Raw genomic sequence first — 144,179 nt, 5'->3', positions numbered from 1 at the left:
ATAAATGAAATCTAATTTCTGATCTAGCCTCTAAAGCACAGCATTTGAAAAGTCAGACTAACTGTGGAGGCAAGAGGAGAATTTCTCACTTGAGTCTTAAAATGAAGGCAGCTAGAACTGAGCTCAGAACTCAAAGGTAGGGAAGAATATGAGTTGCAACAGACCATCAGCTTCTGCATTCTGCAAGCTTGACCTCTATTAATTAGGTTTTGGTTGCTCATAGTTCCCCCTATTTCATGCTACTTACTGCGATTGTAATTATGCATTTATTTGTGTGCTCATTTGATTATTGTCTGTCTTCCCTCTATGACTTGGAGAGACTATGTACATTTTGTCTTCAAATTGTTAAAATAAGAAGACTTTTAAGACAAACACAGAACTAGGAAATTACATAAAATGAGATAAATGAACTGGAAAATGAGTCCATTAGGCACATTTATTTGGAACACAGTTTGGGTCAATTTTATTTTTCAGCTCTTAATTTTGTCTAGTTCTTGCACTGTAAAGTTAATATAACTGTCTGATGCTCTGACAGGGATTTAGAATATGTTTAATATATTGTTTAAAGATAATTCCAGACAAAGGTTGAGAATACATTCATTCATTCAATCATTCATTCATTTGTTCAACAAATACTGAGAAATGTAAGATTATGAAATTATGGTCCTTGCCTTAAAGAAACACAATGTGGAATGTGCATACCACTCCCCTTCCCCATCTCTCCCCTGCTTTTGGCTTGTTCTTGATTTTGCAGTCAGTTTAGGCCAAATCCAAGAGCCTGTGACCAGCCATGACATTTACACTGGTTTCTGTCCCTCTCTCTGTGCCAGAAATATTTCCATTAATGAGGGGGATGGTCAGTCTCATGATCTTTCCCCAGCCTGAGGATCCCCCTTCTCTGTGTCTGTGTGGAACGAGACCCCCACAGTGAGGTCTGGCTCCAGTTCTGTGTGAGGAATCTGCCAGTGAAGGAAGGAGGCCAGAAGGGTGCTGGACTGAGAGCTGGAAACCTTGCTTCATCTTGGATCAGCCACAGACTCACTACATAGCCTAAGGCACATTATGTGTCTCCTCCTGGATCTTAATTTTCTATAAGAAAATTTAAAAAATGGATAAATTTTGGGTAAGATCTTTTTTCAGGACTCACTTTCATACTTTCTACCCATCACTGTATGGCTATTATTGAGAACTGCCCCCTGCCCCTCCCCCCCAAAAAACCCCACTAAGATTCATGGTTTTTAGTTTAATAACCATCTTGTTTTATTAAACTTAATTATTCAACACTTCCAAAATAGCATGTTCAACCTTTTATTAGATCTCTGGCTGAAAACAGATGAAGATTAACAAGCTCTAAGGTATGCAATGGCAATGAACTTCTTTCAGCAAAGGGAAGATTTCACACCAAGTTTGAGGATCTTTTGCAGGAGGGGTTGTGGGGGGTGGTTTTCTCTATGGATGAGCCCTGATCAAGTACCAGACAGAGGGAGAGATGGAGAGGGCTTTGATTATTCTGAACAGTTAGCATTTATGGAGCACCTGTAAGATGCCAGGCACTGTCCTAATTGCTCTGCCTGCATTACCCCATTTAATCCTCTCTGCAACAGTATGCCATTCAAACAGAAAATTAAAAGAGTTCTTTTCTAACAGGGCCAGCAAGGAGCAGGATGCTTAGCATCATGATGAAAGTGTTAAGGAAGCAATTAAGAATGCATTTTTATGAGTTCATGACTCTGCAGTGAAACACTGGTATTTATTTTATTCACCAAAGGCTTTCTAGCAGTCTTGGTCCTAGGGAAAGCCACTAGCTATCTCATGTCACTGCAGCTTAAATCCCATGTTTAATTAGGTAGGACGACGGAGAGGAATGAGGTGGGTCTACTAAAGAAGAAAAGATCTGAGCAAGTAGGTGGAGAGGGTTATATGGTTGGTACAGATTTATTCACCCAAAGGATGGTTCATGCAGTTATAAGTGGGTGAGTAGTTTGAAAAGGTGAGTTGAAGAAAATTAGCAGGAAGGCTTTATTGTATGATAAAATCACTATGTTTGTTTGCAGGGGACTCAGAAGCCAAATTCTGTGTGGTTGGAAGTGACAGCTATAAGCAAACACCAGAGGTTCTAATAGGCAACAAGGGGAAGTGATAGGACGTAAGTCTCACCATGGAGAAGGGATGAGGAAGGCCCAAGGATGTGTGCCGGAGGGAAGCAAGTGGTGGAGAGAAAGGAGAAGGGGGAGAAGGAAAGGGACTGACCACCCAACTCTCTCTCTTTAGCTGTTCTACGTCGGTCTCTCAGGTTCCCTAAAATAAATATTTCTTACCTTTTTTAAAAAATTAGTTCAACCCCAAGGTATTCTAAATATTGACCTTGTCATAACACAATGTGGATTTGAATTTATTCTCATTCCATCATAGAATAAAAAAATTCCCCCTTCTGTTTCCTAGCTCATTAAAACACACAACCTAATTGTTTATACCTGAAACCTGGAAGTCATCTTGGACTCCTTCCCTGACCTCCTATATTCATAAAATAACATTTGTGGAGCTTTTACCATGTAGCACCCTCTATTTCCCATTCATGGGAGTTTCCTCCCTTCTAGTGGAGGGAGTCAGACAATGAACAAAATAAAAATGACACAACATGGCAGAAGGTGGAAGGTGCCCCAAAAAATAATAAGGCAGAAAGGTTTGTGAGGATTGCTGGGTGGGGGCATGCAATTTTAATGTACATGGTCACAGAGGGTTTTGTTGAGAAGCATTTGAGCAAAGGTGGAAAGAGGTGAGGGGCTGAACCATGAAGGCATCCAAGCATCCTGGGGAAAACTTTTTTGGCAGAGGAAGCAGAAGAGCATGGCTTGTATGTTCAAGGAACAGCAAAGTCAGTGTGGTGGGAACGGAACCTTGAGTGGGAGGTGAGGACAGAGTGGGGAGAAAGGGTCAGATTCTACAGCAACTTTGGCTTAAGAAGAACAATAGCAAGAGCCATCAAAAAGTTTTGAGCAGAGAAATGACACAAGGCCTCACATGCATACTTTCAAAATCTCCTTCAAGCACATCCACATTTTCCTGACTCTACTGCCTTGTCTAACCACCACCATCTCTTGCTGAACTTCTTGAAAATCTGCTAGCTGGCATTCACATGTTGTTACCCCCTCAAAACTGTCCTCTATGTAGCAAGCACAGTGACCTTTGAAATGCATATTGGATGCTAACACACTCCTGCTTATAATGCTTCAGTGACTTCTCTTTGCACTTTGAGCAAAATCTAAATTTCTATTCACCATATGTAGTCAAACCTCCTTCTGTTCCACTTTGCTATGACCACATGAGACTTCTCTCCATTCCTCAGACTCCCAACTTTCCCTGCCTTGGGCTCTTTGTACCTACCTGGAATAGTCCTCCCTCCCCCAGCCCCCTTCCCGTAGACCAGTCCCTCTACTTCTCCAGGTCTCTCTCTCATCTTCAGTGCTTCTTCCTGAGAAAGGTCCATCTTCACCATCCCTCCGTGTCTCCATCAGAGCACCTTGCAAGGTCCTGGATGTCACCTGTGCAATTTGTGAGAATGTATTTATTTGTTTATTGGCTTTTTAAGTTGCCTGTTTTACTTGCTAGACTGTAAACTTCATGAGGATAGGACTCCTCTGGTTCTCTTAGTCATGGTTGTGCCCCCAGAACCTACCATTGTTTCCAGCACAATGTTGCTGGCACTCAGTAAAAGTGACTGATGAATAAATGACAGCAAGAGAGAACTCACAGACAGATTCAGACCCTTGAGTTTATATATATATATATATATATATATATATATATATATATATATAAAATCTGCCTCAGCCAGAATATCATAGACTAGGGGGCTTAAACATTTATTTCTCACAGTTCTGGCAGCTGAGAAGTTCAAGGTGCTGGCAGATCCTGCGTCTGGTGAGGGCCCTCTTCTTAGTTTTCTGATTGCCATCTTCTCATTGTACCCTCACATGAAAATCATCTCTCTCCTGTTTGCTCTTCAAAGGGGACAAATATCTTTCATGAGGGCTCCACTCTCATCACCTAATCATGTTCCGAAGGCCTCACCTCCTAATACCATCACGTTGGAGGTTAGAATTTCAGCATACAAATTTTAGAGGGACATAAACATGCAGTCCATGATAATATACATGTGAGTTGTAATATTAGGATAGAGGAAGTAAGCTTTGTAAGTAGTGAAGATCATTTTATAAGCTGTTTTCAACATTCTTTTAAAGGAAAAAAAAGGGCAGCAGGTTTCATATAAATATTTGAAGATGTGACATTCTTTTACTTTGTAAAATGACATTTTTAGTGTATTCATTTCTCCTTAATTGTTGCTGGACTTATTTCGGTTCCCATGGGAACCTAGACATGAAGTTTTCCTACTTTCCCCACCCCTTTGGGCTTCCACAAAGAAAAATGGACCATAACAGAGTCTGCAAAAACTGCTCCAAAATTCACTATTCATCAGGTGATTGAGGACAATGGCCACTTGCTGGGATTGCTCAGTGCCAGATGCTGTGCTTGGCATTGTGGGGAAGGAGGCGCACAAGGTACAGTGCTTTCCAGGGAGAAGAGGTGGCCGCTACACAATTTCACGGCAGTGCGGTAAGTCACGTGATAGGCTCTGCACAAGGTGTTATAAAAGAGAGATCAAGAAAACTTCTGGATAGACAATGCTTACTGTTTGAAAGTCATGCCTTGGCCAGTGTGGCTCAGTTGGTTGGGCATCATCTCACAGCGGGAGGTGTCGCCCCTTTGCTTCCCAGTCAGGGCACATACCTAGGTTGTGGGTTCGGTCCCCAGTCAGGGTATGGGGAGGCAGCCAATCGATGTTTCTCTTCCTCTCTGTCTCCTTCCCTTCCCTTATCTCTAAAAATAAAAAGAAAAAAAAAGAAAAGATCAGAAAAGAAAAGTTCTAGAGTTAGTCTAAAAAGGTCAGAGAGGGAAGAGGGAGAAGTCTCTTATCAATTGTCAGGTATTTTTTAATTTTAATTCAAAAGTGTTAAGAGTTGGAGCACACAAGGAAAAAATGAGAGAAAAATTAAGCCTCCAAAAAGCAAAAAGTACAGTCTGCTCGTGGCTTATGTCTGTGTGCAAAGGATGGACGTGGGTCTAGGTAAAGAAAGTTGTGAACTATGTAATCAAAAAATAAATTCCTACACATCAGTCACCTTAGGTTTTCCCAGATAAAAGGGATCGAATCACCACCTATGGGATTCATTCATTAGCCTTATATAAGAGACCCCTTAGAGTATGTGTGGGGCTGACAGAGGGGCATCAGACTGAAAGGGAGTAAACCTGGCCATGTGACTGTTAGAGATTCACAATCAGTAGGAACGCTGGTAACGACAGCCCACCTGGCTGGTCAGGGACTGGTGTTTCATCTAAAGACACCCAGCTATCTACTGGGGGGACCCCCAAATGGAACTTATAAAAAATTGTGTATTCTTACATGTTTAAACTTCAGTCACTTTCAACGTACTCTGCACTTGAGGTAATACACCTATCCAGATGTTTTTCCCACTGCTCAAAACGGTTTCTGAACTCCCCGATTTTGATGCCTTTTAGTTTTTTGTTTCAGCTTATGCACATCAGAAAAACACTGGGAGACTTTTTTCATCAGGGGAAACTAAAACAAGTTGCTTGGGACAAGAAAAGGTGATCAGGGAGGGTGAGGCACAGGGGCCATGCTGTTTTTGGTCAAAAACTGCTCAGCACTCAGCACAGTGTGGGCAGGTGCGCTCATAAATCACCCATCATGAAATGGGCAAACACATCAGAAGAGTCTTCAAAAAGAAATTCACTGATGCCCAACACAGCCTCTCACAACAACGCCCCTGTACACTGATACAGGCGGGTTCCTAGAGCAGTCACTTAGTGGGGGAAGCCTGTGCTACAAGGGGCCTGCCCTCCAGAAGATAATTCCGTTTTTTTGCCATCACCCACCCCCCATACGGCCATTTCAATAGAAACAAAATCCTTTGTAACTCTGTCTTAACAACATGTAGGGGAAACCTAATCCCCAGGGATCTTTAAACTCCCTCTTTTCCTGCCTTCTCCCAGCCAGCTCTCAAAATGCAGGAATGCTGCATTTTGCCTTCCTTTCCCCTCAAATCCTCGTGTCCTTCTTGTTACTTTTACCCACACCGTTTCCCCTTGATCCTGCATGGTATGATCCTAAGAATGATAGGGAGGATCTCCCTTTACCAGGTGGGAAGGCCCCTCCAAAGCTAATTATTTTCATTTTGTCACATGCTCATGAATAGAATTTGTGGAACGCAAGTCTACTATGGACATAGAATCCTAAGATGTGAGAGGCAGAAGGAAACTGGGGATCTTAGGATAATGCTTTTGCTCTACAGATGAGAAATCTGAGATGCTTGGCGGAGATGCCGGAGTAGCTTCTCAGGCCAGGAGCCATCTGATAAATGAGGCATATGTTCACATTTGAATAGCTAAACTCCCCTGAATGAGGCTCAGAACTTAATTTCCTTCTATTTAATTCTCATCCCTAGAAGATTCCATTGTGTCACAGTGGGATCACAATGCTATTTTAAAGATTCTTCTCATGAAGCCAGAACACATATTTTTCTCTTCTATTTTGATGTGTGAATATGGTAGTGGCATTTTTTAAAAATGACTTCTTTGCTGGCATTTTTATTGATTCTTGCCCTCAACTACCAAAAATAATTAAATGCATAACATGGAATCAAATGTATAGAATCATCCAAATGCTTATTCTTGGTTATGATCTGCCAAATGAGAGACTTGCCTTTATTGAAGTTAAAGCTGCAGGAAGAGAGTTTAGAACAAATGATAAGAATCATGAGGTCCCTAGCTCTGAGCCTAGGGGTTTGCATGCAAAGACACATTCAAGCGTACAACACTCCCATGAATGGGGTACCTTGATGTTTCCATATCACAGGTGAGCAGAGCTTTGGAAGGTAAAGGCTACATCAGAGGTTAGAGCCAGCATCCATGTCCAGGAATGGTAGAATTAAAGTTTGAGCTCTTCAGTCTCTCTATTTTTTTCCCATCAAAAGACAAATAATTGGTTCAAAGGTGTAGCCATGTTGCACACTCAGCCCCCCAGTCTGTGCGTCACAGATGGACGTAACAGGAAGGAGCAGTTTCCATTGTGTGTAGAGCCCTGAGAGAGACTTGGTTTCAATGGACTCTTCCCCACAGGCTGTGAGAAGTCTTAAGAGACAGCCTGGTGGGGGTAGACCAACCCGAATGCCACAGGGGATGGTTTCAGTATCTTATTAATTCCTGCCCTGCAACTCTATCTCCTGATTCCTCTTTCCTCCAGCATGTGTCTGCTCAGAATCTTTTTTGGTCTTGAGTCAACAGCTAAGTCAGTCCTTCATTAGCAGGTCACATGGCCCCACTGGTCGTGCACACGCATCATACACACATGCACACATGCATGTGCACGTGCACCACAGTTTGCCTCTTTTGTTTTACAATTCATTGGCAGTGTTTTTCTGGTTCAAGTTCTAACCACAAACTATCTTTACATTCCTTTAATGAGTATTACAACTGTGCTGGTCCATTAATTTTTAATTATTGTTGTAGATAAATAGGACTGCAGTCACTATTGAGTAGCTGGGTTTTAATCAGGAACACAAGTGTAACGCAATACTATTTATTTGTTTTTTGTCATAGGCCCAGGTAGCAATCCAAATAGTGGTAGCAACTCTTTACTCAAGATAATGCATTTTCCTGTAACTCCTCCATGGGTATAACACCTTAACCCAACAGATGGCCCTCTAGGAAGGGTTTCAGACTTGGTGGTGGCCATCCATACTTTTAGCTTTAACAATGCAAATTACTCCTTTACCTCTGTTTCTAGCCCAGTCTCTCACCCAAGATCTTAGGGCTTAACGTTCACGTGCTCAGAAAGTATTGTTTTTGAGCTGTACCAGCCAAAGCAATTAAGTAAATTTAAAGCTGAACTCACTGCTACCTAGGATTGTGCTGTTTAATAAAGTGGACATGTGGTCACTGGGCATGTGAAATGCAGCTGGTCTAAACTGAGAGGTACCGTAACTGTAGCACACACTCAACTCCAAAGACCGAGTATAAGAGAAAGAGTGCAAAATAGCTCATGAATGATTTTATACTGATTACATGCTGGGGTGATGTGTTGTATGCATACAATTAAACAAAACATTATTAAAATGAATTTCACCTGTTTCTCTCTACTTTCTAAAAATGTGGCTATTAGAAAATTTCAAATTATACATGTGGCTTGTCTATTTCTATTGGACAGTGCTGTGCTAAAACATCAAAACTGGGAGGGAGTGTTGAATCCCAGCCCTCATTTAATGAGTGAAGAGTGATAATGATAACCATTATTGAGTAACTTCTGCCTGCCTAAAGCCATGCCTTAGTACTGACACATGTCATCTCATTTAATGCTATGATGTAGGTACCACAGTCATGTCTGTGTTAGAGATGAGTTCTATGGAGGGGAAATAGCCTGTCCAGTGTTAAATAGCTTGTGGCTGGATGTTCTGCAAGGCTTCAGTTCCTGTGAATAATGGGATGCACGAGGACTTTGCAAGATGCAGATGCCAGGTGTATGTCTCCATGGTTTTCTCTCACTGTATCCATTCTCTGATAGCCACTATGCAACGGATTCACTCCTCAACTATCTTTGCCCCCAACGGTGATCCCATTTTCTCTCTGAAATGAACATGGCCCAATTTAAAGAAAGAAGTCATTCCCTTGGAGTAGGAGCCTCTACAATGACGGCAAAATCTATTTTCTTAACTGCCATTACTGCAAAAATCTATTCTCTTGACTTGTGAAGGCAAAGGAAAGTGGTAAAATGTAAAGCTGTGAGGTGGAAGGTGAGTTTCCGTTCTGCCTGAAGCTGCCTCTTGTCACGGCAACATGAGCACGCACACACGCACACACGCATCCACACACCTAGCAAATCGCTCTGCTCAGATGCTGAAGACAGTTACAGTGCGGTCACATCTTCTACCCGGTCTCCAAAGTTCACTGGAAGGTGAAAACAACATATGGGCAAAAAAACAGCATCAGTAAATTTCCTTCTAAAGGACCATGTTGGAAACCAGCATGCCTCTCAGAGTAAACCTGGCTCAGCCGATTCTTCCTCCAGTTTAGAACGGGTTGTTACTTCTTTCACTGTGTCAGACAATGTTGCTTGTTTGTATTTAGGGGATATGTCACACGAAAAGCGCATCCTACTTAGCACAGTGAGGTGTTCATTTGAGGAGAGGTACAGGAAAACAGCAAATGATGGAGAGGCAGCTCACTTCTCCCATGTCAGGCTTATTCTCAGATGTGCAGCTCTTGAATGGAATGGAGGACAGAATGGCCCCTACATATTTTAACTGCTGTTTCTCTGTTTTTTTTTTTAACAAGCATATAAAACTGAATTTGTGCAAATTAAATAAACATGCGCATTACCTCCCAGCCCCTCTGGTAAATAATATTGGCTTCTTACAGGTCTATTATGCATGCAGGTCCTCAAGGAAAGGATTTTGTGATAGTAGAGTGTGAAGTATTTGTCTCTGGCGGGCTTAAGGGTTCATGAGTTCATTCACCATTTGCAGAAGAGTGGCCGAGTGTCCTCATGTTCCAGATGCTGCCCCATACTGAGGACTCAGAGATGAATTAAGAGACCATCTCTCTCCTTCAGCCTCTCAGAAATTTTAAAGGGTTTGCTCATTTTTTAAAATAAATGCCCAGGAGTGTTAGCGGTATTGTCCCTAAGGGGTCAGGTGTATAGTTTACACTTTATGTTATTGTTGTCATTATCACTATTATTAGGAAAAGGAGGAGGCAGAGGCAAGGTGGAAAAGAAGCTTTAGAAAAATCCCTGGTGTAACAGGGTGCAGCCAAGAGGGGGGGACCCCAAATGGGCATTTGAAATGGGGTCCAGAACTCAAGGTGTCCAGGAGATTTTAGAATGTCCTCACCTCCCGCCCCCGCCCCCCCCCCCCCCCCCCGCCAGGTGTGGGTTGGGGGAAGGGACAAATGGAGGGGGGGGGACCATTGAGAGCTGTTTGGCATAGCAACAGCCTTGTAGCTACCCTCTGGTGTGGTTATTTAACATATCTATAACCTTTGATTGGCTCATAGATATGTTAAATAGCTGTGGCCATGCTCTGAGCCATGGAAATGGAAATAACTTCCCCACCAAGAGTAACTAGGGGGCAGGTCCTCCAAGTGCCTGCGTGGGAGCTTGGAGATAATTGGCTCCATAATATGGGGCCATGCCTGCCCAGACTCATGAGGGCAGTCCAGTAAAGCTGGAAGGATATGAGTGCTGGCAAGTGAGGCTGAGTGTGGGAGGAGTCGGAAATGGGGCTGCAGAGGAAGATTGGCATGGGGATTTAAACCCAGACACGGCAGCCATTGAGGAACAGAACCACACGGCTTTAGCAGAGTGGTGACTCCTGCAGCCCTGCAAGAGAGAATCACCATGCGACTTTAGCAGAGAACCACCACTTGGCTTTGGTAGAGTGGTGATGCCCCCCTCCTCACAGCCATTGAGGAGGGAGAAGCACACAGTTTTGGCTGAGTGGCCCTGGGCCCTGGGAGAGAGGACCTCGAGGCTGGAATGGTGGAGAGAGGACCACATGCCTTTGCCAGAGTTGGGACCCCCGAAGCTTTAGAAGGGGGAACCACCACCCGGCTTTAGCAGAGATCCCGGCGACACAGCTGATGGTGCCGGGAACCCAAGGAGGCCTACCAGCCTAGCACAGAGTACTGGGAAGCACCAGGGGCTGTCTGAGCCACAGACTTCTATTTATTTTCCTGAGATACGGTATCCTAGACTGGGCAAAGGGGGAAGGAAGGACTGTGTGTGTTTGTGGGTGTTTTAAGGGACTTTGGGATTTTGATGAAGACATTAGGTCACTACTTTAAGTTTGTATAGCATTAAATAAACATTTCCTTTCCTTTTCACGAGTCTCTGGCATTGAGAGACATCTTTTCTATAGGCGGCAGACATAACGGACCTGGGGGTTCCTTTCGGTAATAGTATATCACCCTTAGGCCCCCCTTGTTTGTTCTGTAACACTGGTACCTGATGGGTCCGACTGTGGAGGGCAGTGTGGCAGAGTGGAGAGACGTTTCAGAGAGGCACACATATGGTGAGCACTTGCATGGAAAAGAGAGAGACTGGAATGGCAAATTGTGGCTTTTGCGTTTTAAAACATTGCTGTTTTAAACTGCATGGGACAAAAGCAGATGAGAGAACTCATCTGTTAATGAACTGGTGTGTCAGTCTTATATCAGAATCCTGCTCTTTGGATAATTTTGCCTTGTAGCTTCCAAAAGTCCAAAAACATTGAACTTGTCCAACTATTTCATTTTGGGGACTATAAAATGAACTTTAGAAGGAGGGCTATCAAATTTTTAGTTTATTTGCCAGGGAAATGTTTACCTTTTATATATATATATATATGTATGTATTTGCTTAATTTCCCCCTTAAGATCTTTATATTTTCTTTTTTTAAAAAGAAGCTAATTGGCCGACTCATTTCAAAGGCGCCTCTTTGACTTGCTGCTCTTAATCTGGAGCTTATTATATTTACTGGTGCCAACGTGAGAGAATGTCTACATCAACTTCTTGCCGTCTGTTTTTCTGTCCTCAAAGTACTTTATGACCCAGGCTGCCTTCTGGATTAGGGAGATACTGGAAGCTATAAAACACACAAAGCCAGGCTTTGTTATCTCGTGAGTGTGCACAAGGACCCTGGCCCTGAGTGTGGCCACCCTGTGCCCCTGTCACGTGCTCCTCTGTTTTCTCCAATCCCTTCTCCGGACCCACCCCTGGAGATAAGATGGAAGAAGCCAGAGTAAAACCTGACTGTCCAGCCCTAGCTGCCCATACCGAGAGGTGAGTTGCTGTGTTCCCATGGGCACGTCTGTTTAGAGCATGTGGAACTCGCTCTCTGCTTCAGCTGGCTTGTCTCTGGCCATGCCTGTTGCTGCGAGGCCTGGGAGTACAGCCCTCGGTGTGACCGAGAGGACAGCCCCGTTTGCCTTTGGAGCCACGCTGCTCCATTTCCTATCGCTCTGAGCCCAGGTGTGGTCCCATCATATTCTTCGGTCTCCCTCACACTGCTGATGCTGGCTGGTACTCCCAAATAGTGATGTCATCAACGCCCAGGGCTCTTTTCAGTTAAAAAATAATCCTACAAGATTTGGAAGGAAGTATCTGGCTTTCCTTTTTTCTGATTCTCAAGGAAGACATACTCAATGTAGAATATTTGTGAATACTGAAAATATAAGTTAAAAAAAGAAACCCAAGCATGATATGATTGTGTCACCCAGAGACAACCACTGCTAATGTTTTGTAAAATGTTGAATCCTGTACCAAGGCATCCTGCCTTCTCCTCTTAACAATAGCTTGTGAGTATTTCCCGTACCATCTAATGGTCTATGAGGCCATGTTTGCATGTGCCTCCGTGTGAGGATATACACGTACACAGCGCTTTCTAGTGATTTCTTCCATAACTGCACACCTCCCTTAGACAGACAACTGTACAGGATTCCCAGACAACATGAATCTTCATTTGCGGCAGCCGGGAGCTCCCACATACCGTCCAGTTTGATGTTTTACCGCTTACTCTGGGGCTTCTCCAGGCCTACCTGAATTATCTCCACAGCTTATTTTCTCATCCGAGTTTTTTTTAAATTAAATAATACAGTGCTTATAAGAAAAGTGAGAGTCATCTGCTTCTCTTCTTACTACCCAAGAATCAGGTGTCTCCAGAGAAGAGGATTTTTTTTAAGTTCACCTATCAAGACTGTTTAATGTGCAAATTACAGAAAAACCATCTTTATTGGTTAGAAATAGGTTCACTGCATATAATGGAAATATAAAGTAATAGTCCCTTAAATGTGTATCATTTATTGTCTCAGATAAAAGAACTCCGAAGATACTCAGCTCATCTTTGCTGTGGAAGCTCCGTGTTTGCCAGGGACACAGGCTCTGCTGGTCTCCTGCTCCCTGGTGGCTTTCAATGTCACGGTTTCCAAATGCCTGCTGCTGGAGTGCCGCTGTCCACGCAACAGGAAGGGTTAAGGAGTAAGAGAAATGTGGCATGCTCTAGGCATGTCAAGAACTTTGAAGGAGTCTTTCTGGAAGTTCCTACAGCACATCTGTTTAAATTTCATTGGCCTGAGCTCAGCCAATGCTGAGGGGCTGGGAATGTACTCACCTATTTGGGATCAGTGAGCCACTGATAAAATTGGGATTTACTACCCATACAAGTAGGGTAGACAATCAGAAAATATATTGCTTTACATAACTGAATAGCTCAATGGCTATAACGGCTTCAGGTGCAGTTCAATCCAGCTGATGACATCATCATGCAGGCTTTTGTTCCATTTTTTTCTGACTCATCCTCCTCGTGCATTGATTTTACCCCCAGACTGGCTCTCCTTAGGAGGGCAGAGATGGCTGTAGCATTTCATGATATGGTATCCTTACCCTACACTGTCCAGAGGAGGAGGGAGACATTCTTTCTGAGTCTTCTCAGAGGAGAGCAAAAATATTTTCTTCTCATAACCGTGGCAAAGTCTCTTTGTGCATCACTGCCTCAGATTGGGGCATTTGCTTATGCCTGTGTTAATTATTATGACTAGGTAGATGGAATGTGTTAACTGGGCTAGGCCAGTCAAGGTCATCCCTAGGACTAGCAATGGGCCAAGCTTCCTTACAACATTGATTGGCTGGATGGGGAAGATGTGACTACTGTACATGAAAAGGTGTGTAGGTATATAGAGAAACCAGCACTCACTACATCTCTTCTCGAAATCATCTCCCTCCCACTCCCCTCCCTCCCTTCCTTCTTCCCTCCCTCCCTTCCCTTCCTCCCTCCCTCCCATCCTTCCTTCCTTTTTTCCCTCCTTTCTTTCTTTAATCCTCACCTGCGGATATGTTTATTGATTTTAGAGGTCGAGAAAGCGGGGTGGGGGGTGCGGGGGTGGGGGGGTGAGGGGGGCATCAGTGTGAGAGAGAAACATCAATCGGTTGCCTCCCATACATGCCCCCCACCCCCAACAGGGGATCAAACGTAGGGATGTGCCCTGACTGGGATCAAATCTGCAACCTTTTGGTCTATGGGATGATGCTCCAATCGACTGAGCCACACAGCCAGGGCCCCCTTTTCTTTTTCTATGTAACATGTTTACATTGCCATTTCTTGAGCTCTGTTGTTTATGGAGCTCCCAATATCACATTCTCAGTTTCTTCTGTAGTCCCCCTTGCAGCTTTAATAGTGTAATTCAACCATCATTGTTCATTCCATTAGCCACAGACATGGACATATCTTGACTCCCGTGTTATATGATGAGGACATTCAAGTTCCTCCATTCATTCATCATCCCTTTCCACTTTTATCAATTAGGTTTACCAGTTGTATTTTTGTTTATATAATGTTGACATTAGTCTTCTTAGATATCCATAAGTTAATTCTAGAAGTGTAAAACAGAAAACACATGTAAATCACTATGTGTAAATATCCCCCCTGAATTCTCAAAAAGCATGCTAGGTTACCTTTCCTTTCCAGGTGGTCAAAGGAAGAAGTCTGTGTCACTCCAGTTCACATCTTTCTGTTTTTAAACACCACCAGACAGACACCTTTACCATTTCTGTAAGTTTTCTAAGATCCCATTTAAACTAATTTACCTCTTTTCTTTCCCCTGTAAAGATCTCTCTTCCATGGTTATTCGGGCCATATTAGACCAACTCCTCCCACGCACAGCAGCATGGATATCTTACAGCCAAGAGGTAGATCTGGAGCTCAGAAAAGAATTCTGGGCTGGAGTGCAAAGCTTGAGACTTGTTAGCATACAAATGATAATTAAAGCAAGCACCATGGATGAAATCATATGGGGACCTGTAGAGAGTGAAAAAAGGGAAGGGCTTTGACATTTAAGTGTTAGCCTGACAGGGAGCTGGCAGAAAAAAAAAGAGAGAGCTTTTCAAACCTCAGTATCGGAGAATCAATGAGTTGGGGCAGCGGCAGAGGTGATGCTGAAGCTTGTACCTGGAACAGGGGTTTTTGCTTCAGTGTTGCTGACAGATGGCGCCCAGCCTGTGCTTTGGTACCCACGGTGCTAGACGGCTCCAAATGTTGAGCCGATCTTACTGAACTGTCTCTCTGTAATATCCTGGCCCCTGTTCTGCTTCCACATCCGAAACCCAGTCTGGTTTTATTGCCTCCTTCTGTATAGTAGCTCTGAAAAGAGTACGAGGGAAGTGCCCAGTTAACGAAGGTCTGAAGTCAGACCGCCTGAGTTCTAATCTTGGTGTTGGCCCTTTCTAACCAGGTCATGTCATCTGGATGGCAGTTCCTTAACCGTTTTTACCACATACAGTGACTAGCAAATAGTATGTGTTCAATAAATGTTTGTTATGTAATAATAGAATAATGACAACAAAATAATAAAGGCCATGAGCTCCATTGGCCACCTGTGCTTATTTTGCTAGCTCCACACTGTGTTGAGATTATCAGTGTCCAATCCTATCTCCTCTGGTTGGCTCCGAGTGCTTTGAAAAGAAGATCTAGGGTTGAGCACAGGGCCTGCCACAAAGAAAACCAGTAAGATGTTTGAGGCAGATATTTGCCAGCTCTCTAGCTACCCAGGTTGCCCTTCTTTAAACCTGAAATGACAGTTCAAATCATCCACTAACCATCCTACGGTCAGTGCCCCTTATTATCTTCAGGAGACCCCAAAGGGATCCCATGCATGTTCCTGCCATCCAAACATGCCAGCCATCCTCATCTTGTCCTTCTCTAGTCTGACCACTTCCACTGCCACCGTTGCTGCTTGGTGACAGGTCACCACTATCCCTACCCCTCATGAGGTCACCGGTGTCTGCACCAAGGAATCTGGCTCTGAGAGACCGGCCTCTCTGGTGCAAACACACAACCTCCGCCTTGGGCCTGAGCTTTGCTTCATCAGTTGGGTCCTGAACACAGAGTCTTGACTTGTGCCCAGCCTCTCGTAACCCTTTCTGAATGTTCCTGTTGGTTTTCGCTTCTAACTCCTTCTCTCTGCAGCTCAAACCAGTCCAAGGACTCTGGGGGGGTGACAAGCCATTCCATACCTGCCCACTTTTCTCTTCTTCCCCCTGCAGCTTCCACTTCCATTAGAGTTTCATCTCCTAGTTACAGGAAACAGTGTCCGGGGTTGTGAATGGGACCAGCGGGTGCAGGGCAGGGGAGGGTGGGCAGTGTGGAGGAGAGACTTATTCATATTAGCCCAAGCCAGTCAAAACTGCCCCATTAAATAGAAGATGTATAATTCATCTCCTTGTCCATATTAAAATTCAGTTTTGCCATATCCTGAAAGCAAGTAGCGGTTACACAACTCTATAAATTAGTCAAAGCTCACAGCACTGCACCCCAAAGCCCAAACGAAATTTTCTACCTATAAAGTGAAAAATAAGTGATATTTCAGTTGCACCAGCACTTTGTCTGGAAGGTCACCTTCATGACACCTCTCTCATTGATCGGGTTGTTCCCGGGAGACTTTATTTTTCTAGTTTTCCTTCCTGATAGGTTAAATATCCTTTTATTTTATTTTTATTGATAGTAAAACATGAATTAGTTAACAGCCTTTCCAAACGTAAACTGATTAAACCCAACGATGTCAGGAAGACTGGAGGACAAAGAACAGCTCGGCACAAAAGAAGGGCCAGGAGCCTCTTATCTGGCCTTCGATAGCCCTGCCCTTTATCTGCCTCTAGTCTCTGTTGCCTCAGGGGGTCGGCTTTGCAGTGTTCACACAGCAGGTCCGCGCAGACTTTGCCACACAGCAAGTTGTTAAGGACATCCTATCTTGAACCTCTGGTCTCACACTCTCCTGCTCCACCACGTTAATTCCCACTGGGATAGACTGACTTCTGGGCAGTTTTTTCCTAAGTTCAATGCAGCCTGACCTTCTCTCCTTCTCTGGCTCCTCATCCACTTGTCAGTAGCAGCCGTGATGCCACTGTGTCGGGACCACCTGTTTCGCTGCACAGCACCTCCTGCGCATGAGTCTGTCTCCCCCAAAGCCACACCCTCTCACAGAAGTGATCATCATCCTTTATCCACAGGGATGTGGGGTCCATTGGCTGTGAGGCACCTCTGACCCCTGGAATGCACAGAAGCTCCGTGTGCACATCCAATTGTCCAGCTCATAGTTCCATCTGTTCGACTCTCACCAAGGCAGCCGCCGCTCTAAGCCAGGCTCTTGAAGAAGTTCAGAGTCTCTTACCTCTAGGAGCTTAGGTTTCACTGGAGAGTCAGAGAGTAACCAAGTGAGAAAAAAATAACCATCATTGAACTAGTGACAGTAAGATAAAGGCTGTAACATAAATAGAGTGCTAGGACAGAAAATAATAGTATGGGGGATAAGTGGGCAAGGGGAGGCCTCTCTGTAAAAACGGTACTTAGGCTAAACCAGAGGAGGAGCATCTCAGGTACAAGCAACAGTGAATGCAGAAGTCCTGAGGCCAGAAATAGCTCTGCGGGACTAGAAAGCGGTAGCCCAGCTGGGGCAGGAGCGGAAGAGGAGTCCAGGACAAGAGCTTCCTGGCGGCCAAGTTGAGGAGTCTGGGCAATGAGCCTTACTCGTCAGGTCTGATCTGGGTTTGGTAGAGAGGAGATAATCACATGCCCTAGGATGTGGAGAAAATAAGAATAAACATGGCCCTCTATGGGAGAGTTCACTCTTTCAAACAATAAGCTGCAAAGCCTTCTCCATTCACAACATCATTTTTTTACTAGAAGTTGCTTTCTGAAATATCAGTAGAAAGACTGTCTATGAGGACTTCTGTGAATGATCCCAGTACCCGTGGATGCCACAGTGTCTTGTCTAGAGTTGTATTTTTCTGTGGGCTTTATTAAAATGAAGCCAGCCACCCTGTTTAAATTTTTAGCAGCTCTTAAGTGGATGGAAGGTATGCAGGCTTTAAGTTTGTGAGTTTAAGAGAGGCATTGATTTATTTTAGCAATTTGGGCTTGGAATTTAATTTCCATCTTCTTTGTTCCTTCCTCTTTAGTCTCTGCCTCGTCTCTCCCTCCCTCTCTCTCTCTCTTTCTCTCTCTCTCTCTCTCTCTCTCACACACACACACACACCCCTCATTCTGTTGCTAAGACACCCAAAGTGAAATAAGCTTCTGAGACTTTTTTGAAAACAAGTTCTGAGACTTTTAAGATAACCACAGGGAGCGGTGTGATAAGGTGCTTCAGCTGTTAGGCAGTGAGCACATAACAGGACATTTGTACTAGTCAAGCTGGGTGTGAACAACCAGAAGGAAAAAAAATAGTATTTGCTTCTGCAGTCTAGAAGAAATTAGCAACAGAAAACCTTAACACGTTTCAAGTTTATAAATGAAGTCATGGGATCAAAGGCTCCTTCGTGTCCTCTGAGGGGTGTTTCTGGCCTGCTAGAGCTGAAGGTTCAGTTCGCTGTGAGCTGTTGGTACCGGAGGGTCCTGCCCTGAGCACCTTCCCACCTCCTTCAGGGACTGGGGAAGACCCCACACAAACCTGTGTGCCCGGTCCCCCCAGTCTCTCCCATCACCTGCCACCTGGGCTGGCCAGAGAAGGGCAACCCCTAATGACCACTGCACTGTGTAACCACTGCTACAACAACTTCTTGGTGACTCAGTGTCCCCAGGCTGTTTCAAGCCAGGAGGCCAGAACAGCCCAGCACATTGCAGGGGCTCATAGTGGCCATTTATTATTTTCAGGCTGCCGGCTTCCATCTGAATTTCCTAACAACACCCCAAATTTACTGGGGAAATAAAGTCCCCCTCTTGTGTGTAGTCTTGGTGGAGGGACCAGATCATTTCCCTCCTCACTCTGATCCATGATGGGGGAAGGAGGAGACAAAAGCTGACCTTGACCAGTCTGGTGTGTTTCCCAGACTTTGAACTTGGATGAGTGGCCCAAGGAGGGAGGACTGATGGAGGCCCTTCACTGTGTTGGGAAGGATGGCTTACTATTTCTTGTGAATTGTCTGCTGTACTTCTTTTGGTTTTCTGGAGCATTCCTGGCACTGGCTTCTCCAAGCCTGGCTTTTCGAATCCCAGTTATCTGTGGACCCCTAAATAACTCCAATAATTTTTCTTTTGCTTGTTAGCTAGGTTCCTTTTCTGTTGCTTGCCATTAACGGCTTTAATTGACATGGTACAATAACGATTCTTAGAATGAATAAATGAATGGAATGAAGAGAGGCTCAGGTCATATTTCAAGCCTTTTCTGACTTTTCCCTCCTTTGTCATAATCAGAGAACTAAATCTCTTCTGTAGGTGGGTTTTCTTGGAACTTGGAAAAACATCAAAGCTTTCTATAACCCTCCTTGTGGGGGCAAAACTATTTTTTAAAAAATAATTGAACTTAACTTTTAAACTAATGCTTCCTGTATGGTGGTTAGAAAATACAGGTAAGCATAAAAAGAATATAAAAATATTTCTAAACATCTTTCTGTGTAAGAAATACCAATGGACAAAATCATGTTTAGTACCTGAATGGTATTTCATGGTACAGATAATACATTTAATTAATACTCTATTGTTAGACATTTGGGTTATTACCAACTATTCACTCTTAGAAAAGATTCTGCAGTGAACATTCTCTTAGGTAAACCTTTGGGTGCATAGGTTCATTACCCTTAGGATACATCTTAAGAAGTAAAGCTGTTGGACCAAAGAGTTTGCATGTCTATAATAATTTACTTAAAAAACCATCCCTTTTAAAATAAAATTGGTGGAAAAAAAGAATAGCCCTTTTATCATGGGACTCTTCTTGAGCAACAGCAAAACCAAAACAAACAAACAAAAAAATGAAAAGCCTATGTTTCAAGGTGTGCATTAAAGCAGCCCCATCTAAAACCACATCAGATTAACTAAGGGGCTTCAACTAACCAGCTGTATTAAACAGAGACAGAGGATGCAAGAAAATTTTACTAATAGCCCTGTCTGCTCAACACAACCAGACATCGCACTTGCTCTCCTCATCCATTCATTTACAAAACAGCTACTGAATCCCTACTGGGTGCTTGGCATGGTTCAAGGGACTGGGACATGGAAAGGGGGGTAAGGTGTGGTCTCCACCTTGGAGGCACTCACCACCCTGGGCCATGCAGAAACGTAAACACCTCCACAAACACCCAGTGTGGTGGTAGCCACTCCAGGAGAGAGATGAGCACAGTGTGGTGGGCGCAGAGAGCCAGGAGCAGTTTCTCCCTGCGTGTCAGGAGTTCTCTCCTCTCTGTTCCCTTCTCCCCATTAAAAAGCACCATTTGAAATGGGATCTGCCCTGGCTGGTTCGGCTTAGTGGATTGAGTGCCGGCCTGCAACCCGAAAGGTTGCTGGTTTGATTTCTCAGTCAGGGCACACGCCCAGTTTGCAGGCCAGGACCCCAGTTGGGGACCTATCAGATGCAACCAATCAATGTATCTCTCGAGCACCAATGTTTCTTGCCCTCTCTTTCTCTCTCCTTTCTCCTCTCTTTAAAAATGAATAAATAAAACCTTAAAAAAAAGAAGTGGGATCCACCTTGAAGAAATACTTTTTCTAGGAAATCGAAGAAAGGAGTGATCAGGACAACTGCACGGAACCCGTGAGCATTGAGGAGGGGCAGTGACAACACCTGGAGGGCATTCTGGAGAGAACACTGTGAGACAAGCGAAGAAAGTGTGTGTGAGGTGGCTAAAAACAAGGGCTACCTTGGATCGCTCTTAATAACAAGATAAGACCCTTGCGTGGACCTCCATGAGTAAAAGAAAGCCACTTAAAATAACACAAACTGATCCTCGTACAGCTCTTCAGATCAGAAGTCTGACATGGGTCTCATTGCACTTCGCTCACAGTGTCTGCAGGGCTGCCTTCCTTCCTCCTTCCCCGCCTTCCCCGGCTTCTGGAGGCTGTCTGCCTTCACCGGCTCAGGTTCTTCCTTCTTCCAGGTTCAAGGCCAGCAACAGCTGCTCGATTCCATCTCCCATCGAATCACTCTGGTGCGTCTCTCTTCCGCTTTTAAAGATGCTTTTCAGGGCCCACCTGTGAAATCCAGTATAATCTGTCGGTTTTAAGGTCCTCAATTGAATCACAGTTGCCGAGTCCCTTCTGCCACGTGAGGGAACATATTCACAGGTTCTTGGTCTTGGGACGTGGTTGTCTTGGGGGAGGTGTCTTCTGTCTTCGTGGCACTAGGGCTTTGGAGCAAGCATGACATCCTGGGAATCTGAACATGCTGACCTCAGGAGACAGGAAGGACTGGAAGGCGGAGACCAGTTAGACAATCTTTTTGGTGCTTCCAGAAAAGATAGGATTCAGTTCTGTGGGAAGAGGAAGGAAAGGACAGATGCCAGTGGTGGAGCTGGGACAGGCTCCCTGGGACCCGGGGAGCGGTTGAGTGGAGAGTGGGGAGAAGACGAACAGAGGCAGCGCTGTCAAAGGTGATTGTCAGGATAATGGTGTCATGTTGTCACATGCATGTGATATAGGGAAGGGGCACAATGATTAATTCAAGTTTAGATCTTAATATCTTAGCTGATAAATAACCTAATATTTCCACTTTTACATTTTGAAAGGGGGATAGAAGAGGAGGAATAAAGATTTGGGATACACACATCTCAGGAAGAGAGGTGACAGGTGGGAATCAGAGTGGCTGACAGGGACACCAGCGTGTTGGGACAGAGACAAAGCACAAGGATAAGAAAGAAGAGGGGACAGGATGGGGACAGACTGTAATGGGAAGAGAGAGAAAGTGTACGAGTAAGCTGGGGAACAAACATAGACCACGAGGAGGACAGACCCCTCCCCAAAAAAGAAGTGGGAAATGAGAGGCAGGAATAGGGGCAGAGAAAGGGACCGGCTCAGAGTTTCTGGTGTGAGTAGGTCGGTCAACTTAAATTTCCAGTCCACTTGGGCTGTCCTCACAATTTTAAGTTAATAGCTTTGAAGATCATCTTGGAAGACTTAGTTGCGTTTGGAGGTTAACTGCTGTCAAGGTTGCACTGTGCTGTCACGCCTCCTGCAGGCTGGGTGGCCCTTGAGGGGGTGAAATGCCCCTCTAGCAGGCCTTCTGGCTCCCTCACCTGTCTCTCCAAAGGAAGGTTCTTCCCCCCTCTCCCTTCTCAACATGTTTTAACTCTTGACCTGACTTCTCCCTTTGTCAGATGTGTTGAGGAAACAAATGTTTTGGTTCCTCACAGATATTACCGACACGGGGTGCCCCACGGGCAGGAACTTTGGCGACTCTCAACACAGCCACGCGTTTAGGGTCCCCATTTTACAGACCTAATCACATGCCCAAGGCCACGCGTGGACAGAGCTGGGAGAACTGTTACCTCCAGATCGGGGAAGCACGGAGTGATCTAACAAATACTGGCAGGATCGCTTCTGAAGACTTCAGGATAATGAAACGCTACCTCTGGAAAACTTGAGAGCCTGTAGCTAAGGAACAACGGAGCTCACTCTGAACCCTGCTCCCAAACCGAACCTGCCTGGCAGCCAGAGGCATAAGGAAGTAAGCTATACAGTAAGGGGCAGGGTTTGTCCCGAAACAAACGCTTTCATACTTATCTTACAATAGAGGAAATGGGCACTCAGAGAGGTTAACCAACTCGCCCAAGGTCACCCAGGAGCCGGCAGGGAGCCCAGGGCAGCGTTTGCTCCAGGAAAGAGCAGACTGGCCAGCCCCGGGGGTGAGGTCCTTCCCGCGCTGCGTCTGTGCCCACTCCCCTGTGCACCAGGCCTCCCGGGCCGGGCCCCCGCGATCCCCCGCGTCCCGTGGGGGCGGCCGCGGGGACCGCTCTGGCTGGGGGGCTGCCGAGTCGGCGGGGCCGGCTCCGCCGGCCGGGGAGGAGGACTATGCACCACGAACCCAGGTGAGCCGAGGCGGGGGCCCTGCCGCCCGCAGCCGGGGGCCCGCGCCTGGAGCCCGGCGGCCTCCCTGTGCGGGGGCTGGAGCCGGCACCCGAGGGGGCGGCGGGGAGGGCGCAGGCAGCGGCTGGGAGCGCAGCAGCGGCGGCGAAGGCAGAAGCTCGGCTCCGCGGCTCCGGGCGGCCGCTCCAGTCCTCCAGGGCGCCTTGCTCCGTCGCCTCAGGCAGCGGGTAGGTGCGGCCGGTGCGCGGGGGTCTGGAGCCCGGGAGCCCACGTGTGTCGGTGGGGTCGCGGTGGGGGCGGGGTGGCGCGACCCGGAGAGGGGCTCGGGCGCTCTGGATTCCGGAGCCCGGGCTTTGCCGCAGGGATGGGCTGCGCGGCGGCTCAGGTTGTAGGTGGGCTGCTGCCTGTGCAGGACCCGTCTCCAGCGTGGGACCACTGTAGGGTTGGGGCTAGTGCCCTGCGCTTGGGTACGTGAGTACTCATGGAACTGCTTGTGTGTTCACTGACTATGGCAGGTTGTGTGTGTAAGGGCGTGTGTGTGTGAATGAGAGAGAGAGAGAGAGAGAGAGGGAGAGGGAGAGAGAGAGAGAGAGGCACGTAGGCTGTGCATCCATAATGTGTGTGTAACTAGATACATGTGGACTGTGTGGATGGTCCTGGGTGTGTGGTGAGTGTACTCTGTCTAACTGTATGAGTGTGTATGTGACAAGATATGCGTGTCCTGAGTGTCTAACTGGCTGTGTGGGCACGCTGTGCTGCATGAAGCGTTCCGTCACTGATGTACTAGCGTCCTGCGGGTGCCTTTCACAGAATCCCAACCCCAATTTAAGATGCATTCCCCCTCAGCTTGCTACCCAGTGTGTGGCACCGTGCTGATGGCTGCCTTTTCGAAGTGGCGGCTGGCAGAGGTGGGGAAGTCATGGGCATTGGCTGATTTTGCTATAGAGTTCAATGTTAAGAAAAAAGGATGGTTTGGTTTTCTGTTTAGTCTATTAAAATGTACCAAAAAATCTTTCCTAGGGTACAGATTTGCCATAAACCAAAGCTGATGGGAGGGCACTGTGGCAAGTTTGCCCTCCTTGTCTTTTATGACTGCCAGGGTCATAAAGCTGTGGGTGAGTCTGGGGGGCTCTGGGTGGTGTTCCCCCCCGTCCCCTGTAGCATTCGTGAAGAGGGAGAAGTTGGCGCGTGCTGCCAGGGAGCACAGGTGTTGAAGGAGAAGGACACTGGTGATGGATGCGGTGCCCTAGACTCAAGGAAAAAGTCAGGACAGGCCGCGAGGCTCCTGGAGCGCTGAGAAGCAGCCCTCCGCTAGGAAGTGATGAGTGTGGGGGAACAATTAGTAAAAAGCAAAGAGGGTTTGCAGCATTCTCAAGGCACCTTTTAATCTTATCTTTATTTTCTCCATGTACCCTTACCCTAAATTAATTCTCTCTTGTGTTTGCATCATTTCCTCCCATGGGAAACATCTTTATTATAATTATTATTATACAGTTGAGCGGGCTGTCATTCCACTGAAGCGTGTCAGGGTTAGCAGGCGCTTCCGGAGGGCCCAGGGCCCAGGGCAGAGGGGTGCTCTTGGTACCTCTGAGTTGTCTGGATTTTATTCCTGAAGCTGCTCCTTCTAAGGGCCACAACTGCCTCGTTCGTAACCAACAAATTAAATATGTTTTCTTCCACTTGAGTTCGACTGGACCTCCCACACACTGTTCGCCCCTTCTTCTTCCTCCCCAAAGAACAGCACCTGGAACCCAACCCAAGCAACCTGCTGCCCCAACCCTCCTCCTGATTTCCCCATCTGTTATCCAACCACCAACACCCTCTGTGTCGCCTCGCTGGTCACCTTTCTGTTTCTCCTCTTCCTTCATCAGTAGTGGCCACAGGTTAACAGGGAGGTTTTATTCTTTTTCCCTCAGTACTTCTTGAATCTTTTTTTTTAATGTCCACTGCTACCACTCTGTCAGGTGACACCCATATTCAGGGATTTCTAGAAATAGCCCTGATAGTAGCACTGTCTGATTAATCAGTTAAATAACTATTTGGGAAGGATCTAGACCTTCTGATGGTTGTAGCATTATGTGACCTACGTGGAGTCTCTTGGCCATTCTAAATCTCCGTTTCCTCATTTGTGGAATGTGGCGAAAGATTTCAACTACAACCCAGTTGCTAGATCATTTCCAAGGATTCTTCCAACTTTAAAATTCTCTAGTTGTCATCGATGGTCTTTGTTTTCGCAGGAAACATTTCTCCTAAGGCCTTAGGGCTACCTTCTAATATCTAACCATCTTTTTCAAAAATTCTATTTGTCATTAAAGAAAGGAAATAGGCAAAGGGGAAAAGGGTGAAAGTGTCCCGTTGACTTAAGTTTGTGGTTGAGGGTTAACTAGATATGTCAAGCTTGGGAGTTGGAGGAATCTTAGACGTCACCCATTCTCTCCTCCCATCAAGTGCAGAATCTTCCATGCCATTGCCTTTGTGAAAAATGAAAGAAAAGTGTGTCAAGTGTTATTAAGATAATGTCCCCTGATGTTATAACTCAAGGTCTCTCAAACCTCTGTATTTTTGACATTTTGAGGTAGACAATTTTTTTCTTATGAGGCACTGTCTTGTGCCTCATAAGACGTCTAGCAACACCTCTGGCACCCATTTGATACCAGTCCCAAGCACCAGTTGTGACAACAAAAAATGTCTCCAGACATTATGAAATGTCCCCTTGGAGGACAAAGGCCCCCCCACACCTCAGTTCCTGTTGCAAACCACTGTGCTGTAATTCAAATACAAGTCTTGTGGCCTTGTCCAGTAGCACCTTACAACAAAGTGTTGTAATAAACCAGCGAATTGCTGCGCTGCTAGCCGCTTTTCCACCGCCTTCCGTCCTGGCCACCCTCACACATGGGTGCCTCCTGCTTTCTTACTCCCCTGATGCTGTGCCTGGAAACTTTAAAGATGCTGCTGAAAGCTGAAAAGCGTTTGAGAGACAATATAATGATAATCGTAACATCTCACATTAATTCAGCCCTTGATATGTGCCAGACGTGGTTCTGAATGTTTTCCATGGACGATCTCATTTAATCTTCATTAAGAACCGTAGGAGAGAGATGCTTTGATTCTCCCCATTTTAGAGATGAGTAACCCAGCTGTACAGAGGTGGTGGAATCATGTGCTCAGGCTCTCTCAGCTGGGGAGTGGTTGGAGCTGGGGTTGGTTGATGCGTTCTCTGACTCCATATTCTGACCTGCTTTCCACAAATGGGACCTTGGTGTGACAGGGTGGAAACAATCTCAAACATCATCTCATTCAATTGTGGAACTATGCCTCATCTACAAAGGCTAGAGACTGTGAGGTTAGCAGTTGCATTTAGTTGAAATAATGTGGTTTCTCCTTCTATTGTCTTCTGAATTCAGGTTATTCAGAAATAGCTCCGAGGCATCTGTAGGGTGAGAGCTGTAGGGGCTGAGTTGGGTGAGTTAGAGGAGAGGGGCTCAGGGGAAGGGAAGGGTGGTGAAAAGGAGCAAACAATGAACGAGACGGTTCTTTTTCCATTAAGTCCTTGCCATCATCTAAACTTTAGCTATCTGTTCTACCAGTGAATGTGAAGTTGCCATATTTTTATCAACTCCCTCCTTCTGTTTTCTTCTTGGCCTATCCCTTTCATTCTTCCATTATGCATGCTGTTTTTATACTACACAGGCAGGAGGAAGTGGTACACCTATGGACAGAGTGAACTGTAAGTGCAATGTACTTGTATGGACAGGGTAAGAAAGACTACCCTACTAATAACTAGTAAGTTTGAAAATCCAAGGCATGCCCTAGGAAGGCTGGCTGTTGCCTCTAAGACCCTGTATCAACAAATCCACAGGTCTGGTGGCTGCCAGCGAGTAAATAGTAGAGCCTTGGTTTTGCAAGCCTCAGAGTTTGGTCAAGACAGTGGTTCTCAAACTTTGGTGAGCATCAGAATCATCTACAGGACCTGTTAAAGCAACGTGGCTGGTCTCCACCTCCAGAGTCTCTGATTCCTTGCTTCTGGGTTAGGATCTGAGAATCTGTATTTCTGACAGGTTCCTAGGTGATACTGATGGCGCTGGTCTAGAGACCAGAATTCAAGGACCACATGGTGAAGACCTAAATAAGTGAAGGTCACCGCCCACCTACCTGAGATTATTTGTAAATAAAAGAGATCTTATTTTTGAGATAATTGAGCATTTGGATTTATGAGAAGCAATGGATAGGGCAAGATAGAAAGAACAATAAATGCTAAGGACTAGCTGACATCTCTCGGTAAGCATCTGAGCTTTGCCTCTCAGTTTGAGTTTCAGAAAAAACCTTTGCTTTTTCTGCTTTGGATTAATTCTGATCTCAGATCTTTCCCACCCCCACATTCTCAATTTGAAAGATAGAATTTCTCATGAGTCACAGGATAATCCAAATAAAAAGTTCTTTAATATCTTGCCTATTGCCAGATAAATTCTTACTGGCCCCCTATATTAAAAAATGTATGTTACCTGCCCATCAGCTTTTGTTTCCTATATAGTTACTTTGTATTTCTTTCTCTTTCAAATCAATATCAGCACCTAGAAGAAACCTAACAGAGACTCAAGCCAGACATTTATATGTAACTGATTAAATGTTTTAAAGTTTGAAGCAGAATAAGTTTCTTTTAAAACCAGATTTCAAACTCAATCAACCCTTCTTCCTTCTTTAAAAAATTTTTAATAAACTTTATTTTTTACAGCAGGGAAATTTGGGTTCACAGCAAAATTTATCAGAGAGTGCAGAATTCTTGTATACTCATATCTCCTACCCCAACATAAGCAAAACCTCCCCTACTACCAACAGCCTGCCCCAGAGTGGTACATTTCTTACAACTGATGAACCATTGACATGTTAATATAACTCAAAGTCCATAGCTTACATTATGATTCACTCTTGGTGTCGTCCTATGTCCTATATGTTTCTGACAAATGTATAATGACATGTACCATCATTACACTATTGTACAGAATAGTTTCACTGCCCTAAAAATCCCCTGTTCTCCATCTATTTATCAGCCCTTGTTTTCTAACCCTTGGAAATCACTGATTTCTTTTTTTACTGTCTCCATGGTTTTGCCTTTTCCAGATGTCATATAGTTGGTATCATACAGTTAATAGCCTTTTCAGACTGGCTTTTTTATTCAATTAGTAATAAAGTAAGTTTCCTCCATGCCTCTTCATGGCTTAGTAGTCCATTTATTTTAATGTGGAATAATATTCTATTGTCTGAATGTACTATAGTTTATCTGTTTATCAACTGAAGGACATCTTGATTGCTTCCAAGTGTGGGCAACCCATCCTCCTGACCTGCATCGTCCAAGCTGCCTGACATCTGACTGGTAACTGTCCTGGGCCAGTCCTAGGTTAACAATGCAGAATTTAACTATGCTCAAGATTGTGTACTTTACAATAAGAACTCTTAACTTTTCTTTCTTCTTTAGAACACTTCTGGATTTTTGCCTAATGATATTTCCGGTTTACAGACCCTAAGACCCTTGAATAAATCTATCACATATTTCTAGCCCAAACCTCCAGACTGCCTTTGGGTTCATTCAACAGCTCCCATAGACATCCATGAAGAAGTTTTTGTGCGGACATTCATTTCAATTTGTTTGAGTAAATACCAAGGAGCACAATTGCTGTGTCCTATGGCAAGAGTACGTTTAGTTTTGCCAGAAACGGCCAAGCTGTCCTCCAGAGTGGCCGCAAAGTTTTAGGTTTCCGCCAGCAGGGAATGAGAGTTGCTGCTTCCCCACATCTCCCACAGCGCGCGATGTCACCAGTGTTCCGGGTCCTTCCATTCCGAGGGGCTTCTACTGGCATCTCATCATTATTTTAATTTCCATTTCCCTAGTGACATACAGTGTTGTTGCTAGATTTTTATGTGTTCACTCAGCCTGAGAAGACTCTCTTTAAATTTTTTTTAATTGTGGTAAAATACATATAACATAGAACTTACCATCTTAACCATCTTTTAACTGCACAGTTCAGTTGTGTTAAGTACGTTCACATCATGGCACAACCAATCCCTGAACTTTTTCATCTTGCAAAACTAAAAGTCTATATCCATGAAACAATAACTCCTAATTTCCCATTCTCCACAGCCCCTGACAACGGCCATTTCACTTCTTGTTTTTATAAATTTGACTATTCTAGATAAGTCGTGTAAACACTGTATTTTTTTAATGACTAGGTTGTTTTGAAGGGAAGCAGAATTTGTCACTTCAAAATATGCCTTTTTGGGATATTGAGTATTTTAGCCTGACTATTATTTTTTTAACCAATTTATACTTCTTCATCCCTTCACTTTTTCATCCATCTTCCCAACCCCTCCCATCTGGCAACTGTCAAAATGTTCTCTCCACTGACGAGTCTGTTTCTGTTCTACTTGTTCACTTTATTTGCTTTTTAGATTCAATTGTTGATAGATATGTATTTATTGCCATTTTATTGTTTATCTTTTTTATCTTTTTTTTCTTCTTAAAGAAGATTTTAACACATCATGTAATACTGGTTTGGTGGTGGTGAACTCTTTTAGCATTTTCTTGTCTTGGAAGCTCTTTATCTGTCCTTCATTTGTACAATAAATGAAAATTTTGCTAGGTAGAGTCATCTTGGTTGTAGCTCTTTGCCTTTCATCACTTTCACTATTTCTTGCCAATCCCTTCTGGCCTACAACGTTTCTATTGAGAAATCAGCTGACAGTCGTATGGAAGTTTCCCTGTAGGTAGCTTTTCTCTTGCTGCTTTTAAGATTCTCTCTGTCTTTAACCTTTTGTATTTTCATTATGATGTGTCTTTGGTTCATCTTGTTTGGGAGACTCTGCACTTCCTAGACTTATACTTCTATTGCCTTCACCAGGTTGAGGAAGTTTTCTGTCATTGTTTTTTCAAATAGGTTTTTAATTTCTTGCACTCCTTCTCCTTCTACTGCTCCATGGTGTGAATGTGAGTGTGCTTGACATTGCCCCAGAGGCTTTTACACCACCCCCATTTTTTAAAATTATTTTTTCTGTTTTACTCTTCCGATTGGGTGTTTTTGCTTCCTTATATTCTAAATTACTGATTTGATTCTCTGCTTCATCTATCTACTTTTGATTCCTTATACATTATCCTTCATTTTCAGTTAGTTTATCCTTCATTTCTGACTGGGTATTTCTTATGGTTTCCATGTTTTTTAAATGCTTTTGAAGTTCTCATTAAATTCATTGAGCATCTGTACAACCAGTTTTTTGAACTTTGCATCTTGTAGATTGCTTGTCTTTATTTTGTTTAGTTCTTTTACTAGAGTTTTGCTCTGTTTTCTTCATTTGGGACATGTTTCTTTGTCTCCTCATTTTGACAACCTCCCTGTGTTTGTTTCTATGTATTAGGTAGAGCTACTACCCCTCCCAGGCTTGGTAGAGTGGCCATATATAGTAGGTATTCTGTAGGGTCCAGTGGCACAGCCTCCCCAGTCACCCAAGCTGGGCACTCCAGGTGCACACACTCCCATGTGGGCTGTTCGCACTCTCTTGTTGTAGGTGAGCCCTGATTGCATTTGACACATCAGTGGGATGGATTTACCCCCAGGCTGATCAGTTGCAAAGATTGGCTACAACCACCTATCGCTGACCACCATGGAGGATCAGCTGTGCATGGGCCGACCCCATGGAGCAGGACTTACTTCAGCAGGGCTCTGGTACCCACTGAGTCCTCCCCTTGACTGTGTCACTTGTGGAGGCAGTTGGATAGTGCTTCAACGTGGTCTGAAGCTATCCACTGGGTGCACTGGCTCTGAGGCCTCCCAGGAGGTACAGGCCAAGGTCAGCTACCACCTGTGTTCTGCCTGGGACCTCCCAGGCAGAACTACAAAGCATGAGCTACAAAGCAATCTGAAGATGGCTGCTACTTGTACTGGGCTTGGAGGTGGTCAGGCAGGCCAATGCTGGCTGCTACTAGTGCTGGGCCTGGGGCCACTTAGCAAGAGCTGCAGGGTACACTGAGGCCAGGTGCTGCTTGTTTGAGGGATTCTAGCGAAGTCTCACTTTCTTCCTCCTTGGCTGTCAGCAGTCCTGCACCTAAACAAAGGGACTCCAAGTACTTACTCCAAGAGATCTGCAGGTTTTGAAACTGGATGCACTTTAAATGTTCATTATTTGCTAAGTACCGTATTTTTCGGACTATAAGACACACTGCCCGCCCCCCCTCCCCCCACCGCTCACCATTTGGGAGGAATAATGGTTGTTAATGTTGCTGTTGAGTTCTGTTTACATTTACATTGGTGAAGTATTATGTTATTTATGTTACTAAATATTTTACCACACTTTTTGCTTCAAATTTTTTTCCCTATTTTCCTCCTCTAAAACCTAGGTGCATCTTATGGTCTGAAAAATACAGTAAACACCTGGTCTTCTTTGATTTTTGTATCAATTCCTGAAAGAAGAAGTGTTTTTCTCATTTATAGATGGTGAAACCAAGGCTTGAAAACTTCGGGAAAACTCCTGTATTAGTTAGAAGGCTAATTGTATTAGTGAATAAATATTTTTGATTACACAAAATAAAAGTTGGAGCCCTGGCTGGCGTAGCTCAGTGGATTGAGCGTGGGCTGGGAACCAAAGTGTCCCAGGTTCGATTCCCAGCCAGGGTACATTCCTGGGTTGCAGTCCAGAACCCCCAGCAACCGCACATTGATGTCTGTCTGTCTATCTATCTATCTATCTATCTATCTCCCTCCCTTCCCTCTCTAAAAATAAATAAATAAAATCTTAAAAAAAAAAAAAGTTGGTACTGGCTTGCTTAAGCAAAAGTTGGGATTTGTTGGAAAGATAGTGGGGCTTTTGTTATGGATTCAAGGATGGAAACCAGGTCATTTCCAAAGAACTGAGCTCCAAGAGTTCACGATCTTTTCCTCCTTTCTCTGCCATGAATGTGACACATTCCCAGGAGTGTGACTCTTGGTTGATTCTCAAGAAAGAAAATCTGATTGGCCCAATCATTTATGGGCAAGAGGTCACAGCAGAAGTATCACAGTTGCCATTGGGTTCACTTTTGTCACTGTAGATATTCTCGGTAGAGGTGGCCTAATAGACACTTGAATGAATATCTCCTGTCGTCACACAACTAGTGTGGCAGAGACGGGATTTAATTTCAGGTTTGCACTCCAAATCCAGTGCTTGTCTCCTATCAAGGAGATGACTGATAGAGAAGCACATTAGAATGGCATGTAATAAAGGTAACCTGCCTTTGTTTTCATGGTCTCCCCAGATGAAGCATTTTTTGCATAGGGTCCTGCTGCGGCTCTTGGTACTTACCTCTTGGTTTCTAAGATGTCTGTGGCCGCACCCTGCCTCCTGTCTGTCCATCTGGTTTCTGTCTCGTGTGGCCCGGCTTCTCTTTCTGCTCATGCGGGGTCCTGTCTCCAGCTCACCTAGCAACTCTGACTCACAGACTGCAAGAGCTGAAAGGATCTAGTATCTTGTCCCATCTTGTACCTGTGCAGCAAATGACCAGTGGCAACGTGTGCCAGGCTCTTATGGCGAGCATTGCTGAAAGCTCCACATCTCAGCCAGCTCTCCTAACAAATGAGTCGTGGCCCTTTTGGGGTTTATTTTCCTACCAATTTATTATTTGAAAAGTTTCAAACAAAGACGTTGAAAGAATTGTATAGTGAGCACACACACAGTGACCGTGGAATTTCTACAATTAATGTTTACTACCTTGTTTTTATCTTGTTTCTATCTACCTCTCTATCCACTTATCAATCCATATTTTGATGATTTCAAAGTAAGTTTTTTATTCTTATTCCCATTTTTATCATTAGGAAACTGAGACCAAGATAGGTTATATGACTTGCCCAATGTCCCCACCTCATGAGGAAATGATGGAGCCCAGATTTATTCATTTTTAGTTTTACTTTTTTTTTTTTTCCCACCAAGCAGCATTGTATCTCCTGGAAGGGAAGAGGAAAGACTGACTCAAGGTCCATTAGTGGCAGGGCATCTGATTATCAAGCTCCTGAAGTTCCCATCGCCTTGACCCATGACAAGTAGTCTGCTTTCCAAGGAGGAGGAGTACTTCTCTTGCTGTGCAAAGGTCTGCAGATTCAGTGCTTTACAACCTACTCCAAGTCTCTGGAAAATCTGATTTTTGACATAGATGATTTTAGAAAATTAGTATACTCTTTCTTCCATCTCAACACTTGGAAATAACTTATGGAGATGACGGGCAGGGAAATTACTATTTGAGATTTTGGTATTCTTTTTAAAAAATATATTGTATTGATTATGTTATTACAGTTGTCCCATTTCCCCCCCTTCACTCCCCTCCACCCTGCACCCCGCTCCCACCCACACTCTCCCTCTTTAGTTCGTGTCCATGTGTCAAACTTATAAGTTTTTTAGCTTCTACATTTCCTATACTATTCTACCCCCCCGCCCCATCTATTTTCTACGTACCATCTATGCTACTAATTCTCTGTACGTTTTTCCCCTCTCTCCCCTTCCCACTCCCCTGTTACTAAGCCTCCACGTGATCTCCATTTCTGTGGTTCTGTTCCTGTTCTAGTTGTTCGCTTAGTTTGTTTTTGTTTTAGGTGCGGCTGTTAATAATTGTGAGTTTGCTGTCATTTTATTGTACATGCTTTTATCTTCTTTTTCTTAGATAAGTCCCTTTAACATTTTATATATTAAGGGCTTGGTGATGATGAACTCCTTTAATTTGGCCTTATCTGAGAAGCACTTCATGTGCCCTTCCATTCTAAGTGAAAGCTTTGCTGGACAGAGCAATCTTGGATGTAGGTCCTTACCTTTCATAACTTGGAATACTTCTTTCCATCCCCTTCTTGCCTGTAAGGTCTCTCTTGAGAAATCAGCTAACAGTCTGCTGGGCACTCTTTTGTAGGTAACTGTCTCCTTATCTCTTGTTGCTTTTAAGATTCTCTCCTTATTTTCATCTTGGCTAATGTAATTATGATGTGCCTTGGTGTGTTCCTCCTTGGGTCCAACTTCTTTGGGACTCTCTGAGCTTCCTGGACTTCCTGGAAGTCTATTTCCTTTGCCAGACTGGGGAAGTTCTCCTTCATTATTTGTCAAATAACTTTTCCACTTGTTGCTCTTCCTCTTCTCCTTCTGGTATCCCTATATTTCAGATGTTGGAACATTTAAAGATGTCCTGGAGGTTCCTAAGCCTCTCCTCATTTGTTTGAATTCTTGTTTCTTCATTCTTTTCTGATTGGATGATTCTTTCTTCCTTCTGGTCCACTCCATTGATTTGAGTCCCAGTTTCCTTCCCAGCACTATTGGTTCCCTATACACTTTCCTTTATTTCACTTAGCATAGCCATCGTTTTTTCATCTAATTTGCGACCAAATTCAACCAATGCGGTGAGCATCCTGATTACCAGTGTTTTGAACTGTGCATTTGATAGGTTGGCTATCTCTTCATCGCTTAGTTGTATTTGCTCTGGAGCTTTGATCTGTTCTTCCATTTGAGCCATTTTTTTTTTGTCTTGATGCACCTGTTACATAGTGAGAGTGGAGCCTTAGGTGTCCACCAGGGCGGGGCGACCCAGTCACTGGGTTTTGACGCTGTATGTGGGGGAGGGGTCTGAGAGGGAACAATGGCACTTGTTCTGCTCTCTGCTGGACTTCAGTCACTTCCGCCGCTTCCCCCAAGCAAGCTAGACCCTTCTGGTGCTGATTCCTGTGTGGGTGGGCTTGTGTACATTCTAGGACCCTGTGGGTCTTTCCAATGAACTCTCCTGTGAGGCTGGGAGTTTTTCCCAGCACCTCAACCCACACAGGTGTTTTCAAGCATTGTTTTGAGGCTTTATTTCCCCACGCTGGGACCCTGGGTTGCGGGGTCTGTTTAGTTCCCCAGTTTCACCTGCTTTATCTGCGTGCAAATGTGGGACCTCTCAGTCCACCAGCCACCTTGTGCACCACGTCTATCCACAGTCTGCCACCTTACTGGGTCTGCCCACTGCTGCCTTATGTGCTCAGGGTCCACCAGCCACCGCTTTGCTAAGACCCCTCTCCACCTGGCCACCCAACTCTGCCCCTCCTACCGGTTCAGATGAATATGTCTACTTTAACTTCTTGGTTGTCAGACTTCCATACAGTTCAATTTTCTGACGGTACTGTGTGTTTTTTGTTTCTAAATTGTTGTCCTTCTTTTGGTTGTGCAAGGAGGCACAATGTGTCCACCTAGCCTTCATCTTGGCCAGAGGTCAGGATCTTAAGATAACTTTTTGTAAGCTCGCAGGACTTTCACAGAAGTTATCATATTTAAATTTCATGAGGAGGAGCAGATCTGCAAGATAACTGCGCTGGATTTCTTAACCACACTGAACAGCTGGAGATCTAGGGCTTATAGAAGCAAAAGGAAGAACCCAAAGTCACATGGTGTTAAGAGTGAATTGGGTCTTGGTAAAAAAAAGACACACACACACACATATATATGTATATATATGTATATGTATATGTATATATACACACACAGACACAATTTATTTATTTATTTCAAGTTCCAGTAGACATTCTGTAGATTTTGAGGAGCTACAGAAGTATCTAGTTAATGAAATTGTACTGGAAATGTTGAGATAGGGGACTTTTGAGATCTGGATCCTTTATGGGATAACTTAGTGGTTAAAGGTCTGGGCTCTGAAGCCACTTCCTGGCATGGCCTTGGACAACGTCTCCTTTCTATGCTCTAGTTTCTTTATTTGTGGCGTGGGGACAATTGCAGCACTCCTTCAGAGCATGGTGTGAAGGCACAGGAGGTAGCATATGGGGAAAGTTTGGTACTGAGCCTGTGCCCAGCAAATATCAGTTATAGGACTGTGCCATTATTCTCCTCCCGCTCCCTCCCCAGAAGTCTTCTCTGTGTATTAAACGGGCCGCTCTAAAATCTACGTGTATAGTTCCATCTTGATCCTGAAGGGTTTGTTTGAGAACTACTGGGACATTGTGGGCAGCAGCCATTTGGGTCAATATCTTATTAGTTCATTATAATTATAAGATGCAGATTCTGCTGAAGAATTCTCATCTAAGCTGTAAATGGCCCAATTCCTGCGAGAGTTCACTGATATGCTTAATTAGATATGGTGATCAGCACATGGTATCTGAAGTGGAGAGTTCTGTATAAATTGTGTTCTCATCCAGGAGGCTCAGGAAAACTAGAGAAGAGTGAGAACAGAAAAGGGAAAATGCTGGCAGAGACTTTTCCCTTGGCATGCATGGCAAATTACTATATCTAGGTCTTCCAGGTGAAGAAGCATTTCAACAGATATGGGAAAACTCCTGAAGAGGATTTCAGAAGGATGTGCCCACCTGGGTGGATTGCACTCCATCCTTGTGGTGTTTCCCAGACTGCTCTTCATGAATCATGTATACCAAAATCCCTGGGACATTTATTGGTTCGAATGCAGCTTCCTGGACCTACTGATTCAGAGTACTTTGAGTGAGGCACCCAAATCCGCAATTTTGCAAGTTACTTTTAGGTATTCTAATGTTTGAGAATCACTGCAGTCTGTAGCAGAATTACACAAAGTTCAAAACAGTAACTTGGAAGACTTACTGAGGTGGACTGCAAATTTTGGTTTGACCTGTCCCCATCGCAGACCTCTGAAATCAGAGGTGACCTAACCCTTTGGGCATTCTCAGGCTCAGCTCTCAGTGGCCTTTTCCATGGTGAGGAGGCATAATTTCCGTAACCACATCTCAGAGCAGGAGAGATCAGCCCTGAGATGTGCAGCTGCCTTTGTGGGGAAGCGGAGTGGGAAACATGTGGCCTCCAATGAATGGGGCACCACCAAACGGGAGACCCCCTTGTTACAACAGCTGGCCCACATGATATTGTGAACTCACTATACACCTGCTTTATCAATATTCACTTTCCCTGATTTTTTACAATATCCTTGTGAGGTTAGTATTATGCTTATTCCATTACACAGATAGGGCCACTGAGGTGGAGAAAAGTAAGTAACTTGTCCAAGGGCATGCTGCACATTGATAGACCTGGGACTGATTCCAAAGCTGTGCTTTGAATCAGGGGCCAGCACACTTTCTGACTGGGTGCCTGATTTTCTATGGCCTGCAAGCTAAGTTTTTACATATTTTAATTGTTGGGAAAAAATCAAAAGAAGAAGAAGAATATTTCTTGATAAGCAAAGATTCTATGAAATTCAATTTGGTGTTCATAATACATTTTATTGGAAACCAGCCATGCTCTTTCATCTGCGTATTGTCTGCGCACTGCAACAGCAGATTGGAGTAGTTGTCATAGTGACCTTCTGCTGCCAAAAGCCTAAAATATTTGCTAGAAGGCCCTTGGCAGAAAAACATGTGTCAACCTCTCCTTTAAACCACAGTGCCAGTGTTTTCCCAAACTTCAATTGTTTGAGTACCTTCTTTGTGATTCCTGCCACCGGCTTGTGTCATGGAGCGCATCATCTGCGTAGCACTTTTCCTTAAAACTATTAGTTTTCCTTAAACAACTTGTATTTCACAAAGAAACAGAAATGGAGGTGGAAACCAGTTCCTACTACAAGACATAGAAGGCAACTGTACAAACTAATGCAGCACACACACAACAGTGTCTCAGGTTTTAGCTAGACACTTGGGGGAGATGCTGTCATTGTCCTTCCCCTTTTCCTGCAGATCCCTTCACTGTTTCTGTGTGCGCGATCCTGATTTCCAATGCTGAGCCTGGATGTGTTTTGGAGGCCTGTCCTCAGTCTGCTGGAATCAACTTTGCTCACATGCACAATTAGCTGGTGGTGCCTGGGAATCTGTGTCCTGCTGTGGACAGCCCTTAACCAATAAATGATGGGTGTGGGAGAATCAGTAACTCAGTTCCCTCCCCACTTGTCTAGGATAATTCTGAGGCATCTGTTTTACATGGTTTCTCAGAGCTTCCCTGCGGGGTTAAGATTCAGTGGCTTAATAACACATTCCTCATTGGCTGCCTTTCATTCCCTTCCCTGTATCATTGCTTTTCCGCCAGGGTACTTGCACCTGCCAGATAAACTATGTGCATTTACTTAATCCTCGCTCCAAGATCTGCTTCTTGGGGAGACCCCAGTTAGACAATAGTGCTTCTCATAAAAGACTGTGAGCATAAGACCTGTTCTTTATTGTCAAAGAGAGATTAGCAGATATCAGAAAGGATTCAGAAGTAAAGCTAACACTTATATGAGTCCTTTTCTTCGTTGTAAATGACTGTGATTAAAATAGAAAATGAGAGAACACATTTTTCACCATGAGATCCAATAGTACTTCATGCTCCATCCACCTGCTGCCTAATATCATCTGCTTTCTTCCATGACAGGAGAACCATCCTTGGGAAACTGACATTTTACCTTCAAGGGTGGTCCCTAGATCAGCAGCGTCAGCAACACCTGAGAACTTGTTAGACATGCACATCCACCACTCTAAAGCTACTGAATCAGAAACTCGGGGGTGGAGCCCAGCTGTTGTGTTTTAACAAGCCTGAGGTGGGGAGGTTTCTTATGCTTGCTTAAACCTGAGAACCTCTGCTCTACAATAAACAGCCACTTATTTAGTTCTGATCTCACTGCATCCCTGGATTTCAGCACAACTCAGAGTCATCCAAGACTTGCTTCGTCCCCTCAAACGTGACTGCATGATGGTTTCCTGCCTTCTGTTTGAGCCTCCCACTGAGGTGGACCTTGTTGCTTGCCAAGGCGCTCAGGTTGATAATTGGACAGCTCTGCTGTTGGATCATCCACTTCATTAGTGAGTCTCAAACTCTTGAGACGCCCATGTGTCCTTTGGAGACTCAGAGACAAGGCTGATTCCTTCTTTAATTAACAGGCAGAGCTTTCATCCCGTGTCATGCCTTGCCATTTGACAGATACTTACTGAGCATGTACCGTGTCTCTACATAGGACCTGTGGCCAAATTCAGAGTAAGATGCTAATCACGTGATCTGAAAAGTCAACGTGTAAATAAATACTTCCTGAATCTTTGCATCCTAATTGTACATATCAGCCCCATGGTCCCTTAAGTGCAATTGAATTGGCATCTTTATGGATTTTCAGTTATGAGAAGAAAATGGCTAGAAGCTTTTTATTTAGGACTAAATGTTTCTAGATGGTTTAGCAACACTGGCATTTTGACTACCAGTCTATAAAGAGACACTTGCAAATGAAGGCACAGTTTCTGGCCTAATTTACAGAGAATAAGTATTTTAAAGAGTACATATCAACTGACTAAGGTATGAACCTAAAATTAAAAAGCCACAATGAATGGCAACAAGCTTTTGTACAGGGTCAAAGAATTGCATTTCAGGGAGCACAGATTCAGGCTAAAACCCAAATAGTGTCCTAATTACAGGGCAAAAGCAGGGGTTTTTATGAGAAAAAGAATGGAATGATTACATAAAAGAGAAGGACTTCCAATGGGTGCTGATCAGCTGAGCTACTCTTGGCCGTGGGTGTTTGGTAAATGGTTCTATCTTTAGACTAAGAGTCCATAATTACCAGTCCTTGTGGTCAGGATGTCCACTTGCGTGATGGCTTTATAAAAAATTGCTTGTAAAACAACATTCGTTTGGCCCAGTCCAAAGGTCTGGCCCAGTTCCAACAGCCTAATTGATGAAAGAATGCCTAAACCTGTAGAGAATTTTTATAACAATTTATGCCAAACAGAGGCTATGCCTGGAAGCAAGATCTCAGAAGACAAAGGAAAAAAAATGCTTCTTCGAATGAGTTTGCCATTTCTTTTAGGCATTTGGAATTAAGGAGCGAACAAAAAAGAGTACAGGAAGGTGGGAGGAAATAAAGCCGGATTGGATTACTGGATAGTGATAAGATTGTGTGCTCCCTTGAGGGTGGTTTGTCTTCTGAAGGGCCTGAAAAGAGGCATTTCAAAGATGTGTTAACCTAGATGCACAGAGACAATGCACAGGACTTGGCAAAGGCAAAGATAAACCTTTTCACTGAAATTATGTAGCTGGGGTGAAACTGCGCATCATGACCTGCCTAGTCAGGAATTTACAACCAGGTCACCCTGTCATGTTACTTTATATAGGAACCCTTTTTTGTCCGCAGTCTAAAGGTTCAAGGAGCGAGGCATCTGGAACAGTAACTCTCAATCCAGTTTGAAATGGCTGCATTCGTGCCATTGTCAGAGAGGTCACAAAAGCATTTGCTGAGACATCATCCTACCTTTGCCACATACTTTCCAGAGAAGAAAGCCCAAGTAAATAGCCAAGAAGAGGAATGTTGTTTTCCACTCAGTGAGCATTTGCACAGTTATAATTTTTCAGATGTTCCAAGAGTTGTTTTCCCAGTGAGGTGTACAAGGAAATCATGATCACCATGGGGCGTAGAAGACTGGCGATGTTTGTGTGTCTGATCCTGGTGAGACTGTGTGCTTCTGTGCATATGGCCAATGGCGGGTTACGGCAATGAGGTAATGCGACCCACGAGAAGCTTTTGAACTCTTACCAAATATATCTGGCTTTATTTGATTACACATTACATTGCTCTTACTTTTGTCTTACCTGCTCAGAAATGCTTGTGATCATGCGTGTTTGAGACAATATAAGTGACTTGCGTGAGTATTCTTTTTAAAAATTTTTTTTAAAGATTTTATTTATTTATTTTTAGAGAGGGAAGGAAGGGAGAAAGAGAGAGAGAGAGAGAAACATCAATGTGCGGTTGCTGGGGGTCATGGCCTGTAACTCAGGCATGTACCCTGACTGGGAATCGAACCTGTGACATTTTGGTTCACAGCCCGCGCTCAATCCATTGAGCTACGCCAGCCAGGGCTATTCTTTTTTTTTTTAATTGGAAAATGACTCAAAACACTTGGGCTTTTTTTTTCTTCTGGGGATATGAGGCAGAAATAACATGGACCATCACAGTCCTATAATTTTAACACTGGAAGAAACCCTAGTGGATACCAGAATCAGTTATCATTTAGACAGACATCCTGACCCAGGGCCCCACATGCTGCTTAAATGCCTCCGACGATGAGAAACTCACCTCTTTGAAATTTCCTTTAACTTCTGCAAACTGGTGATTGAAATTTCTCCCTTTGCGCACCCTGCCTGACACCCTCCAGCCGACTCCCATTGTACAGTTGGGGAAATTAAGACATGATTGGTGAACAGACTTGTGAAGGGAGCAGAATTTCCACTCTGGCATAAGAGTTATTTTGGGCCGATTATTTTTAAGGAACAGCAGACAAAGGAAAAGCTCTGAAAACTAAGTAGAAGTTACTCTTTGTAAGAAACATTTACAATTATCAGAGAAATCTCCATTTGTCTGGATGTCTCCCTCTGGGTACAAGGAAGGGAAAGATGACTATAAATCTCTGGAAATTCTTATCAGCAAAGAAAGCAAGGACTTAATTTGCATAAGGACTTCACCTCCGCTTACCTTGCTTTTTGTGGTAACCTCCTGTAGCTGCCCCCCACTCCCAACACCCTCTTTTGTCTTTAGCTGGAGATAATTACTGAAGGTGGTGCCTTGGGCTATTTTGGAGAGTTATTTGTTTATTACTCAGGGTCTGGGCCTCTCCCACACATACAAAAGGTATACACATTGTTAAACTCATTTGTCTTTATCCTGTTTATCTGTCTTTATTACTTGAGGGAAGGGATTTCAGTCAAGAATCTAGAAGGTTAAGGAAAAATTATATTTCCTCCCCCACACCTGCTTGAGAATTAAAACAGAGAGTTAGCCACAGGATTGGGCTGCAAACCCAGGCTGGTAAATGTAACTCCTGGTCCGGTGCTCCTATTACATGTCAGACTTTCACCCTCAATTTGGCAATTTAGGTAAATAATATTTCACTCATTCCTGACAGTTGTTCAAAACAAAGGTATTGAAATATGCCTTATGATGTAGAAATTTAACTCATGTAGGCATACTCTATAACGAAACATGGTCAATCCATGCACAGTTACGCATGAATATCCACCCACGCATCCAAAACGAAGGGAAAAGAAACACAAAGGGTAGCAAAGCAAACTAAGGTTATGACATAGCTCCAGGTTGGCAGGTGTGGGCACTGCACCAAACTGCACTGATATTTGAGTTCAGGAGGTGGGGGCTACTCACAGGTGAGCCCTGTGCTCACACTTCTTATAATAGAGATGCAACTGCACACCTTCTGTTAACCATTAACGACTGTTCCACAGCAATCTTTCAGGGTTTTCTGAATCAAAGGACAAGGGTAAAGATGGGGTGCACGTTGGAATAGGCATTGGGCAGCATAAGTAAAACCGCCTTTTCCTCCTCCTCCTTTTTAAAGGAAAGATCAGAGTCCGAATGTGTATTCTTCAAGGAGGAGACACTCCAAGGAATCCAACAGAGTTGTGGGTTGCTGTTCCTTTACTTTTGAATAATTCCAGTGGCTTGAGCTTGTCCCAGCCTTGAAAGACACTGAGACCTTCATTTGTACTTTACGTAGTTGAGGGTTTGTTTGACTCCCTCCTCCACTCCTTTCCCAGGATTTGCCGTGTTCTTTTTCTGGTTCTCTGGGACTCTTTCTAAGACTGTTTCTTTGAAGGGAACCGACATGGAGGGTATATCACTCCTTGTCCCTTGGACCATGTCATCAGATATAGCACAGCTATCACTAAAACACACACAGAGAGATACACAGTGTAACTGAATTCCAAACTGACAACTCTTAGAAGTGACAGGGCTTGTACCTATGCATAGGAAGTGCTCTCGGTTGATTTAATTAACTAGGCAGTGTTTTGTCAAGGAGCTAGAAATGTAAGGATGCAAGCTAAAAGCAATGGTTCTTTGCGAAGCAAGGTTCTCTTACTCTTTGCAATCTTCCTAATGAGAGGTGTCCCTATAACCCTGATTAGTTGTCTCTGGGGATCGTGGCAGACAATAGTGGAAGATGAACAACTGATCAAATCATGATAGGCCCTAATCACCTTCTCTTTTGTTACTGTTTCTCTCTGACAGAATGCATGCTGACTTGATAAATGGCAATCAATTTAAAATTTTTCATTGGGCTTAGATGAGCAAAATATAACACTGTATATCACGATGGTTAAAAACTAAAATTCAACTGAGCAAATTCGAAGATCTAGTTGGCATTACTCAGTGATTCATGAACCGGGCAGCATTTCATCCAGCAAGCAGGGAGTAATACAAAATGGAAAGCTTTTAAAGAAAGGAGTGGGGGCAAGAAAATCATTAGTAAAAGAAAAATAAAAGTTTGTTGGAGGAAAGGAAGAGTCAGGGTGACTACGACTTTCATTGGCCGAGCTACGGTGTTTTTCATTGGCTGCGGTACTAAAGGAGATACATCTTCCTGTCGGAGATGCCAGATAATCCCTTCCTGTTGGGGGTAAGGCACGGGAGCTCCCTCTATAGGCCTTCCCAACACCAATGTTAATTGAGATTTTCTTATTAATTTCCACAGTAGGAATATATAAGGTTTTTCCCGTGTTGTAACATTATAAAATAGAGTTTCAGTAAGATGAACTTCACCTAGCTTTTAACTGATTTTACTTAGTTCCAGTTTTTTTTTACCTCTAATCCGTATACAAATACAATATTGATTTTCTAGTATGTGTCACAGGATTCTTTTCATTGCAAATAATGCTGGAACCCAAGTCAAACTGGCTTACGGAATGAAAAAAAATTTGTTGGCTCATTCAAGTGTAAAACTGTTTTAAGACACTGCTGAATCGGAAGCCTCAGCTTCTGTCACCAGGACACCAGTATTCTCTACGTTGCATTTCCTTTGGGTCGGTTTTATTCAGGCTCTCCCTACAAAGTGGCAATGATGGACACCAGTAACTTCACACTGAAAGTCTGTCGGTTTAGCAACACCAGGGGGTAGAGAAACCCTTCCTAGCAGAAATCCCAATCTGGCTTTCACTAGTCTATCTGATCAACAGATTTCTTGTGGCCAGGAAATGGATTGTTCTGGTTGGTCAGTCCTGGTCATGTGCTCATCACTGCAACAAGGAACTGAGGCAGGGGAGGGGTAGTTCTGCAAAGGAAAATGGAAGCACTGTTTTCAGAGGAGGGAATCGATGATCAGCAAAACATTACAGCAAATGCCCACTTCCATGAGGAGATTCCCTGGCTCTAGTGGGAGGGAGAACTCGTGCAAGACAAAGCTTGAGTTTTGAAATTCATGGCCCTGGATTCTATTCCATGTGTGGTCAAGGGCTAGCCAGCTGTGAGACGCTGTCACGTCAACTCACCCCTTTGGCTTTTAGTCTCTTCACCTGACAATAAAGAGAAAAACTCAGAGGTTGGAAGAACAGAAAGAACTGTGATTGGCAGTTAATACTTCATAAAGGTTAACTTAGTAAAATGGAATGGTTTTTACTTCCTTAAAAAATGACAATATTGCATTCTGGGATGGTTCATGCATCACCTCCCAGCAGGGAAGTCACAAATTCTCAAACCTCAGTTTCCCTATTTACAAAACAAATTAACTACTTAGATAAATCAACAAATGTGTATGAAGAGAATACATCAGACATTTTTCAAGACACTGAGGATATACATAATAGCAATCAAGATATAACTATGTGCTCTTGAAAACTTACATTCTAGTGAGGGAGACAGACCACTAATAAAGGAGCAATTGAGTATATGTAATGTGTGTGTTAGCAAGATAAAATGGCATGATTAAAGAGGATAGAAACTTATAGAAAATGAGGTCTGAAATCTTACTGAGATGATCAAAGAAGACTTCGGTGGGAAGTAACATTTGAGCAGAGTCCCCCTGACCTGAGGGACTGATCTACCCATGGTGGCGTCCTAGGGAAGAGAACTAGCCAGTGAGAAGCCCCGAGGTGAGAGCCTACTTTTGTCGTCAAGGAAAGCAGTGAAACCCGTGAGCTCGAGGGCTGTGAGGACAAGGCCATGGTTAATGCTGAGGTCAGAGAGGAGGTGGACCAGCTTGTGTCGGGTCTGGTTGGCCGTGATACGAGGTTTGATTTTATTCTCAGTGTGATAGGAAGCCAGAAGAATTTTATGCAAGCTAGAAAGGATCTGACTTACATTTTCAAGATATTGTTCTGGCTATTGTGGGGAGAAGGGATGCCAGTGGAGCGACCAGAAGATCAGTGAGGGGGGTGGAAGGTATTCTGGTGAAGGAGGGTGGTCACTTGCTTGGGCCAGGGTGCTGGTTCTGGAGGTAATGAGAAAAATAGTCAGATGAAGGAATCGTTTTCAAAGCAGAGAGAATGAGTTTGCTGATAGTTTGGTTATAGGACGTGAGAAAAAGAGGTAGTTCTGTCTCAGTAACTGGATAAATGATGGAACTATTCACTGAGCTGGAGACATGAGGGGAGGAATAGGTTCTTGCGCTGGGGGTGGGAGGTGAAGGGTTCAGTTGGAAATGCTTTGTACGCATCCAGGTGTGATGTCAGGTAGGCTATATGAGTCTGGGAAAGGCCTGGGCTAGGGCTATTTATCATTTTGGGAGCCTTCAGTGAGTAGGCAGTATTTTAAGCCATGGAAATAAATGTATTCATTTCAGGAATTATTTTATTTTATTTTATTTTATTTTATTCTTTCAAAAATATTCTATTGTTTGTGCTATTACAGTTGTCCCAGTTTTTACCCCCTTTGCTCCCTCCACCCCGCCCCCCTCCCATAGTCAAACCCCACACTGTTGTCCATGTCCATGGGTCATTCATACATGAGCAATGATTTCAGATGGAAGAGGAAAGAGAATAGAGCCCAGTCACTTCAGTTGTTAGGGCTTTGTACTTAACTATTTCAAATAAAAGATTATTCCAAGTTCAAATGGAATAGTGGACAGAGAGGAGTGGACAGAGCTACTTTGCTTGACGTCAGGGTTGGGTTCAGAGACCTACAGGTGGAGCCTCCCCCACCCCTGCCCCAGACCCAGAAGTGCCCACGGGAGCCCCTGCTAGTCTCAGAGGCTCCAAAGAACAGACCCAATGAGATCTACATCCTTTCCAGCTCTGCTGGTCTGCCATTCTCTTATTCATTGCCAGGCGTGTTCGGTCCATCCCGACCAGAGCATCTCAGGGCCCAGGCTGAGCTTCGTGGTTCTGTTATGGAGCTAAACAGATTTACAGTTTTCATCTTGGTTAGATTTAATTAGACACCCAGCAGATGGAATTATAGAGTACCAGAGCTGGAAATGAATCCAGAGATCATCTCTTCCAGTCCTTTCTGTTTTTGTGAGGTGGATGATGAAGCTCGGAATGCAAAAGGGACTTGCTCAGGGTAACCCCAGAAGCGACAGACCAGGCTCTGCCCCTACATTCTCTGATTCATTATGTTGTGGGACAAATGTGTTAGAAAACAGGGATTCTTGTGAAAAATAAAACTGCATGCAGTCAGTTGAGAGCCGATTTAGTGAGTATCAGTGAGTGTCCATCTGTTAAAGGGCATCAAGTCTATGCTAGCAGAACTTTTGATACTCTGCAAGGTAGCTCCCCTTGGACTGGGAGTTCTTAGCCTGGGGTTTATGGACCGGCCTCAAGGAATCGTGGGCTCTCCTGCAAGTATGTGTGTGTGTGTGTGTGTGTGCATGCTTATCTATTTTTTTCTGGGTAGAAAGTTCTCAAGACTTTATTAGATTCTCAAAGGGGTACATAACTACCCACCCTCAAAAAGGGTTAAAAAAAACAAACCTGAAAATTTTTAAAGGAAACAAAGTGACTGACCATTTTAGACAATGTGCTGTTTTAATCATAACAACATAATTACCTATTTTCACTGGCTAGTGTCCTAATGCAGATCATATAAATAAGCTGTTTCTGAGAAGAGCAAAAAATAACAAATAAACCGATTAACGCAGAGTGAATAAAATACCTGTATGTTTTAATCTCCAGGAAATTAATAAAAAGTCTCTGCAACACTTAGAGGTTCCATACCTCAATTTGCCATCATATTGTTCATTAAATAGTTTATACTGATACTCTGTAAAATCCTAATAAATAGGTGGCAATGACTCTTTGGCCTTTTTTCCCCTTTGCCAAGGACTTTTATTTTCCTCCACTAACTGGTTGTCTAACTTCTTATTTATTCCCACATTATAGGACCCTTGGGGCGCTGAAATCCAACTCACCCATGCCTATTTCCTGTAATGGACGAACTTGATGCTAATGTGAGGTATGTGACCGTTCTGTATCTATTGTGCTATAAACTGTGGTCATTTGCACTATGAGGCCTCCATAACAAAGCTGTGGGTATGGATTTTCTTCAACATTTCACATATATAAGCATGAATGTGGTTCTGTTCAATTATTAGTGTGTTTTTTTATTCTGCTTAAATGATAAATCAGTACGACTGTAATTGTTTCCAGATGCCTAAACAAAAATTCTGCACTATGGGAGATAAGTTATATGAAAAGTAGATATTCATCTCTGTAATAGGGAGAAAGAAGATGTATTTAAATGGCATAAAAATAGCTTAAGAGTGTCTATGTGTATAGCTACACTTTGAGTATGCATTTAAAGAGCTATTTATAGCGGACTCTAGTTTGCCCACTTCTCTTTTCTGCCAGGCCATTAAATGCGACGTGATGGTTGCATGGTATAGTTGTACAAAGCTGAATGCTTTTTATTTTGTTTTCCCATAATTTCCTGCTGCACTTGGAGATCAAATAGTAGGATGGCTTCAGGGAAGTTATTTCTTTGAAAGGCTTGCTGCATTTTATTCGGTAGAAACAAATAGTGTATTCAATCAGGTTTAAGTGTTATGGATTGACTTTTGAGGCTGAGGGCTAGCTGGAGATACCAATAACTGGAAGACTTTCTGAAAAAAAAAAAAAGCATTCCTGGTGTAATCACAGGACAGTATTTTTTCACATGAGACCTGTAGAAAAGCACATTTCAGGTTTGGATCAGGGGTTCTGTGATTCTGTGTTCCCCTAGTAGAACGCTGTGACATTCTGCTGAGAGCTGTCAAATGTCTTGACAGCAACCATATTGTAACACACCGGGTTCCAAAGGCGCAGCAAACCCAGGAACTCCTTAAGGGTGGAATGTGTTTCATGCTCAATCCCTGGCACATGGCGGGTATTTAGCTAAGGGCTGTCGGTCAGACTGTCACTGATGTTACTCTATTTCAAATGGGGCTGAGTTCTCTGGCACCTTGCTGTGCAAAGAGGCTCTGACTATGAAGCAATAAAACACTTTACATTCTCAATAGAAGCATTGTGGACTTTTTTATTTACCCAACACACTGACTTGGTGCAGAGTCTTAGGACCTCCATGCAGAATTTTTAGGCTGGTGCCATGTGTTTCATTTTCCTCTAAAAGCTGGTGACATTATTCGTCCAGGGCAAGCAGAGGGGAATCTAGGGAATCTCAATTTTCTTTTAGTTAATCAAAAGGTCAAAGTGAATCGATGGTGATAAGCTATGAAATTGTTTTAAGTTTTAGACATGGTATGAAGCTGCATCAGTTGGTAAACTACTCTTCTTTGTGCATAATTTGGATAGTGTGATCCCTAATATTTTTAGCTTTTCAACATGTATTTGTAGCAGCATTGGATTCTAATGGCAGAATACAATTCAATTAAATGAAGCCTCAGGTGCTGTGTATCTTTTACCACTTAGGTTGCAAGATGATAATCACTCCCCAGAATCTCGTCTCCAGACCATCTTTGCTGTCAGATTTCTAGCCTGATCCCATCAACATGTGCTCAGCCTCGCCCACTCCCCCTCTCTACCCACAATATTAGTAACATGCAAATGCCACAGACTTTCCACGCTTCTTCCTCAGTCCAGCCTGTGGGGGTGTCCAGGAGAAAGGACATATTTTAGGCTTACATTTACCAGATTGCGATGGTGGCTGTCTAGTAATACATAATGATTTTAGGTGGTATATGAACATTTTTTTTATTTTAAAATAAATATTTATTTTAATGTAACCATCTTAATAGGATGACTGATACTATTTTGTACTCTTACAGTTTCCTTTTAAAATACATTTATTTAAAGTAGAAAATTAAGTGTATTTAAAGAAAATGTTACGTAATTTAAAAATACTCATTAACAAATGAATGTGAAACAAAATCCTAAGGGTAGTAGGTAAACGATCAGGGTCCAGAAACTGATATTCTAGGCATAACTAGACAGAGTAAATGTTAACTACTTTAAGAGCAGAAACCAGAAATTCTTTTTTTGGTAAGAAAATGGCTTCACTTGGTAAAATGCCTACATAAAGTGAGAGCCAAAGGGCCTAAATCCCTGGCACAAAAATAGGAATTTTTTACATGCTTTTGAGATAGGAAAATGAGTGAACCGAGGAGGGAGAAGGTTGGAGAAGAGACAAGATTCAGAGGAGAGGCTCAGCTCTCCTTGGAAAAGGGTGAAATGAACAGCCAGCGCCATGGTGGCTGTCGGGACCTGGAGAGTGGTCGGGCTGGGTATCTTTATTTGCTGGCTTGTTTTAAATGTGCGTGAGGTGTGTGCTGACCTCTCCCAGGATCGAGCTCTTCAATAAAACTTTCTAGCTTGGCTAAGAATTGAGTGTTGAATGTTTACTATGTGTGAGGACATCATGAGCTATAAACTTAACATGCGTTACCCATTTAATTTGCAAAGCAACCCCACGAGGCACGTGCCTTTATTACATCCATTTTACAGTGTGTGGTAACCAGGGTTCAGCACCCTGCCCAAGGGCACAGAAACACACCATCTCCTCCTGCACTACAAACGTGATATGAGCCTGTGTACGTGTATGCAAGTGTGCATTGTTGAGATGGCTGGCAGGCCTGTCTGGGTCCATGTGATTTGGAACAGAGACTGCAGAGGGGACACCCAAAAGGCACTGGGTGGCAGAAGGCTAGACAAAAAGACTAGACCAGCCCCAAGGAAATTCAGAACTGAGCGAAAGTTTTAGATTTCAACAGGCCGTAGAATTGAAAGACTCCAGCCAATTTTTCCCAGATATTGGGGGACAGAGAGGACCTAGTTGACATCTAGAGCTAAATAAAAGGCCTAACATTTAAGTATTTTCTCAGGCCACCCTGGCAACTTCTTTTTTCGTTCATTTGGTTTTGTTGAATGAGTTTGCCAATTCAGTTTGACCCAAACTATTATGTATCTGTTAGTGTTCCTGGCTACAAGCATCGGAAACTAACTTGCTAACATATTCCAAGGTAATTTTGGAGAATCTAAAATGGATGGGCTTAAAGAATTAAGGACAAAATGTTGGAGGACAGGGCTTGTAAGTAAACAAGAACTTCAGGAGTTCTTGCTGAGCTCAGAAGTAGAATGATGGCCAACCACAGGGAGAAGTGGGTAATGACCAAGCATCTCCTCTTTCTATGTGCTGCCCAAGAGTCAGAGTCCTGGAGGATGACATCTGATTGGCCAAACCAAGTCATGTGATGGCTTGCCGTCCAGCTTTTTTACTAGTGTTTCCCCTTAAGGGCATCCATTGTAGAGAGCAGTAGACGTAGGATGAACTGAGTCAGGATGAAAAGCCAGCAGTGAATCACACCATGGTTGGAGGGGCAAGTTGCTGATGAGTCTTCTCCTTTGGTAAATAGTGTCTCATAAACTTAGCAGTCAGCCGGCAGCTCTTTGCAGACGATCTGACACCCACATAATATGTTTTTTGGTCCATTTGCTTCTTGTTGGGGCTCTGGAGGAGACAGCTGGATTTTTTTTTTTTTGAAGGATTGAAGAAAGGAAAGTGGCAACAGCGGCTTTGGTGACTTTTCAGCAGAAACTCCCTGTAGAACACCATTAGCCTGCATTTGGGCAGTGAACCCGGTGGTGGTACCTCACCCCAGCGCTGGGCCTAAGCTCTAGACGCTGCTGAGCACAGCTTATTGTCTGTCATCAGAGATAGCCCATGCTTGATTTTTGTTTTGTTTTGGTGAGAGATCAGGGTTTTTTTCCACTGGCAGGTGGTTTTCCTCGGCTTCAGCATTGCCCCTAAAAACAATCCAGGTCTCCGTCTTTTTCTTCCTTCTATTTATGACAGTGACAAAGTTTCTGCTTTCTAAGAATTCTTCTATCAATTTCTAGTTCCAGAAAAGTATAGGGTTCAGGTAGGAGATGAGAAAGTGGGGGAAAGTTCGAATATGTATACACCCTTTCTTTGAAGATGTCTCAGGATACTAGCCCCTCTGAGTGCAGAAAGTTTATTTTGTATCTTGCTTCTTCCTACCCGCGGCTTCTTCCGACCCTTGACTCCTCTCCTTGCTGCATGGGCTCGCAACGTTCTCCTGCCGCCCTATGTCTCTTTGGCTTAAGATTCTGTTTCCCCTCTACAGAATAACTGTTTTGCTTTCTTATTAATGGTTCTTATTTAAAAACAAAAAATAGAACCTCTTATAGGAATGATGAATCACATAAAATAAATTGCAGCATATTCCTCCCTTTGCTAGAGTTTCTGGAAAACTCGGAGCCAAATTTGTAATTACCCCTAGTATGCATAGAAGATCTCCAGGCATTCACAAGGGTTTGGACCTGCCTTTATTTTTATGTTTCCAACTCCTTTTGTCACTTTATCTTATTTCTTTGCTTTCTTAACAATGTCTTGTATTGATTATTTTTGTAAGCCACTTTAAGGAAGGAAGAACAGAGGGGAGAAGGAAAGGGAGAAAGGAATTCAAGGAGGAACCAGTTTTCCAGGAAGGAGGGTCATGTTTTCTTCTTTCTCTGGTAAAACTTGATGCCGTGTGTTGGAAAGTCACTAAACATTTTTGAACAGAAGATCAAAATGGCAAGCTTTTGTATAAAATGCAGAACATCTCAATAAATACCAAAAGTTGAGCACCTTCAATATAAAGTACATGTGCTTGATGTAAATGCAGTCACTTGTGGTGCACATGTAACAACGTGAGTTAAAAACCGTAAAAAAGGTGAGTAGTTGACCTTGAATTAACTACCCAGTTGCTTTAATTCTGTCATGGCATGAGTTGCAATTCATTTCTTCAAATCAAGAAATGAATTAATTGAAAATCAATGTGATTACAAGAATTAATTGAAATTACCTGCTTCTACACAAAGAAGAAAAGAGCAATTCTGAAAATAAAAAGAGTTGATTTGGGGCTTGATTATTAATACTGATGACAATGCATGCATTTCACCGAAGTCTGAGAATGAAGTTGGAATAATGCTACATATCCCAAAGCCTTGAAATAACTAATAGAGTTTGAAATCCATGCGTACAAGTTGTCAGCCCTGAAGACTTATCAATATGTAATTGATTTGCAAGCAGAGCTAATTTATGTTTGTAACCTGGCAATCTGAATGGTGAATGTGTGCAACTTTTAGGCAGTGAAATGTTTTGCAGGAAATCTCTCTACAGGCTTTGAAATTGTGACATGCATTAGCATATAAGGAGAAAGTGAGTGGGTACTGTTTAAAAGGAGATATTTTTATGTTGCTTTAGAAATGTAAATGAGAATAACACTCAACTTTAGTGCTTGACTGATAAAATGGTGATAATTCACTTAGTCTCTGGATTAGATCAGGAGCGCAGTGGCGATGAACTGGAACTCACCTGTGGTGGAAACCCTTCGGGCTTCCTGGAGTCCCGGGGACCTCAAGGCGGAGCCCTCCCGAGGACACCCATTTCCAAACATGGTTTCCTGTGGGGCGTGAAATGTGCTGGTTGTGGAACCTTGGACCAATTATTAATCTCTCTAAGCCTTTAGTGTTGGCATCTGAAAATGGGATTCTTTTGAGGATTGTAAGTAATATAGGTAACACAGTATGTCACACATAGTAGGCATCGAACCAATGGTTAAATATCACCCTGAGTCATCACAATAACTGTGAAACAGAGGCTTTTATTACCCCTAGGGCTGTCGGTCAATTACTACACGCTATATGCTTCTTGAGTGCTTAAATTCAGTATCCAATTGCCCATTCCAAGCCTCCCACTTGGAAAACAACCACAAGCCAGTGGGCAAGGAAGCATGGAAAATGTAGTTCTCGGGCTTCTTCCCTCTCTGATGCAGATGAGTGCCTGAAAAGTGGCGAATAACAGTATGGATTCTTCCCTGTAACCTCGCTTCCTTTTGGAACTTACAGCTCCAGAACTTGATGCCTTGGGCTTCACAAGCCTCCAAGCTCACATGTGATCACAGTAACATAAACATCGGAACTCTGTCTCTAAGTCTTCATCTTCTAGATGGCCGGAAGCTAACTTTTGCCCAGTTTACCTGGTCCAAGTGTTTTGGGGGCATTTGGTTATTACTAAAAGTGTGTGCTTATAAGTGTTCCTGAATTTGTTCAGCTTTCCAGGCTGAATTTTGCCACCTTCCAGCTCCAACCATTCCAGTGAGGTGCTAATCTGAATCTATCCTAATGAATGACGAGTCTCCAGGACTCCAAGGTTGTGTCTTGGCTCTAGTAAAACAGAAAGGCTCTTGATACTAAAAATCCACATTGGTGTCCATGTAAAGTGAGACAAATATGCATTCTGTGTAATACCTGATCAAAGTGGGTCCCCGACTAAAACTGCTTGAGATGGATGTGTTTCAGAAACCTGCAACACAGCATTGCCTAATCTCAGACCTCAGCTTTCCCCAAGGGCATGCAGAATGTGGGTATGGACTGTTACGTGTTCTCAGAACTACCACTCACATGCAGCATTCTGAGTTCTGTGCCTAGTCAACACTGGTGAGTGTGGTTCCTTTTCTTGTGACATCTTGTTGACCCTCATTGCAGCTTGGTTCTTTTGGAATCTCGCAGCCATCACCAAGCCTTATTTAAATCTTAAATTTCAATAAGAATTTTTTCTAGATCCACTTCTGTGTGAATCTATGCATGAGAATAGCTGGGGGTGGGGCACTGAGGCATTGCCTAATTTTACAAAAAGCTTTTACGAGATCTCTTTGATTCTCAGCTCCAGTGCATTCAGAATTCCCTCTCAGCCCTGGCTCGCGTAGCTCAGTGGATTGAGCGCGGGCTGTGAACCAAAGTGTCGGAGGTTCGATTCCCAGTCAGGGTACATGCCGGGGTTGCAGGCCATGACCCTCAGCAACCGCACAGTGATGTTTGTCTCTCTCTCTCTCTCTCTCTCTCTCTCTCTTTCTCCCTCCCTTCCCTCTCTAAAAATAAATAAATAAAATCTTTAAAAAAAAAGAATTCCCTCTCTACTTAAGAGGATTACAGTATGGTCTGTATGGAAGGGTCACTTGGATTCCAGAAAAACTGGGTCTTTTTGTCTCTCTTTTTAAGAATAGGTCATTATGAGATTCAAGAAGCATATGACTGATGCTGAGAATTATTGGAAATCCTTTCCAAGCTCCTTTTGATAATCAGGAGCCTTGTGCAGGGTTTGTAGCTTCTTGAAGTCTCACAAAGCACAGAACACAGAAGAAATGCAGAGGGTTTCAGAGAGGTTAACTGATTTGTCCTGAGCCCACCCAGCTAACAAGTGATTACCCTGAGACTAAAACCCAAGCCTTTGCTTCTGAAATCACTGCTTTTTTCAAACTACTTTCCAGCTGGCCAAAGATAGCAAACTATTTCATAAAGGGTATATAGTTTAGATTAAAGTGTTACTTAATTAAACTTGTCTAAATTGAAAAATGGATGTAGACAATACTGGGAGAATATTAAATTGCTTGTTCCTTTCTGCCTTGATCATTTCATAATAGTTTGCTGTGGTTCGGAGGTTCAGACGCTCCTCCGAGCACAGGACGTACTAATCACCTGACCTACTAATCACCTTTAATCCTGACAGCTCTGTGAGTTCCTTCCTGTATAGGCTAAATGTTCGTGTCCCCCTGAGATTTATATGTTGAGATCCTAGCCCCCAATGTGGTGATAGTAGTAGGTGGGGTCTTTGGAAAGTAGTTCATGAGGGCACGTACCTTGTGAAAGGGATTAGCACTTTCATGAAAGAGACCCCAGAGAGCTCCGTGCTCTCCACCATGTGAGGACTCCATGAGAAAATGGCCCACTGCACACCAGACTCCAGATCTTCGAGTGACTTGATCTTGAACTTTGCAGCCTCCTGAACTGTGAGGAATAAGTGTGTGTTGTTTAAACTACTCAGTCCATGGTGACTTGTTATAGCAGCCCAAACTGACTACGACACTCACGGACACTGTCCCTGTTATTACATAGTGGGGTGACTGAGGCAGAAAGGAATCCTGACTTTGTCCAAAGTTACATTTCTAATAAGAAGGGAAGCCAGGATTTTTACCCAGATTTTGTTGATATCAGAGTCTATCCTTTGAGCTTCGCAGTTTGCTGGTGCCAAGATTTCTGTGTGGCAGAGGGTTGTCATTACTCATTTTCAGACTCGGGTTCCCAAACTGAAGGCCCAGCGGATTTGTTTGCTTGGTCTGCCCAGGTCTTTACAAATCAACTCAAATGCCTCTGGGGAGGGTTTCCCAGAGTCACAGTGACTCCTATTGTCTGAGGAGAAGCCATTTGAACTCCTACATTTCCTTCTGCAGACCAGCCTCCCGTGGTCAGGGCATCCCACCTGGCCCCCAGGGCCCTGGGGCTTTTCATTTTATGACTTCAATTTGGGAGACAGTGGTGAGAATTACCTTCAACTTAGAAAGCATATCATGACATTTGTGCCTGCAATTTTCTCCATGGAAATTTGTTTTATTACCGTTTTGCAAATAGGGTTGTGCTGAATGTAAGAGCTTTTTTCAATTAAGGAATTGGAACAGGTTTCTAAATAAATACCTGTTAAATGAGTACCATTTTATCAGTCAGGTAATGATGTCAGGCAGTGTTCTGATTTGCATCTCTAAAGAACTGTAAGAATAATCTTATTTTTTTCTCCTTTGCCCACTCACTTGCTCCTTAACTTATAATGGCTTAATTTCAGTGCTTGCAAAAGATTTTATACAAAGTACTCATCTTTGAATGCTTAATAACTAGCATGCCTTTATACATATTAGATAGAGATGCATATTTATTATAAGATTTCACTATAAACAATGTAACTGACCTTTTTAGTCTCACCTTTGTGTCAAATGTCACTATTTTTGTTATTGATTCTATATAGTTATTGCAGTCCAAATCCTCAAAAGTTGAATTCCAGAAAAAGTGTGTGTATAGGTAGATAAAAGTAGCAAGTCAGTTTTTCAATATGAAAAAAAGGAACTTCTTAGCACTCAGAAAAGGTTGGTAATAGTAAGTGGACAAAACTCAGTATGGAAGGTCCAGAAATGTGCTCATTCTGTGTAGAAGGAGAAGCCATATCACATACGCTGGGAGAATGACTCTGGTTGAGTTCAAGGTGAATAACAGGAGTTAGGGGCTCAGGGACTCAGTTAGGGGACTGTTATACTTGTTCAAGGGAGAAGGGTAAGGCCAGGCTAAGACTAACGTGGGGACAGAGGAAGAGGATGCAGATTCTAGAGGAAGTAAAATTCATGGTAGAAGGTGACCGATTGCATGAGAAGGAAAAGGAAGGCATTTCAAAGGCGCCCATGGAGAAGGAGTAGCGTGCACGGGGAAATAGAGCTTAGACTGGAGCTGGTGGAGGTGGAGAAAACAGTGAGAGATTTGGTGATAAATATCCAGTAGATCATTGGTTAAATTGGTATGGACCTCAGTAGGGAGATGTTTTGGGAAAGATTCTAATCCCATCTGCTGCGTGATGAATTGAATAGACTAGAAATTGACGCCCCCCACCCCACCCCTAGTCTCTAACAGTCTTCGAGACAAGGGAGAGATGCATGAAGCTCTCCAAATATTCCTGCCAAGGAAACCACCGTTGTACGTCTTTAGGGAATCTGGAATAAGGAATTATTTCCTTTGTACTTCATTTCTAGTCAATAAGATTGTGAGAATGGAGTCTAACACTTTGCATAGTAAATAAATTCTTTATGGCTCATGAGGATTATGACGTAAGAAATGCACAAGTATTTGGAAAATAAATAGTGCATGTAATACGTTTTAGACAAGCTATGATAACTGTGATTTCAACTAGTTTAGTACTTTAGGAGACAATAAGATAAAATTCTTTCCCTAACACAGAATGTTCTGGTGGCTTGTCCTGGGATTGTACTGATTTTTATCACTGAACACTGACAGAGGTTTTGACAAAGGAATTGAGTGAATACCAAAGACTCCTGAGACTCAAGAAAATTGTGGCTGATTTCTGTTTGTAACTTCAAACATGTTTTGTTCTAAGGTTGTCAACCAGCCTGTCGTCTATGTTGAGAGATTGCACAGGCCTCTCAGGCCAGTTTTCTGGACAGTCCGCCCGAGGCCAGGGATGTGACTTCCTACACTAGCAAAAGAGGCATTGACTGTGGGTAGAGATGGGTCTTGGAACCCAGGATGATGGGGATAAAGTCAGAAGAGAGAAGGTTCAATCCACTTTGGAAAGAAAAACAAACAACTTTACTTCTAAGAATCTCACGTTAATTGTTTGCAGGGACGTTGATGCTGCTAATCCAGAACAAGGAAATTGAAAGGTATTTAAAATCTCATCGAGTCCAAAAACCCGAAGCAGTTAGTCATACTCTTAAAAAAAATCTGTAATTCGTCTTTGACTAATTGTGGCATGCCTCTATCTAATTATGTTGAACTGATGGGGTTTTACTCTGTGGGGGAAAAAAAAACAACTAGTAACCTTTTTACACCAGCTTAATTTTAGCACTGTTTCATTTAGAGTTATATAACCTGACTCTGCCACCCTCTCCTACCTTTCCTGTCATTGCAGTCACTAGCGCTCACCATCTCTCTTCGGAGTGACTGGCATCATCCCCAGATTCCTTTCTCAACCATGGTTGTTTCACCTCCAGCTCATCTAGCAGTCGGGTGGCTGGCCATCCTTCTATAGCTTAAGTCCAAGCATGCCCATCCCCTGTATTTTTTTTAAATTAAATTTATTGAGGTGACATTAGTTAATAGGGTCATATAGGTTTCAAGTGTACATTACTATAATATATGATCTGTATATTGCACTGTGTGCCCACCTAACCCAAAGTCAAGTCATCTTTTGTCGCCAGATACTTGGCCCCCTGTACCCCTCATGACCCATTCCCTGTCTTTTGTCAACTTCCTGTTCGTACTTCAGATAGGAACTTAGTTATTTCCTACAGACCCCTAAGCCTTCCCCGCCTCCTCTCTCTGCTCCCAGGGCTCTGTGTACCAATTGTTGTTATCAGCTGTTTGTAATTGTCAGAGTTGTTTGTAGTTAGTTGTTTGTGGAATGTTTGCCTCCTCTGCTGGACTTCATGGGCCCAGACTTGAGCACGCTGTCTGGCAGGTTATAGCATTGGAGAAATTTAACTAAAGTTGAGAATGCCTTTATATTTCACTTTACAGCTCTTTAGGCACATTTTCGCCATCACTGAAGGTCTATCACAGATAGGTTTGTGCCCAATGGATATCAACAGTCGCCAGCTTTATGCCTCCCCTGCCCTCCATCAGTGAATTTCACTCACGAGGATGGATTCTGAGGCTGGGAGATGTGGAGAAGGGATGGGAGGATGGAAGGAACACCAGTTCTTTACTTGAAATTGAAAGCCTGTCTTGTGGATGTGTTTCCAGATATCATGGCATGGGACTTCTAGTGACAGGGTTGGTGCTTCCTTTATTTTGTGTCCCCTACCTGGGGTGGACTCCTTTGCAGTGCCGTTCCCACCCCATCCCACCCCACCCTCTCCTGCTATTTCTAGTGACAAGCATTGAGCACTCAGTAGTGTAGGTCCTGTGTTCGACCCTGCATAAGTATTTTCTCATTCACTGCATACAACAGTTCTATGAGGGTCCTCTTACCATTTGCATTTTATCAGTAGTAACATTGAGACATAGACAACATAATTAACTTGCCCAAATTCATGAAGCTAATACAGGGTGGAACCAAGGATCCAAATTTAGCGGGTCTGATTCCTGAGCTTCAGCTCCTGACTACTGTGCTGCGGCTTCCTCTACACCACTATCCCACCTGTTACAGATGCTGGTGTTATTACACTGGGTCGGAAGACCGTCATTACTCATCTTATGGCCACAGCTTCTATTGTTCCAGCTGTTTCTATTCATTCTATTATTTCTTCTGTCTGTACTGCCACAACAGTGCCTCATGTCATGCAGGTGGCAATTCAGATGGCCTCCTCCGAGAAAGAGAGCTTGTGTCATCCCAGAGAGAGGAGCCCGGGTGCTCTGTGATCAGGGCCCCTTAGAGGAGATTAGCCCCTTTTCAACAGACTTTCTGTTTTTCTCTGACCGCCTTATTCTCTGGGAATTGTCCCTCTAATCAGAAATCCTTTAGCTGAATTCCCCCTGTCCTCTCTTGTTCATCCCGAGGGGGCCCAGATCAGCTGGGGACCTAGAATGCTGGCATACATGAATGGTCCTTCAGAGGCCTTGAGAAAGTTGTAGCCTGTCTCACGTGTCCGATTCCCACTGCCGTGTCCTAGAAAGTAGCACTTGCTTCTGCCAGAAAATTCCAGTCCTTTTTAAAAGTATATCCAGGTAATTGGTTAAATTGGGCTTCACAATCAGTTCAGTCCAGAGCATTAGGTATTTCAGTGAGGACAAACAACCACAGTGAGATTGGGTGAAATTATGTAATATTCTAACAGTCAGGTCCGGCAACAGGTCTGCTATATTTGTTCTCTCATTTTCTGCGCTGTTGTTCAACACCTATGTTTTTGTTTGTCCAGTTGCTGCCGCTGCCTCTTCCCACAGAGTGCGCCTTATCTGCACTGGCCCCCTGGAAGGGGGTCTGGCTGCCGGCTCTGCTGTGGGCTGGTGGCTTTTCTCTCAGACAAGTTCAAACTCCTACTCAGTGAAAGGCATCGGGGAGCGTGGAGCTCATTCCCTTCTCAGTCCCTGGATATTTCCCAAGCCGATCGCTCTGGCCTAAGATTGACCAATGCCTTTGGCTCTGTCCCATCTTCCTGTGTCCTGCTGTCTTTCCTCTCTTCTCCCTCCCCCACTTTGTGTTACTGGCATGCCATCTGACACCCCACTTGCCCTGTCTCCCCCAGTTCTCTCTTTCTCTTGCCTTTTGACTCTGCACAACACTTGCGCTCTCATTCATAACCCCTGTTTTCCCAACTCTTCTTTTTTTCTCAATGTCTTTATTGTCCCTAGCCTCTCCCTTGGTTCACTGGCAGACATTTCCCGTTCACTGTACAAGGGAGTTTGTTAAGGAGCACTTGCGTACATATTTGTGAAGTGACAGGCGTTTACCAACTGTCTGTAATGTATGTGGCTGGCCCTAGTTACAAAAAAGTATGAGCTAACAGTTCCGGCTAGTGATAAGACCTCATATTAATAATTTATTTACGCAATATTTCAAAGTGTACAATGTGATTCCACACTGTTGTCTAATTCTCACAGCATCCAGGAAGTGGTGCAAGTGTTGTTAACCTAGCTTATAGATAAAAAATAAAAAGGGGAGGTTATGAAAGAGATTTTACTTTTGCACGTGAAGTCAACCACAGTGTAGGATAAAACCAAGATCAGAATCAAGATGTTCTGATTCGTGTTTACTGGTTTGTCACTATATTTGTGGCAGTAAGTGAACACAGGCATATCACAAGGATATATCAGCATGATATAGTGATGTTATAAGTTGCTAAAATATAGGTAGAGAGGCATGATGATTATATGGTGTTTGGCCTAGGATGGATATTTGGAAGGGTTCACTGAAGTTTGGTACATAGAGGAGGAAAACTTTTGCTGTACCTGTCCAGGTTCTTTCGCTGGTTTTGTGATAAAATTGCCATAAGAAAGATTAACAGGAGAAAAGCAAATTTCATTTTATATATATATATATATATATATATATGGGCTTCTCACAAAGACAATGAGACCCAAGGACAAGTCGGGCAGTTGAGCCTTACGTGCCATTCTGAGCTAAGGGATGGGATAGGCGGCCCGGGGCTTCAAAGGGCGGGAGAGTAATTCACAGGATGATAAGAAGAGCAGATGTTTAGTGTGACCTGCCATACAGACAGGTCACTCTGATAAAAAGGCGTTTCTGGTAATAGGTCTCTTTCTGGGCCCCCTTTCTAAATTCTTTTAGGTTATTAATGGAGAGATCAATATTTTTTTTTAATCTGCTCAGTCTTGATTGCCTCCAGCATAAAATAATCTACATGCCAAAGTGGCATGTTTTGGGGAAGCTTGTCCTGAACCCATGTCAAGTGAGAAGTGGCTCAGATCTAGAGACAGATTTATTCATCAGGATATAGTTGGTTTTCGGGAAACAGGTACATGATGGAAAGATTAGTCCATCAGGTGATATTGTAATGAGCAGCTGGCATCCAGCAGATCCAGCAAATGGTCATGTTCAGAACACAGCAGTGGAGGATCTGGAAGTTCATTGCTTTAAGCCATGTGGATTGTTGTCCTTAGAGAAGTTTCCAAAATGTACTGGGGCCCCATCTACAATTGCTAGAGTGGAAGGACTAGTTAGGGAGAACCCAGACGCTGAACTGACAGGGGCTTGGGGCAATTACTGTAAGAGATCGTCAGGAACATAGGGACACATCTGGATACCAGTCAAAGCTAGAATGCAAATTGGCAGCTGGGTCTCCCTACAGAAGCCAAGAGTCCAGAACTGGGATATAATCCAAATGAACCCCAAGGATGACTTGATGTCCAGTAGTGTCAGTAGCATCAGCATTAAATACTGAAGTAACCTTTGGGTGCCCTTGATTATGGATGGATCAGATCTCCAAGGTATGTTCTAATAATGATAATGTGCCTTACAGACTATCTATTGAAAGAGACGAAAATAAAAGAAAAATTCAGGGTGAGTTTACATTAACAGGGGAGACTTCATGAGAATCTATCTGCTTCTTGAAGTATAGGGGAAATATAGACCATCCATGCAGTGGCTAAATATTTGATGAGTGCTATTAGTAAGAGTTTCAAGTGAATTTAAAGTCATTTAAGCAAAAATGGAAATGTTATTAGCTCACCAAACTGGAAAGTTTAGGAGTGCAACTTGCTGGACCAGGGCCTCAAACAATGTTTATGGAATTGGCGTTTCTTTCTACCCCGCCATCCTCTTAAGCAGGGTCTTTCCAGGTAGCTGTGACTTGAAGTTCCAGGCTTACATCCTATCAGTTTCAAATGCAGATAAAACAAAGGTATTCTTTGCCGGTGGTTCCAATGAAGTACCAGAATAAGACCATTGGTCCAGTTTCGTGCATGTAGCCATCTTTGAACCATTGTGGTTGCATCATATTTCTACTGGAATTTCCAGGGGAATGAAATATGGTAATTGGCCAGGCCTGGGTATGTGCTGTCCTGGGGAAGATGTGGGAAAATAGGCACAGTCCCACCTAAACCACTTTTCCTCCAAGGAAAATGGAGTTCTCTTGCCGAATGAAGGGAGGGTGAATTCTTGATAGTCTAACAGTGCAGGTGTTCAATCAAAAGCCAAAATTTGTCTGTAAAGGAGACTAACCTCAAAAGGCAGAGTTCTTTAAAGTTTAGTTGCGAAGGAAATCCTTCGTTCTCTTGAGTAAGATCTGGATTGTATTATTACGTAAAGTGACAGTGTCACCATGGGCTGACCAAATGCTGTTCCACCAGGAGTTTGATGCAGTTAGCAGGTACTGAGAGAGAGGTGCGCCAGGTGGTAGGTTTCAGTGGAATTGACAAGGCTGGCAGGATGAGGTGGCTCTTAGGGTTTAGAGAGAGTGAAACCCAGTTGTGCGAGTTGGTAGATCACACCAGGGGTTTTCATCCCCAAACCAGACTGAAGCTCGGTGTTTACTCTCTGGAACTCTTGATTCTTGGTAGAAGATGTACGGTAGAGTCACCTCTCAGTGAACTGGTTTCCTTTTAGAAAATGGAAGACATGAAGTTCCAACACTCTTTTGAATTTCAAAGAACCTCTTCTTATTAACAAGCACTAATGATGCTCCCTAGTTCAAACAAATGATTAAGGTTGACAGTAGAAATGTAAATCTCACTGTAAAAAAGGATTCTGGTAATATTCCTTCTCTATTTCTGGATGTTATTCTGACACATACAAATATGCTTGTGTACATATATGGTAAGTGGGTATACACATGAGGAGGCGGTGGTGACTGTTCTTCTAAGTAAGTGTATATTCCCACGTGGGTGTGAGTTGTGTGGATACAGCAGCTGTTGAGTCTCAGTGTGGTTTGCTTTCACTTAGTCTGAAACCGGGCTCTGCTTGAGACAGAAAAGACAGTGAGAACTACGTCAAATCTTGCCCAATATCTTACTGTCACAGAAGCCTGGAGACAGAGAACAAGGGACTTGATACAGTAGCTCTGTCCAGGAGGAATATAATGTGAACAACAAATGTGAGACACATGTGTGATTTAAAATTTTCTGCCCTGGCCAGCCGGCTCATTTGGTTAGAACATCATCCTGGTACACTGAGGCTGTGAGTTTGATCCCAGGTCAGGGCTCAAACAAAAATCAACCAATAAATGCATAAATAAGTGGAACAACAAATCCATGTTTCTCTCTCTAAAAATCAGTCAATAAAGAAGTTTATAAAATTTTCTAGTAACTGTATTAAAAATAAGTAAAAAGAGGCGAGTGAAATTCATTTTAATAACTTACTTTATTTAACTCAACATATCCAAAATATTATTTCTGCACATAATCAATATAAAAATTATTAATTAGCAAGTTTACATTTTTGGTACTTAGTCTTAAAAATCTGGTGCCTATTTTCCACTTACAGCGCATGTGAGTGGGAACACATTTCAAATGCTCAATAACTACATGTGGCTAGTGACTACCATAACGGACAGAGCAGTTTTAGAACATATTTGAAGGTCAGCAAATTATTCAAATAGGCCACCACTCCCCATTTCTATCCTGCCTTCTCCTCCAGCTACAAACACTGCTGGTGTATCACTCCTGCTTCCCATGTCCTGGTTCTGTGATTTGACCATCCCTCTGAACTGTTTTTGGGGGCATCCATGACCAACTAAGCAGTTCCTTGGCAGGTGACTTAAAGCCATTTCGGCAATGCATGTAGCTCATCCTCTGACTTTTCCTCCGTATTCTTCCAGCCTCCTGTGTGAGCCCGGTAAACTGTCCCTGAGTTCTGGTGCAGGTGTTCTGGTCTTACTTTACCGTCCCTGAGCAATCATCAGGCCCTCAGAAACAAAGTCTCTTCCTCCCGCCCCCACCGTGAACCAACAAGTTTAGTTTCACACACTCAATTTTCTCTATTGCCTGTTCTTATATCTGCCCATTTATAATGGATATTTTCAACATGAAATACCATAGAGCTTCATTTTTTTCTTTTTAGAATGACAACTGCCTCATTGCTCAATAAACAGGCTACATTTTCCAAGCAACTTCGTTGGACCTGAGATGTCTCATGCTTTTCTGTTTTCTTCTGTGACTCTGTCAATTTACAGCACATTTCCTGCTTTGGCCTTTTCTTCTTCTTTCCTCCTTCCTCCTTCCTCCTTCCTTCTTCCTTCTTCTTCTCCTTCTTTTTTTAATCTCCCTCCTACAGCTTCCACTGTCTTGGCTGAGCCAGGCAAACTACATGAAAAAGTATGGGAACCCTCTCCTCTGCAGCTTTTCGGCTGTAGTTCTAATCTCTCATTGTAGCCATGGCCAGGCTGTGTGGGCCCCCACTGGCTTCATTAGTGCTTTTCTTGAGCTTCACTGCAGATCCCTGTTGATAGCCCCACATTGCGTGTGCATAAAATTTGGTCTGCAGCAAGAACCTGAACAAAAACAATTTTGTTTTGACTTGAGGTCAGTGCCTTAGATTTCTATTCCATTATTAATGTAAATGATTGCCTAGTTTTCGAAAAGAATTTGCTTTCTTGGTCAGGAGAGATAGTCTCACCCAATGTAACAAAATATCCGTATTTTCTTTGAACTAGCAGTGTTTGTACATGCATTTGTCTGCAGGCATCATTAATTGTAGCTCATTTGGATTTAACAGATTATTAAAACTGGAAGGGAATTTAAGATGATCTGGTCCAATTCCAGTGTTTGATCAGGACAAAGAGACCCAGAAGTCCCCAAGCCACCTACAATGAGTCCTAGGCAAAGCTGGATAGATTTCCCAGTTTCCTGACTCTGAGGTTAAAACTCTTCATCCCTGTATTTTTTCTTGTTTCTTTCTTGCTTCCTCCCTTTCCTTTGTTCCTTCATTCCTTACTTTCATCTTTCCTTCTTTTTTCCTTTCTTTTTTTTCAGTTTCTATTATGGAAGCTGGATCCACTAAATTAAAGTATAACCTTCATAGGTATATTCTAGATACACTTTACTAAACTATCTATGAAAGCAACTGAAGTCACTAATATGTATTACACTCTTTAGTGTACTTCTCTGGTCCCTAAAGTCTAGTAACAGTGACTGATAATTTGTGTTAAGTTGACAGAAGCCCTTAGCCTTGAATTTCCAAAGTTCGAATCCACTTCTTAAATAAGGACTTGAACAGTTAACAAGATTTGTGGTTGATATGAAGGAGCACTGATAGGATGACCAACCCCATCAGTTGGAGGTTGTACCAGTCAAGGTCCCACAGGAAAGAGAAGGCACGTATAGATGGGGTAGATGTGTGTGCAGGGTTGAAACATCTAGGGATGATGCAGTGCCAAGGAGCTTCCAACAGCAGTGGGATTTTACCACCCCTATGCATGAAAGCACAAGGGGAGAGAGAGAGTTATTATCAGAACCCTCAAAGGTCTGTAGCCGGTTGTAGGAATTCACCCAGTAAGATCTGTGATCTTCACTAGAGGAACACAGCTACTGCCAGTCTGTGGCTCAGCAAGTAGAAATGAAGACATTCTCTAACCTTACTTTTCTGCTGATGCCTCCTATTGGCTAAACCCAACCAGAAGCCCAAGGGAAAGGGAGCTGATTGATGTGGACCCTACCCAGAGCCCAGGTGGAGAAGGGTGGCTACAGTGGTTGGTTCAGGTGGATAATCAGCGACTCCTAGGAATAAATCAGAGGAATGTTCTTTCCCCTGGAGGTCCTGAGAACACAGAGGTATAGAGTCCTGACAGCCATTTAATTACCTTTACAGAAGACAGAGTTGCTGGAAGTGGGAGGGAGGGAGGCCAATCCCACTGACCTTATTTGAATCTGTGACCCCACTCTGCATTTACCTGTCCCCTGCTACTGAAATTGTGAGCCGTGCAGCCATCCATTCGCTTTTGCTGGAGCCACTTTGAATTGGGCTTTTTGCCACTTAAAACCAAGAGATTTCTGATTACTTCATCGCTATAAGAGGCCAGTTAAGAGGCTTGAACTAGAGTAATATAGTAGAAATGGAAAAGAAGTAGTGGTGTAGGACTGGGAATGAATACAGTTAAATATGGTTAGGTTCAGGGGATGAACAAGAAGATGCAATAAGATTAGTAAAATTATCTTGTAACTGGCCATTTGTTCTATAAATTATCCCATGTTTTATAGAAATGGTTAAATTATGGTATAGTATAGAAGCCATTAAAAACTGTGTTGGCTATTGTTGAGTTTATAAGGCAAGTTGTGACTTATGTCATACATGTAGTGCAATTCTGTAAAAAAGATCTCTCATATTTGCATAGAAAATAATCTATGCACCAAGATTTTTACATAGCTTAGCTCTTGTGAACAAGTAATGGATGTGAATGTTTGTTTATGTGTTGTGTTTTTCTGCTTTTTTCTTAATGTTTGTGCATTGCTTTGTCATAAGAACACAATAAAACAGATGTAAATATGGTCAACAATTTTATATTTTTCACAGCAACTGAAGGGGGTAAATGCTGATCATAGGCCATGGGAGTTACTGACTAGGAGATTAAAAAAATATCCTTGTAATTAATCAGCCAGATGAGATGCACTGATGGGGGAGGAAGAAAACATGCCTGAATCAGGCTGGAGGCTGTTAAAATAGTCTAAGCTACAGATAATGCTGCCCTGAACTAGGGAAACAAAAAGTAGAGCCCATTTTTACTACTTTCTCATCTTGAGCTGATGATCATTATGAGATACGGTGTCAACTTTCCATCAAGGAGAATTTTAAATACATTTTAGAAAAATGAACCATCAGAAATGTTTAATGTAAGCGTGCCACTTCCCGTCTCAGGTGAATCCTGGAGCATGTGTGTCAAAGGTACTAACTTCGCTGGTTATCCAGACAGTCCACTCACTGGTTCCTATTTCTCCTTCATGCAGATGATCAGCATCCATTCGTTGAGTTCATACATGGCCCTTGTTGCCTAGCAACATTAGCGGAATTTCTGTGTGTGCATCTTAATCCCTGTAAAGTCTTGTCCTTTATTTTATACCAACAAACTAGAGAGGGTAGAAGGAGGAAAAGACCATGGAAAACAAAGTGAAAAAAATACCCAGCTGCAAATTAAATTAGAGCATCTGAGTAGTGTACACAGGTGAACATTTTTCAAAAAAACATTTTGATCCCACCTGAGGAATTGATCAGCAAATGAAAGTCCTGAGTCAGCATCTTACTTAAACAGTCTGCAAGAAAGGAAGTCCCAGGAACTTAATTGTTCCTTCAGGAACTTCCCATCTGCAAGACCATGAAGGTTCAAGAGAGCCCCACTCCCTCTTTCTCTTGGGCAGTTGTGATGAGCATTGTTTCGTTGAAAGGACATCATCATCTTAGGGTTGTTCTTGAAAACTCTCTGGTTTCCCTTATCATCTTCTTGGAACATATGAAACGTACAGTTTTAGGTTCCACAACTTCTGTGATAGTAAATGTGAATTTCATTAATTTACCTTTCTCTGGAGTCAAATCTTACTCAAAAGTTTCTTAAGGCCACTATCTATGGTGTATTTTCACATAGTAAAAAAAAAAATCACCCTTAAAAATTCCTTAAACTGTATGCATAAAACCTGGTATACAAAAGTGCATTAATATGCCCTCTCTCAATAAACTGGCATCACCATTTTTTCTAGTGTTGGAACAATAGATCACTCTTGAGAACCATATGAAGTAGCCGAGTTATATTTTTGGGGGGAGCATGTTGATCACCAGCATTACAAGCACACTGGCAAGGTTTGTACCCAGTGAGGGCCAGTGGGAGCTGAGTTGACTGAAGGAATAGCAGATACCCGGTTCCCTTCTCATGCTTATTTGGGGGCATGTGATCATTCCGCAGAGCAGGGAGCGGAACTGCCTGCAATAGTCAGCTGGTGCCTCTCTCTCAGAGTAGGTTCAATGAGTGTATGCCACAACTCCATTATAAGTAGTGTTTTATTGTTACGTCCAATATATCACCAATTTTCAGGCAACAAGGAAATCTCTACTTCCGTTACTTAAGAAACTGGTAAATTAATAATTAGTAATAATTCACCCTTATTCCCATCTTCACAGAATCAAAGAAACAAAGTACTACAGAACTGAAGTACTGCAGACGTGAAAGGGATCCTGAGTTAGATATGAACCAGCCCCCTTCCTGACATAGGAATCCCTTAGGTATTAACATTCTTGATAGAATCTATCATCTTAGTTAGTACCCTCAGAACTGATGGATGAGCATCAGTCAAGCTCAAAAACCAATAAAATGTGATGTCACACTGCTTCTAGCTCCCTGATCCCTCTGAAATCCTTTCATCTCTCTCTAACAGTGTCTTCAGTGTCTTGACCTCTCACCTGCATTATTGCAGCAGCCTCGGCCCTGGTCACACTGATGGAGGGTCACCCCTCAGTCCATTCTGCGGACTACATCTGGAGTGATGCTTCTACAATGGGAATCTTGTTATGCCACTTCCCTGCTTGAGCAGTCCCCCCTTGTTCTTGGATTAAAATCTAAACTCTGAACATGGCTTTTTAAGAATTCTCTGACTTGACCCCTGGTCTGTCTGTAATGAGTCATACCAGTTTGTACTTTACTGCTTGCATTTCAGTCCTGATGCAATGCTTCCATTTTTCTTTACATTGCATTCTCTAGCTACTGCAAGTATTCTTCCCCATCTCTTGCTTAGGCAACATCCTCCAGAGCTCAGCTTAGATGTCACTTTCTCCAGGAAGCTTTCATGGGTCACCCAAGACAAATACACAGGAAAGTATCCTGGCCACATTATATTTCCTAGATCCAATTGGCCTTCATACTCAGCTGAGTCAGCACCCTTCATGGTGGTTATGTGATCCATTTCAGTGAGTTTCTGTAATGCCTGAGCTCTGTAATAGAATGGGTATAGTGATTTCATCTTATTTTACATAATGGTGTGTGGTTGACAAGATGCTTTCCCTCCATCCTCTCATCTAACACACTTGGTAGCTAGCCGTCTTCTCCATGCCCCTACCCAGCTGGCCCGGCAAAGTGGTGGAAGAAATGCAAGTCTTGGAACAGCTGTGCTGTGATTTCCCTGCTTCTACAACAGTTGCAGCTACAGGAGGGATGATGCATTCTGTATCTGTAACCTTTTATATTATGTAAGTGGCGTTATTATCTTGTTAAAATGTCAGTTTTAATAAGGGTGTTTTGGGAATCCTTTCAAATGAAAATTGGGTTACAAAGTCACAGGGAAACATCAGAAGGACTAGGAAATGACTTCGAGAAAACAGATTGAGGAAGAGCCTGATGAGGAAAGCAACCAAATTAATTATTTTTAAGGACACTTTTTATTAAAGCATAAAATATGCCTAGGAATGTGCCCCAATAAGGTTACAGCTTGATAAATTTTCTGAAACTTGAGAAGATCTATGTAAGAAATACAATGTTCGCAATGCCAGAACACCTAGTCACTATCCCTCCCCAGCAAAGGGAACCATTATCCCAACATCTGACATCATAGATTCATTTTGCATTTCATATATAAACAGAATCATACATTCTGTCATTTTTCCTGTCTGGCCTCTTTCACTCACCATTATATCTTTGAGACTGATTCATTTTGTTGCTTGTTGAGTCAGTTAGTTCATTCTCATGAGAGTTAAGCATGTATGCCATTATATGAGTATACCATAATTTATTGATTCATTTTCCTGTTGGGCTTTTGAGTAGTTTCCAGTTTTAGGTTATCATGATTAGTGCTCTACAGATTAGTGTCTGTGTCTATATGTGTGTGTAGCCATTTCTACTGTGCATGGAGTTAGTAGGGAGATTGCCTACGAGGCAGAATATGAGTGTGTTCAGCCTTTGATGGTGTTACCTGTTTTTCACCCAAAGTATGTGAAGGTCCTAATGCCCCACATCCTTCCCAGTGCTGGCATCAGCCATTCTGATATCTTTTTCTAATGAAGTTTCTTCTTTTCAAGTCTTTTGACCACGTCACTATGAATTCATTCTTTTTCATATTGATTCCTAAGGGCTTTTTCTATTTTGTGAATTAAAGTTCTTCCCTCCTATCCCCCAATACATGTGCAGTAAATATTTTCTGCCACTCTCTTAAAGGAAACTTTTGATGACCACAGGTTCTTAAAAATGCAATCCAGTTTACCAATTGGAGTCTTTTATGGTTAGGCCTTTATTTTAATGTCCTATTTAAGAAATCTTTGGTGACTTCAGGGTCAAGAAGATATATCCATATATTTTAAAAGCCATTCTTTTCGATTGCACTCAATACCCCAAATCAGTACAGATTATGTTGGGGTCTATTTGGGGACCCTATTCTGTTCCTTTGTGTCTCCACTTCTCTTATGTTCTGCATATTAACTCTACGTGTAATTTAAACACCACAAGATGTTATATTGTTTTCACAGTGATAATAATTTTGATTTACTCACATATGTACCTTTCCCCTTGCTCCTCATCTTCTGCATTTCCATGTTTCTTTCTGGGTCATTTCCTTTGAGAGGAAAACTCTCTTTAATATTACCATTAGTACAGGTCTGATGGTGATAAATTCTCTTAGTTTTACTTTCCTACTGGTGTTTTTATTTTTCTTTCACCTTTGAAGGATATTTTTACTGGATATACAGTGTCTAGGTTGACAATTTTGTTTTCTCTCAGCACTGCAAAAAATATAATTTTATTGTGTTTTGACTTTCATACTGACTGTTGGGAAGTCAGCTGTTAAGTCTTATTGCTCCTTTCAAAGAATGTGTCTGTTTTCTCTTCAGGCTGTTTTTTAAAATTTCTGACTGTATTTGAGTTTTAAGCATTTTTATTCTTTATTTTGTGCCTAGGTGTGCCTTTATTTTGTTTTTATTTTGGTTGTATTCATAGTACTTCCTGAATCTGGAGTCTGGTGTATATTAGCAGTTACAGAAATTTCTTTAAATCCTGCCTTTGCCTCTTCCTTCTCTTCACTTTCCTCAAATATTGATTGCTTTTGTGTTAGTGTATGGCTTTTCAGTGCCTTACACTATCTACCATGAGGTTTTAAAAAAATTTTCCATTCTATTTTTTTAAACTGTATAGTGTAATGGCGTTTTTATTTTTTTTTAAGATTTTAGTTATTTATTTTTAGAGAGAGGGTAAGGGAGCGAGAGAGAGGGAGAGAAACATCAATGTGTGGTTGCCCCTCACACATCCCCCACTGGGGACCTGTCCTGCAACCCAGGTATGTGCCCTGACTGGGAATCAAATCGGCAACCCCTTGGTTCACAGGCCTGTGAACCAAGCTACACCAATCCACTGAGCTACACCAACCAGGGCTCCATTCTATTTTTATCCCCATGATTCAGTCAGTATGTTTTTTACTTATCTATCTCCCTGTTTTTAATGCTCTCTTATTCACATCTAATGTGTTATTACCATATTTTTCAGAATATAAGACACACTGGACCATAAGACACGCCTAGGTTTTAGAGGAGGAAAACAGGAAAAAATTTTGAACCAAAAAATGTGGTAAAATATTTAATAACATAAATAACATATTTTTCATCAATGTAAATGTAAACAGAACTCAACAGCTTTGCACAACCTGTGTGGCTCTGTAGCTGTTGCCAAATTACAATTCCCATCATCCCAACCTGTCCAAGCATGATGGGAGTTGTAGTTTTGCAACAGCTGCAGGGCCACATAGACAGGTGACCCTGCAGTGGAATTTGCCTATGTTAATGTTAATGGGGTGGGGGGACACACCAGTCACGTGATGGAGGCATGTATGGGCACCATAGGTTTTCTTCTCCTAATGTGCCTATACCACCTGTACCCTCCTCCCTAGCACTATAGCATGTTGCAGCAGGGACTCTGCTCCTACCTCCCTTGCTTTGCACCTCTGGGACACCCCCTCCTCCCAGCCCAGGGCCCACAGCATCACCCTACTCCTGATGCTGCAGGTTTCCTGCAGCTGTGACACCGCTCCACTGCCACCGGCCCCCTCAGCGAGCCAGATAAGCTACATTTGGACTCTAAGATGCACCCCTCTTATCCTCCCAAATTTGGGAGGGAAGTGTATCTTATAGTCTGAAACATATGGTAAATCTATCTATTAAATTTTTAATTTCAATAATTATATTTTAATAGTCTAGAAATTTCACTTCAGTTATAAAAAGTGTTCAGAAATTGTCTTGTGAAATTCTGTTCCTCTTGTCCTTTATTTCCTTGAACATATTAGTCACAGTTATTTTAAAGCGTGTATCCCTAACCGCTGTGCCTGGATCACACCAATGACCCATGCTACCATTTCACATGAGTTCGGTTACCAGAGGAAGGCCGGCAATCCCAGCCAAGTCTGCCACACTACTAAAGAGAAGATTCATTTAAAGTAGAAGAGGATTTGGTCAGAATCTATCAGAATGTTTATTTAGTAATTAGTATGTGCCAATGCACTTTTTAAAATGCTAAACTACATGGATTGATGGTCTCATGGACCACTCACCTCCACTGATTTCCCTCAGTGCTGGTCTTCACTCCTGGCCTTCTGAGCATCACCTTCCAGCCCCATTTCTTTGTCCTGTCTCCCACTGAACCTCGATCTCCATTTCCCTCATTTTCTCCTCACTTCTTCTGACGGTCCTATTCCACCTACTCTTTTACTGGTGGCCCTTCCTCTGCCTCCAGTGCCTTTGAGGAGAGAGTTTAAACGCCTGGGGAGGGTCTAGCCAATACACAGTAAGAACCAATCAAGGGGTGAAGCTGGGTAGTGACTGAAATTGGGGTTTGCCTCAGGAAGATGAAGCAGGATTACTTGTTAATAAATTAGTGGTAATTGTACTATTTTAATTAATAATAATAATAATAATAATAATAATAAAGAGTTTCTCAGGACACATTCTGAGACCAGTAATAGGCCACTATCATCAATCACATTCTAAGGCACAGATTGTGCTTGTCATTTAAAGTGAGTGTCAAATAGCTATAATCTATATATTCTTGGATTGTTAGCTCATTAGCATTTGCTTTATTACTATGTCCTCAGCTGTCGCTCTAGGTTGTAATACAAGCACAAATGCCATATGCTGCAATTGATCTGTAGCCACAGGCGTTAATCAGATGTCTGTGGGCTGCTGGTTGGTGTCTGAGGCAACCAATTTTCTATACTGTATTTTTAACCAAGTCAGAGAGAGAAAAACATGATGTAGCAAGGATTACTAGTCATGGCAGTAAATAAGTGTGTCACTGCTGTAACTCCTCTTACTACCCACAGTTTAATGGATTTTCTACCTATAAATGGGTTACATCATTTTTAGGATATATATTATTTAAACCAGAAAAGATTTTAAAACAATATTTTGAGGATGCTGGAGGGTGGAGAAAGGATCTAGATATTCTCACATCTCACGTAAGAGGATAGCAAAGAACAAATCAGATTCGGTATTACAGTTGGAGTCAATGTTCATTGCTTTCTGCAAGATAATTTATACAGAATGGTCAATGTGTCAGCTTTGTCAAGCCAATAATTAATATAATGATGTCAGTACAAATTAAAGCCACACAAACAAATAAGGGTTTCTCCTGCTACAGATGTATGTCATTGCGTCGTAAGATTATTGAACACCTTTCCTGCATCCGGGGCACTTTTTGCTCCTTGTGGGTAGGGTATGTCCTGTGTCCTGGGTGCTATTAGTCAGGTTCACCTTATTCAAGTGTTTGGAAGGGAGGAATGTGATGACACAGATGCCATGGGAAATACATTGTCTGGCTTTGGGGGGCAGGAGAAGTGGTGTTGGCTCTGATGCCTACCCCAGAGTCTAGAGTGTGACCTGTGGCCTCTGTGCCCAATGGTGGCAGTGGTGCTGGAATTTTCTCTGGAGCAATTCCAAAACGTTGTTGAGTGTTTTTCTGGTTGGATTGACTCCAACTGTGACCTTCCGAACTTCCTAGAAATTCTCAAACTTCCTAATGTCTTTTAATAAATGTCTTCTCTGCCTAAATTAGCTAAAGAAGATTTTGCTACTTGGAACTAGAAATGCTGATTAACACCCCCTGGGTGATTACATTTGGTTAAAAGAAATTGTTTAGGTAGAAAAAAAATGCAGCAGTGGTTATTTCTGCCAGGTGGGATTTCTGGAGTTTTCGACCTTTTATGTGTTTGCTTTTTTTTTTATTTTTGAAATTTTCTACAGTGAGCAACCATGTCTTATGACAAAGTTTCTGGGGAGTAAAGTAATGGGAAAACTTGTTACTTCGTACAGTAATCCGTTTGTGTGGAACATTAGAAATGAGAAATCTTGTTGGCTTTCTGAGATTGGGTTGAAATTATTATGAAAAGGAAGAATCACAGCCACAGAAATTCACCGAGATTTGGGAGCTCAGGTTCTGTGCCCGCTTTGCCTCCTCCTGACGGTGTGAGCCTGAGTGTACGTCATCGCTCCTTTTGGCTCCATTCTTGCATTTGCGCAGTGACTGGGCTGGGGTAGATGAGTGACTTTTAAAGTGGGCTCTGTGCATCCTGTGTGTTCCTGGTGGCGGAGCGAAGGATTGCATGTGTCTAGGGCTGCGGTGTTTCACACCTTAAAATAAACCAGAGTAGATTCACATGTATCTGTCTTGTGTGTTAGATTTCAAAGTTTCCTGTGAAAAAACAGCTTCCTGGCTAGCAAGAAATTTGAGAAACACTGAGGCTCAATTACCTCTAAGGTCTTTCAGTCCTGATATGCTGTGATTTCAATGTCTGAACTGCCACTACTGTAATACCAGGCAGCTTCACACACATACACATGCATGCACACACACACTGCGGATTCACAGAATTCTGAATTAGAAAAGACTTCTTTAACCTCAACTTTTTACTTATAATTTCGAATCATATTATTTAAGAATCTAGTTCTTTAAGAGCGCACTTGCTTTAAGACAAACATTTACCTGTTTATGAGAATTCCATTATTCTGTTTGTCATTGACAGGATATGTGTAGGACAAAAAATATATCATTATTAGGAACATACGTTGTCCTGCGACTAAACTACAAACAAATGAAAGTAATTCTACTAGTACTTAAAATGTTTGATATTGTTGCTGACCACAATTTAATATGCTTTTGCTACTAAGTAGTAGTGACAAATATTCCAAGAAATTTCATCCTCAGGAAAAGTGTGATAATAATTCACACTGAGAAGCTCATACCCTGATTGGTGGATCAACTCATTGATGTTTCTAGCATATTCAAAATATATTTTGGCAGCTTGAAATAGATGGAAAATTTGGTGTGGTTGAGGAGTTGGTCATCTGGAGGCATTGAGGGGAGTTTGGTGGGAGATAAGAGCCTAGAACAGGGATCAGAGTATCAATGGCCTTGAATTTCATCTTAGATTTTGGGTTTTATTTAGAAATCAGTGAAGGGGCAGTAAAGGTTTTTAAGAAGAAGAGTGACATTGAATTGGAATTTTAGAGAGTCCAGTCAGGCTGTTGTGTAGATAAGGAACTAGAGGAGGTCCAGTCTTGTGGCAGAGGGGGTGTCTGGGAGGTTAATTTCAGGTATGAGATTAAAAAATTCAATCTGTTGCATTAGAGGTGGGGGGAAGGGAAGTAGATGCATTACTGAAAAAGCAAAGAGAGAGAAGCCATAGGACTCATATATTTGGATGAGTAAGAAAATGGGAAGCATTAGGGGTGATGCTGTGTTACTTTCTTAGTCAGTTGACTAGAAGAACAAAATCAGAAGGAAGAGCAGATTCGGGAACAAATGATGAAAAGCCCCGTGTTGTGATACCAATGTGGGACTCACATTTCCATTGCTTCTGTGGTCTGGGAATGGGTAAGCCAAGAAAATATCGTCAAATTGGACCTGGCAGGTTTCTTGCCTGAAGAAAACAGAACTCCTCTGGAGATACTCATAATGAACTTGGGATGTCTAGAATTCTTGCAGATAAAGTCCGGTCACAGATGTACTCAACAATCCTAAAGTGAAAAATATATGACAGAAAAAGTAGCTTTCAGTGGGAGTCAGCAGGTCCCCAAGTTAGCAGGATTTTAACTTTGAGAATTTCAGGTAATAGACCAACTTGATAAGAACTACAAAATCATTGTTTAAAATCAATAAAGCTATAAAAGAAGAATCAAAATAATAAGACAGTCATGAGATAGCGTGATTAAAAAATAAGCAAAACTAACCACATAAAACTTATAAAAAGAAAAATACAGTAATTAAAATGAAAAATCCTTACAGGAAAATTAAATGTGAGCTAAATGACAGGTGAAGAGAGAATTAATGAACTGAGGGGCAGAAGGGAGGAAATTGTGACAGTTGTAGCACAGACACAGAGAATCTAGAAATCTAAAGCACATAGCAAACAGAGGGGAAAGCGATATACATTCAGTATGAGTATGATCTTACAAATAGAGAACTTATTTGTAAGACATATAACCAACAAAGAATTCGTGTCCACAATATAAAGAGAATCCCTGTAAAAGAATAGGAGAAAGAAATCCAAACGACCCAAGTAGAAAATAGAAATGAGGCAATTTCTCTGAAGAAGAAAACTGAGTGATCCACAAATAAATGGAAAGCTACACGATCTCACAAGAAATCGGGGAAATAAATGCTATCATACAATGAGATGCAGTTCGATATTCATCACACTGGCAAACATTAATAAATCTAAGACACCAAGTGGTGGCAGAATACAAGGAAAGAGGAAATGGTTTTTTTTTGTGGAAGGATTAAATTATAGGCTTATTTTGAAAAGCCATTTGTCAAAACTTCCTTATTTGTCTTTTGCCAAATTTTAGTATAACTGTTTTGGAGAGCTGTAGAATAAAGGACCACGCACCCAATAAGTTAGCAATTCCCCTTCTAGGATATTTCCCCAGAGAAACTTTTGAACTTGTGCACAAGGATATATATATAGCAGCTTGTTTATGATAGCAAAAGAGTAGAAACAAGGTAATTGTCCCTCATAGGAAAATGGATAAGTAGCTTGTGGTTTATTCATATGGTGGCACACCAATTGAAATGAACTCACTCTGTATGTATACCACAGATAGGTCTCCGAAGCAAGACACTGAATAAAAAAAATACAAGCAGCACGATACCATGCATCATATAAACATAAAAAATACATAAAACATATGAAAACATAGAAAATAGTAGATATTTTGTCTGTACCCATGTATAATAAAAGTACTAATGCATACCTGTGAATGGCATAGGCTGACTTTATTGTAGAGGTAACTTTGGGAGAAGGAGGGGGCGGGAATGGAGGGTTTAGCTCCTAAGCCCAGGACCATCCTGTCCTGGAAGCTACTCTTCAGTCAGCTGAGTTAGAGACCTGCCCTAACACGTCCTCCTGGACCTGAGCACTTGCCCCCAGTGAACATTTCTTGGGCTTGAGTGTCTGGTCATTCCATTCTGACTTCCTCAGCTCCATCTATTATTTTCTCTACTTTTCAGACTGTTTGAAATGTTTCATAATTAGAAATTATTTTAGGGTGTTTTTTTAAGAGCTTAATCAGCAATGCCAAGTGGTGCTGAGAGTGAATCAGACAGAATCTGAGAAAAGTCTGTTGGTCCTATAACCACAGAGCGGATCGGTGGTTTAGCAGGGAGACCCAGAGCTGGGTGGTGGCAGAAGCAGTCTTATGAGTTGTGGTGTTTTTATTCCTTCCACCTGGCCACCTTGCTTGTCCCCCGTGGTTAAAATTACTTCAAAGATCCCTAAATCCGGTTAGAAGGGTAGTGGGGAAGGCTCATAGTAAAGGGAGATATAGGTAGGAAGAGCTGAGGGCTGTAGCCTCTTTGCAGACTCAGGCGTGGCTAGGCAAGTATAGGGGTGGAGGGGCACCTTCTGAGCACAGCTTTGATGTCTGCTGGGAGATGTTGAGCCTGTGTTGCTGACTCTCACTTCTTGACAGGCCTTTCCTTGGAGCCCAGGTGGGAGGGTGTGCAAGAAGGGAGAAGAGAATTCTGTAGCCCGAGTTTCCCCCTCGTTCCTGTCTTGTTTTTCCCAAGGCTTCCCTAAATGAACATCATTCTCTCCCACCATTTAGGATCCCACACAGCCTACTCAGAAAGAGTAAATAGTAATTAGTTATATAAAGTGACAGATACAGATACAAATTAGTGAAGGAGGTTGAAGGCACAGATGTATCATTATAGGGGAGGGGTGAGCATCCACCTTTTGGAGTTCAGCTGGGAGGGCAACCTGAAAAGGTGGGCTCGGCCCAGGCAGAATCTCGATGCCGTTCTGAAAGCCGGCCACTCAGTGCCTAGCTTCCCCTAACCACTGGGACCTCACCGCATCCCGGCTCTGCACCAGGCCAGTCCAGTGCTACCGCGTCACCAAGTTTGGGTTCCCATCCTGGACCTGCTACTGCCTGGCTCTGTGACCTTAAGCAAGTCACCTTCCTTTTCTAAGCTCCATTTCATTCCTTTTTAAATGAAAGAAGTGGAACCAGACAGTTTCTGAATTTCTTTTGCCTCTGACATTTTATGCAATATAAATATCTTTCAGATACTGTCCTCCATGCCACAAAATTAGCTCTGAACCATTCACTCATATTCAAGTGTGACCTACTGCTAACAATTGGAAAAAGTACATTTTAGCCCTACTACAAAGATGGCAAACTCACGTGTCTTCATGGACCAGGGACATGACATGAATTTCTGCAGCAAGCAGGTGTGACATAAGGTAGGGGGCGGGAAACGGAGCATGTCAGCCCGCCCAGAGGCATTCTTGTGCAAATGTTTCCAAAACACTGTGCTGCCCGAGGTGACAAGGTACAATTTTAGCCAAAAAGCATTAAGTCGGCTAAAGGGTTGAGGGAGGCTTTTGTTCTCTGAAGCAAAGGGATGGACATTGCTGAATCATCCCTACTTTCTCTTACCCTTGAACTTGAATTTGATATCTGGAGCTATAGCAGCCATTCCCATGGGACAACAAAGTGAAAAGCTAGAAGGAACATGGATCCTTATTATCTCTAACCTCCTTCGCCAGCCCTGAACTGTGTATTTTTCCCAGGACAAGAAACAGTCATGCAGAAAGCAGTATGATACAGTGCTTGAAGGTGCTGCCTGAAACAGAGCTGGGCTTGCATCCTGGGTAGCTGCTTGACATTGAGAAAGTTACCTGAATTCTCGGAGTGTCAGTTTTTCCAATTCACAGGGTTATTTTAAAGTTAAAAAATTGATACAGATAAAATGCTTATAATGCATTTTATAGTGCAAGCCCTCCGTCTGTGGTAGCCTGGTTAAATCCAGAAATTTGTCTCTAAAACTACTTCATTATTATCCAATGTATAGCCTGGGGGTATATGCAGAGTTGATCTACTTGGTCAGCAAATAACATATGTGCAGAATAGCCTGGCCCCTGAATTGTCAGAGAATAATCTGTGCTTACTCTGGATACTGTAAAGCTATGATGCACTATTTGCACTTTATAATTTCTTGTTTGGGTTTTTAGATATAAATGCACACACACACACACACACACACACACACACACAGGATGGAAGAAGTATGTCACTGAGCAGAGCCTTGGGGACTCTAAGCCAGAAGCCAGGTGGAGTCCTGTCATTAGAAAGGTCACAGCACTGAGCAAGGGGACTCCCGATGCCCATGTAGTCCTGGTTCTGCCACGACCTCATGACTTGAAGAAAAGCCTTTCCTCAGTTTTTCCATTAGTAAACAGTTTGCACCAGATGGAATCTAAAGCCTATTTGAGTACCACTCTTTGCTGACCTTGTTTATGTCTATTCTGGATTGACATTTGGGAAGAATAGCGTTAGTTTAATAGGCCCCCAAATGCACTCTGTGCTGTTACAAGATATGCGAGAACTTCCGAAGGCGGCTCGTCTCCACCGAGAGCTGGCTGGGATAGAGTGAATGAAATGGAAGGTAAAATGAGATCAAGAAAGTTGTCTACCTGGAAAACAGAGAGTAAATGTAAAGGTTGAAAGGACTGTATTTTGCTCTGGGCAGTGAAAAGTCTACCATCAAGTTGGTGTTAAGAGGGTGGAAGCTTCTGGATTTTGCTATGGTGTGTTCCTGGCTTGGAGCTTCAACGGCAGCTCTTCCGGGGGAGGGGGGGAGCAGCCAATAAATAAATAGATAGATAGATAGATAAATACATAAATAAATAAAAATGAAACATCTTCCTAGGAAACAGTGGCTTCTCAGCAATGCCTTGCAAAGTGCTTGTCATCTCCACAGTTCTTGCCAGGACTGCATGAGGAGTGGGTGTGTGGCAGCTGCTACTGTAGGCTTTTGGGGTTCTCCTTCTTAACACCCCGTGATGATGATGATGATGACGGTGATAGTGGTGGTGGCTGCTGGTATTTATGGGTGCTCAGCGTGCGTGCCAGAGCCCATAATAACTGCCTTACAGATGTCATCAGTTTCTTCCATTGTCTTGTCTATAAAATGTGGGTAATGCAGGCTTTGTTTTATTCTGCTCTACAATGAATAATCATTAGGGACCTAACAGCACCGAAGCAGTTTCTACTTTAGGCTCATTTCAAAAGGGGTGATGAAAAGATAGTCGGAAAAAAATGGAAATGGAGAACCTAGTCATGTCGTGTCAGACCAGGCCCAGACGTTTGATCTACAGAACTGTGAACGGGTGAGTAGGTACGGTTTTAAGGCTGTTCGGTGGGAGGTAACGTGTTACCTAGATATGGAAAACAAATATACTTACCTTGGCGCACACAACTACCATTATTTTGCCATGTATAGTGCATACCCATGTTTTTGGCCCAAACTTTAAGGGAAAAAAATCTTGTGTTTTAATTCAATTTTTAATTTATTTATATTTAGATACTTTTTTTGTATTATAAAGGCATTTTAGCATTTCTTTTTGAACATATTACGGTACAAGAAATTTTATGTAACAAATAATTACAAAACACAAGAACAGATACAAAGTATTTCAGGTACTACCCGTCTGTAATGCACACCCTGATTTTTCCCTCAAAAATTCGGGCAAAAAAGTATGCATTATACACAGCAAAATATGGTAGCTTATGGCAGAGCTAGGATTTGAACTCAGGCCTGGCTGACTTCAAAGCTTTTGTTCTGAATCTCTCTTACGCTGGGGAATTATGCAAATTCTGAATTTTACAGTAGGCAAGAAATAGGCTTAGATATTTTACATTGCTAAATGTAATAAGAAAATGCACATAAATGATGTGATAAATTTGGAGTAATCTCTGAGAACTATGAGGAAAATACATTCAGTGAAAGTTACATATTCTGTGTGTAACTCAATATAAAATATTATTAGGATGACCGTGAAAAAGGAAGGTTTGCTATGTCCCGGCCTTAATTTAAAGAAAAAATAATAACATATAAATACTTAAGTGTATTTCTCCAGTTGTCAAGTTAACTTGGCAGGAGCTGCCAGCTAGAGCTGAAGAAATTCCCCTGCAAGAAGAGAATGCCTGGAATTTGGACAAACAGAGCTTGATGTGCAGGGACCAGAAGAGGGGGCATTGCCATGGTTCTGCAGCGTTTTGGAGGGCCCCTGATTTCCAAAGGCAGCACAGTTATCAGAGGCGGGCAGAGGAGCACCAGGATTCCTCTAAGGACTAGCAGTGAATGTGGCAAGGTATAAGGATGCTGGTATAAGGACCTTTCCTCTTAAGTCCTAGCTGTAAATCCTCCTCCTCCTCCTCCTCCTCCTCATCATCATCATCACCAAGGGCTCACTATGTGCCAGACAATTTTCTAAGTTCCTTACATGCCTCTTCTCATCTAATCCTCAAATAACCCTAAGAGTTGGTACTTGTGATTATTTCTGGTTTAAAAATGAGAAACCTAAAACACACAAAACTTGAATAACATGCTCTGGGTAAATATTAAGCACTAACTGGAAGCCAGGCAGGTCTCCAAAGATTATTTTCTTAGCTGCTCTACCCTTCCCTGTGGAAAAAATGCTAACTGCCAAGGAAAATGTATTTTTTGTTTAAGATGGAGGTACCTATACATGGCCAGGAGGTGATGTTCAATGAGAGTATACATGTTACATTATTACTTACATAAATAGGAAAGGCACACGTTATATTATTACTTATATAAGAAGGAAAGGCATACTTGTTCAAACAGTGCTATAATGTTGATTAGAAAATAATTAGTCACCAATAACAGGAGATACCCGTGGAGTGTGCCTGGGACTAAATGTTAGGTAGTAGTCGAAGTACGGTTTTGATTTAATTGAAATGTTTGAATTTTTCCTGGTGAATTAACAGTTTCATAATAAATTGTTAATTAGTTATGAAATAGGTCAAACTAACAGAACAGCATATAGCATAGTGTAACAGATTTCCACACACCCATCCTTGGGCTTAGGAAATGGGGGAAACGAGAGTAATTATTAACATGTTCATTATTATCATGTTTTGTGGTTTTAACTTTATGTAAATTATGTACTGAATGTATTCTTCTACAACTTGCTTTTTTAAATACTCAGCATTGTATGTGCAAACTGTATCGATATTGCTGTGTTTCCCTAGTTCAGTTTAATTTTTTTCACTCCCGTGTCATAGGCTTCTTTATGATGGGAGGGGAGGAGAAAGACCTCAGGCACAGGAAAAGAAAGGAATCCAGGTCTGAACTAGTGTGCACACCAGTGTGAACTAGTGAATCAGTGTGCAACCCTGGTGTTTGAATGGGGCCAGACTGTAATCCCAGGCAGGCTGAGTTGAGGTGCAGACCTCTTTGGAACTGAGCAGGGGCTGCCCGCCTCTCCTTTCATGAAGGACAGTACTAGCTCCAGAACAGGAGGCTGAGAGGAGCCTGTATGTGCTCCAGGTTGGAGGGAAGAGGCGAGCAGAGGCAGGGAGGCAGAGAAGAGATACACCAGTCTCTTGACTGGTCAGTGAGCCGTAGTGCCAGCAACCAGGCAATCACTGTACCTACAGCCGAGTTGCTCATTTTCTAGGGTGCTTGGTGTTTAACTCTCACGTGCACATACTCAATTCATGATCCTATAGTTAATTCATTATCCTATCGCTTGCTCTTGGAGTGCTATCATCAGCTCTACTGCGAGGGCATTTTAACAGCAGAAACCAGAGAAAATTACCTTATGGCAATTGGTGATCGATGAGAAATAAAATGAGTTCAGTGGTGTGTGGGAATTTGACTTAATGTAAACTGTCAAAGATAAATAATTTCCCTGAGAACATAAGAAGTGCCATGTATTATAGGACCCGTGGTCCCTCAAGCCCAATATTCTCTCACTAACTGTGGCAATGGGGAAGCGTTGGTGGGAGGTGAGGTGGTTCTTTCCCCATTACGAACTTGGACAGGTTGGGAAGTCAGTTTTTGACACACACCCATTCAGGTGCTCAGGAACACCACATATGTAGGCTACTTAGGTAAGAATGAGTGAATGAAATTAATCTCTTTGAATCTGAGTTTTCTTTTCTGAAAGTATCGATTATTATGATAATCCTAACCTCTCTGTTGTGTGCATTAAACAGGAATAGCTGGGGTGCATTTGTGAACTGAAGGCTGAATTCAGATCTCTCGTTGTCATTCTGTCTCGCGTGTGTGCGTGTGTATGGCTGGAGATGCCTGTTTGGCCTTAGCTGGGGTGTTGTATCCAACACTGATCAGTCTGACTGGCTGCTAACGGGCTTGGGTGAATGGCAGACCATTTTGTCTCCCAACCACTTGCTGTCCTGTCTGTAGCTGAACAGGGAGTCTGCCAGCTGGGTCCTGGTTTTTACGAAGAAATATGGGTAGCACTACAAATCTTGTCGTGGGGGTTTCTCCCAGTGGAAATCCTTGCGTTGCCTTCTGTTTGAGTTTTCTGATTATGATTTCTCCTTAGGGACAGAGGTAGTGAGATGGACTCTCTTGTTGTGGAGAAGAGAAGCAAGGATTCAACAGGAACAGTCACCCCGTGTTTTGTGGTCTGTTTGAATTGAGCAAAATTCACCCCAGTGCTTGGCCATCCATGTGGCTGGTCTGAGAACCAGTTACTGCCATCTAAAAGTCAGGCTGCACCTGTTGTCCTGGGTTCCCCAGTGTCTAACCCTGTTCATTTCAGTGTGGGCGTGCTTATTGTTCCTCTAGTCTGTTATATGAAGGAACAGCTTTGACAGTACCATTGACTTATACTCCTGTAACCTTTTCTTGCAGCCCCCTGGTGTTGGGGAGCTCACTACATCGTGAGGCTTGGCAGGGCAGCTCTGGAGTAGGGCAGGAAGGAAAAGTACCAGACTGCCCCAGCCGGGCCCGTGAGGTGCACTGCTGCTCACGGTGCTGCCGTGGTGTTCGTTGTGCTGCTCACTGTGCTGCTCCCTGGGGCACACTGCAGGTTTGAACAGCCGAGCTCCCTGATGGCTAGGTGGGGCCATGTGACTAGTTCTGGCCAATGAGCTGTTGAGTGAAAATGATGTAACTCACTTTCAGGTGGGAATATTTCATTACTGGTTTGTGACATGTGCACACACACCCCCCCCCGACTCCTCAAGTTCTCTTTCCCTCCAGTGTGGCCACTGACAACATTAAGGAGGTGGCTCCTCTTGCGACATCAGTCTGAGTCCCTGAGTAAATGTAATGAGCAGAGTTCCCTGACCTCCCACAATGGACATGACCAGGGGATGAAAAAAACAAACAAACAAACAAAGGTCATCAGCTGCTGACGACTGGGGGTTGTCTGTGACCGCAGTACAATCTAAACCATTCTGACTGACACAATGATGATGGAGAACCATTCTCAGAAACTTCCATATCGCATTTCAGTTACACATGTGAATTGAACCAGAATGTGAGAAGAAAGGGATCTGTCATTTTCTCTTTGTTTCCATTGAATTCTGCCTTCTGGTATCTTCTCTCACTGGACCCGGTCACACCCTTTAGGGATACGTGACAGCGTTTCAGAGATAAACGTTAGCTACCCCAATGCCTGAGCCTTCCGGTGTCTAAGCTAAAATCCCTATTTCCTCAACTGCTTTGCTTGTGATACAAGGAATAAATCAAAGTCCTTCTAAAAACAATTCTGGTTAACTCCGTCTAGGTATTTTTGAGTATCTCTGGATAATCATTATCCAGGATAATTCTCAGGGAAGCCTTAGACTTCTAGAAACTTCAGCATTCCTATTGTTAAGATCCCACAGACTGCCTATGGTGTGTCATGTTTTAAGGTGAGAAGGGTGAGGGATGGTGAAAAAGTCTCAGGAACAATGGATGGGATATCCCAAGAGAGTCAAAGAGTTGCTGGCATCAAAGTGCTAGATGAATGAGTTCTAAAGATAGGAAATGGTGTTGGAGAGGAAGATGTTTAAACCTGAGATTTGAGGAGTTGCAGCTGTTGGTGATGACAAGTTCAAGGTTTCAACATTGGAGTAACTGAGGAAGCGTGAAGCACAAGCTTATTGGAGGAGAGTGGGTTGGAAGATTTGCAGGTCTCAAATGAGTTATCAGAGTAAGAGGCAAGCATTTATATTCATCTGTATTTCAGATTATATCATTTTACTTTTTAGATTATCTTCATAAGTTATGTCATTAATTATTAAAATTTTAGAACATTCATCCTAGGACATCATGGGGCCCTGGAGTTTGGAAGACCAAGGTTCAAATTCTGAATTTACTACTTAGTACTTACACCGATTCAAATTTTTGAGCCTCAGTTTTTTCACCTGTAAGTTAAACACAGTAGTAACACCTCTCTTCATAGGCTTGTTTTGACAACAGAATGCTTGAAAAACAGAATGTCTTCCTGGCACATAGTGGCACTTAGATAATGAAGACTATTCTTTATCCCATTATTAGTCAAGCTGAGAGGCCACAGCGGCCTGAAGGATTGGAAAGCTGCCACAGTCAACCCTGATGGGATTTCCTTATTGCATTACATTACATTATACTACATTAAATTACATTACATTACATTACAGATTGCATCCTAGCATTTATTTGCAAGCTAACCACAAAATTAATTTTTCTATCTCAGCGGTTCCTAGCACATGGAAGCATTTCCACCCCATAAATTATTCTGAGAAAAAATAACACGCATGCACACACACACACACACACACACTCCAGAATCACACAAATTTGATTTGCCAATATTGTCAAGTTAGATATTCATTAGATAATGAAATACAGCTTTTTATGGAAGGCGTGTACCGTAGCTGTTAAAAACCCTTCAGTGCTCTGAACGAGAAGAGCTTGAAACGAGAGCGTTATCTTTCTAATTCTCTTAGTAGAGAAGTGGTGTGCCACCTCTGTCTCTGCTCTGTTATCTTCAGCCTTGGAACTTCACGGGTCTTCTTGCACTGCACCTGCCGAGTATGGAGAAGTCAGGAGCTTCTCCTCCGACAAGGCGAGCTTGTTGTGCGTTCGTTCTAGACAAGACACCTGAAGCTCCAGCGAAGAAAACAGCCAAGCCCTTGAGGCCATTATGCTGTTCTAGACCAATGACTCTCAACCGTAGTAGATCAGCCGCTACCCCAGTCTTTTAAAACAAGTGTTTTGTAACACTCCTTATCTCTACTGAAGTGAAATCACGAATAATGTAACCTATCTGTACGCAATTTAAAAATTACCTGCCTAATGCCTTCACTGGAATACAAAAAGCAATAAAATGAAAGTGACTTATAATAAAATAGTATGCATTTCATAATATAAATGTTCATCTACAGTAGAAAACATAATAAACCAGTCAGATATCTACGCTTGTATGTTAAGTCACCACGACATGTGGCTGCTACCGACAAAGTCCGGTGCTAGCACGTTGTGTTGGCAGCTCCAGTAAGTGAATGGTGTTATGACCTATAGAGAATACTTGATTGGAACAAAAAGAAAACATAATCTTCCCGTCATTTTGTACATATAAATTACTGTGCAAAAATGTTCATGTTTATATCTAAAAGATGTTAAGTTCTAGATCAGCTAATTATGAACACATTTTCCATTCACACAGATGGCTAATAGGATATTTTAAAATCATGGAGAATGTGGGATGGTATTTTTTATTAATAAGAGATTGTCCCTCATATTATGATGTCCCCTGTCCTTGTCCTCTTCTGAAATGCCTGGAGTGTTCCTCAGTCATTACCACAACCAAAGCCCACCAATATCTCGAACAGCCTCTAAAAGTGGTATCACTTCTACTGAGAGCCATGTGCTAGATCAATGGACTAGAGGACAAACAATTAAGAGGTTTCTAAATTCCTAAGGCTGAAGTCCATTAAAAACAATACCTCACCTATCCCTCTACACTCCAGACATGTCAAAAGGTGAAGCCGATCATGTCACGTCCAATGCCAACTTTAAAACAACTTGTGACTCTGCACGGAACTGTTGGTAGAGACCTAATGACCTAGCCCCGCCTCCTGATCTGACCCTTGTTGACCTCCTGTCATGCTTGCCCTGGCCACCTGCATCCTGGGGTCGTGCTGCTCTTCTGTTGGCAGCTGAGTGAGTCATGTCCTTCTCACTGCAGAGCTTCCAGCGCTGGCCCCTGACATGTGCTGCCTCTTTAGTGCGCTCTATTCTTCCTTTAAATTACAGCTCCATTATCACTCCCCTGGGAGAGTGTTTTCGGGTCTCCTTCAGGGTCAGCGCCAGCCCGTGCAGTTCTTCTCATCGCCCCCACCGCAGCTGTAAGTCCACAGACATGCAATTACTGGATTTATGTCTGCTCCAGTGGCCTCTGAGCTCTCCAAGAAACCACGCCTTCATTCTCTTCCTAGTGACTGAAATAGAGTGGATTCCCGAATATTCTGTTGAGTGAATATACAAAAGACAGAGTGAATGAAGGCATGGTTGAATGAACAAAGGAGCAAACATGCCTATAGCGAGGCTGACATTCCTTGGCCAAGCCTTGCGGAATCAGTGAGTTTGTTTGTTTTCTGGTTAGAGCAGAGCTCACACCTAATGGCTCGGAGAAAAGAATGCTCCTCCTGTGTGCCACGTCTGGCCAGGGCAGTGTGTTAACCTTCTAGCGTGAAGTGAGAAGGGTTGTGAGTTTGCTGGAAGTGCAAAATATTCCTGTAGTTTCAAATCCCAGTAATACCCCAAATGAAAAGTCTCCACTCCCCTGCCCCAAATATTTATCAACAAGTTTTTGTGCGTTCTTATGGCCATAGCCTCTGAATAGGTATATAGATATCATGCATAGCTCTTCTGGTTTTATTTTCATTCAAACTCTTATGGTATCATATTATGTGTATTGGTCTATGATTTTTTAATTTAATTATGTGCCTGGGAGATATTTTTATTACTTTATAATATTTTTTATTTCTACAATTTTATTGATTGTATATGTAAAGATATATATATATATATGTATATATACTCATAAAGATATATATATTTTTTATTTCTTAAAGATTTTATTTATTTATTATTAGAGAGAGGGGAAGGGAAGGCGAAAGAGAGAGAAACATCAATGTGTGGTTGCCTCTTGTGTGCCCCCTACTGGGGACCTTGCCTACAACCCAGGCATGTGCCCTGACTGGGAATCAAACTGGCGACCCTTTGGTTTGCAGGCCTGTACTCAATCCACTGAGCTACAGCAGCCAAGGCTGTACATATATTCTTTTCATTTTAAAAAGAAAATATCTTAAATATAACAAAAGCTGCTGAGAAAAATGAAAGAATACCTTTGCATCCCCGATCCTGCTTAAGATATAAAATATTACAAATGCTTACAGTTGAAACCTCCTCCTGATAAATCTCCTCTCTTTCTGCCCCTGCGCCACAATCACTTTCTTGGTTTCATTGTTCATGAACCCAGTGCATGCCTTTATACATTTTATTATATGTGTATGGATCCCTTCTCATTCTTTTTACAGTCTGCATAATATCTAAGTGTATCAAGTGCCATGATTTAATTAACCACTCCCACATTGGTGAACTTTATATTGTTGGCAATTGTTCATTCCAGTATAACTCAGTGTGATGACAAACCAACCATCTTAAGAGTGGTGAGTAGGGCCATGACAGGTTCCAACCTAAGCATTTACCAAGTTCCTGCTTCGTACTGGGAAGAAGCATGGACTCTATATAGAAACAGTGGAAGCAGGGAGGCTGCCATCACCCGGGTGAAGCCTGATGCAGTTAAAACAGGTGGTAACCAGGGGAGGAGCTGGGCAAGGGTCAGAATCAGGAACTGCTTCTAAGGCAGAGGGAACAGGATTTGCTGACGTAGGTGAGATATGAGAGGAAGAGACCTGTGATGAGTTACTCCAAGGTTTGGGGCCTGAGCAGCTGGAACATAGAGGGTGAGGGAGCTCAAGAGTTCATTTTGGAAACATTAGATTAAGCCATCTAACAGACTGACAGCTGAAGACGGAGCAGGCAGTTGTGGCTGTCCACTGGTCTAGGCAGAGGTAACGGAAAGGCCTCGGTGAGGGCATTGACAGCAGACTGGAGAAAAGTGAGGAGACCTAAGAGGTGCTCACCAAATTAATGAACAAACAAAACAGAAACAGCCTCCTCCACACAGAGAACAGACTGAAGGTTGTCAGAGTGGAGAGGCTTGGGGGCTGGGTGGAATAGGTGAAGTGATTGAGAAGTATGATTGGCAGCTACACAACAGACGTGGGGATGTAAAGTACAGCGCAGGGAATATCATCAGTAGGACTGGAATAACTATGTACGGTGCCAGGTGGGCACTGGAAACATCAGGGGGGACACTTTGTCAAGTCTGTGACCGTCTAACCACTCTGCTGTACACCTGAAACTAAGTCAAAATCATATTGAATGTAAATTATAATTGAAAAAAATGAAAAATAATTTAAAAAAGAGATACTCAGAATAAGTAATGACGAGTAAAGGAGAAGAAGAAAGGGAGTCACGTGCCTGGTTTCTGGCTTGGTTAATTAGAATGATGCTGCTTTCTGCTGAGTGAGAAACTCCAGAGAAATGAATGACTCCCAGTTAAACACATTCCTTGTAGTAAACTCTTAGAGGTCTTTGTGTTTCTATACCGTGTTCTTCTTTAGACCAAACTTCTTGCTGGTCCCAGAAGAGCAGAGGTCATCCAACCTGCTTTATAAAGGGCCAGAGACTACACGGTCTCAGCCTGTATGAGCCACATGGTCTCTGTGTGGCTCGTAAAAGTGCACAGCTGTCCTTACCCAGCCACGCCTTTGTAGAGGAAAGCAGCCATAGAAAATATGTATGTGATTGAGTGTGACTGTTCCAATGAGCTCTTATTTACAAAAACAGGCAGTGGGCTGGATCCGGCCCCTTGGCTGATGGTTGGCAGTGCCTGCAGTAGAGCAGCATGAAGCAGTTTCTTCTTTCATCGGAGCATAAGATTCTTACACTGTCAGAAGCAGAGGTGAGGAGAGAAATCATAATACTTAGCAAGTGCAAGCCAGGGGCGGAGCTGGACCCATTAGTCATTAGGTCCAGAGGCGGAGGCTGTCAGTTGGAAGAAATGGGGAGCAGGCTGTTATCAAAGTTATGGGATATTCGGCTTTTCCTCGAGCCCTTATCCTTGGGGTAAATGATTGAACATACTGGAGAGGCCCTGTGTGGTCCACATTTTCCCCTGGGCTGGATTTCTCATAACGACAAGATAAATTTCAAGGAAATGATCAGCCAAATACTGAAAACACGTCACACGTATTATTCCAATGGAAGCCATTTCTGTACCTGATGAACATATGGCATCCTGAACAATGTGGGTAAAGGGATGTTTGCAAAAATGATCCAGAGACCCTACACTGAATCTGCATATGCAAATATACTGTAAAGAAAAAACTCTATCTATGAACTGTTTGCTCACTGTCCATATGGAAAGACTAGATTTCTTAAAGTGAGACTTACCTCGAAGGCGTAATTTCCTGGCACTGATCATTGAGCATTTGGTTTCCAGGAAGAACGGAAGCCCTGGTCATTAACACACTGTGAGGCAGTGAGAGTCCTCCCAAACGCAGACCTCAGCTTGTCACGTGCACCTGGGCGTGGCCCGGCACTCAGATATGGCCGCCGTGAACAGTGGCTTTGATCCTGATATCCTTTGTATTCCTTGCAGCTTTGAACTTCATTATACTCTATTCAAATAGATCCTCTTTGGGCTTTGAAGTTTTTCTCATGCCCAATATATGTGATCTTTGAGGCCCTGGAAAAGGCAATTAAGATCTTGCCACAACAATTTTCCTCCACGTGTTTACATGTGAAAAAGACCTGACCTCCTCAGCTGTGCACCAACCACCTGCCTTCCTGCTCTCCTCAGTAGGGTCTTCAAAAACAATCCAAAAGAGTTCTTTTAGAACTGCATAAAACTCTATTATGAATTATTTCCATCCTGTAAGGATTTCTTTATCCCCTACCATTTTCTATAGCCAGCATATTTTTATAAGGTATTTTAAGCTGTCATCATCAACATTTTGGATACTAAGTTTCTAGACAAAAAAAATAAAATAAAACTTTAGCATGTATTTTTTTAAAGGAAATTTGTTCAATTTCAAATGAGCACATTTAACTTTCAGTGGGAAAAGTATTGGACTTATGATCAGAATGTGCAGGTCTAAATCCCAGGTCCACGACTTGGCAGTTGCAGGATCTTACCTCTCTTAACCACGCTGAGCACCCATCTTTCCTGAAAAAAAGAGCATCGTGATAGCAAATTACATAGTAATTGTGAAGATGAAACAATCCAACACCAAAAACCTCCTTAGTGTGTTGTTTGCTGTATGGTAGGTGCTTGATGAATCAATGTCCAAATCTACCCACTTTTAAGCAGGAAGTTCCAAACGTAGGAGCAAAAGACAGTAATTTGCAATGAGGGTTAGGGTCAAGGGCATCGTTTACAATGCTCTAGGTCAACGTCCTCAAGGTGAAGTCCCCAGACCAATCGCATCAGCATTACCAAAGAACTTGTGGGAAATGAAAACTTTGAGTTCCCATACCAGACATACTGAAATATGGGTGGGTCCAGCAGCCTGTGTTTTAACCACTGTTACCTCCAGTGTCCCTGGATTACATAAAGTTTCCTCTGGCCCAGGAGTTTTCTGTTACACCATCACGTCAGAGCCCGTGATAGTCGTACTACCGGAAGCTGACTCATGACCCAGCAGTGTGAGCCTCTCTGAGGCCCAAGGGCTTTGTGAGAAATGCAGAACCTCAGCCTCCATCCCGGACCAAAAGCATCAGAATCTGCATTTTACCAACATCCCCAGTAGATTTCTGTGAATATTGAAGTGTGAGGGGGTGACTTTGATACACTGATGACAACCCATATTCCTTATTTCTTCAGTTTGTGCACTTGCTTATTGTCTGCTTCTTCAGTCATGTGAACTGCTTAAGGCGGGGGCGTTGTTTACCTCTGTGCTTCTGTATCCCAGCACTTAGCCGCATCTCCGCAGGTGGTTGGCAGCCAATACATATTTGATAAATTAAACATTCCATCTGCCTTCCTCAAATGATCCATGAAGAAACTGAGGCTCAGAAAAAGTAAGTGATATTTTGAAGTTACATGGCTGTTCTGAACAAGGCCAGTGCAAAAAGAAAAGGAAGGAGCTGAGGGGGGTGTAGAGAGAGAGGGAGAGAAGAAAGAAAAAGGAAGGAAGGAAGGAAGGAAGGAAGGAAGGAAGGAAGGAAGGAAGGAAGGAAGGAAGGAAAGGAGGGAGGGAAGGAGGGAGGAAAGAAAGGAGGAAAGAAGGAAAAGAAAGGTATTCTGAGTACCGTGTATGTGTGTTCTGGGTGATAAAACAAAGCATGGCCTAAAATATCTTTAGCTATCGTCCCTGTATGGTTTTCTAATATTGATAACAATGATTACTTATTTATAATATACTTTGTCACTTACAGTCCACTTTCACACATACGTTCACTTAGGGTTCTGTGTGAAAATTTACCCAGAACTATTGTTGTAGGTTTTCTTTTATTAAGATCAGAGAAAATGGAAAATAGAACCAACACATTTTATTTATCAAATAAGTTTCTTTATTGGAGTTTCTTTATTAATGCACCAAGAGATCACTGAAAAAGGGAAAAAAGAACAAAAAGTAAACTTTCCCATGAGAGTGACCTTAAAAGACCCTGTTTAGTGGAGTGGACAGAAGTCTTCAGTCAGGTGGGGACTGTCTGGAAGTGGCTGACACTCTTGGAGGGTGTCAGAGGTAACCCCAAGGGTCTAACGTGGATTGAACAGAAGTGATTCCTAATTTATTTTTATTTTCATTGCTGGCCTTAACATTTAGTTCCACAGACATTTCTGCCTAATTAAAAAAGTTCCTTCTGTGGTTAAATTATGCTTGTCACTCACAGTTTAAAGTTTAGCTCTTTCTAGCTCCTAATTGGCATGCCACAAATGAACCATAGCATTGAACTTGGGGCTCTCTGACCCTGACATTCCCAGCTGGTTTGAAATACACCTTCTCTGCATCTGGAGATGTGCACCACAGACTCTGAAACTGTTTTTTTTTTCCTCCTACAAAAGGAAAGGAAGTGCAGGAGAGATGGCTCTAATGGTAAGACTCAGCTGATGGACAGTCTGTTTTCTAAGGATATGTTCAGCCCACAGACAAGAAGGGGATCTAAAATCTGCCAGTCTCACCCGCCTCCAATGCAGTGTCCTGATCTGTGGTTATCCATGTATTCTTTCTTATTGTGATAAATTACACATAATATAAAAGTTGTCATTAATACATAAAATAACCATTTTAAATGTACAATTCAGTGACAATAAGTACGTTCACAATGTTGTGTAACCATCACCACTACCCATTTCCAGAAATTTTGCAGTGCCCCAAACATGAACTCTGGACTCATTAAATAATTCCTCTCCTCATTTACCTGTTCTAGGCTCTTCATGTAAGTGGAATGATACAATATTTATCATTTTGTGTCTAGTTTATTTCACTTAGCACAGTGTGGTTAAGGTTTAATCCCTGTGATAGCATGTATCAGGAATTTATGATGGAATGAAATTCCATAGGATGTACAAACCACATTCTGTTTTGGGTTGTTTCCATTTTTTTTGGCTACTGTGAATAATGCTGTGAACATTGGTGTGTATGTATCTGTTCAAGTCCCTGCTTTCAATTTAATCTATGTTCAGCCTTTTGAGAAACCACTAAACTGTTTTCCACAGCAGCTGCACCATTTTACATTCCCACCAGCAATCCACAAAGGTGCCAGTTTCTCCACATTTGTTATATTTCACTTTTGTTTTGCTTATATAGTAGCCACCCTATTGGGTATGAATGGGTATCTCACTGACATCTAGGCATTCTTTTCTCTCTTTTTTTAGATGTTATTTATTTATTTTTAGAGAGGGGGAAGGGAGGGAGAAAGAGATGGAGAGAAACATCCATCAGTTGTTGCCTTTCACACACCCCCAACTGAGGACCTGGCCTGCAACCCAGGCATGTGCCCTGACTGGGAGTGGAACTGGTGACCTGTTGATTCACAGGCTGGCACTTAATCCACTGAGCCGCGTCAGCCAAGGCGACATCTGGGCATTCTTAAACACTTTCTGAGCTGGGAGCTCAGCACAGCACCAGGAAACTATTGCCCGTCATCCCTGGTTGTCAGGAAGTCCTTATTTGCATGGCTAAAGCTTGCCCTCCTCTAGCTGTGATTGTCAACCTTGGCTGCAGTTAGAAGCAACTGGAAACAATTCCAATATTAGGCTACAACCCAGGCTAATTAAATCAGCATCTTTGAGGGTGGGGCCCTAACATCAACATTTCTAAGGCTCCTCGGGTCATTTCAATCTGCAGCCAAAGTTGAGGACCAACTCTGGCTGGAAGCCTGCTCACTCCTCTCACTTCCTTGCACCATCTGCAGTGCCTGAAGTGTGACACACCTGTCACTGGGCCTTCTCTGATCACCCTGGTAAACATCCATCGGGCACCTCACACTGGCAGTCCTGCCCTGCTTTCCTCCTAGACTTTTTGCTCTAACATGGACCACCAGCTGACGTCCGATATAAATTCTTTCTACCTATCCATTGTCTGCTCCCTGTTTTTGCTTATTTCTGCTTTCCCAGGACATATGGCAATGCCTGGTACAGAGAAGGTGCTCAGAAAGTCTTGTTGAATGGATGCTTGCACAGATGTCTTATTTCAAGTGACAGCCCTTCAGGTAGTTAAAAATAGCTTTTGTGTCTTGTACTGGGTCTTCGCTGGGTGAAATCTCTGTGTCTTCAATCAGTTTTCAAAGACATCGAAGGATAAACTTGATTATTAGGAGTACAATATGTCTTTCTTTCATTCAACAAGCAAATGATTGAGCACTTCCTAGGTACTTCACATACCTCTGCACTCCAGAGACCATAGAGTAGGCTGTGCCTGGCACTGGGAACTGTGCTGGAAAAGGTACGTGAAGTCGATCTGGGGGATGGGGGTGGGCACAGACAAGAATCAGTAGCAGGAGTCATTTCAGATAACAATAAATGCTATAAGAAAATGACAAATGTGGGCTGTGACACATTAAGTGGGGGTTAGCTTTAATCTGAGACCCGAAGAGCAGGAATAAGCACTTCTCCTGGAAGAAGGCACAGCTGGTACAGAGGCCTGGAGGACAACAACTTTCAGAGGGGCTGAGTTGGAGCCTCTGAGAAGGACAAGGAAAAAGCCACTATCACCTCCTTTGTTAGATACTTTACCTCCGTTAACATGGCCTAAGGTCCAATTACTTTTGGGCAGCCACAACACCCTATGAAGGTCTTTTCCCTCGCTGAATTAAATCTCCCTTGTCCAATATTTGTGCTGCCGATAGTTGGGATTTAGGCGTGGGAGGGTGATTTAGATGAACTTAACCTCGAATTTCTTCTCATCTGAACCCTAGCCAAACAGACCATCAATCAATCAGTCAATCAATCAGTTAAGAAAAACACTTGTCAGCAGGGTAGAGGGATGCTCTAGTTCTTCCATCGCCGGAACAGCGGTTCCTCATTCTGCATCTCGTCCTCTGTGTCAGGCCTGGTGGGAGAAGTTCTGGACGAGGCCGGAGCCAGGACAGGCCAGAGCCAGGACGTGCGGGGCTGCTGCCATTTGGGGCCCACGGCCACAGCTTGGTTTTCAGTTGAAGGAGCTCAGTAAAGACGGATATTTCTTGATCCTTGGGACCCCGTGGGTCCAGTCATGGGCTCATGGGGCAGGCAGCCTCTTCCAGACCAGCCGCCAAAATGCTCTGACAACTTGGTTCCCCTTTCTGGGCCTCAGTGGCTTATACTGGAATGTGAGGTTTGAGGCTGAGAATTTTAAGAGTGTTTGAAACTTCATTTAAAAAGAACTTTTTATTACTCTGTTAGAAATAAGACCTTCCCCCCCGCCACCCCCCTGTAGCTTCTTAATAATCTGCAGACATGCTTTTGTGGATAGGGGACACTCACTTCCACGTTAATAAAACAAAATGATTTATACTGGGGCAGCGGTATTTATAGAATCAAATCAGAGGCCAACATTGACAGGAACACAAATTTGAACTGTTACGCTGGGCAACAAAAGAAATGTGGTTTTAGGGCAGTGAAATGAGTTCCTATGTTTATTGATTGGCTGCTGTCTTTCCAATGGACTTGACGGACTCTGAGGCCATTTTGGCCAGGCCAGCTATGTAAGGACAGCCTGCAAACCAGGGCCTGTTCCCAGGACAGTTCACCTGCACACGGCAGCTTCTGCACGGGCTGGGATGGGGTCCTGAAAACAGGGTGGCCTTTGTATTCATGCAGACCTGGTTCAGTTACCACCATTCATCCATCCGCCTTTCCTTCATCCAATAAGTGTAAATGACAAATTGGAATTGACTTTATCAATAGATGAAACATGAAGTCCCTGCCTCATGGAGTTTACTAGGTAGGCAGGTGCACAAAACAGGGGTCAGCTCAATACATTTCTGAGCACAAGTTGAGGAAGCACAAGCTGACGAAGCACTCTGAAGGGAGCCATGAGGGCTCTGATGGAGAAGAATGGTGCGGTCTCAGGTAGTTCATTCATGTCCCTGAGCCGCCTCCTCCCTGTTGTGCAAGACTCCCTGAAGATATCATGTAAAGTGTCAGGTGCACACAGTGGCGTATATTAGGTGCACAGTAAGTGTGTGTTTCACCTGCAGATGGTGAAGATGAATGAAGGAAAGATGAATTTTCTTGCCTGTGTCTCTGGGTTTCCTTCAATTCTTTGTGTGTGTGTATGTGTCTGTCTGTGTGTCTTCCAGTTCCAAGGAGGGTTTCAGGTCAGTGGAGAAGGTCGTGCTGCTCACGTTTCTCTCGGCGGTGATCCTCATGGCCATCTTGGGCAACCTTCTGGTGATGGTGGCTGTGTGCAGGGACCGGCAGCTCAGGTGAGTAGCATGAGGAAACCTGGGTGGGTATTCTGGCCTCTCCGTGGAGAGCTGGGGTCTGAACTTCGAATATCCATTATAATTTGTCATTATAAAAGGGGGAAAAATCCATGGGGATGATGCTTAGAAATAGAGCAAGGAAGAAAGATCAGACGCAACCCCACAACTCTCACATGACCACTGTGAACACTTACGTGTGTTTCCATCCTGTCTTTTTCCCTATGTTTAACTTGGTTGGGTTTTTTAGATTGTGATCACTGTATGTGCATACCGTATTTTGCCGTGTATAATGCACACTTTTCTGCCCAAACTTTTTGGGGAAAATAAGGGTACACATTATTCATGGGTAGTACAAATTCCGTATCTATGTAAATGTTTTTAATTCTTTTATTTATGCTTATGCATTAAAAGTGTAACTCTAGAAAGCAGTAATGATATCTGTATATAAAATAATACCCTGGATTAGGCTTATTGGCTTTGCTTCTAAATATAAATAAATAAAAATTGAATTAAAAAATAAAATGAAAGGTTTTTTTTCCTGAAAGTTTGGGCCAAAAACGTTACACATGGCAAAATATGGTACGTTGAGAGCACATCTAATCTAACTGCTTCATTTTATCAGTTGGTTCAGAGAAGGAGTGGCTAATTACTGACCCACCTAGGATTTAAACCTGGGTCTTTGGCTCCTCCCACTTCATCAGTCTGAACCCTCGCTGCAATTAAGATCACCTGGAGACCTTTTAAAAACTGCTACTGTGTACTATAAGTACATCCCATGCAATATTTGGGACATACTTATACTAAATAATTATTCATTATTAACCTGAAAGTCAAATTTAACGGGGTGTCCTACACTTTACCTGGCAGCTCTGGGGGTGGATGCATGTGTTAATCACCCCAAATTGCTGACCTAGTCATTCTGGGGTGAAACTTGGGCACCAACGTCTATGAGAATTCACGGGGTGTCTCCAGTGTGCAGCCTGGATGGAGAGCCACCAGGGCATGAAAAGGGATAGGAGACGCAGTCCTGCCTTATGTACTGCCTTCCTCTCCAAGCGTGGCATGTGTTAATCCAGTACGATGCAACAAAGCATAAAAGCACAATTCCAGTTGGTGTCCCAAACGTGAGGCACGTGGTGGTCAGTCCAAGAGTGGGAAAAAATGGAGTTTGACGCCATCTGTGAGGGGCGCACCTCGGGAGGTTCCCTGAGAACGACCAGACTGGGGCCTGTGAGACTGGCAGGTGCAGTTAGGCTGATGGCAGGGAGAGAGAGCACCCTGTGGAGAGGCCCTTGGGAGTTGCTCCACACACAGGGGACTCAGATCAGGCCAGTGTGGCCACAGGGGTGAGGAGGACCGGGCTTTGGGTACACGAGGAGAGAGGAGTCTGGAGAATTTAGGAGTGGCCGGACCACACAAGGTCTTCCCAGCTGTGTTGCAGAAGGGGAAACTGAACCTCACAGGATACGTTACACATTTGACTTTCTTTTCTTTTTCCTCCCTCCCGTCTTTCCTTCTTTCTTTGCTTTTCTTTCTGCCACTTTTCTCTCTTGCTCCTTTCCCCCAAACTTCTTTCCTTCGTCCCTCCGCCTGCCTCGTCCTTGTACTTTTCCACTCACAGGAAAATAAAAACCAACTATTTCATTGTCTCTCTTGCCTTTGCGGATCTGCTGGTGTCTGTGCTGGTGATGCCCTTCGGTGCCATTGAGCTGGTCCAGGACATCTGGATTTACGGGGAGATGTTCTGCCTTGTCCGGACATCTCTAGACGTCCTGCTCACGACAGCATCCATTTTTCACCTGTGCTGCATTTCTCTGGACAGGTGAGGACAGGGCACCGTGCCTAGTGGGGCCCTGGGCTGGAGACAATGGCCTGGTGACTATGGGGGTGTGCCTTTCTTACTTTCCGAATTCTTTAGAAATGGGTCTTAGAGTGTTTAATCTGGTTGTTCACTTTAATCTGTACTCGTTCACTTTCCAGCCTTTGTGGAGGGCGCTCTGGGAGGCCTTTTGGACACAGAGTTTAGGAAGGCCTTGGCCTTGCCTGCAAGGGGCTTACAATGTAGTAGAGGCAGGTGCCAGCCATTGGGTTTACCGCGAGCTCTCCATTGTGCACTGGTGGCATGAATCAAGTTCTGCGGGGGCCGAGTGCCAAGAATTAATACATCTGCCTGGTAGGCAGCGGGAGTGGTTCTATGTTTGAACATGACCTTCTCTTGAAAGTGTGCTGTATCGCAACTTTAGGTGTGTATTTAGGTATGGCCCTGTGACTATGGAGATTCTTTTCCAGAAAGTTAAAGATCATAATAAAATCCGCCAAAACCCAGGGATAGCATTTCATTCTGTTGCATAATTTTGTTCTTTTTCTTCACATTTGGCTTCAGGAAGCCTAATGGTTTTCATCTTTGCCTCATCTGTGGAGATGTAGGTATTTTAGTTGCATCAGTACTTTAATGTGAGTAATTCCAGCTCTTGTGTGTCTAACAGCAAAGGAATAATGTAATTCAAAAGTCAGAGGATTACCCAAACATATGCAGCCAGCACTGCAGCCCTATCTTAGGGGTTGCTTCTCAAAGGAAAGTGTGGGTGCACATCACATTATCAGAATTACCAAGGACAATCTCTCACTGTCTCTTGAGAGTCCAACAGATCACCAGTTTTCCCTCCTGTCTTGGGATAGATGACTGTTTCTTTCATTGAGGAACAGGGAAACGGTTGACTAAAATCAAAGACTGTGGTATATCTAAAGTATGTGCCTTTCAGCACTAAAATCCGAGTCTCCCAGAGAATTGCTCGCACTCTGAAAAGTCCTTAGGGGCTGAGTCCAGCTGGTGGAACAGCCGATCTGTAGCCATCCCATGGGGCAAGTGCTCAGTGATTGGAATGGCAGGCATGACGGTCTAGGTTATATAAAGTGTGCTTGCCCTCCTTCTCTCGCTCTCATTTTTCTCCCTCTGCCAAGAACTTGGAGTTGAATATGCTTAAGTTAAATGCATGTATAATGAGATTCCATCTATAACTAGAGATAACGACGTTGATAAAATTGAACTGTCGGTTGACAGCTACACCGGCTAAATAGTGTGTCACAGTTTGACATTTGTGTTTATTAGCTTGTTTGTAATAATCTGACTTCAGTACATGAATGACTTCTTCAGACAGTTGGTATACACTGTGTGAAAGTTCACATCAGAAAAAATGGAAGGTAAGAAAGTAGAAAATGCATAGACATCCTTCAGGGTAGCCTGCATGTGATCACTGCTCACATGAATTTGGAGAAGGCAAAGCTGAGGGATCAGGGCAACTGGAGGTGGCCTTGAGGTTTGGGCAGAAGCCAGGGGAAGCAAACCAACCAGGTAGGGAGTGAAGAATGGAGGGAAGAGTAGAATCCCTATCTGATACGGAGTTCACTCCGGGCAGCTCTGACAGAAGGACTAATGGTTTCTTGCATAGATTTCGCTTCCGAGTCCCATATTAACTGTCAAGTTCTTTTGAAATCATGAAATTTTTTCTGAGTTGTCACGAAGCAGTATGGGCTGGTCATTAAGAACCATCTGCTTTAGAACTCAAGATTTGGTTCAAATCCCAGATCTGCCCATGTTTAGCTCTGAGATTGGTGATAAGTTTGTCAAGCCTTTCTGAGTCTCATTTTTCTCATCTCTAAAAACGGGGGCAATGACACCTACTTTATAGGGTTGCAGTTAGGATTAAGTTAGATAATCCATTCAAGGCATAGCATTGGCCCAGCTGGCAGAGCACTCAATGTTAGTGGATGTCAACTTCAGTCTCTCTTAACTATCCATGAAACTCACCATCTTTCTTACCAAACTTGGACCTTCTTCTCTGTGAACAGCTCTAGCAGCTGCATCATTCAGAAACCGTGTAGTTATTCTTAATGTGCTTTTACTTTATCCCCTACATTTAAATAATAAGTCCTATTAGTTTTCCTTCCTGAACAGAACCCAGTCTGTTTCTCGCCATCTCTATCATCCTAGTCCACACTAACACCACCTTCCACAGGAGTCCCTGCAGCCACCTCCTGATTGCTCCTCCACATCTATTTTATGCCCTTCCAAGACACTCGCCTCTCACAAGCCCTCACAGCTGTCTTTGAAAAATGCGACTCTGATCCTGTCATTCTTTTGCTGCAAACCCTTCAGTGGCTACTCATTGCATTGGGGATCAATACCAAACTCCTTGGTCTGTAGGGGTTGAGCTCTTCCCTATGTCCCAGCCTCATTTCATGCCTTTTGCCAGCCTTGCTTTCTGGCTGCAGCCACCTTGGCCTTCTATTTCCCTTTCTAGTGCTCTGTGCTCAGCCATCTCGAGACCTCGGCTCCTCTCTCTCTGCTTGGAAAGTTCCTTTGCCCCCTCGTCTCCTGTATGCTTTTTAGACCTTAGCTTAATCCTCTCTTGTCTACAGAAGCCCTCGCTGACCCCATCATATCCATTCTCCCTGGAGACCTTAGTACAATTATCATTAAAACCACACTTAATTTTTCTTAAATGTCTCTGCCTCCCCCAATGGGAGAAAGCACAAGCATGTGAATAAAGACAAGGTCACTGCCCTCATGGGACTTACCTTTTAATGGGGGAGATGGACATTAACCAGTAATTACGTAAGTACTGATTTAGGTATTTGGTAAACACTGTTGGACAACTGGAGTGCTCAGCATATTCTCTTTGTGAACAATGCTGCCGATAATTTCATTTTCTTCTTTGATAGCAGACATCAAACACTCCAATGCCATGACTAAAATGGAGTCCAATGGTTTTGTTTTTCTCTGTGAGCCTGGGTCACTTGCCAGTTGTCTCCGTGCCCCAAGAATGGTATTTCACTGGGCTGGAAGGTCCACCGTGGACATTGCAGGGCAACAATGTAGCCTGGTAGGGTATGATTGCATATATCACCTAGCTCTGTTTTTGCCATGTCCCTCCTATGACAGGTGGGCTGGGGTGGGCTGGGGCAAAGCACAGAGTGCATGTCTCAGTCAGGTGCCATGTCATCATTCGTCATGGGACTCCTGGCCATGTCATCATTCGTCACATGTCTCGTCCTCCTCTCTAGAGCTGCCGTGAATCTGCGGAGATGACTCACGAGGGGTAGTGCCTGTTGAGCAAGAATGCTCACTGTGATTCCTAATTCCACCCAGATGGCAGACCCCTAGATCAAAGCAAAACATTATAAAACAACATTTCCCCAACGACCATTCTCCATCCACAGTGCTTCTGGGTGTGTTGAGAATTGAATCCTATTAACGAAAGCTATTGCCTCATTAAAAATAACTTCCAAAGCATAATTAAAACGCATGCATTCCATAGCATGGGTCATGAGAGGTCAAACTGCATTAAAGCATAGAGTACCATTGCCTATTTTATTTTTATTTATTTATTTTAATATATTTTATTGATTATGCTATTACAGTTGTCCCGTTTTCTCCCCTTCACTCCCCTCCACCCTGTACACCCTCTCCCTCCCACATTCCCCCCCTTTAGTTCATATCCATGTGTTGTAAGTTCTTTAGCTTCTACATTTCCCATACTATTCTTGCCCTCCCCCTGTCTATTTTCTACCTACCATCTATGCTATTATTCTCTACCTTTTCCCCGTCTCTCCTCCTCCTACTCCCCTATTGCTAACCCTTCATGTGCTCTCCATTTCTGTGGTTCGGTTTCTGTTCTAGTTGTTTGCTTAGATTGTTTTTGTTTTTGTTTTAGGTATGGTAGTTAATTGTGAGTTTGCTGCCATTTTACTATACATGTTTTTTATCTTCTTTTTCTTAGATAAATCCCTTTCACATTTCATATAATAAGGGCTTGGTGATGATGAACTCCTTTAACTTGACCTTATCTGAGAAGCACCTCATGTGCCCTCCCATTCTAAATGAAAGCTTTGCTGGATAGAGCAATCTTGGATGTAGGTCCTTGCCTTTCATGACTTGGAATACTTCTTTCCAGCCCCTTCTTGCCTGCAAGGTCTCTTGAGAAATCAGCTGACAGTCTGATGGGAACTCCTTTGTAGGTTACTGTCTCCTTTTCTCTTGCTGCTTTTAAGATTCTCTCCTTCATTTTTACCTTGGCTAATGTAATTATGATGTGCCTTGGTGTGTTCCTCCTTGGGTCCAACTTCTTTGGGACTCTCTGAGCTTCCTGGACTTCCTGGAAGTCTATTTCCTTTGCCAGGCTGGGGAAGTCCTTCTTTATTATTTGTTCAAGTAAGTTTTCCACTTGTTGCTCTTCCTCTTCCCCTTCTGGTACCCCTATAATTTGGATGTTGGAATGTTTAAAGATGTCTTGGAGGCTCCTAAGCCTCTCCTCATTTGTTTGAATTCTTGCTTCTTCATTCTTTTCTGACTAAATGTTTCTTTCTTCCTTCTGGTCCACACCATTGATTTGAGTCCCAGTTTTCTTCCCAGCACTATTGGTTCCCTATACATTTTCCTTTATTTCACTTAGTATAGCCTTCATTTTTTCATCTAATTTGCAACCAAATTCAACCAATTCTGTGAGCATCCTGATTACCAGTGTTTTTTTATTTTATTTTAATCATTGTTCAAGTACAGTTTTCTCCCTTTTACTCCCAATGCAGCCCACCCTCCCAACCCTCCCCACTTCCCTCCCATTACCACCCTCCCCCTAGTTTTTGTTCATGTGTCCTTTAAATTTGTTCCTGTAAACCCTTCCCATTGTCCCCTGAAATTACCAGTGTTTTGAACTGTGCATCTGATAAGTTGGCTACCTCTTTGTCGCTTAGTTGTATTTTTTCTGGAGCTTTGATCTGTTCTTTCATTTGGGCCATTTTTTTTTGTCTTGATGCACCTGTTAGGTAGTAAGGGGCGGAGCCTTAGGTGTTCACCTGGGCAGGGTAACCCACATCCCTGAGTTGTGATGTTATATGTGGGGGAAAGGTCCGAGAGGGAACAATGGTGCTTGCTCCACTCTCTGCTGGATTTCAGTCACTTCCACCGCTTCCCCAAAGCAAACGGGGCCCTTTTGGTGCTGATTCCTGTGTGGGTGGGCTTGTGTACACTCTAGGACCCTGTGAGTCTCACCAACAAACTCTCCTGTGAGGCTGGGAGTTTCTCCTGGCACCTCAGCCCCCACAGGCATTTTTAATCAGTGTTTTGAGGCTTTATTTCCCAGTGCTGGGGCCCTGGGTTGTACAGTCTATCCTGCTCCCCAATTTCACCTGGTTTATCTGTGCGCAAATGTGGGACCACCCAGTCCACCAGTCACCTTGCATGCTGTGCCCCTCCACAATGCACTGCCTCGCTGGGTCTGCCAGCCTCCACTTGGCCGTGAGCACTCTCCACCCCAGCTGCCCCTCCTACTGGTCTGGATGAATGTGTCTTCTTTACCTCCTTGGTTGTCAGACTCCCGTACAGTTCAGTTTTCTGTCAGTTCTGGTCATTTTTGTTTTTAAGTTGTTGTTGTCCTTTTGGTTGTGTGAGGAGGCACAGTGTGTCTACCTACCCGTCCATCTTGGCCGGAAGTTTCCCATTGCTTATGTTAAAGCTCAGGTTCTGTAGTGAATGAAAACCAAGTATCTGTAACAGAGTAGTTGTTTTAAAAGTGAGGTATCCTCATACAGCCATTAAAAATCATGAGGAATAGCTTTGTGTATTGTCTTAGAAAGATATCCTTTCTAAGGATGTCTGGGTGTGTTATGTGAGAGAAAAGGAAAGCTAGTTTCAGACTTAAATGTTTAGAATAACACCACTTTATGAAATAAACAGGTAGATGTTTGTATCTGAGTGTATATGAGTGGTGGTTATGTGGGGGCAGCACTGGGGGTGGTGCTGGCCAGACTGGATGGTCAGTCGAATTGGAGCTGGAAAGCTTCACTTTTACTAATTTTGGAACTATATGTTTTAAGCTGCAATTTTCTCTTTGCTGGAAGTTAACACTTCTCAAATGCAAGAGCGTCCACAGCAACCTTTTCGCTCAGAGAGTGTTCCTGGGCCAGCACATTCCTCACTGATGGAGAGCATCCTGACTCCAGTGTTGGGAGTGCCCTCTGAAGCCAGAGCGCTCCCAGGAACATGAATATCCTTCTGAGCTGTGTGTTCTCTGCTTTCTCACTGGATGCCCTAGATTTCACCCCCAGCCACCCCCTCCCACACCCAAGGAGCCCTCACCCCCACCTGTCAGCAGATTCTCCCTCCTTGGACCTTCGCACCCATCTCCGTGACCTTGGGTTTGATCTGTTCCAACAATGTCTTTTCTAATCATTGCTGTTTTCTAAGAACATAATACCTGAGCATTGCACAAAACATCATTATTTCACAAGTAAAACATAAAAGCATCCCCAATTCTTTCTCACCGCCTCCACGGCTGTACACCCTAAGGTAGTGACTGTAAATAGTAGCTCCCTGTAAATTCCATTTATTTTATGTGCAGTAAGCAGACTCTTTATATGAATATATTTTTAGCTTACCCAAATGGACTTACATTTTGAACTAGCCTTCACAGAGGGCTTTCCCTGTGTATACCCCAATGAATTGCCTGACTGTAGTGTTCTTACCAACTTGCCTTTCAAATGCTATATTAGTAAAGTATTTTTTTCAGCAGCATGTTATAGAAAATAAATCGGTTGGCTCAATTAGCTCAAAAGTCTGGCTTCAGATGTGGTTCTCTCAAGGATTTGAACAATGTCATCCAGTCTAGCTCTCTCCATTTGTCTCAAGCAACATGAGTCTTGTCTTAAACCATTCTTAACTCTTGAGTCCACTGGAAGAGAAACCGAAATGCTCTTTCTCAGGGAAGAACTTTGGTTGGCTTTGCTGGAGTCAAACACTCTTCCCTTGACCAATCATTGTGGTGTGGGGATGACACATTTGGTTGCTTGGCAGAAATGAGACACAGTGACTGTGGGCTTTCCTACAACATACGGCACTGGCGAATGGCAGTTCCTGCTGGAAAGAGAGTTGTTGGACAGATGAGAACAAGCATCAGCTTCTCTCAGGCTGGCCAAAGGACCTACAGGTATCTTTATGAAGCCTCCACAACAAGACATAGAGATGTGTCATCCCCAAGTCTTGCTTATATTGGTTAAAACATCCCTAGACCCTTCCTCTGGCTTCATATGCCATAGTCTGCAGAATTAACCACTCTGGTCTTCTTTCTCTGAGGCACTTTGTTCTATATTAGCCACTAAGTGCAGTTCCCTTTAAAAAATCTACTTCAGCTCACTGAGGATGGCGTTCTCTATAGCATTGCAAGGCTTTCTCTTGGACATGCCCATCTATCTGAACTGTCACCCTTCCTCTTGGCAGCCCAGAAACTTGATGTGTTTTAACTGCAAAAATCCTCCAGTGCTTTCTCCATCATTGATTTTCTTTGAAAACAGGTTGACTTTGTAAAACATACGATTCTGACTCAAAGGTTGCACATCTTATCCCATGCTGGACTTCAGTGTCTCTGCATTTCTTAATGAGGTCCCTGGAGCACAGCACAATTTCATGTAAATGAAAAGTGTCTGCCATTGTGAACCTATGTCACACAATTACATTTGTTCTCCCAACAGGACTGAGATGCGTCTCTGCAAGGAAAGCACGGTGCACTTTCCCCCTTCTCACCTGGTCCTTGAGGGCAGGTTCATGCTTTCTACACCACAGTGATATTTGCCGAGTTGAATTTCATGCCAGGGAAAATGAATCTTACTTTTATATTCATTTCATCAAATATATGTTGAGTGCCTGCCTACTAATTGCCAGGAGCTGAGCAGAGAGCCCTGGAAGTGCAGTTGTGAACAATCAGAAAAACCTCTGAGTCAAAGGGATTTTAGTCTAACGGAGAACGCAGACAGTTGATAGGCAATTACAGTAAAATTGGGGGTCATTGAAACAGAATAAGAAGTCCAAGGACCTGTCGGAGCACGTGGCCTCCAACGCAGGGTTGGCTCTCAGAAGAAGTGAGACTGAAGCTGGGATCTGTGGACAATGTAGACGTCAGCAGGTGAGGTGCAGAGAGTGACAGTTCCAGAAAACAGCATGTGCGAAGTCACAGAGGTTGTTTTAGTGACACGTGATCAACTACAGGCTAAATCCTGAGCTTGTCTTTCCATGCTGTTGCCGAGGGGCCCACAGTCTCCTTTCGCATCTCAGATCCCAATGACAGCGATCTGCTATCACTTCCTGCGTGTGATGTACTTCCTCATAACTCTGTGTTGCTGCCCGTGTCTTGAGTTTCTTTCTTTTTCCTGGTGAATTACATGCTTCTTCAATGCTCAGATAAAAGGGGTCACCTTCTCCACCCACTGGCCAGGCTTCACTCCCAAAGGAAATTTGTTGTTTCTTCCTCTGAGCCCTCATAGAACGTTAAATACAGGCATAGTGGTTATCCCCCATTTCAGTAATTGGTTTATTTGTCTGTATCACCCCAGACTGTCAGCTCCTTGACAGTCAGCCTTCGTCTCCTCCATTCTTATGTTCTCCTCGCAGGCCCACGGTAGCTGCTTCTCGCATGTTCAGACAGGCAACTTGTGGCTGTTTGCTGTAACTTTGGTGTTAGTTTTTCTGCCCCTTTAAGAGTCTCCATATAGCACGTGGTTAAAGAGAGGCCTGAGGTGCTCGTGTTAGACTGCCTGGATTCAGTGCCAGGTTGGCCAGTTATCAGTTGTGTGATTTGGGGCAAGTTACTTAAAGCTTCTGGGTTTTAGCTTCCCATCGGTAAAACTATGTTAATAATAGTATGTTGCGTTTGGAGTTTGGGAAGGGTAGATTACTGAGTGCGTGCAATAAACATAAACCAGTGCATGGCACCTAGTAAACATTCAATAAGTACTAGCCATGAGTATCATGCCATTATGGTTTTCATTTCTAAATGCAAATTCCTAGTGGCTGTTGTGGGTGCCTCCTCAGACACTGAGAGTTGTGTTGAACTTCCTGCTCCATAGCTGTGTCCTTCAAGGTGAGACCCTCAGCCTTCCAGCCTTAGGTCTCTCTTCTCTGGAGAGACACCCATCCTCTGGCTTCATGGGCCCCTCTGCTCTGGTCTCTCCTGCAGTCTTATCCCACACAGGCCCTGGGGTCCTCTGGACTCTGTCGAACAGTCTTTTCAACATCTTGCCTTAAGCATCTTCCTATTTTCTCAAACCTGAGGTGCTCCAAGTGTGGAAATTTCTATCATAAACTAATGTCCTCTTCCACTTTTTACATCAAAAGTCACTGAAATGTAATTCCTCGAGGTTGACTTTTACTTAGCTACGTGACCAGCTGGATGACAAATCATAGCTGCATTTTCATAAATTCTTTCAAATCCATCTTCTTCTCGTGACTTTTTCCCCCATCCTATTTCTGGATCATTGCAGTGGCTTCTTAGTTATTATCTCTCAAATTCATCCTTAAGTATGTCCTTTTTCTATGTGTCCTCACCTTACAAAGCTTATAGGACACTGCATACTTTCCTTCCTTGTCCTGGTGGTGAAGCTTTTGCCTGGTCTTGCCCAGGTACTAGCATGATGAGGGCATGGTACTAGGCATGATGAGGGCATGGACTTCAGCACACGTAGGTTTAAGTCACAGTTCTTCCATATTCAGGCTGTATGATATCGGGCAAATGGATTCAATTCTCTGGGCCTGAGTGTTCTCATGTTGAAAATGTGCATGGTGACAGCTGCCTAACAAAGTCGCTATAAGGAATTAGATATGACATAGAATGCACTTCCTGGCACACAGTCCCCTCAGTAAATGGGCGGTGTGTGCAGTAGGAACAGAAGTAGGTGTAGCTGCAGAGAAGAAAATGAACAGACACAACCCAGCGAGAGAAATGCTGTACCACAGATATATACAAGGTATTCTGAAAAGCCAGGGTGGAGCTGGGGAACCAGTTCAGATCTCTGACAGAAAAGAGTCTCTTCCTGCACCTTTGGGGGGCCAGAAAGAACTTCCCAGGAGATGTGACCGTTGAGCTGAGTCTGGAAAGGACCATGGGGCAGACATCCAGTGTCTGCTGGCAGGCTGCTCAGCTCTTATATAGCATAAAGTATATCTTGCTGACCTTTGTGTGTATCCAGTTAGCCCTGCCAAAATGTTTTCAGGTGACGTTTTTGGCAGATTACCCTTTTTCCTCTGGTCTCTGATAACTCAGTAGGGCACTTTTCGAGCCAGCTGGTACTCCCCTTCTTGCAAGTTTTCTTATCAGGATGGCACAGAGGAATATTTAACCGAGAGGAACAGAGTAAACATTAAATCTGCAGATTGCATATGGGGCTGTGATTCCTGCAAAGGCTCCATCTAGTGTCCCCCAAATCTCTACAGAAAGGAGTCCCTCCCTGTCCCCCACCCCCGTCATTTTTCCTTCCTGAAACCCGAAGTTCTCCCTCCATTCTTGGCTATATCCTCAGCCTCCCTTTCTGTCCGTCTCCTAGCAAACATCCCTGCGCTGGGTGGGGGAGGGGGGTCTTCTTTGCTCATCCTCCAAATGACTGACAGCTTGCCAAGCTTGTTGGAAACCAAAGTGAAAGGCTTTTTAGTTTTTTGGTGTTTTTTTTTCCTTCTTGAAGCTACTGCTGCTTTTCTCTCTTCTCCACCTCCTCAAAGAACTAAAATGTAACAAAACTAAACAGCAGAAAGACCAATCTCTTTCTCAGAGCTCTGCCACAGTGCTTGGCTGGACCTGCTAGGAAGGGAACGGGTACCCAGTCAGTGAACCCCACAATTACCCTAGGCTATATATACCTGTTTACTCATGGTATGCTTGTCTGTGGCTGCATAACATCTACCCCCAAACTTAAGGACTTGAACAACAATGCATTATTATTAAATCTCACAATTCTGTGCCTCAGGAATATGTGCTTGGTTGAAGTCACTTTGTTGTGTTTAGCTGGAGGCTGGCCTGGCCTGGAATGTGAAAGGCGGTGCATCACACATGTGGCACCTTGGTAGGGCCATCTGGAAAGCTGAGCTCAACTGGGCCCCTCTCCGTGTGGTCCCAGGTCTCTATATGTGATCTCATGTTTCATACATGTTAGGTATTTTTAGATGATCGCTCATGGGTCCGAGAAACCAACAGTCCTCTTGATAAATAGGCCTGGGAGTGGCACATAGCACTTCCAGTTCGCTCTGTTGGTCACAACGGTCTCAGGGCAGCCCAGGCCTGAGAGAGAAGACGGGGCAGACTCCCCATCTCTGGGTGGGAGGAGCGTCAGAGAATGTGTGGCCATCTTTAATTCGTCACAACGACAGCCTCTTACAAAAACTCGGATGTAATTACTTCCCCTTTTATACACGGAAAACAGACACGGATGGACTTGCCCCAAAGTCGGGAGGGTTGTCCATGAAAGAGCTGGGGCTAGGAACCTACTGACTTTCTTGCTTCAGACAAAGCCCCTTGTCACTCATACGTGGGCTGATTGAGTAGAGCTCTTCATCCCCTTGGTCCTAAATTTTAAAGACCGTTCGCTGTGCTTTATGAATTAGGAGTTGTGAAAAAGTGAATCTGGTGAAACGTTTCTGTTTTCCTGCTTCCATTCCGATCCTTGGGTCTTAGCAGCCAGCTGCTACTTCATCTCTTCTCTCCTGTGGTTGCCGTGTCTCTCATTAGCTGACCCTGATGAGAGATTTGGTCTCGGTGGTCTTCCAGGAGGCCACCTTCACCCATCTCAGGAGGGAGGGCTGGGCCTGGATTAAGTCCTTGAGAAGATGCTGTATGTAATCAGCCCCATTACAGGCAGTCAGTATGGTCTCAATGCCTCTGTTCTTCTTTAGAGATCAATTCATTCACCTTGCTGTTTCTTACAATCCACTACTGGGAGTGATGTTGAACCAAGAGACTTCCACTTTATTTGTTAAATAGTTTAAAAGCCCCTGGTTTCAAAATGTATTTGAGCCCTGGCTGGTGTGACTCAGTGAATTGAGTGCTGGCCTGTGAACCAAAGCGTCACTGGTTTGATTACCAGTCGGGCCACATGCCTGGGTTGTGGGCCAGGTCCCCAGCAGGGGACGCTTGAGAAGAAACCACACATTGATGTTTCTCTCCCCGTCTTTCTCCCTCCCTTCCCCTCCCTCTAAAAATAAACGAATAAAATCTTTTAAAAAACAAACAAGCTGCATTTGAATCTGTTCACAATATGTACGAAACAAATATACAGGATGGGGCAAAAGTAGGTTTACATTTGTGAGCCTGCAAAACACAGAGTTTATTCTTGTATTATTATTTATTAATTATTGTATTACTTTTTCATATGGACAATTGTAAACCTGCTTTTGCCCCACCCTGTAAATAAAAGATGAGAGGGAATGGGAGTAATTAATAACTGCTATTTATTAAGCTTTATGTCCTAGGAATGTCCTAAGTTTTGAACATGTTATTTCATCAGTTCCCTTGGTTAATCAATGAAGTAGACAAAATGACCCACACTTTACACTGAAGAAGGTGGATCTTGGAGAGGTGAAGTAACCGAGCCTAAGGCTATATAGAGCTAATAGATGGTTAAGGCCCCCTGATGTGAAGATATAAAGCCAAAATCTCTCATCAATTCAGAAAGTCTAGAATTCCAACTTGTTCGGTTTGCTCCTTCCCTGTGGTAGGAGGGCAGGAAGTGAGGAGGAAGAATTTTCCTTAATTGCAGGAGTGGGGAGGAGATTAGCGTGCAGCTTAAAATAAACAACTGTCTCTTCAGAGTTGTCAAGGTAAATTGTGTCCCCAGAGACATTTAAAGGCAATTTGATCACACATTCACACCTGGCTGCGGTTGGGGAAGCTGGTGGCTGGTCTACCAAAGGCAGTTTGAACGGAGTTTTGTAAGCAATAGTTTGAAATGTTTTGCATAAGAAATGGCTTTGCACATTTCAGTTCATCCTGGCCATCTGGGACCTCACTTTGCCATTTGAACATTCATTTAGCCACTCTGTAAAAGTTTTCTAGTTAAAGAAGGATGGTAAATGTCCAGTGAAAAGCAAGGGAACAGACCCCACAGATAAGTCCCTTCCCAAGATTTGGCAGAACTGCATTCATTTATGCTGCCGTCCACCTGGGTTGTGAACCTGCATTCCTTTCTCTTCAATGTGTTGTGATTCAGCCCCTTTAGTAGAGCACGCAGTTCGAAAGCCTGTGGTTCTTCCTAAAGTGGCTTGTAAAGAAATGGAATGACCTCTTGGGGATTTAGGGCAGGTGGCAGACTCAAAGGATGTAATGAGGTTAACACCCTGGCCCTTGATTCGAGCTGCTGGGCTGGTTCTGGTTTTTACCACCTGTGGGACCTTGGACAAATGCTGACAGTCCGTGTTTCTGTTTGCTGACCTGTGAAAGGGGTACATTACAGTTCCTGTCTCAAAAGTGGTAGTAAGGGTTGAAAAAGGTCATGCAGGTAGAGTCCTCGCTAAGTAAATGGATGGTAGCTATCATTATTAACTCAGCCAGGGTACATTGCCTGGCCTCCAAAGAACCTGAAATTTTAACTAGCTGCTCCTGTCTTATGGTGTAGGACATGTGTTTTGGGGGCAATTCATGGTAGGATCAAAATTTAGTTATTAGCAGGGGTAATATAATCCCAATGTAAGAATGAAAAAATAACCATGATAGATACAAAGCATCAGATTTCTGTCTGGTCCTTGATTTACAGACAACAGTTAGAATTTTTAAGGACATTCCATCAGTCAGGACTAGAACTTAATTTTTATTCATCATTTTTTATTTATTTATTTATTTATTTATTTATTTATTTATTTATTTATTTTTTAGAGAGGGAAGGGGGAGAGAGAGAGAGAGAGAGAGATACATCAATGTGCGGTTGCTGGGGGTCATGGCCTGCAACCTAGGCATGTGCCCTGACTGGGAATCGAACCTGTGATGCCTGGTTCGCAGCCCGTGCTCAATCCACTGAGCTACGCCAGCCAGGGCTTTATTCATCATTTTATTCAACAATATTATTTTCATTACTTAATTTAGATTCTTGAATGTGGCCTTCAAAAGGATATTTTTCTAGGTTCTTTTCTAGAAAGCAAAGATTGGGAAGGTATGAGACAAGATATGGGAAGGACACAAGGTGGCTGACTTAGGGCCACCGCCTCGAGGGTGCCAAGGCCTCGGTGAGAATTTGAACCCATAAAATCAAGTAGGTGCTCCTCTTTGCCTCTTCCTAGCTCCAAAGGGTCTGTTCACAATCTTTTGTGTTCCTTGGCCTGTGGATACATCATTCCAGGCCCCTGTCCTCACAGGGCCATCTCCCTGGGCATGTCTGCCTCTGTGCCCAAATTTCCCTTTTTAGGAGGAGGTCAGTCCTACTGGAGGAAGGCCCACTCTAGTGACCTCCTTTTAATTTGGTTAGCTCTATGAATATCCCATTTCCAAATGAAGTCACCTTCCAAGGTACCGAGGCTCAGGACTTCAACATCCCTTTTGGAGGAGGGGGGCACAGTTCCACCCGTAACAGCAACTTAAGCACGAAGAGAATTCACTGGGGAGATATGACACAGCATATTAAAGGACGAGGTACAGAATGAGCAACTGAAGGGTCAAGAGGATGGCTTCCCGAAGACCCAAGGAAAGGAGCTACTCCCAGCCCCGCCAGGAGGTTACCACAGGAATAGGGGCACCTGCCCTGCCTTTCACATCTTTGTGTCACTCTGCCTGACATCTGGAGTCCCAGGAGACTGTCTAATTGGGTGACTCCTTGGCTGGAAATGTCACAGCCTCATCATTTGCTTTCCCAACACCACTACATCAACAAACCAGAGGTAATTTCCCAAAGATTTGGGATGCCATTGCCAGGAAAAAAGAAGCAGGATGCTAATGGACACAACCAAATGTCTAATCTAGGTCCTCTAGCAGGAAAGAGGTGGGGGGCAAAATTTGTAAAAAACATATTTTTCACACACACCTAATTCATCATCTCCATGTTAATAATAAACCTCTGATGATTATCAGTATATCCATTCAGAAAAATTGGCCATTCTTATATAACTTGCCTTTCTTAAAAGTCAAGAGCATGGAGGAAACTCCAGCTAACCATCACTGTTTCCATTACTGAGTTATATTTAGAGTTGGCTACCATGTCAGCTTTACAGAGAGAGAAAAATGAGTTCCTGACTAATCCCCTCTTACATTCTTTGGTCTGCTGTTCCTTGCAGTCTGTTTCAGCCTGGCCACGGGAAGCACAGCGTGGCCAGCTAGCTGTTCCTTGGCACCTTAGAAGGAAAAGTATAATCCCTCCTTCTCCCAAGGCATCCACTTCTCAGGCTTTAACATTGGGCTCTCCTTCTCTTTCCACCCCCTCCAACTCATCCCACCACCACCTCCTTAAAAAATATAGCCATTGTTATATTAGTTATGCTTGGGATTAAGAAAAGAAAAGAAGAGGTGGAGAAAATTAACAAAGCGAACTACCTAAAATGAGGGGCAGAAGGGGGTGGCTCATCAGCGAATGGTACAAAATCTTAAAGAACAGACTTAGCCTCCAAGCTGTCGTTTTGCATGTAATCTTCAGAATCTTGCGAAGACAAATCGTTGATAGACCTACTGTGATGTTTTGCCTGTTGCCCCATACCATGAACTGCCTGGACATGGAAGTGGCCATCTCCAAGGCCGGAATACTATGCAAGGAATGGCCCAGGAGTTAGAGACTTGGTCTCTGAGTGGGGCAGGCTGCATCTCTGTCTGGAAGTAAGAGTAAAGTCAGTACGGTAGGCAGAACACGGACTCAAAGATGAACAGTGAGTCCTGTGAGGAAGAGCAGACCCTGATAAACAGGGGTGAGGTGGTCTCTGTCAGATAGCAGGGAATGATGAAACAGAAAACATTTGAAAGTTTGCATCCTTAGAGAGACAACGAAGTGGTCCAGCCCAGAAGTAAGATATATCAGTTCTGTTCACCACTGTTGACCAGACCAGTCACTTGGCCCTACCCAACAACAAGTCCGTCAGGAAGTGTATGTGCCGAGAACGAGGGACTGGGCATGCTTAGCTGACAGAAGCAATGGCTTCTGCTTGTCAAAATGCAAACTCCAGGTCCTTCCGCAATAGGCTCTGATTCAGGAGATCCTTGGTGTCTGCATTTTAAACAGGCCTCCTCAGGTAAGAGTCTGATGTAGGGGAACAGGGTGGAATCCCTGGACCACAGTGTAAGGAACACTGACTTAGAGCATCCCTTCAGTATAAGAGGGTGATCAAGAGAATGGGGACAAATCTGAGACACAGATCTTAGAGCTCAGATGTCGGGCCACCTTAGGTTGTTACCAAAGAGGACCACAGATGCCTGGACGCTGAGGCCCGGAGGGCTGGCCTGAAGCCCCCCAAATGCTCAGGCACAAGGGTAGTGTTGGAGCTGAGCTGAGACAGAGCAGACCCTCAGCTGTGTGTGCAGCTTCTCAGGCTTTGGGAGAGGGACAGGGATGTGGGGCTGACTCCAGGCAATGACTCTCAGAGGTGATCTAACGTATATGTTTATATTAGCAGAAACTTGTCAGCCAATATAACATTTTGCTGTATAATTGCTTGTTTTCTTTCCTCTGTTCTTCTTTCTCTTCTCCCCCCTTCTCCTTCTCTTCCTCTGCTACCCCCTCTCCCCCTCCTCCCCATTATTTTCTCCTTTCTTTCTTCCTTGTTTTTATTCTCTACTTCCCCCTCCAATGTTGCTGTTTCCCAATATTTCCTCTTCATATCTCCTTCCTCTCCCCCTTCCTTCTCCCCTCTTCTCTCTCATCGATGATTCTCCCTCCTTCTCCCTCTCATTCCTCCTCTCCCTTGGCACCTACCCCCATTCTCTCTCCAGGTACTATGCCATCTGCTGCCAGCCTTTGGTCTATAGGAACAAGATGACCCCTCTGCGCATCGCATTAATGCTGGGAGGCTGCTGGCTCATCCCCATGTTTATCTCTTTTCTGCCTATAATGCAAGGCTGGAATAACATTGGCATAATTGATTTGGTGAGTAGGCCTCATGCACACTCCCACCGGTGAACTATCTGATTCACTTTGTTTGCTTGGGATTCCAAATAAACAAACAGTATCAAGTTGGGTGGATATCCCAAGAAAGACTCTGACAGTGGTCTGAGCCATAAGAATAACAAAAAAGCAAGCTAGCATTTTTTAATGCTTTACTGCATGCCAGAAAAAAATGCAAAATTCTTTACCTATAATCCTGACAATATCTTTTGCTCATCTCATCCAGATGAGAAAAGTCAGGCTCAGATAGGTGAAGTAACGTGCCCAGTAATATGCCTAGAAAGTAGCAGAACAGGTGTTCAAAGCATAGCATTCAGACTCCAGTGCTCCAAGAGGTCTTCCTCCTGTTTCATGCTGAGAGTCTGAGATTTTCAGTGATCCACAGCAATCATGTCATGTGAGTGGAAGCTTCTGGAGAATGAAGCGAGCCCTGGACCAAGACTTGAGAGCTGAACCCTAAGCCCAATCCTCTCATTGACCCACCTCCTGCAGGGCTGTGATGAGAAGATCCATAGGTCCCCTGTGGAGAATGGTGTGTCCTAGGGGGCAGGAGAGTAGCATGGTAGCATGTGTCAGGAGCTTACCACCTTCTGTCTAGGTGATTATTAAGAGTCATCCAGCTCAGACATACTTTGTGATGACGATCAAAAGCTAAGGTCTGTATTCATCACCAGGGATATATATTCCCTAAGGAAGTAGTCAGGTTGTCACTTTAAAGCTGATCCATCCCAGGAAGATGTTGTGGCAGGAAGGGGAATGGAGAGGAGAGATTGAGAGCAAGCTCTGGCCCAGCAGAACCAGTGAGAGTAGGAACTGCCTCTTCTTCTCTTTACCCCATTCTCAGCCCCTAATCTTGCCTTGTTCTTTGTCCAGGAAAGGATACACAAACCAAGGCTGGGCGAGGATTTGCATGTGGTATGTCAGAACAAGAGTTCCCAGGGCTTCTGAGAGAATGCTGGGGACACGGGAGTGGAGAAGTAAAAGGGGACCCACACAAGGGACTGTATGGATCTTTTCTTGAATCCTATCCCTCTTCTTTCAAACTTTCAGTTGTATCGTTCTTGGGGGAAATGAAATTTAAGTTCCCAACAACCAGGAAATAGCAACCAACAAATGTTGAACACTTACTGTGTGCTGAGTCCCGTGAGAATTGAATCACTGTTGTTATGAACCTCACTCAGGCCTCCCGACAAGACCCTGAGGTAGATCCTATTATTGTCCTCAGGAAATGAGGATCAGAGAGGTGAAGTTATTAGCTAAGGTCATGTGGGGCAGGAGGGGTGGGGGCCGCATCTAAGCCAAGCTTCCTGGGCTCCAGAGACTAAGCTCTTACTGTTTGTGTTAAACTTACTCCTTAATGGAGAAAACCTTTGGAAGCACAAACTTTTTTTAAAAGATTTTATTTATTTATTTTTAGAGAGAGAAGGGAGGGAGATAGAGAGAGAGAGGCAGAAACATCAATGTGCGGTTGCTGGGGATCATGGCCTGCAACCCAGGCATGTACCCTGACTGGGAATCGAACCTGTGACACTTTGGTTCACAGCCCGTGCTCAATCCACTGAGCTACACCAGCCAGGGCTGGAAGCACAAACTTTTGAGGGCGCAGCACTTTTAACTTCTGATGTACAATTTTTAAGGGAAATAACCTAAGGGATGTATGTCCATTTATGAGAATGAGAGGCATCTCCTGTTTACTTTGTGGAACCAGGGGATGGGGCAGCTCCTCATTGTCAACATGTCTAGTCTTTGCTTCATGATGTTGTGACCGCATTTCAAAGTTTCCAATCATTTGCACATTGAGTCAGCCCAAGGGGAAGCTAGCAGAACCCACATGTTCAGAATACATGGTAATTAGGTTCCATAAAGTTGCTGCAAACACTGAATTAGCAAATATTGAATCTTTACTCCTAACAAAAATAGAGGGCTAGGTTCTTCCAAGTCTCTGGTCACAATATTTTCATCAACTAATCAATACATAATATATTCTGCTTGTAAGAGAGGCTCATGAAATATAAGATGACAAAGTTTGAAAATATAAAATAATAGAAAATGCAAATGCTAACCAAAAGAAAGCTGATATAGCTGTACTATTATCAGTGATAAAATAAATGTAAGGCAAGTAACATTACTTGAGATAATGGGAGGCATTTTATGATGATAAAATGTCAATTCAATTAGAAAGATACACTGTAATTTTATAATATACTGTAAGACACCAAACTACTTCTGTATGTTAGTGCCATTTTGTCACACAGCTCTCTTCAGCCAAGGGCTATTCCTAGAGGAGGCTGGTGACTAAGAACTGTTCCCACACAGAGTTTAGAGTGGGGACAAAAGTCTTTCAGTCCTTCCAAAGGGATCTAGTGTATCACAACGCAGTGCAGTCAGTGTTATTCACTGTATGAACAGAGAAAGAAGGGAGAGTCCACATGATAATCTCATTACCATCAAAATGCATTGACAAAATTCAGTATCCATTTATTTTTTTAAAAAAAAACTCTCATCAAACTAAGACTCAGAAGAGAGCTTTCTCAAATAAATAGCATTGACCAAAAACGTACAAGTATCATACATAATAGGAAAATATTGAAAGTTCCCCTCCTAAATCTGGGAACATAACAGGGGTGTCTAATCTTACTTGCTTTTTTTTTTCAAAATTATCCTGGAGGACTTGTCAAGTTCAATAATGCAAGAAGAAAATGTTATTGATATTGAAAAGAAAGAAATGAAATTGTCATTATTGACAAGTCACGTGTGTGTATGGAGAAAATTCAAAAGAACTAGAGATGAAATATTAGTAACTAATTCAGCAAAGTTACTGGATACATAGCCAATATACAAAAAAAATTCACTAAATTCTACAATCAGTGAGGATGAAGAATTTTAACATGGTACCATTTACGAGAGAATGAAGTCTCAAGTACTTGGGAATCAATCTAACAAAATATGTGTAAGACATTTACACAAAAGGATGAAATATTACTGAAATAAATTTTAAAAGACTTCAGTAAAGGGCAAGGATTACCATGTTTGTGAACACGAAGACTTGGCATCGCAGAGCTATCAGTTTTCCGCAATGATTCTATCTTAACTCCAATCGGAATTCTAAAAGATTTTTATAGCAGTTAATAAGCTATAAAGTTGACTCACCTTCAGATTATAAGAATAGCCAGAATAGATGTGAAGAAGAGTCACCCTTCAAAGACGTTTATTCCCAGGTGCGTTGTACGCAAGCAGACAGGGGGGAAGAGGCAGGTGGAGCTCGACCCCAGGTTGGGTAGATAGAACAGAGTGATTTTGCCCCTATGTTATTTGTGTTCTTCCCTGGGGCCTTCAGCCCCTTGTGGCTAAACAAGCCCTCTGAGCCCTGGGATCTGATCACACTCCTTTTCTACCATCGTGGTTCTGTCTAGGTGCTGTAGGCTGGGATGTAAAAAAGGAAGCTCTGCTGATAAACCTTTTTTCTTTCCTTTTCCTTTTATTTTTTCTTCCCTTTCGTTCAATGTTTCCCTCCCTTCTTTCTACCTTCAATTTCTCCTTTTCTCTTCTTCTTTTTCCTTTTTCTTACGATTTTCCTCCTTCCCCTCCTGCTGTTTCCTCTTCACTTTTGTCTCCCCTTTCTCTCCCCCTCTCACCTCCACCTCTCAGATAGAAAAAAAGAAAGTTCCACCAGAACTCCAACTCTACATACTGTATCTTCATGGTCAACAAGCCCTACGCCATCACCTGCTCCGTGGTAGCCTTCTACATCCCGTTCCTGCTCATGGTGCTGGCCTATTACCGCATCTACGTCACAGCCAAGGAGCACGCCCACCAGATCCAGATGTTACAGCGCGCAGGAGCGCCCTCGGAGGGCAGGCCCCAGCCGGCAGACCAGCACAGCACTCATCGCATGCGGACGGAGACCAAAGCTGCCAAGACCCTGTGCATCATCATGGGTTGCTTCTGCCTCTGCTGGGCCCCATTCTTTGTCACCAATATCGTGGATCCGTTCATAGACTACACGGTCCCTGGGCAGGTGTGGACTGCTTTCCTTTGGCTCGGCTATATCAATTCTGGATTGAACCCCTTTCTCTACGCCTTCTTGAATAAGTCTTTTCGACGTGCCTTTCTCATCATCCTCTGCTGTGATGATGAGCGCTACCGAAGACCTTCCATTCTGGGCCAGACGGTCCCCTGTTCAACCACAACCATTAATGGGTCAACACATGTGCTAAGGTGAGTGCCTAGGGGCTTGGTGGGTTTTGTTTATTGGCATGAGCAGAAAACTGGGCAACTGTCCAGTTTTCTGTTTCCAGAGGGGTTATTCTTGAAAACCGCTGCAGTGTTTGCAAAAATTAAAGAGACCCTACCATCTGGCCATGGATTAGAGCAGTGGGTGAGTGCTCAGGCCCTCCGGGAGGCGGGCGTACATTCAAATTCACTCTCCGTAGTTCTGTGACCTCGGGCAAGTCATTTAAACCACATGTGAACCTTACTTTGTTTTTTTTTTAAATTGAGATTATAATTACAATATCTACATTACAGGGTTTTTGTGAGGATCAAGTTAGCTAATGTATGCAGGGCACGTGGTACAGAGCGTGCCATCTGGTAAGCTCTTAGTAAATATCATCTACTATTATTTGTAGGTGCAATAGAGGGTAATGGCTAAAAGCATGGACTTTAAAAAAAAATAGACTTTATTTCACTCTCAGTGCCACGACTAACCATTTGTATAATCTCTCCTGGTTTTACTTCCTTCAACTATAAAAAAAATGGTAAAAATAATTATATCTCACTGGGGCTTTTGCAACATTAGAGATTGTATTCGGGTCTGACGCATGGTAACACTGTTAATACCACTAATAATGTCACTAATATAGTAGGTATAGGAGTGATAGCACATTGCCTAACACTCAAAGATGACCATAAAATAACATGAGAAACTAAAATAAATACAATGATACATATGCAACAATCATGCCATGTCAGAAAGGATCTAATGAGGTATGGACAGTCCAGAATGGGGATGTGTGAGTAAGAAAGAAGCTGATTGGGCTTCAGGCAAGTCAGGGAAGGATTGACAGAACGACATTTTGTAGAAATTTGAGACTTGGAGGCGGAAACCAAGGCAGCCTTTCCAGGAAGAGAGAACAGGATGAGGAAGGAAGTGAAATAACAAAGAATATGGAAAGGTCACGTGGTCTACCCAAGGGCACCTCAGTTGATGGAAGTGAGAGTGACTTTGGAGTTGAATGTTCAGTGATTAGTCACGATGCCTCTTTCCAGGCCCTGAGAATTTCCTGGCCACCCCAGCCTGGAGTTGTTCTCAGCTGTGAAAAGCCATGTGTGCTCAGCACATGCATCCTGTAGCTAAGATGAACTGCCAAGAGCATTTTTTTTCTTCGTCCTGAGAGGCACAGGGCATTTCTAAAGAGCGGTTCCTTCTTTGAGACAAGCAGTTAATTTTCCCAATGATGACAGTAGTCAGCTGTTCTGGCAGCCGAAACGGGGGCACTTTTTTTTGGCATGTGGAGGAAAAGAAGAGGAGGAAACAGGGCTGCTATGAAATATAAACACCCTTGCCCCAGGGGCTGGTCAGAAGCACGATCCCTCTCTGTGGGCAGACGTGCAGCCAGAGCCTAGGTGGTGTTAAGACTCTGGCTGGTGGGAGGGCCTCCAAGGACACTCCCTAGGTTGACATTCTTAGTATTACACTTGGCAGTGCCCTGGAAAGGATCAAACTGGTAAAATAAATATGTGTACAAAGAGCTTCCGTGCAGGTGCCAGATAGTTTTCTAGGTATTGAGCTAGTGGTTGCTGGAGCCCAGGCCGCAGAGGGTGCATTGCTGAGCCATTTGTTTAGAACTGGGTGGCTTTCCCATAGAAACAGCCATGGAATGGAAAACAGTTTGGGGTTTCTAGGGCAGCCCACGAAGCCCTGCTTTACTACTCTGTACGGTTTTATACCTGTGGCTTGTGGAGGTCTGCCGTGGGGTTGTAAAGCACAGATAGCCATGTAGAGGGGGCTTATGGATGCAGTCTTTGTACCTCAGCCCCTGCCTGTCCTCACAGGGTCATGAAGGGTGCAGGAAGTTGGGTGAGGTGCTGTTCTGTGGGGGTGAGGGTCTTCTAAGAGTGGGGCAGCCTATCCAGAGAGAAGACTGCCTGGAACTTGAATCTGCTAGGGCGTAACCCTTGCCTAAAACAGGAGTCCTGCCTGTTGTATTCACTGCTGTGTACAATCTGTTGCCTAATGTACAGCAGGAACTTAAACTCTTGATGACTGAATTAACAAATCTACACAGTTAATTCCTCAGATCAACTGTATTAACACAATGTAAGAAAAATTTACATTTTTCTTTAAAAATCCCACAAACGGGATATCACCAAATTCAGATGAATCCAAGGATCATAACACCTAAACAATCCAAAGTAAAATTGGTTTTATCCTGCTATTCCTACCCCTAGCCTTTCTTTTTCTTGGCATTTAAATGCTTTAGACAATGGAATTCCTTGTTGAACTCCTAGAAGACCAAGTTTTTCCCAACAGTAGAAACTATGACTTTTATTTATACACCACGTAGTCCGCTGTCTGCAAAACAGTGGATGATCAAAAGATCAACACGTTGTTGCTGATAAAATGTTTTCATGGTTGTCTTCAGGCTAATGGAAGATGAAAACACTCAAAATTGAAAAGTATCTGGTTTTTTGGGTTTTTGTTTTCTGAGACTCTCAACAGTATAGAGGACTCAGTCTGCACCCTGGAATCACATCAGGGACAGCCAGCTTGGGGCAACACTCTGAAATTGTGGGGCCTATTCCTCTTAAGGTTTTTTTTTTTGGAAGGGTGGAATTTCGCTCTTCCAAGTTGAACTAAAAACAGGCCAGTCTGGGCCCAGTGGTTTAGAATGACAGGTCTCCCATGCTTGGTACTATCCTTTGGCCCTTGGGCTTAACAAAACATTTTTTCATTAGACAGCAAATGGGTAGTCGATGAAATAAAATACGCTTTTGCAAGACATTCTTCTGAGAGGACTTCAATCACTCAGATGGCACTATTGGACACAGTGGCAAAGATGTGTGCCACCGTGATTGGTTGTCTCCTATTGGACACCTGTTCTCTTAGGGATATCCAACCCACAATCAAAATAGAAGTGAAGATACTGTTTGGTTCGCTGATGAAGTAGTTTATCTTGACACACAGGTGGCATGGCCTTTTAAAAATACATTCCAAACAGGAATTATTGTCATATGAGTGTTTCTTGGGGTGGTTTTAATGTGCATGCACATGTGTGTTGAGAGAGGCAGAACGCCAGCATGTGGACAGTGGGTTCTAAGAGGTTTGTCATGTGTGTGAACTGATCCGTAGTGAATTTGGAGCCAGCTTCTCCTCCTTGTCACATTCTTCACTTGGTCCCAGAGTGGTTTGCCTCATCCAGCATCTCCTTAGTCACATGGGAGTCACTTCTCCCACTCTAGGAAACACACACGAAATGTAATGGCAGAGAAGAGAGGAAAGAACCTAGTGAGAAAAAATCGGCTGCTTTTCTGATCAAGTCAAGAATAAAATGAGGATATCTTGTCACCTGTATTGTTCAACATTGTACATGCAAAATCCAAAATGACAGAAAAAAGAAATACGAGGTAAAAAACTGCGGGGGGGAGGAGCAAATTTGCTATTATTTAAAAACAATAAAGCCAGGAAAATCCTCTGTAAACTGGGGAAACTGATATTTCTCAAGGAAGCCCAAACATTATTAGATACTAGACCTACGTACTAGAATTAACCAATTAGAATGGGAATTAGGAAAAAAAAACGCTACCATCCACAGAAGCAATAAAGTTACGTTACAAATGTAAAGGAAAAGTGTAATGCCTTCATTGAAAGAGACTTTAAAACTTTCCTGAAGAAGAGCAAGGGTTTCCCTAAGGGTTCGCTGTGAACCAGATGAGATAGCTGTAAATTCCAAATTTTCTTTTGAAGTTACAGGAGACGCCTCTGAAGTCCAGGTGTGCAGAGTCTGGGACTTGATTTATTAGAATCTGAGGCTTGATTCACAGTAACCATGTACTGGACACTTAACATGCCAGACACTGTGTGTAAGTTGGTAAAGTGAGAGGTCATGCCTCACTGAATTCCAGCTGAGGAAAGAAACTCATAAGCAGATACTCACAGTACAGCAGGTATCACTGGAGCTGTGCACAGGTTTACCAAAGGGATTGCCACCCAACCAACAGTGTCCTTGTCATCACCGATGATGGTCATCCAATCTCTACTCCTGGTCCTGCAGTGAGTGAATCTTACCACTGGATGAGCCTGCTCAATGGTTGGGCAGCTCTAGAGATTAAGAGTCTTCCTGATGTTGAGTTGAAGTCTCCATTGCTATGACTTTTTCTGACCAGCAAGAGAAAGCCAAGCTACATCTTTTTTATTGAAGTGGCCCTTTCTGTATATTTTAGTTATATGTCCCTTCTGAGGCTTTTCTTTTATAGTCAGAGTGTCCCGATTTCTTCCACTATCTTCCATGCAATATCGTTGTAGGCTTGAAGAACATAATCATATCTCCTTCCTTGTAGACTTTGTTTTTATTTTTCTTGATCATTTTTCTTTCAAGTATGGCCAGCAGACCACTCACGTTAGAATCACCTGGGAATTTAGTAAAAACAGAGAATCTTGGGTGGCATTCACTGAATTGTGGCAAATTAGGGAAAGTGACATTGTTGCCAAGTGACTTTTGCATAGTGTCTTAGAGAACCACAGTTGTAGACTTTCATAAATTGGAACAGCCCAGTTTGCTAGCGTTGATTGTGCTTCAAGGTTAAGAAATATTATAATTCTTGATTCTTTTAAATTTTTAATTGATTTGAGAAAAAGAAAGAGGAAGGGAGAGAGAGGGGAAAGGAAGGAAGGATAGAGGGAAGGAAGGGAGGGGGAGAGAGAAGGGGAGAGGGGGAGGGAGAGAGAGAGAGAGAGAGAGAGAGAGACCACTTTCTTGTTCCACGTACCTATGCATTCATTGGTTGCTTCTTATATGTGCCTTGACTGGAGATTGAACCCACAACCTTGGTTTATCAGGACCATGTTTGAACCTACTGAGCTACTCCACCAGGGCAATCCTTAGATTCTTTTAGACTCTCTTAAAGATAATGATTTTATCTGATATTAACAAGTAAAATATGGGAGACATTTCCTTTAGAAGCTCGCCTTGGCTCAGTCGTTCTCCCTCATTTGGGAGGCATAGTGCAGCTGTGTAGACTATGACCATGTAGCACGTGGGTGACAGGTGGCAGGAGCAAGATGTATTCGATTTCATTCTGGGGTTCTTTGTTTATTAGATAAATGCCCGTCTTGTTCACTGTTACATCCTCAGAGCCTAGTAAAGTACCAAGAACATTGGGAGGCTTGACAAGGGAATGGAGTTATGATTCTGTCCTTTCTCTCCTGACCTAGGCTTTCCTCTGTTTAACTGTCTCCCTGAACATTTGCCCAGATGATCCGAGGCAGAGTAGGGACTAGCGTGCTGACAGTACCCTCAGAACAGAGATTTTCTCTACAGGAAATCTGCTGACGATCCCAGTTTTGGGTTTTTGGATAAATAATCCCTGTCCTGCCTGTCTCTCTATCTCATTGTAAAAATCAAAGGAGATAATGGATATGAAGTTGTTTTGCTAACTGCAAGGCTCTGTCCTCATGAGAGAGATAATTATGTTGCATTACGAACTATTTGTAAGTCAGGTAACACAAGCAGAGACCGGATACCAGCTTTAGCTTGGGGATGCATTTCCCTCGTTGCTAGCTTTAGGTCTCTTCCCTGGTTCCCCAAGTTTAGACCCTGCTCAAATCTAGGACACTCACCCAGTTTCTGAGAAGGCTGGGAACTTGTGTAAGTACTTCCCAAAGAACTTTTGTCTGTCTGACTTGGCTCTTGGCTGCTACCCTCCATTACCCACTGATAAGCAGGTTTTCCGTGGGCTTGGAGACCCCTAGAGCACTGCTATCCAATAGGGTAACCACTAACTATATTCCAAGTGCTCAGTAGCCACATGTGAGTGGCCACTGGATTACAGAGCACAAATGTGGAATAGTTCCATCATTATAGAAAGTTCTATTGGACAAAACAGCTCTAGAGCTATCTGAGCCTTCTTTTGGAAGAAGGCAGTATGTGCTTCTCCTCAGGCTTACTAACTCTTCTCAACCAAACCTCAGTAACAGGTGAACCGATTCTAGCGGATATGCTACGTAAGAAAGTCTTTGATGTTTCTGTGCTGAGATGAGTATAGAATCAGGAGAGGAGGAAATACGAGGATAGAGAAGATTGAAAGTGAGAAAGAGGCAAAGAGAAATAACGTTTCCACACACACACACACACACACCACACACACAAACAGAAGTATTTTTCCTTTTTATGTTACAATGATCAGAATTTATGGTTGTATTTATTTTTTCCTGTTTTTTATCTGTCTCCCCAGTCAGACTGTGAAATAATAAAGACTGGTAACATATTCATTTCATTGCCAAAAGTTTCCCTAGGATGTAGCACGTTGCCCATGAATATGTTTGTCGATGAATGAGTCGATGCTTCTTCCCAGATCTTATTGTTCACCTGGACTGTGTATACTCAAATAAGTTTTCGCCACTTCAAAATACACTCATTCCATAACTGGAATAGTCCTTTTTTCCCACTGTGACCCACGTGCCAACTTCTAATCTCAACACACACACCAAGAATTCCCCTTTTAAAAAATTTTCACACACTGTGGATTGGAAGATTACCCATCGATGAGGAAATAATTTAGGTTTTATTACTTTGACCCTAAGAGGATTCTGCTAATGTTGGAAATTTGTTTGACATTTAAAGACATTTTTGGCCTTTACCTTGAACTTTGGAGGTTACAGTTGGATTCAATGTTTACCTCATTGTCTTGAGCCAAAGCAGACTTAATCTGGGTGAATCAAAGATAGATGAGAATGACCTTGACCTATTGCTCCCAACCTCCTCCGGGGCTGGTAACATAATTTGCAGGCCCAACGTAAAATGAAATGTGGGGCCTTATTTGTTCAAAAGTCAGGAAAAAATTGCCACGACGTACTAAAATGTAAAGTCTTTTTCTTTCATTGGCGGTCTTTTCTCTCAACCTGTCATGCTGCATTTGTTTTCTCTAGTAGAAAAGTAAAATACCATTTTAAATTCTTAGCATAAAATGTATCATTCATCTTATATTGTGCAATGTCATTTTCAAATACAAACATCAGAGTATTAGACTTTGTGTGGAATCACCAAAATTGTACAAGCTACATAAACTGTATTTTGCAGTTGAGACATGCTTGTGTATTTTGGTGTTCATCAGACAGTGAAAAAACTAATGCAGTTTTTTATTTAACTTCTTGATAGACACATCCAACCTACCTTAAGATTGTGGATAAGTGCAGAAGGACTTAAGGCGAAAGGCATCATGGTTTGCTCCCTTGTCCTTGCTTTCTGTGCTGGTGTTTTCAGCACAAGTGCTTGGCTAATACGGGGAAGCAACATGAGTGAGGGAAGACGTGACAGGGCCCCTTGGTGGCTCCCTTCTCTGGAACAGCGCTGCTTTCTTTTGTATTTGGCAAATTCTGGTTCAAATGGAAAATGGGGGGCCACCCAGGGCTGTCAAGCATCCCCAGTTACCAAGTCACAGATGTGTTGGTTTGAACCGTGAGCACACAGTTCTGGTGGAGCCCTGGTATTCAGCAAGACTCAAAGGGATTACAAGGTAAACATGTTACAGAAGCTGCCGAGTTCAAAGACAGAGTTAGGAAGAATTTCAAGATGGCGATGAGCAGAGCGTTAAACCAGGCTGTGGGGTCCTGGGTGATTGCACTGGCCACACGCCCATGAAGCCTTCTGTCTCCTGTCCTGCCCCAATGCCAGTCTGAGGCAGCCTCCCAGAAAACCTTGTTCTTGCTGAGATCACACCAGGAATACAGTGGGAATGACCACATCAGGAGAGCTCCCCATGCCTCACCCAACATTCAGGATTAGAGAAGTCTGTGCTATTTGCGCACGTGTCTGCAAAAGTTTGGCAATCCAGTGGCTTAAGCTGCCTTCCAGTTGCCCACTTCTGGGCTAAGTGCCGAGGCCCAAACGCTATCCCCTGTACTAAGACACATTGTTAAGAAAAGTTCTTGCCCTGGCTGTGTGGCTCATTTGGCTGGGTGTCACCCACAAACCGAAGGGTCATGGACTCATTTCCAGTCAGGGCACGTGCCTGGGGTGTGGGTTCTGTCCCCAGATGGGGTGCCTGTGAAGGGCAATGGATTGATGCTCCTCTCTCACATCCATGTTTCTGTCCCCCTCTTTCTCTTTTCCTTCCCCTCTCTTTAAAATTGATAAACGTGTCCTCAAGGGAAGACAAAAAATTAAAAGAAAAGTTGCTGCCGCTCTGACTTAGGGAAGGTGAACGTTGGTGCGCTATCAAAGGGACATCCTGCCCCATGTGGGCCTAATGGCTATAAGTGCTAGAGTCTGGCACACCTGGGTTTCCATCCTAAGACCTCTTCTTTACTATTGATACAACATTTAGCATATGCCCAAACATCTGTGGGTCTCTGTTTCCTCATCTGTAAAATAGCAATAATAGTAAAAACCTATCTCCTAGGGATTTTAGTAGAGTTAAATATGACATACGTATGTGCAGAGCTGAGCCCAGCGCCTGTTACCCAGAAAGCGCCCAGTGAATGGAAGCCACTATCATTGCTGTTATTGTAATTGTATGTATAGCATTGTTCCTATCTCGGTTAAACACCTTCTCCAGTTATTTACTAGGCTCCCTGATAAGCATTCTAAGAAATGAGTCAGTAGAAGTCCCTGTGTTCTACTCACGGCTCCTTAAACAAAGAAGGATGAGCTCCCTCTGCTAGAAGAAAAGCCAGAAATGAACTAAATTAAATTAATCACACTGTGTATAAATAATTGTTGAAACAACATGAGACAACATTTGTTTCCTGGGTACATCATGCCCTGTGCTGAACAGTTGAATTGAGACTATTATTTGGAATGTGCCTTCTGGCTTTTACGTTACCTGTAGGCATTTCTTTGACCCAGCATAAAACATGTGAACTGTGTCCAACAAGTTGGGTCTTTTCTGTGTGTAATTTTCCCCTTCTTCAAGGGCACCTGTGACTAGGGTGTTAGGGGTTCTGCCCAGCAGCCCCCTGAGATCGTGCCCACAGGAAGGAGGGACTGTGTGTGGCACCCTGCAAAGTAAGCCTGCAAACAACACTCAGCTGAGAGATGCCCAAGGTGGTTTATCCGAGGTCCAGAATGGGGACAGTGTGGTGTGGTGCTCTGACCCTTGACCTTGGCTGCACACTAGAGTCACCTGGGAGCTCTTAAGCAACACCTGAGCCTGGGTTCCACTTGTAGAGGTTCTATTGTAGTTGGTTCAGGTGCGGACCCAAAATGCACATTTTTTAGGAGCTCTGATGGGCAGCTGGATTGGGAACCACTGGGGCTGTGGAAACAGCAGGAAGCTTCTCTTGTCATCGCTTACCAGTCACCAAGCAGTCATTGTCTCTCTCCGTACCAATAAGGTGAGGGGATTCGAATAGAAAATACTTTAAAGTTTAGGCCTAGCTCCACCGGTTAAACAACTGAGATAGTGTGGATTTAAACCAGTAGTTTTTTTTTCTCTCTCTCTCTTAAACATGATTTATCTCCAAAATCACTCAGCATTTTAAAAATTTTTTAAATTTATTTTTCAATAACAGTTGACATACAGTATTATATTAGTTTCAGGTGTACAACATAGTGGTTAGACATTTATATACTTTATGAATTAATAAATCTATTACCCACCCATCTGACACTATACATAGTTATTATAATATTATTGAATATATAGGGATTAAAAACATAGGGATGTTTTTAATCGGGGGCTGTTTTGTTTATCGGGGCACATTTTGCAATGTCTGGAGGCATTTTTGGTTGTCACAAGCAGTGGGTGCTACCGGCAGCCAGTGACAGAGGTCAGAGATGCTGCTGAAATATGACAGTGCACGTACATGCCGCCACCACCCCCAGCAAAATAGTGCTGAGGTTGAAGAACCCTGCTTTAAACTAATCCGCTGGGCTTCCCAACAAAGAACCTCCTCTCCTCTTCACACAGTGCCAGGAGGTGTAAATGCTTCTATCTGCCCACCCCAGGGCAGCTCCTGCACCACGTGGCCCCTCTTAATCCACATCCATTCCCAAAACAAGATGAGGAGAGGGAAACCCTGGAGAAGGCGACTGGTGGAGTTTCTGGGAGGAAGGGCCCCGACTTTCTGTGCTTATAGTGCCCGTAACCTTGCAGATAAGCCCTTCCCACAAGGCGGGCTCCATGAGCTTGTTCTCTCACAGCGTGTACTTGGCAGAGACGCAGCCCTCCCGATTTAGTCAGAGCAGCTGTTCAGGAAGGAATCGCCTCCAAAGCACACGCAGAGCCACCAGAAAACCACTCCCCCGTGTAACCGAGAGTGCAGCCTGCAGTCGTCCCCGGTGGAACTGCGTGGGTCCCTGGCCCAGAGCAGGTGCGGGCCAACAACAGTGTGCTCAGAAGAGGGGCAACACCATGGTTTTCTTGGTGGGATTCATGACATATGAAGAACAGTGTAAGGAAATTAGAGCTTAAAGAAGATCCAGGTCATCGACACTGTTTTAATACACATCTAAGGGCTGTTATGGGAAAGAGGGACTCAACTTGTTCTGCATGGTCTCAAGAAAGAGAAGTGGGATCAGAGGATAGGAGTTTTAAGAATACGTGTTTTAGTGCACAATGGAATACATACTCAAACTCTAGTATGCAATACGGATTTTAGTGCACAGCTGTCTTACTAGGGAATTATTACGAAAGGAGAAGAAGAAAGTTGGAAGACCACCTGTCACTTAGAAGTGTTGACTGGCCAGCAGTCACCACAGTCATTGACGGATCATTAGTCAGCGTTGCTGAGGAAGGGCTGGGAGGGTGAAGACATTCTCAGCCCCTCCCGTTGTGATTGTGTGAGTGGCAGAACCATGGGGGTCCTCCTCCAGTGCAGGCAAACATGAGGGAGAGCAGCACCTGCTTCAGCCTTCAAAACATCTTGTTCAGTGTTATGGCTAAAAGCATAGCACTGGGTGTTTGATGGACTTTGGTTGGACTTCAGGTCCTGCCACTTTGAAGCTGTGTGATCCTGGGCAAGTTAGTTGACCTCTCAGTGCCTTGGTTTCTTCCTGTGCCAAATGGAAGCAAAGGTGGTTTTTGCCTCATGAGAGTGTTTGAGGGTTGTGTGAGGTATTGTGCATACAGAGCACGGGACACATAAGTTATTGACAAACTGCATTCTCATTATCCTCATCATCATCATTCTTCTTGGCAAAATCTCAGGAACACCAGTTAATAAGGGAGGCTCCTATTTCTGGAACTCTGGTTCATTGTCAGACACATGGTCTGAAGGGAAATGTTTGGTGTCAAAATCCCTATAATATCCTCCTGATAAGGGACAAGATAGTTCCTGAGCAGAAAGTTCATAAGAAGAAGCGATAGTTCAGTTGCAGGGATGGAGGAACTCAGGAGAAGGAGCAATGCAGAAAGGCCTGGCTGCTGGCTGACTTACTAGACATGCTGGGAAACCATCTTCAACCCCTGAGCGAGGAAAACCAATGAGTGGCTTCTGGTCACATAAACAAACCAACCGAGGGGGCTCTGTTCGCCCAACGAGCCAAGAACTTAGTCTTCACAAAATGATTACAGAACCGTCTTTTCTCATTTCCCTGCCTATTGCAGGTTATTTTTAACAAGATTCTTAGAAATATTTCACAGTTAGAATTGTTCTTGGAGAGCTTTATATTCTCTAAGAAATGAGTGAATCTATATTTTGATAAATCTAACAGATATACAGGGTGGGCAGAAGTAGGTTTGCGGTTGTGTACACAAAACAGAGTTTATTCTTGCACAATTGTTTATTGTATTGTTTTCCATATGGACAACTATAAACCTCCTTTTGTTCCACCCTGTATTTAGTTCCTGCTTATGTCCCTTTTGTCTTTTTAAGACTTCTATTTCCTTTACTGGCTGGTGTAGTGAAATCTTTCTCTCTGCTTGTGCATTAGCATTGCCTGCTTTAAGTTTCTGAGTTTGGGGAAAGAAGTACATGTGTGAACACATACATATACATACATATGTACACACACATGTACATATATATGTGATTGTCCAGTAAAATAATTAGTTGCTTTAGGAATAATTTGGCTTTGGTTTTCTGGCCCAAACATCACCATCTTCACCTTCACCATCATCATCTTAGAATCTACCATTTACTGAGCATTGACTTGTACACCAGGCATGGATCTCAGAGCATTACATGTGTTGTCGCACTGAATCCTTCATAGACTCTCTGGGGCAGGTATTATTGTTCCCACTTTACCAATGAGGAAACTGAGACTCGGAGAGATTAAATAACTTGGGCAGTGTTCTACAGTAGTGAATGGTAGGGCCAGGATTCTAATAAATGTTCATCTGAGGTCAAAGACCTTGCTGTTAACTATGAAACCACGCCCCTTGCTAGTTAACAGAGAACTCTTGAAAGGATGCAGAATGTTCAATTCTCAGGCACAGGAAGAGCTTCAGGAAGGATCTGATCAAATATCCCAACCAATGCCATGATCTCTTCTACACCTTATCTGGTAGGTAGCTGTCTATCTCTTTTCCCAAAGATGGGTAGCTCATCATTATTACCCAAGGCAAGACATTCTTGTGTTTGAATAGCCAGAGTTGTTGCAAAGTTTGGTCAGATTTTACTTGCCTGCATCTTAGCCTCATTCAAGTTCAGTTTTATAGCTGAAGGTGATAACAGAGCTCAAGCAGTCCAGTGGTTTCTAAACATTTTTTCCGGTGTGGAAATCTTTTGTTCCAATAGACTTTTCTTTGGAACTGTGAACAATAAAACTACAAGTGCACAGATCAAAACAAATGTTCACTTGAAGGTGTGTGTGCACAGAATCACGACCACCAACCCCATCCTGCCAATGTTTGATATAGCTTTTCCAGGGAGTTGTTCGTTAAAGTCTTGTTTAGAATAACCTGAAGAGACTGCTGAATCCAATGTGTTACAGACAAGAAAATTGAGCCCCAGAGACCCAGCAATCAAGAGAATTGATACCCAGGAATGATCTTGCTGGTATATCAGCAAAAGTACAAAGATCAGTATCCAAGTCTCGGAATTTCTAGCCCCAGCCTAACTTACTCATTCACCTATTAGCTTTGATGGCATGCTGAATATGGCATCCAGGCCCTGATCTAGGCAGTGGGGATATAGCAGCGCTCTAGACAGGCAAGATTCATACCATGAAAGAGTGCACAGTTGAGATTTTACCATGTCACTTATTTCTGATGGTTCAAAACCTGCCTTCGGACGCCCCACACCCTCATCCACATGTACTCACACCATCCTGGACAGTTTCTCTGTTCAGCCTGGTTCGTCCACGGCTTTCCAAAAGACTGGACCCTAGGATTGTCCTCAAGGCTGTTCACGCGCTCGGTGATTGTCAGGTGACTTTCCTGGACAGGCTTGCAAATTATAATTTTTTTCTACCTCTGATTTTCTTCTGGGACTAGGTGTATAATATAACCATAGAGAGAGAAGCTATTTTTCATGTATCATTCAAGAGTATGGAAAGGCCATTTGGGCACATAAGACCTGAAACTGTAAATGCTACCTGGAATGAGTTGCAATAAAATAAACTTGAACAATATAGTGTGACTTGCAGTGGGCAGATAGTGAAGGGTGTATGAAGTCCTTCTTGCTTGACCCAATCTGGTTTTCCAGCTCCTTCCCTTCAACGCTCCCCCAACCTGACACCCTAGGCAATACACATGCAAGATGGACCCATTTTTCTCAAGTAACTAGTGAATTCTCCTGCCTCAGGATTATTGTTTCTGCTGCCTCAAATGTTCTCTCTGACTGTCCTGCTGGCCCGAGCCTCCTCATTCCACTAGGCATGATTTCAGTACAAGCCCTCTGAACGTTCCTGCCCACCCCCTTAGTCTTCGAGTAGTAACAACCACTCCTCCTCTGGCCTCTCTTACCACCTGCTTCTCCTCTTGGAAGATCAGCTGATTCTGTGGGATCTTAAGGGCTTTTACACACCTGACACACTCTCCTCCCATCTAGGCAGCTTCTCAAGAGCGGAACTGGTTTCTGCCTGCTGAGTCCAGGAGTCCAGGGTGCCTGTTTAGGGACGGTGCCCACTCCGTGGTGCTGATGCAGTGAGACTCTGAGTTGGATGGTCTGGTTCAGACCCTGGCTCACCCTCTCCCTAGTTGTTGGCCCTGGGCTTACTGAGCCTCATTCCATTTAACTAGAGCCTGCAAATAATAAACCTATGGTATAAGACTGTTGTGAAAATCCTATGAGATAAGCCAAAACTCAATAAATGTCGGCTGTTTTTATTACAGATCCATGCCTTTAAGGCATTTTCTCCTAGATATTTTTAGGTTCTGTCATAATAGAAATACTTTGTGGAGAAAAAGCACGCAGTCTGATACCCCGAGACTCGAAGTTCCAATCTTTTTTCATATAGGAATTGTGGTAAGGAATTGGGAAAAATCTCACAAGGAGGTTGGCTTGGCCTTAGTTACATGTGCCTGTGGAGCCGTAGGGAAGCAGGTGCATTGGGATTAGAATAAGCCATACCCACTGGTTTGGTCTTGTACTTTGGTATGGTTGAAACATGGCCATAGCTGAAGCTCATGATGGAATTAAGGAGCCCTGGGAATACAGTTTGTCCCAGGGCCGCAAGGTTAGGCATTCTAAACTGCACAGACACAGCTTTTGGGGGGGTCCCTTCTGCAAGTAGCACAAAATAGCAGAAAGAGCTCTGGCCCACAATCCCAGAGCTTCTGCCCAGTGCACACGTGGCTTCCTGTGCTCGCTGAGGCATTATGCTCTCTGCAATTCAGTTTTCCCATCGTCTGACAGGGGCTGTTGTCACCTGCTTGCTCCTTGCACAGTTTTTTACCAGGTCAGCATTCTACCCGTACAATTTCTGATTTACTATTTGTCTTTAAATGCATTTTTACTTGTAAAGGAAATTATATCATGATCTTAACTGTAAAAGCATGTAGAGAAAGATGATTTAAAAATAGATGCAATGGAAACAAAAAATATTATTTGTATACATTATTATTAAGATTTAACTTGATCTGATTGCTTGCCAAAGGCTCGGAGTCTGAGGCCTGCTCCGTTTGTTAGCTATGACAGCCTTGGAAACGCCACAGTGGGACCAAGCTGAGTCTTTCTCTTTAAAATAAGCAGACAGATCACCTTGCAAAGGTATATAAATGTCTGACTACTGTTTTACAGCTGAAACTAGCACTGTATGTCAACTATCACTGAAAGATAAATTTTAAAAAAACAATCTAAAAAGATTTAATAATAACAAAAGAGCAAAAGAAATAAGTGAATTCCTTTACTGAGATTCAGATTATTCAACATTGAGCCCATTGGTTGGCAAATCACCCACAGAACACATCCCATGCTTGGGAAATACTGGGCCTTCCGGAGTCAGTATTCTATTCCAGTTGACAGTGAATCTGAAGTCGAATAAAGAGACTGACCTAAGGCATTGCCTTTTGAGTAAGGTAAGTTACAGGTAACGTAGTGTGTGCTCACTGTTTACAGGCAATTTGATTAATTTATATCAGCTCATTGTACCCAAACATTCCATTTTTTTCATTACAAAAAGATTACCTAAAATATTGCTTATGCATTTTACATTTTTTTGCCTTCTCATATTCATGATGCATCACTAAGCCTTTTCTCATTTCTTCATCAATGTCATGAAAACCAGTACATACCTACCCCCTCTTCCACTTTGTTAAACTGCGTGCCTTTCCATGATTTCGTTCCGATCCCTTGCGGAGCATCACTGAGAGCTCATACTTCCAGCTCTGGCCTTTCCCACTCCTGCATTTTCTCTTTGCTGCCCACCGGGAGTCTCAGGGTCTAAGCTCTGCCTCGGGGATGAGTAGAGTACCTGGATATTCCCCTATTCATGGAACATCATCCCCCCAAGGGCAGAAGAATCACCTGAGAACACCTTATAAAAATGCAAATGTCTGCTCTTCCTACTTCACATATGCCCTCTCAGCCAGCTGTCAGAGGTCTGGTGTGGATCCCGGGAATCTGTGTTTGTTGCAGCTGCCCACGATAATTCTGGTGCACATAGTCTCTGGGCCACTCTGTGAAAGATGACTTAGCAGCCAGGGTTTCTTTCCCTCCAACTCCTTCTCATCCTCGGCCAACTCCTCCCCCTCCTCCTTCCTCTTCTGGAACACTGAAGTTAGATAGTGATAAGTTGATTTCCTCAACTGTTAATATTAAACTTCATCCCCAAACTCTTCCCATCACACAAATAATTTCCACATTTCCCATGGACAGAATTCCAGGATTGGGAGGCAGCATGCCTGATCCATAGCGCTGGATCTGTACTACCCATGAGTCCATCCATGCCTGTACACCAACCTACTTCCTCTTCTAAAACTAAAACAATACTCTGCATCTTCCTTCCTTACAGATTTGTGTTGAAGACTAAATGTGGGAAAGGACATACAAATGCTTCATAAATCGTAGAGGATTTTCACAAAACTATTACAACAAAAAACTATTCAGAAATGCTTCTGTTAAAATATTGGAGATTCTTTTTTAATGGTGTTTTGCATCAGAGATTTTGAGCAACTCTGCCAATGTTTCTGATGCAGCATATGTTTAAGGAGAGGCAGTTGTGATTTCGCTGCATTTTAAGTTGTGGCATCTCAGCCCTCCCCTAGCCTATCCTGCTCAGATACATTTAACAGCTTTGCAATGTAATTTCACAGATTCAGAAATTGAGGTCTTTCGGATTCTTTAACACAAATCCAAAAATTACACCCCCTTGTGTTTCCAGTGAAACCTCTTCCCTCCACACAGAATATAAAGTATCAGATAAGATACTAACAATAGAATATTAAAAGCCAGATTTGAAGCAATTACCCACAGCTTTGGAGAACAGTCCCACACACAGCTGGTGCCCAATCAGAAGGTCTGCATCTGTCACCCACCATCTCTGCTACTCACACAATCAGAATGTCAGAGCTGCAAAGGATCTTATAGATAAACCTCCTCCTCATTTAAAAGATGGGGAAGTGAGGCACAGCGAAGGGACTAAGTCATCAAGTCACATATGGAGGGAGGCTAACAAGGCATTAGAACACAGGTCCCGGTCTCCTGGTTGACTGCTCACCTTGCTACACTCAGCGGCTGCCTTTGCTGAGTTAGTATGGTGACCTTGGAGTTGAAAGTGGTTCACTCGGTGTTAAGGCCGTGTGCGCTGAGTGTGATGTTTTGTACTGGAAAGAGGTCTCTTGAGGTGCCGCATATTTGGCCATAATTTTTGTATCTTAAATGAAAACCTAAAAGGTAGATGACATTAAACTGTGAAGTGTTAATGATTAGGTCAGTACAATAGTGTAAACTGACAGTGACACAGGCCAACCAGCACACAAGATCACTCTGTCATTATTCTCAAGTCCCCCATTTGCCCTGCCTACAGGGAGCTGGTTGAGAGTTCTCCATAGGGCTAGAGGTTGGGCCATTGTCCTTCTTTCTGTCTTTGGCGAGGGCTATATTGATGTGTCCTGAATGAAAAGAAGTGATACTGGACATCTATTAGCAAGTCCACAGTAATCTCGATCTTTTTTTGTTTTGTAGATAATGAAAAGCCTTCATTGTGTTTATTTTTGCTTATTTTTCAAGCATAAACTTTTTAAAAAATTTATTAGTTTATTAGAGTGACAATAGTTAATAAAATTACATAGGTTTCAAGTGTACAGTTCTACAGTACATCATCTGTCTACTGGGTTGTGTGTTCACCACCCAAATTCAAGTCTCCTTCTGTCTGCATTTATCCCCCCTTCACCCTCTTCTGCCTGCCCCCTGGCAATATAACCTTTTGGAAACACTTCTCAAGGACCTTCTCCATTCTTCCAGCAGCTCTGGTGCCTTCCGGGACATCCAGCTCTGTGGCTCCTCCTGCCTGGTCTTCCATCCTCTCTCCCCGTTCTTTGTTATGTTTGTTAACCCAGCCTTTTCCTCTGACTTTGTCTTCCACAGTTTCCTCCTGCCTTTGCAGGGTTTTTTCTGTGTCATCTAGCCTCCCCAGGCCTGCTTCACAGAAAACTCACACGCCTCTTTAATGGGCAGGAGGGGTTAGCTGGAGAGCCCGGTGTTAACCTCTCAGTCACACTGTGTTTCAGTAAAATGGGGGCCACTTCACACTGTAGACTTTCCGTGGGTGGATTAGATAAACTCTGCGTCCCTGTGCATACTCCTTTTACCTCGGAGTCCATCACAGCGGGACAAGGAAATGTTAGAGACAGCAGCGCTGGACTTAGGAGGGGCAGTTCTCAAGATGACCAGTAACGGTAGATCAGGACAAGTAAGAGCACAGAATTTAGTATCAAAAGTGACCTAAATGGAAGGCCTGATCTTGACATTTATTGAGTAAACTTGGGCAAGTGCTCTGAAGCCCAGTTTCCTTGTGTGTTGAAGAAGTGTAAAATACATGAATTAATGCATAACACGCAGGGGCTGCCCTAGTGGGTGGTTGCTTTATTGTTGATAATAATGATAATAAACAAGTACTATACAAAGGGAATTTGGCTAATGAGAAGTGAGAAGCCCCTCCTTTTTTCCTTTCTAGCCATTCTTTTTTTAAAAAAAAATAGGTATATTCAATGAACGAGACAGATAAACATGTTGGGGGAGGTGCGTAAAGGCATGAGACCACATCCTGAATTATGTAGTGAATTTATACTTGAAAGTGATAAGTGGAAAGTCTGGAAGAGGGAATGTATAACCAAAGATGAATCAAAAGCTATGTTCAGAGCAAGTCGCAAATCCAGGAATAGTTAGATCTCATTAGTTAGGGAAGAAATCTTGTATACTCTGCTTTAATAAGAAAAGTCTTACAACTGGAAATGAGAGAACATTATAGGGAGAAAATTGCTGTCCAGGGTCAAGGAGAATATTTTACTACCTCTGAGCCAAGATGGGTCATAGCGCAGGGGACTAAAGGAACCCGTTGATAGGACCTCGACTGGGGCTCTTTGGGGGACTGGAGAAACGATGGCAGCCTGGAGACCAGTAAATGTTGACCCAGTTGTTAAAGAAATACTAAAGCTAGACTCGGGAAACTATACACTCGTAGCTTGAAGTAGACCTTACCCAAATTCTAAGATGGTTATAACACAGATCATTTGAGAACAAGAGTCCGTGTCATTTCATTAAAAGTAAACCATACCCTTGTGAACAGGGACAACAGTGTGGCAATGGCAGGGTGAGGGGAGGGGGTAGGTGGAGGTGGGAGAGGGCATAAGGGGGATAAATGGTGATGGAAAATAAGTTAAGTAAATACATAAATCATGCCAACTAATTTCATTATCTATTAGGACACATTCATTTATTACTTGGCAGAGACATTTCAGCAAGGCAGTGGACAAGCCTGCCATGGGTGGGCCCATTCTCAGGCCCACTGAATGTCACCTGTTTGCTGTGAAGGTCACCTGTGGTGGTGTGCCACAGTTCTCTGTGCCGGCCCTGTCCTGACACTAAACTGAAAGGTCTAGTTAGCAATAAACTACCTGACCTTTCTGTGTGCTTGTAAAATCCTTATAGCCTAGTTTGAGTCAATGCTAAAGAATCACATCTTGAATGAGGAAATTGTTATTATTATGTCAAATGATCTCAGTGAGCTAAAATGATAGCAGATCAATAAAATGAAATTTAACTGAGACCAGGGTAATGTCCTATATTTTGACTCAAACAAGCACAACAATAAACTGCACCAATGTGATAAAGAACCACAGGAATTGACAACTGTTTGTATCAAAAGCATACAAGCTGACAACAAACTCAATACAAGCCGATAGTGTATGACCATAGTGAGAAATGAACTTAATGTTGACCACGTTCACTGAAGTCACCTAAACTGATGGTGAAAAGTGAATGACCTGTGAGGTTCACTGTGTAGGTTTGCGCTCTTTCCCGGTGCTCTGTTTTAAGAGAGACAATCATAAAATAAGGATTGTGTTCAGAGGACAGTGCTCATTCTGGGGACTATTCTGGAAGCCATAGTATCCCATGAACTATTAGAGAAATGTGTAGCCCAGAGAGAGAAAACTTGGAGGCTATCATTAGTAGAGGGAAGAATTTTCAGTGGGCCTACAGGGCACAGCAGTGCCACTCGGAAGACAGACTTTGGCTAAACATTAATAAGTGCTTTCTAATAACAATAACAAGCCCTTTCTATAAAATTGCTCAGAAATGAAATGTTCTAGTCAGTCTCTGGAGACCCCTGCACAGGGACCAACCAGCCCCTGTCTGCATGCCACGGGGGCTTTTCTGCATGGGTGGGCTTTTCACGAGATCCTCTGTGATGCCCATTGCAACTCTGAGGTTCTCTGGTCTTCTCCCCTTTCCAGGGATGCAGTGGAGTGTGGTGGCCAGTGGGAGAGTCAGAGCCACCCTCCAGCGACTTCTCCTTTGGTGGCTGCTCAGCCCTGTGACACTTAGTCCCCTGGGGCAGTGACTCAGAAGACAGCCATCCCTCCAGGAGAGGGCCAGGTCCTGCCTAAGCTGCTGCTCGTGCATGACTGCACCTGGTATTCTTCTCACCCGAGCGTTCCATCCGTTCGTCCGTCCGTCCTCCGGGGCAGGCCTTCCACGCCCACGGGCTTTTCCTCTGGGATGCCAGCAGGCGATGTTTGAGGGAGTCCGGGGAGAGCACAGCCCCCTTGTTCACTGGGGGTTCTCTTCCAGAGACGCCCACCTCCCATGATGGGATTTGTTTTCTTTCTCAGCCCTCCTTCCTGACTTCTCATCCTTGCCTGACACTGTCTGTTGTCTCTTCACCGTGCCTGGTCAGTTTCCCCCGTGTTCCAGACACGATTGCTCACTGTGTCTTATCTCAGCCTTAGGTGTCGCTAAGTATGCCTTCTTTTCTGTGCCTGCTCACAGGTGTTGTCAGAACACATTCTCCTTGTGCCTGTCTTGGTCAGAGTCGTGTTCAAAAGCTCACATGTCTTGCGTGTTTTAGCTACTCACTGTCTCATCTCATCTTGGTCTGTGCCAGACACTAGCACACTTGCCTCCCTGTGTCCGGGTCCGAATGTGTGTCCTCCTGGCCAGCCCCCGTGTCGGCAACAGATTTCACCTACTCTGCCTTATGTCTGGTTTCAGTCCTTCTCTTCAGGACAGGCTTCACTTATTTATCATGGAAGACACTGGGGCAGAGACCTGCCCAAGGAAACGGGTCTCTGCAGCGACCTTGGAGGGAAGCCAAAGACAGATAGCTGCCCCCTAGTGCTGTGGCCTCAGCTCTGAGACACCTGCCTTGCTCTTGAACTAGAGCAGCATCTTGTCCTAAGGAGCCCTGGGCAGGGCCAGTGGTACCGTAGTGCTTATTAACAGACTTTGGGATCTTTTCCATGAACTCGTGGTGCGTCCCACAGCACTAATTTGTAACCCTGGATTCTGGTCGCGTTGCTCTTGAAGAAGAGAACTGTCGGGAGCTCACACTGCTGAGACCTGTCATTCACTGCAGTTCCCCCAGCCCCTGCCCCCTGCCATGGAGGAGGCAGGACCGAGCAGTGCCGGAGGTGGAAAACCAGTGCTTGACTTGAAGCTGAAGGACTCGCATTCCAGCCGCGGCTCTGTTCCTGATAGATGGTGAGATCTTGACCCAACCCTTCTATCCCTGGACGTCACTCTCTGTATCTGTTCATTGAAGTTTGGACTAGGGGATCGCTGAGATTCCTCTCTGTTTCTAGGACAACAGGATGCAGTTACAGCCGTCTGCTACCTCGAAAAGCCATGGCCCACCTGTGTTTTGTGTGTTTCCAAGGACCTAGCCACCTCCTTTGGGCCTTCTAGACCCTGGACCTTGCCAGCTTTGCCCTTCGGATTCACCTGGATGTCTTTCATTCCACGCTCAGTCCATGGCTCCTGCCAGCTGCCCCAAAGTGAATGTCACGAAGAAGTCAATGACATCATGTCCCAGAGCCATGGGAGGTTTTAACTTTGATCTTGGCTGTGATTTGATAGCATCTCAGGACTTTGTATATTCACTTTGTTTCTGCTGCTTAAGAAGTGTCAGTTACCATTTCTGTTGATGTTTACTTTAGTCCCGGAATCGAACTGGACAGGAAAGGGACTTTGGAATGAGGAAGAAGATATTGCCCCCAAACCACCCAAATGAAAAAAAAAAAATCTGTCCTGTGAAGACTTAATTTTATTGGGGAGGAAGTCCTGCCTTAGGAAAGGGAAAAAGCCTCTCAAGAGAATGTTCTTTAGAACTCCCGCGTATTGTTGAGAAGTACTGCACCGTGTGAAAAGCTCTGTGGGAGGCCAGGACTCTCGCTGGTCCAAGAAACGGATTCAACTGGGCATCCATTCTTATCACACGTGACAAAAGTCTATTTTAAGTCCTGCCTTGCACCTTGACTCTTGCTAGACCAAACCCCTTTGATCTTTCAAGTCACTGTCCTCTGTCCTTACTAGATTGGGACTTAGGACCATTTCAAGGTTGATTCTTTTCTAATACAAAGGAGGGAGCAGTAAGATTCTGAATCCCAAGGCTGTGAACCTGGCCGTCAGACCCAAACTGGGTGCTCCAACGGCTGCCGCGCTGCCCACCACCTCCGTGAGCACGTGCACTGAATCAATGGCTGCTTTACTGTGTGACCCTGAACTACTAGCCAGACCCCTCTGGATTCTGGGAGAACCTCTCCTGCCTACATCACAAAGTTGTTGTGACGATAAACGATTTTTGTAAAAAAAACATCCTGTAAATCATAAAATACCATTCTGTATGTTTATTATTACTTTGGATGCTTCTGAGCTCCCCAGAACGAAGAATTCTTGATGAACCGGTTTAAAGGATAAGCCTTCTATATTGAAAAACATACCACAGGAGCACCTTTGGGGGCTCCAGTCTTCCACATCCATCCTTCATTTGGCTACTCCGGGTTGTGCAGCCCACATGACATTGCAAATATATATGCCATGAGACCTTCATCTGATGGGATTGTGTTGTTGTTAGAATAAAGGAGTGGGTGGGGAGATACGGGGACTAATTTTGGTAAGAATGAGCCACACTTCATGTAACTTCAAAGTAGCATGGAATAAATTCAAATGCCTTTTGCCATGAAACATTTGTTGGGAGAAAAAGGGTCACCAAAATTACCCCTATCCTATAAATTCTATTTTAAAAAAAAACAACAATCCTCAAATGTGGACCAGATTATGAATGAGCATCTGACAAGGAAGTTACACACAGAATCTGCTAAGATACTGAACCAGATAACTTTTGAGATTTTGCTAATCTGGCAGTCTGTATAAGTGATCACTAGCTATAGTTTAATATAGTTATTTTCCTAGCACTTTAATTTTGTTTACACTGTTAATAAAGTACAACGGGGGCCACTCATCCAGGCCACAAAGCACTGAGCCTCCCTGTAACCAACATGTGAACTACACGTGTGCCCCTCCCGTAGAACATGGAACTTAGGTACACAATTTCAGAAGGCTGTAAGTGTTCACGACGGCTGTAACTTCAGCTTCGTGAAGTGGTTAGTTATGCCTGTGACTGACCTGAAGCCTGAACTCTGAAGGCACCGGGATCCTTGAGTCCAGTTCGTCTCCGTGGGGACCGCCCTTGGCTTTACGACGCAGACTTTTTGATACACTTCCCGAAAAGGTATTCTGAGAAAAGTGGGAGCCTGTGTAGACTTGTTTTTTTAATGGATAAATTCTATTTATTGATAAACATGAATAAATGACATGTATGTTTACATTGGTGCATTCTGTACATCTTTACATAAATTACATATTGAAGGAAATCTTTAGACTGAAAACTAATAATTGAATTTTGAACGCACAGTAGAATACCAACAGCAGCCCTTGACTCAGTTCTCTGTAGGCTCCGTAGACCAACCCAACCCTCTGAAGCTTTGGGCATTTGACGCTGGAGAACAT

At 43.3% G+C, this 144,179-nt stretch overlaps 1 protein-coding gene across 2 annotated transcripts; it reads left to right on the top strand.

Annotated features, from left to right (window-relative positions):
• Window positions 1-23,055: 23,055 nt before the first annotated feature.
• On the top strand, window positions 23,056-143,195 carry HTR4 (5-hydroxytryptamine receptor 4). 2 transcript variants are annotated; one of them, XM_036013939.1, is made up of 8 exons: window positions 23,056-23,119; window positions 46,941-47,013; window positions 97,124-97,249; window positions 98,871-99,071; window positions 115,957-116,110; window positions 117,002-117,043; window positions 119,781-120,346; window positions 140,627-143,195. In XM_036013939.1, exons 2-8 carry the CDS (start codon window positions 46,988-46,990, stop codon window positions 140,715-140,717), a joined length of 1,206 nt encoding a protein of 401 aa, XP_035869832.1. In that variant the 5' UTR covers window positions 23,056-23,119; window positions 46,941-46,987; the 3' UTR covers window positions 140,718-143,195. The 2 variants fall into 2 exon arrangements, with proteins under 2 accessions (XP_035869832.1, XP_035869831.1); XM_036013938.1 differs by lacking the exon at window positions 140,627-143,195 and having other exon boundaries at window positions 119,777-120,336.
• The last annotated feature ends 984 nt before the right edge of the window (window positions 143,196-144,179 follow it).

Source organism: Phyllostomus discolor, chromosome 13 (assembly GCF_004126475.2).
Source record: "Phyllostomus discolor isolate MPI-MPIP mPhyDis1 chromosome 13, mPhyDis1.pri.v3, whole genome shotgun sequence".
Lineage (NCBI taxonomy): Eukaryota > Metazoa > Chordata > Mammalia > Chiroptera > Phyllostomidae > Phyllostomus > Phyllostomus discolor.
The sequence above is the reverse complement of the archived record's forward strand: the minus strand, read 5'-3'. Positions and strand labels throughout refer to the sequence as shown.

Excerpts from the sequence above, each read along its gene's own strand:
- HTR4 (XM_036013939.1), top strand. The coding sequence starts at position 46,988 with ATGGACGAACTTGATGCTAATGTGAG. Across the intron at positions 97,250-98,870 it reads TGCAGGGACCGGCAGCTCAG|GAAAATAAAAACCAACTATT; the intron begins GTGAGTAGCATG and ends TTCCACTCACAG. Across the intron at positions 99,072-115,956 it reads TGCTGCATTTCTCTGGACAG|GTACTATGCCATCTGCTGCC; the intron begins GTGAGGACAGGG and ends TTCTCTCTCCAG.